General features: G+C 36.3%; 2 protein-coding genes and 1 pseudogene across 4 annotated transcripts; all 3 read left to right on the top strand.

Moving 5' to 3' along the window:
- Nucleotides 1-16,873: 16,873 nt before the first annotated feature.
- ARSL (arylsulfatase L) lies at nucleotides 16,874-51,709 on the top strand. The gene is made up of 11 exons (XM_072614473.1): nucleotides 16,874-17,200; nucleotides 27,354-27,388; nucleotides 29,579-29,728; nucleotides 30,242-30,363; nucleotides 32,546-32,668; nucleotides 37,051-37,474; nucleotides 40,586-40,722; nucleotides 46,447-46,581; nucleotides 48,177-48,339; nucleotides 48,760-48,881; nucleotides 50,597-51,709. The coding sequence occupies exons 2-11, from the start codon at nucleotides 27,366-27,368 to the stop codon at nucleotides 50,953-50,955; spliced, it is 1,758 nt and encodes a 585-aa protein (XP_072470574.1). The 5' UTR covers nucleotides 16,874-17,200; nucleotides 27,354-27,365; the 3' UTR covers nucleotides 50,956-51,709.
- A 14,450-nt stretch (nucleotides 51,710-66,159) lies between these two features.
- LOC140506859 (arylsulfatase D-like) lies at nucleotides 66,160-101,103 on the top strand. 3 transcript variants are annotated; one of them, XM_072614474.1, is made up of 10 exons: nucleotides 66,160-66,547; nucleotides 69,974-70,114; nucleotides 72,794-72,915; nucleotides 75,954-76,076; nucleotides 77,589-78,012; nucleotides 78,281-78,417; nucleotides 91,339-91,473; nucleotides 92,157-92,319; nucleotides 93,456-93,577; nucleotides 100,276-101,103. In XM_072614474.1, the coding sequence occupies exons 1-10, from the start codon at nucleotides 66,462-66,464 to the stop codon at nucleotides 100,644-100,646; spliced, it is 1,824 nt and encodes a 607-aa protein (XP_072470575.1). In that variant the 5' UTR covers nucleotides 66,160-66,461; the 3' UTR covers nucleotides 100,647-101,103. The 3 variants fall into 3 exon arrangements, with proteins under 3 accessions (XP_072470575.1, XP_072470576.1, XP_072470577.1); XM_072614475.1 differs by having other exon boundaries at nucleotides 66,266-66,367; XM_072614476.1 differs by lacking the exon at nucleotides 66,160-66,547 and adding an exon at nucleotides 67,860-67,994.
- LOC140506861 (methyltransferase-like protein 22) lies at nucleotides 80,014-81,576 on the top strand (annotated as a pseudogene).
- Nucleotides 101,104-144,179: the final 43,076 nt, after the last annotated feature.

Below are 144,179 nucleotides of genomic sequence, written 5' to 3' on the forward strand. Positions count from 1 at the left end.
TGGTAATTGTTTGCTTTTAATTCATAAAAATCTGTCTTCCCCTATATTTAGTGTCCAGTGCAAGCTGAGGGTCCTGGTCCTGATTTATTACATAATTGGCATGCATTGCTTAATAAATCAATAGGGTCAGAAGCTTGAAATTTTGTTTCCTCAGTTATTTCAGATTTCCTGTGCTATACCTATGTATATATCTAAACCAAACTCTTTTGAATTATTATGGACCTTGTTTAAAAGCTATATCCTGCAACTTGGTACAATCAAACCAATGTTACCTGCCAACAGAAACATCTGGAAGTCCTCACCATCTTTAGGGAATTTCTTTTTCATTTGAACTACATACTGAATATCTTCTATTATGGTGGCACATACCATTGGCTAACATTTTTTAAAGCAATACTTAATCAGAGCATTGTCAATTAATATCATATCTATTATGTCAATATATTGTCAATGAATGTTATCTCATCTTGTATAGATTTCTGTTTGATTATGGTATATGCAATCAAAATACTTTGTTGAGTGAGAGTTTTTTAATCAAGAGATAATACATGCAAAATGCTATATAAATGCTAGTTGTTATTAATAAGGTGGTAATTTGTCTTATTAAATCAAATATTTTCATCTGTCAATAAGCACATTAGGATCTTGCATTCTTCATACTTTTCTATCAATTGCATAAATATAAAGGTGTAGTAAGCTTTGGTAATTCATAAATTTTTATAGGATCCTCTCTCAACTCTTCTTCCAAGATTTCCCAAGGCATGTGCATATTATTCTTACAGGGATTTTTATGAAGGGACTAGTAGGCATATGACATTTTGTCCATTGAGAAATGTCAATGATCTTTCTCCTGCAGATTCTTTACACAGTAGGAGAGACCTACAGGGTGTGAATCTTGACAGGTAGGAGTCAATGGAGAGGGGAAAGCGAAATTTCTGAATTAGTAGGGATAATTGAAAGAGCATGAACATAGAGAAGTAATGGAAATAGAAGAAGGAAGTAAGAAGGATGGAAGTAAATAGGATTAAAATTATAGATGAGTGGTTAACCTATAAAAAGAGAATGTGGAGACAAGGATATTGACAGATAGAAACAAAGATATAGAAGTTCTTTCCTGATGGAACAGCCATTGTGTAGTGCTGCAGCTAACAAGAAGTCTTAAATTTTTTTGTGGGGGTGGGGGTGGGACATTGAGTTATCTTTCATTAGGAACCATTCTTCTCATAATGATATTCTTTTGTCCTTATTCTGACCTCTAGAGCCTTGATTCTTACCTCTCTTCCCAATCCATCAGCTCTGTCCTGGCTTCATTTCCATCTCCTAATGGTTGACTTTGTAGTTACCCATTGTAATAAAGTAGTGCCATCCATCCTTTATTTGTTTGTTATACTTTCTTTCTCCTATTTCTGATTTCTTCACCCCCCTACATCTGAATTCCTTTCTCACCAACTAAAATTTCAGACCATCCAACTACAACTGTTCCCTTTATTGTTTCACTGTCAAAGTGCTGGAGTCATATTGCACTGTGCAACTGGTCAATTGTTAAATGTTCAATTTGAATATTGCACCTCAAAAATTGGCAAATGCTAGAAATCAGAGTTTGAGTTATTGTTTTCTGGTTATCTAGACTTTAAAAAGGTGTTAGAGAAAATGTTAATAATGAAGATTAAAATTAAGAATGGGTCTTGTTTCTCCTCCCCATTTTTTTTTTTTGAGATCTGTTATTATTTACTAGCATGTCATTGACCATCGTTACATAGTTATCTCTGGTTGCCCTTCTGCCACGTTCCCTGTAGGATTGTTCCAACCCTTCTCTTTTTTCCTTGAACCCCCAATTCCACCTTTTTGATAAACTCATAACATGGGAATTATTTTTGATTCTTCCCTCCTCCCACTCCCTTCAATCCAGGCAATTGCCAAGTCATGTCAACTTTCCCTTTACAGTGGGTCTTATTTCTTTCCCTGGCTTTACTATCACAAAACCACCAACCTAGTTTTTTATCTATCCTTACTGTATTATTCAAGGCCTTCCATAGTTTATCTCCAGACTGACTTTCAAGCCTTATCTTACTCTATTTCCCTTCATGAATTCTATATTTTAGCCAACCATGACTATAAATATTCTATCTAGTCCAACTCATACATAAACAAGAATTCCACAGATAGAATCAAGAGGTGATCTAGGGTATCACCACAGTAATATTCACAGCACCAACAGTGACTATGAATATACCGGCATAGTTCTAAATTGCAAAATATAAAAGACTCTCCATACAAAAGGCAGAAGAAAAACATTTATTCATACCAGAAAGTGAGATCCCAACACTAGAAAGACAAATCCATCATAGTAACCAAGAAGTCAATACACGTTAGAACTGCAGAGGACGACATCATTCCCAAGCCTTTCCCCTCGGGCAGGGCCTTCCCACAAGCAAACACTCACAAGACTAACTGTGCCTGTCTGTGTCCTCTCTCCCTCCACTCTAACTGCTCTCACTAACTTCCTCCCAGTTCTGCTTCACCCTTCCTGTCCACCTGTTCGGCAAGGTCCTCCCACCACATGTGACTTAGGCTTCCATGTGATTTAAGCAGGTCACATGGGTCTGTTAATGGGTAAGAAAGATCTTCAAATTAAGCAAAAATACATTAATATTAAGCAAAAATACATTAACAATACATTTGGCCTCAAGATCTTTTTTATTCATAAGAAAAATCTTATTCATAGGTCAATGGGGCAACTGGTGTCAATAGAACTTTACAATAATATAACAGAGATCACCCAAAATAAGCACATAAAACAATATATTAGGGTGGGTCTTGAATACAAGCACCCCATCATTTCTCCCTCAATTGAATGGGGCTTAAGAGCTTGGGATAAGAGGCTAAAGTCCCTTCTTCTATAGCTACTTCCTCCTGAAATTGGACATAGAGTTGTCCCTAACCCAAGAGGTCCCATTTGAGAGGTCAGTTCTTTAACTAGCACCCAGAGCTTTGTCAGTACCAGGTCTAGGGGTGACACATCATAGTCATGGACTGGGGGTGACACCTAGCTTAAGTTATCAGGCTTCTGTAGGTGGAGGGTACTAAGCCTGTAGGAAATAGATCTAGCAAACAGGTTTAATAGACAAAAAGCCAAAAAGAAATAAGGAAACAATAACCAGCAACAGGGTAGATATAGGGTCAGCTGTGCTTCTGGAGTCCATGAACCCACCATCATAGCCTCATTCACAGTAGAATATATGAGGTAAGGGTATAATTTGGTAATATCTTTCTCCTGAATAAACAACAGTTACGATATTATCTTTCCCATGTGTTATAATTTCCACAGCCTTGGAACATCATCTAGCTTCCATTTTACCCATACTTTAGCTCCCAGTTTTATTCTATCAGGAGAACCCAACCCTTCAGTTCCGCTGTGTCCTCTCTCCTTCACCCTAACTGTTCTCACCAAATTCCTCTCAGCTCTGCTCCACCCTTCCTGTTCCACCTGTTCAGCAAACTCCCACCACATGTGATTTAGGCTTCCATGAAATTTAAGCAGATCACATGGACCTATTAATGGGTGGGAAAGATCTTCAAATTAAGTAAAAATACATTAACATTGAGCAAAAAATACATTAACAGTACATCTAGCTAGAAGACATTCAATTAGTAGAAACAGTATTCTCCAAGGTCAGTAGACTTTTCCAGTTTGGATACCTCTAATTGTTGGAAAATTCTTTACATCCAGATTAAATCTGTCTCACACCCAATGGACCCACTTCTGCCTTCTGAGGCAAACAAATGTCTAATTCCATTTCCATATAGTAGCTTTCAAGATGTTCCTTTAACTCTTCTTTTTTACCTGGCTAACCATCCCCACTCTTTGCACTAATTATCATTTTAGTCACCCTTTTAAAAAAATCTATGTAAATCACCTATTCCCTTCACAAAATATCGTTCCCAAAGATGAATATATCACTTAAAGTTTATTCTGATCAAGGCAGAGTACAATGTAATTTTCACCTGCCTCATTGTGAACATAATGCCTCTTTTATTATTATTTTATTATATTTGGAGTTCCATAAAACACCATTGATTTTGGTTTGTTATCAGAAGAAGTATCAAAGGCATTAAGAAGGAAAACAAGAGTCAGTATTTATTTTACCTATGTCAGACTCTTTTATGGGAATGACTTTCATCTAACTGACATTTAACAATATGAAGGTCACCAAAGGCTTTCTTCACAATGACTCTCAGATAAATAATATGTACACCTGTTAATTATCCCTCTTTTATACATGAAGAAACTCTGAAAGGTTAAATGACTTGTCTGTGATAGAAATATTTATGCATGTCCAAGATAGTAATAAATAAAACCTATATATGTCCTTACCCTAATTCCAATTTTTTTCATATTACTTAATATATGCATATGGGCACTTATATATATATATATGTGTGTGTGTGTGTGTGTGTGTGTGTGTGTGTATATGTATATATATATACATATATGTATGGAAATAATGATAGATATGAATATAAATGTGTGTATATTATCAGAAGATTCAGGAGATATGAATTCTCTTTTTGCCATTCACTAGCTGTGTACAACTTTGGGGAAACTTCTGGGCCTAAATTTATTCATCTGCCAAGATGGTGAATACATTTAAGTGACTGTTCCTAGCTTTAAAATTCTATGATTCTAAGTTATAAAGGAATTATTGAATTAATTCAGAAGAAAAAGATTTGTTGTTTAATATGTAATCCTTTGTGTAGCTCATCGGCCTAGTGGAGAAAACATCAGGCCTGGAGTTAGAAATTCTCATCTTCCTGAGTTCAAATCCCACCTACTAGCTGTGTGACTCCACGTTAAGTCACATAACCCTGTTTGCCTCAGTTTCCTCATCTGTATGATGAGCTGGAGAAGGAAACAGCAAACCACTCCAATATCTTTGCCAAGAAAACCCCAAAGGAGGTCACAAAGAGTCAGACATGACCAAAACTACACAATGACAACCACAACTAATTAATCCTTGGATATGCTAAGAGTCCCATGATCTTAAGACTGTCTATAGAAATTAACTTATACTTTGATAGTCTAAATATGAAATTCTTATCTAATGGCCAAAGAATGGGTACTAATGACATCACTATTGACATTTTTATTGTAAACAAAGCCAAAAGGCAAAATAAAAGGTAGCTCACATGTTCTCCTTAGGGATACAGTTAAGAGTCAGCAACACTGGTTTTGTCATGCAACCCAAAAGAAGAAAAAACATCATTACATGTTATATTTGATTATCTAGTATCGCTATATTAATGATAGATATTTGTAATACCACCATGAAAAGCTATAGATTATGTAGCAATATTAATTATAGAGGATTTGTCCTCTATAGCAATTCTTTGAAAAACTCAGTAATACCCTCTGAATTGCTTCACCATATAATAGTAGCTAATATTTATTGGGGCAGCTAGGTGGAACAGTGGACCTGAAGTCAGGAAGACCTAAGTATAAATCTGGTCTCAAATAGTAGCTTTGTGACCTTGGATAATTCACTCAAATTTTTGCCTCAATTTCCTCATTTGTAAAGTGAGTTGGACAAGGACATGGCAAAGCATTCTAGTATCTTTGCCAAAAAAACAAAAATTAAGAGAGCACTGGGCTTAAAATCAGGAAGACTCATCTTTGTGAGTTTGAACCTGACCTCAAATGCTTACTAGCTTTGTGACCCGGGGCAATTAACTTAACCCTGTTTGCCTCAGTTTCCTCATCTATAAGGATTTCTCTTCAAACAATAGAAAATAGGTTTTATTTAGTTTATTATTTTGGGCTTTTTACCCCCTCATCAAGCACAGTTTCAACAGAAGGGTATGCCTCATATATGCCTATTAGCTTTTATAAAGAATTTCATGAAGGACCATAAGTATACTCTGACAATTATGTAAACCAGTAAACCAGTGGTGGGGAACCTGTGACCTCAAGGCTGCATGAGACCCTCCAGATCTTCAAGTATGGCCTTTTGACTGAATCAAAACTTCACAAAATTGGATTCAGTCAAAATGCCAAATTTGAGGACCTAAAAGAGGGCCACATATGGCCTTGAGCTGCAGGTTCCCCACCTCAGCAAAAAACACATCTTTATTACAAATTACATTTTCAGTGAAGTTTCACATTTGCCCACATGGTACTAGAAGCAAGCCAGTTATTTATTAATGCCCAGTTTGGCTACCTGAAAACCAGACAGAGGTAAACAAATTTGAGAATTCAATTAATAAATTCTCTGGGAAATTAGCCTTTCATTTACCCTATTATAAGACATCAAAGCCAAACTAGAATTTAATTCAATTCAATATAGATTTATTAGTCATTATTCATAAATTTCAGAAAACTCAATTTACATCCCAGGTCTACCAATCATGGGTTCATAGGATCATAAATTGGTACATCTAGAACTGGAAGAGACCTCAGAGACCATTTAGTCTCATTTATAGATGAGAAACCTGAGGCTCAGGGATGTTCAGTAACTTGCCCAAGTTCACAAAGATAGTGTCAGGGATAAAATTTGAACCCAAGTTCTCTGACTTCAGAGCCGGTTCTCTTTTCACTGTTCTACAATATTTCCTATTGTGATAATTTAAAAGGTTGGAGAGACATATTTTGGGGATGATTTAATTATTTCATTAATAAGACCAGCATGTTTATTAATAAAAGGATGGTCATTTGGTCATCTCTCTAAGGCCAAAGACCCCTCATGATAATGGGCTCACAGTTTTCATGCCCTTCAAAGAGTAGGTGTTACTGAGGGGTACCAATCAACCCTGATTGGTTAACATAATGGGAGATGGACTATATTAAAATGAAGGTCTTGGAGCACCTAAATTTTGGTCAAAGAGACATCCATTTCCATATCACCTGTCTTAAGGAAAAGAAGAATCATCACTTCTCCAGAGCTGGCTGAGCAAACACAAGTAGAAATACAACCATTAGCCCAAACTTAGAATTTCTTTAACTCACTGATTAGATATTGGCCTGGGTAAATCATTCATCTATCCATTTTCTCTTTGGAATCTTCTGTAGTTCCTGCTCCACTCTCTTTTTTCCATTTGTCTAAAAACATGCTATCCTAGCCTCCTTTTCTTTGAGAAAAAAAAAAGGGAGTTGATAGTTTAAAATCATCAATATAGTTGAAGAGTAATGTCATTAACCTATTGAAATGCAAAGAAAACATGTACAAAACATGGAAACATGGATAGATAACTAAGGATGACAGCAAAATGTAAAGAAAACATGTACAAAACATGGAAACATGGATAGATAACTAAGGATGAGAGCAAAATGTAAAGAAAACGTATAAAACATGGAAACATGGGTAAATAAGGATGAATGCAAAATGTAAGGAAAACATGTATAAAACATGGAAACATGGGTAGATAACTAAGGATGAATGCAAAACATTCAAACAAAAAATAGAATCAGGGATAAAATTTAGTATTACTTAGACTGTAGAGAAGCAAGAACATTTTTATGCTACTGGTAAGATTCTGAATTGTAGTAATGTTTTTAGGAAGCAATATGCCACTATAGAGTCATAGGTATAAAGCTGTTCATACCCTCCCTGATAAGAGTATACCTAGAGGAGGCAACTACTAAGAAAAGAAAAAATCTATATGTGCAAAAACATTGACAGTAGCTCTGAGAGCAAAAAGAATCAGAAAGCATATTTCACATCTTATTATTAGAATATCTCTGAACAAATTATGGTATATAAATATGTATGGTTGTTGTATTCAGTTGTGTCTCACTCTTCCTGACCCCATTTGGGGGTTTTTTGGCAGACGTACTGGATTGATTTGTCATCTCTTCTCCAGCTCATTTTACTGATAAATAAGCTGAGGTAAACAGGGTTAAGTAACTTGTCTAGGGTCACACAGCTAGTATCTGAGGTCAGGTTTGAACTCAGGAAGATGAGTCTTCCTGTCTCCAAGCCCTCCTGTATTCCCTGTGCAGCCTAGCTGCCCTTAAGGAGATATAATTATACCTTTAAAATAGCAAATGTGCAAAACACAGAGAAATATGAAGAGATAGAAAATGGGAAAGCAGACTCAGAACAGTGTGTTCATAATTCTGTAAATGTAAAGATAACTATAATTTAAAAATTTTAAAACACACACAAAAAAGACCCAAAAGCAAATTGACATTTGTATCGTAAAGTTAATTTTTACATTATTAAACAAATTAGAGACAACAGTATTTTACATTTTACGTATGATTGTATTTATTTTGTTCAGGTATTTGAATGTCTTTTGTAGATGATTAAAAGGACCTCTGTCTCACTTGGTAGTGTTTTTTATTTTTAACTGATAAATTCTGTTTTGATACAGCAGATAAAAACAAATAATCTCACAGAAAAAATATCCACAAAATCCATTTCCTACACTGAAACAAAATAACATAAAAGACATATGTATGCAAACTAAGTACATTGGATTTGTGTAGTTTACTGTCTGTAAAAAAGAAAGAACAAATTTGTGCTTCAATAGCCTTTCACAGGGAGAAGACCACAACTCAAGCACATGGGAAGAGGCCCAGTTCCTTCCCATTCTCCAAGAGTATGTGGAGGAAATGTCACTCCCTCAGGGGGCAGTCTTCTGTCTACCCTGCTGCCTGATGATAGAGCATGGGCAGTGTGATACTAAACAGAGACACTGTAAGGTCAAGCTAAGACAAGAAGTATCCCATCACCTGCTGAGATCTGGGCTACCAACCCAAAATTAATGCCTATTCATTCACACCAGCTTATCTCCAGTTCTTGTGAGTAAAGAAAATTGTCAACTAAGAGTAAGTTATGCCTCTCCCCAAACCCTACTCTCCTTTCAGTGATCCATATTCGCCTCAACCAGATTCTTCCCTTGTCTCATTCCAACCCTGCCCTCTTCCCTCCACCTTGTGATCTGAGAACCCCATTCTATAGATTTTAAATTCCCCTCCAGTGTATACCTCTTCATCTTAGAATCTTTTTCCCCCATGCTTCGTTCCTATGTTTGCTCCTCTCCTACAAAAATTTTAATTAAAATCTTAGGCTGTTTACAAGGTGGGTGTTGAAAGAAACAAAAATCACTTTTTCATTTAAAACACTAATTTTCCTTGCCTATTTCAAGTTTGTCTTCTACTGTTTCACTCCTAAATCTGTATTTCAACATAATTTTCCCTGTGTAATATAATGAATCTTATTTTATGCATTTAAAATATTATTCTGACAAGGGTACATAGATTTCATCCAACTAACAAAGTGTTCCATGACACCCCCAAAAAAAGCTAATGATCACTGCTGTACGTAGGTTCCCCTTTTTGTATCTATTTGCTTAATAGTTACTTGATCTTTTATATTTCTTATTGAGCGGTTTCCCACCACTCCCAACCATACTGGAGATTGCTGCAGTTTTTCCATTCCCTCTTCTTGGAGTCTATCTCTTCTCTTTGTAATATTTTCTCCTTCTGGAAATTTCTTTTTGTTTTTTGTTTTTTACTTTTTATTCATTCTATTGGAAACTTCTGTTTTGTTTACTTCTTATCGTGTCTATTAGTTTTTCTGTATTTTTTTTCTTGTGAAGATTTCTTTCCTTTCCTTTCTTTTTGTTTTTCTTGATTGACCTAACATATCTGCTGCTGATTTAACGTGTTGAAGAAAATGAATTTATCAGTCATTCCAGCATGTTCCCAGAACTTCTCTCATTTTTGATTTTTTTTTCTAATTACTAACTTGAGAGCAATCACAACACTAGAACATCAGAAAGTCAAAACCCAGGATGAGCTGACTTGCAATAAATGTTACCAACATTAATAAGGACTTTATCTGCCATGTTTGAGGCAAGAGGAAGAACTAGTTAGCACGCCTGCTTAAGGCAGATGGAAAAATGAAAATAAACAATGGAAGGAAGGACTTTGACTCATCTCTATTAGAGAAAATATTCTTTAGTCGGAGACGGACAGAGCAGACTGATCAGGAAGGATCTGGAACCCCCATTAAGCAAGGAAGGCAAAGGTTAAGTGGTTTGCCCAGGGTTAAACCTAGTAAGTGTCTGAGATTAGATTTGAATTCAGGTCTTCCTGATGCCAGGCCTACCACTTTATTCACTGTGCTCCTAGACAGCTGGAATATATTTCACTCACCTGATTAAAAAAATGCATAGTACCTGATGCATATTGTCCATATTATGACATGTAGTTGGAAGGGGAACCCTTTGAATGAGAGGTATCGAATTCATTAGTCTGGCTGAACCAGATTGAAATGTAATTGGGAAAAGTGTAAAGTGTAATGTTAAGCATTTTCCAATGTTTAAAATTATAATACAATATAGATAAAGTTAACATGTTTTTCTAAGCCAAAATACTTCCCACCCGAGCTGGTATCACTGCTTTGTTACTCAATTACTTTAAGTTACTCAGCAGACATTTAGTAGAGGAAAGATGGAGAATGACCTGGACCACTGGGTCTACAACTGAATTTTGTTGTTTCTCATTTGTTTCAGTTGTTTCTGACTGTTTCTGACCTCACTTGGGTTGGGTTTTGGGGGGGGGGGGGGCGGGGGGAGATACTGTAGTGGTTTGCCATTTCCTTCTCCAGTTGACGAAAGTGAGAAAAACAGACTTGCCGAGTGACTAGCTAAGGATCACACAGCTATTAAGTGTCCAAGGTCAAATTTGGACTCAGGTCTTCCTGAGATAGTTTTACTCTACCTACTGCTACACAGAATTGCCCTAAAATTGAAGAGGAGAGAGAAAATATATTGAATATGAAAAATTACTATTACTAACTAATATGAACATTTATTATTACTAAGCAATATCTTGGAGAGTCTCAGAGCTTCCCACACTCCCTTCCTTCCAAAGTCCTGACTTTAAGTTCAGTTTTTTTTTCTTCTGTAGGACTTTACTGATAATGAGATTGCGTTATCTCTTTATCCTAGTCAGCCCCCACCCAAGCTTGGAAAGAATGTAATCTAAAGTAGGGAAGTCCATTGTGTTCCACTCCAGCTTGAGTGGAAACAGATTCTTTTGCCTAGAAGTTCCAAGACTGGTATAGCTGGGGGTGGTCTGAGATAGAGTTGTTTGTTTGTTTTTTTCTCCAGAGGTAAAAGGATGATGGAATGACATCAGCTGCTATTGGAAGTGTTGAGGTTCGGGGTGCTGGGGACCCCAAAACACCTAGTACATATAAACTGTACAGCCTGACTCCAGAGTGAGATCAGTCGCTGACTGCTGCTCTTGTACATTCATACATATGAATGTCTGCCTGCTTTTGAGAGAAATGAACATAGAATTTAATTCTGTTTGTTTTTCTTAGATGGAACTCTGGAGGTTGATATTTGTCACACTGTAAGAAATCATATAGGACTTTCAGGGATTACCTGCAGAGGTTCAGTTGACCCTACGATTATTAATTTCAAATGAGACATTAAACAAGTAGAGATATATCCCTCCAAGGGATTTGCCATTGCCATTCAAGATGCCCTGTGAACAATGGATGTAGGAGAAAGCAACTCCTGGTGTTCCTGCTTGTGATTGATATTGTATCGAGTGCTCCAACTTGCAGAATAAAACTTCAGTGCTAGCTGTGGTCACTCCAAAAAAACCCCCCAAAAACCCTAAGAGTCTGATACAGGCCACAGTGCATTGTAAAAGAATATCTGCTGTCCAAACTGACAGAAAGTTTAGTTTGATGGTTAGCCTGTTGAGTTAGTATACTAAGTCATGTATCTGTCCATGATGGGTGGACAGTCTGTTGAGTTGGGCTTAGAACTGAAGAAGAGAATGGTTTGGATTTCATTTGGAAAGCTGATTAATAATAATAATATTACTTAACATTTATTTAGCTCTTACTATGTGCCAGGCACTATGCTAAGAGCTTTGCAAAAATGACCCTTTTTGATACCCACAATAACCCTGTAAGGAAGATGCTATTATCATCCCCATTTTATAGATGAGGAAACTGAAACAAATAGGGATTGTGACTTACACCGGGTTACACAGCTAGTAAGTGTCGTTGGACTTAAACTCAGGTCTTCCTAACTCCAGGTGGATCACTGTACCCCTTAACTGACTCATTAATGTTTTTAATGATCACATGCTGCTTGCATCCTGGTTAAAAATCATAATAAAATAAAATTTAAAAAGTAAAAAGACATTTTGATTTTTTTTAATTATTCTTTTCAATTTATGGGGTAAAATATTACCACAACATTGCATTATAAAAAAAAGATAATTGTGCATGAAACTGTAAGTCTATCATGAACAATTTGATATCTTTTTAAAATATATCGTAAAGTTATGTAAATTTCTTTTTTCCCTCCCCCTTACCCTGGAGATGGTTACCATTGGACACACACACATACAATATAGATGCACAAATATACATATATTGATAAATACACGTGTATGTGTATGTATATATAAAATAATTATTTGTCATTTCTTTTCTGGATACAAATATAGCATCTTCCTTCATATGTTCTTTGTAATTAATTTGGATACAATAGTCAAAATGATTTATTCACTCAAAGTTGTTCTTAAAACAATATTCTTGTTACTGTATATAATATTCTCTTGGTTCTGCTTTTGAAAATAGCTATGTTTTCATGACATTATTGTTGAGTTTCAAATCTTGGGACACCTCAATCTCTTAAAACATCAGACCAATGACCCAAAAGGTGATATAGACCTATATGACTGGACACATTTAGACTGCAGCTTATTTTCAATGATGAAAAATCATTGAAATCATCATCAAAAACATCAAGTTAGAGCAAGAAGTAAGGGTTATCAGATGGAGAACCAATCATTGAACTGAAATCAATAAAATATTTAAGCATTAAGTACTAATATTTAAATATTAAATGAGTAGAAAAAGACCTCTATCACATAGGGTAGATACTGTGAAGGGGGTTCATTAAAGGACATAGGCAAGAACTGTACAGTAATTGAAAGCATATGTGGGCTTAGTTCCACATTGATTTCTCAATGCAATAATCTCCATAATGGAGATATTAATTCTGTTAGATTCTACCGTAGTAAGATCATATTGGTGTTTAGTTCTAGGCATCACACTTTAGAAGCAAAATTAACAAACCTGTGTGTCTACAAGATGACAGCCAGGATGGTAAAGGGACTGGAAACCAAGTCATTCAAGGTTCAGTTTTTGGAAATGGGTGTATTTAGCCTGTAAAAAGTGAAGAAATATGAGAAGAAATTACAACTCTTTTCAAGTATTTGAAGTACTGTTATCTAAAAATATTAGATTCATTTTGCTTGGCTGTGGAGGGTAACCCTAGTATTAATAGGTCAAAGTAGTAAAAAGATTTAAACACAGGGAAAGGAAAAATTTATTAACAAGCAGAAGTGTCCCAAATTAGACTAACATGCTTCTATGCATGTGATCATGGGCAAGTTCTTTAACCTCTGTCTGCTTCAGTTTACTCATCTGTAAAGTTGGGATGGTAATAACACCTACCTTGTGAGGTTGTTTTGAAAATCTAATGATATTTGTAAAGAACTTAGCACCATGCCTGGCACATAGTAGCTACTTAAAAATTGCATGTTTCCTTCCTTTCTACCCTTTAGGATTTAGGTAGGAGCAGATCAGATAATCTCTAACTTCCAGTTTTCATATCTAATCATATCACTTCCAGTTTTCATATCTAATCAATTGCCAAGTCATTTCAATTTTACCTTAACAATATCTCTCCCATGTGCCCCTTCCTTCCCATTCCTATCACCCCGCTACCTGAGACTCTCATTATCTCTCACCTTGCTTATTGTGAGTGCAAACTAGTCTTCTGGTCTCTCGGGCAAAATTTGATTGGACTGAGAGATCCTTCTCAAAATTCTCTATGCTGAGGTATGGAGTCATCTTCTCGGTTAGACGGACATTCCCTTGATGAGAAAGCATATTGTTAATAGATTATTAATATGTCAGATAAAAAAAAAACCTTGATAAATTCAACCCCAAAGGATCCTGAGAGCAAACAGACACCATATTTAGGAGTCCAGATAAATAAACAATTTCCAAGACTTAAACAGGGATGGTGAACCTGTGGCCTTGGAGTCACATGTGACCTCTAGGTCCTCAAGGTTGGCCCTTTGACTGAATCCAAACTTCACAGAACAAATCCCCTTAGTAAAAGGATTTGTTTTGTAAAACTTGGACTCTATCAAAAAGCCATACCCAAGGGCATAGAAGGTTACATATGGCCTTGAGGTCACAGGTTCCCCATCCCTGACTTAGAATGTATATTTAATAGTTCCTGCAGAAACAACAGGGTCAGCAGTGTTAAGCTCAGAGGTCTCCTGACTACAACGCAATATAATAATATGTCAACAATAGGTGGAGATGTTGACTCCAATAGGAGGCTTTCTTAAAATCCTTTGGATTAAAAGATAAATCTTTTTTCTAATAACTTTTGTGGAAACAAGGACTTCTTGAATAAGGGGAAATAGTTGAATTAAGTTCTCTAGTTTCAGAAGGAACAGATGAATCAGGTCAGGGAAGTTAAGAGAGTATGCCAAAAGCTTATGCTAGGGTCCTGGCAAGAGAAGCAGTTCTTAGAGGTTGGCATTAACTGCCGCCTAGTCCCATGGCACTAATGAAGCTTCAGGAGTGGAATTGTGAGGAACTGAAGAACTAGCAGAGGCAGCAGAAAAAAGATCTGGAGTCTCAAGAGGAAAAGACAGATGGGAAGACACAGCTAGGTTAGAGTTCAATGGTTTTATAAATGCACCTTTCCCTTGATGTCCCTTGATAAATTATTGGAGCTCTGATCAATGCAGTGGCCAACCACCACTCCAGAAGACACAAGATAAAGCACATGTTCCACCTCTCTTTCATGAAGCAGCCATGGACTAGACAAATACCAAATGTGAGATACATTTTATATATGTCCAAGAATGCATAGATTTATTTTGTTTGGTCCTGCTGAATTGTTACAAAGGAGAATTGCTTTTTTTCCCTAGGGAGAAGGAGGGGTAATGAGGGAAAAAGGGGAGTAACTGTAATCTCCCTCAAAGAAAGAAAAAAGCATAAACATAACACATAAAACACATAAAAATTCACAGAAGAGAGAAGGAAATCCAGAGAGAGACACAAGCAGGAAAGCTTTGGAGCTCACATATTGAATGAATTACAAACTTTTTAAAAAAAATCTGAAGGTACTAAAGTAGGGATGGGGAACTTACAGCCTCGAGGCCATATGTGTCCTTCTAGATCCTTGGGTGAGGCCTTTTGACTGAGTCCAAGTTATAACGAACAAATGCCTGTATTATGGGAATTTGTTCTGTGAAGTCTGGATACAGTCAAAGGGCTGTACTTGAGGACCTACAGGGCCACATAGAGCTCGAGGCCACAGGTTCTCCATCCCTACAATAAGGATTTGAGATTTCATCTGTTATTCCTTGTATACAGAAAAGTTTATACTGGTGTCTTTTAAGTTCAGGATAACTAAAATAAAATAAAGATCCTGAGATAGGAGAAGAATTTCTGAGCCAGACAATAAATACTATTGCATAGTGCTTTAAACTCTGCATGACATTCAATATATATTATCTCATTTAAGCCTCAAAACATCCCAAGTAATGAAGGTGTTCCCTCCACCACTCCCACTACCCCCTCACACCCCCACACATTTTTTAATAAGGAACTCTGGATTAATAAACTCCTTCAACCAAAGTTTATTAGCATACATACGCTAGAATTCATAGTCTTTAAACCACCTGAGGCACTGAGAGGCCTAGGTTCAAACAGGTGGTATTTGTCAGAGGTAGAACTCAAACCCACATCTTGGACTCTATGGCAGGTTTCCTATCCCTGTTTTAAAGCTGAGGAAAGCGAGGCTTAGGAGACCACAGTTACATAGCTAACAACCGCTGGAAATGAGATTTGAACTCAGGTGCTCTCAATTCCAAGTGTAACAATCTCTCCCACCATGTAACGCCACTTCTATGACATTCCTAACAGACACTTAACCAGATGCTCTGGGCAAACATTTAGAACGCAGCCCATAGACAAGCATGATTTGGGTGATCGGGGTGAATATCTTATTGGCCCAATTATTCAAGATGACTGCTGGTCTCAGGTATATGGAGGCCTGAATCAGGGAGGGGAAGCTAGCATCTCTGGGATCTAATTACATTCTTCCAGGAACTTATCCAGATATTTGATGGCTGTAGTAGTAATGAAGGCTATATTGTCAGAATGAATAATCAGGAGCTTTCTGGAAGGGTGGTATTTGGAGCTGTAAAAGAACCCCGCATCCTAAAGTGGCAATTGACTGCTATTCATCTCAATGATGCCAGGTTTTCTCAGTTACCCCTGAACAATGGATGGCACTTTGCCATAGAGTAATAGGAAAAGGGCTCTATGTAGTTAAAAAGAGAGAGAGAGAGAAACTTTGTCTAGTTGCTATCTCATGCTTAATTATCTAGTGGTTTACATAATGTGTTATGTAGAAAATTAACGTTTTATTTTCAAAGTGCCTGAAATTTAGTGCCTGTTCAAGTACATCAGATTACTCTCTTGAGAAGTGAGTAAAGAAACTGGTGTGTGTGTTTGTATTTCTCTATAAAAACTGGCACGAACTTCTACTTTCTGAGTGCCTTTCTTTTCTTGCTTTCTAAGATTAGATGCCAGGAAAGAAGAGAGAATGTGAAATTAAAAAGCAGTTCTTTGCCAATTCATTTCAAAGAAGCAGTTTGTGTACAGTGATTTTCCAATTTTGGGGAAAAGCCAGACATGCTGTCTCTGGGAAAATGCCAGTATATATTTCAAACTAATATTTAATTATGAAAGACTTACTGTTTCACTGACTAGCCCTTAATCTTTTTTGTGTTACTATTCAGAAATAAGAAGAGGAGGGAGTCTGTGATGAAGTGAAATATAAAAATTGTAGCAGGATTAGAGTATGCTCTCGAGATTTATTTTGCTCAGGTCTGCCTGGTGCAACCAAACTTTGCTCTTTTGAAAAATGATTTCCCTGCAGGCCACCTCATAGTGCACATGCGTACTTCATCTGGCTGTGTTGTGCTATTTTGATCAATGACTGAAACCACCAGGGAATTCTTAGGTTGTGGCAAGGGATGTGGCTGCATTTCTCGGAGACGTTTGGAGTGAATGAAGCCCAACGCAGATCTACGTAGCACATTGTGATGTGAAAGCAGCCCATACAGGTACTTGGCATCTACTAAGTAACTTTTCAGTCTGTTTGTGCAGATGTGTCCAGGCATTGAGGCCATGTGGAAAGACAAGCCAATTCACTATAGTTTTACAGTTTCTTGGAAGATTTCATTGGAAATATTACAAAACTGGGGTGGGGAGGATTATAAAAGCCTCTCTTTATAAATTCAGGTCATTAAATCAAATACAGGCTTTAGCTGAAAGATTATTCTAAGACACTCTTGGGAGAAGTCCTGATGACAACAAATTTGTAACCAAACTTTGTTGTGGTAGATTTATTAAAATGTTAGAAGGGGGTGGAGGGAATGACAGACAGACAGATAGACAGAAAAGTGTGGGAAGGGGGGTCAGAGGAAGGATGGAGGGAGTAGATGACAGGTAATAAATCTAGACTGAGCACTAAACAGTGGCCCCAAAAACATTGTGGAAAAGGAAGGATTTGAGGTGCACTTTTTCTCTGTCCTGGAGCATGAAGTTCAGATTTTCTCTCAGATATACAGGAGACATTTGAGAAGAAACTATTAGGTTGCCAATTAATGATATTTGCTTCTACTGGCCTTGTGGTATATTAACCTTATAAAACATCAAGGTCCCAAAACAAATAATATGATTGTTGATTTAGAACTGAAAGTACATTAAAGACCAAGTCCAAACCCCTCAATTTACAAGTGGGGAAAGTGAGATTGCGAGATATTAAATGACTTGCCCAGGGTCGTACAACTAGTAAGTATCTGAGGCAAGATTCAAGATTTGATTTCCTGACTCCAAATTCAATATTCTGTCCTCTTCCTTGCTGTTTGCTCTGTTTCTGATAAACTTGAGGAAGAATACAGCTCCTATCTTTGGGATCTTGTCCTGTGGTTTCCAAGGAAAGACCTCCTAGAGAGCTCAGAGTGGACTAGTGGGAAGAAAGAACGATGCTTAGGGAGATCATTAGAAGCACAGACTTCTGCTATGGATCATGGGTAAAGCTTTAAAGGATCATGAAAAGATCCATGCATGACCCCTGGAATTCTAGAGTCTGGCTTTGGTATTAAGAAACCATGGAGAGGAAACTAAAGGAAGAGCTGGAGAAGGCAACAAGGGAATGCAGAAACAATTTTTAGAGGGGGATGGTAAACTGGCTGAGTTAAGGAAAGAAGACTGGAAAATCGGTTAAGGAATGGAGGTAGAATAAGGTGAAAACATGAAGGGGATTTAACAAAATGTGTTGTTGAATTATGCCATGGATCTATTTCATCTATTTTCTCAATTTATTCTCCATTATTTTCACTGTTTTCTCAGAACGTCTTCCTCCTGTAATCTCTAATAGTGATCCCCTTGGTCCTTAGATAGATGATTTATTTATCAATGGTTGGTACATGATCTATTTTTCCTAATGCCTATTTCCTAATGCTTATACCAAATGACTGGATAGTTACGCTCTGAGAGACTGTGGGTGAGAAGCATTGCAAGAAAGGAAAAGGTGAGGAAGTAGTTAGTCAGCCTGAATACATCTTCACTTAATCTTTACCAAAAAGATAAAAAACTATGAATTTTTTCTGCTGGTTGCATTCTCTAAGATTTTCTAACCTGAAACATAACATTCAGGTTCCTGTTCCTAAAAAGGTTCTGCTTTGGTTGCTAGTGAAAAAAGATGAAGCATGAGATTTGGTTTTTTTTCAAGGAACGAGTTGTATCTACCCTTGCCCAATAAAAAGTGAGAAAATTATCACTGAAAGAGTCTAATGCCTTCCAAAAAGCAAATCAAACTTAGTATTTTACCTCTTTTCTAGGTCTACTTTGTTCCACAACATAGAACCCTTTTTGAGTCTACCTGGGCTTCTTACCTAATGACAATAATCATGATGATGAAAATAATAAGATTTAGCAATAATAAATTGTTTTAGAAAAAACTGGCTTATTTTCACAATAACCCTGGGAGATAGGTGCTATTGTCCCCACTTTGCAGATGAAAAACTGAGGCAAACAGAGGCTAAGTCACTTGCCTAGGGTGTATGTGTGTTCATCCTTTGTTGCCGTAGAAGATCATGCCATCAGAGAAATGATGACATGACTTGCACTTGACTTTGTTTCGAGTGAGGGAGGGCTGTGCAGGTCACCAGCCTCACTTCTCCTCCAGAGCCATTTGAATCCCATCTACTAAATATCTGAGGTCAAATTTGAGCTTAGGTCTTCCAGATTCCAGGTCCATCACTTTACCCATTGTGGCATGTTAACTGTCAGATGAGTTGCAATCCATGAGACTTTGCAATAGTTCTGGATGCTTCTCATGGGAATGTATAGGCTGAGCTTCTGTCTTTCTACATCTTACTGTTTCCACAACTCAGACTGGTGGCCTGTAATCCTTCAGTGATCCCAAAGTAGGTTAATTAGGGCTAAGTCTGCTCACTGCACTGATGGCTTGAGCTTTCTAAGCTCCTAATGGAGGTTTAGCCTTGTCTCTAGTTAAGAATTTCACCAAATCGCTGCTGGAATCAGTGACAGTTAACCCACTGGGAAGTTTAGCAGGTTTAGAGATTGAACTGCAAGATTCTCTTTGACCTAAGCCTCCTGCCCTGGTGATACCACTGCAGACTTCCATCTTGGGCTAGAGGCTAGAACTGAGTTCCATTTCTGTTGGTGGAATCATAGCCTCAACACTACAGATTGATTCTGAACTTGTTCCTTTCTTGGAGAACACTTCTACTATCTCTCTTTATAGACACAATTCCTGCATCTGACCTCACTGGGTAGTGGGTAGTGAGTGACTGAGGTGCCAGAAGGCACCCATTTCTGTACCCTGCACTGGTTCAGGGATCCTCTGGGATCCCTTTCTGCCCAGATGCTTTCTATCCTGGTGCCCAGTCTGGGCTCTTTTTTAGGTCCTGCTGTTGGTCAGACTCCATCCCCAATGGTAGAAGATTTGTCTGTCTCCTGGAACCTCCCTGGGCTGAAAAGATGATTCACTGTGACTTTTTCTTGATTTTTCTCAATCAGAATTCAGTCTTGTGCATTTTCTAGACTTTTGGGGAGAAGATTTACTAGAAGAATTAGGCTATATTCTTTCTTCTTCTCCATTATCTCGACTCTACCTCTCTGGTTCTAATAATGAAAATGTTACTAAGAATGTTTGGTTTGCAAAATGGAGATTATGACCTGGGCTACACAGCATTGTGTGAGGCAAAAGAACTGAGTCTGGAGTCAAAGGACATAGGTCTTTATTTCTGGCGCTATATGCTATTGTGAAAGTTACTTGGACTCTCCCCCCCTCAGTTTCTTCATTAAAATGAGGTTTGGGGCTACAGCCAGCACTCGAGAATAAGGAAATGATAGTCCTATTGTACACTAATCTGGCCAGACCACATTTAGTATATTTGGTTCTAGATGCTCCATTTTAGGAAAAGCCTTAATAAGTTGGAGAATGTCCAGAGGAGGGCATCCAGAATGGTGAAAGGTCTTCCTAATTCACACCATGTGAAGATTACTTGAAGCAACTGTATGTTCAGGTTTTTGAAGAACCCTCATAGAAGAGCGATTCATCTTTTTGTTGTAGCCCCAGAGGCCAAACTATTAACAATCAAAAGTAATGAAAGTTGTCAAGAGGACAACTTAAGCTCAGTATAAGGAGGAGTGGGGGGACATATTTAGAAACTGTAAAAATAAAAATAGAATGGGTTACCTCAAGAGGTAGTGGGTTTCCCCTACATTGGAGGTCTTCAGGCAAAGACTATATGATCATTTTCCATTTACATGAGATTCTTTTTCAAGTATGAATTAGGTTCAGTGGCCATTGAAATATTTTCAACACTGAAATTTGAGAATCTGTATTTAGAATGATCTCTAAAGTTCCCTTCTAAATGGTTCTAAATGAAGTGATGTGTCTGATTCCTGGGGATGCCACTCATATTGCTGTGCCAGATCAGTCGATTTAAGGATGTCAAGATCTATTTACTAAAGGGCATTTATTAATGCCCTTCTTCAATACCCCAATGTCCTTCAATGCCTTAAAGTGTAAGTCTGTATTATTCTTTATGGATAAGGATAGTCTTCTCTCCTCCCTGTTGAATATGCATTGTTATCTCCCTGTCACTCATATAACTAAATTTCTGGTTAAAATTAGATCCTTCAACTAGCATACACAGTGACTTAAGATTCCTAGAATTATATATGGAGTCTCTATTTGGTTGATTCCACGTACTCTCCTTTGGACACTAAAAGGACAGGTAGAGTCTAGGAACAAGGCTATATGTATATATACACACACACACACACACACACACACACACATACATATATAACTCCAGAAGTAGCCTATGACCTTCTACTGAAAAAAACTGCTCTAAGTTCCCTTTTCTTCCTAATTAACTCCTGTCAAGATAACATAGTTTAGATACTTTGACCTGAAGCCTTCTACCACTATTCATGGAGACATCACTGTGTTTACAGAGCTTTCCTTGTCAACTTAATGTGTGGGTAGAAAAGGAAGCTAGTCCATGCTTATTCAATATTAAGATAAGCTCAACCCCAGGCCCAAATAAAACGGTTTCATTTTGTCAGAATTCATCATTCCAGAAGTTATTTTTTTATACTAGGAATAGAGAACTTCAGTGCACTTCAGCTTATCAATGAGAAAAATTCAGACAAGATCAGGAATTCTTAACATTTTATGTGTCATGGATCCATTTGGAGAACTAATAAAAAAAAAATATGGACCCCTTCTCAGAATAGTATTTTAGTGCATCAGATAAGGATATAAGTACATACAGGATTACAAAAGAAAATAATTATATTGAAATATACTTATCAAAATATTGGGGTTTTTTTTTTTAAGAAGTCCATAGAATTCTTAGACTAGGTAATCTTTAAATTCCATTCCAGATCTAAAATTCTGAGTCATTAAATATCCAATCAAACCTGACAAGGATCATACCTCTAAGAAGGCAAATAACAACGCTATCAGCATTTTAACTTCTACACTACTAATATCCTCAGCAGCAGTTCTGACACCTTTTTGGATCCTTATTTTGTTCTCAAAGAACATTGTACATGGTTAGTACTAGTGAGAAAGTTAAAAACAAAACTGGAATGACCCCGTAAGATAGACTATAAGTCTCTCCCCCATCCCAGACAGTAATTCTTAATCCTTTGGACACCGTGACAGTTGTATATTTATTTGTATATTCATATTCTAGGTCCTTCAGTAGGAGTTGCATGATATCCCTTGTGTGAGATTTTGATTGTATGCCCAGAGTTGAGCAATTAGGGATAGGGGACATAAGACAGAGTCTTCTGGTAGATATTTAAATAGAAGCATTCTTTACCCATTTTATAAGAGTTTACATTTCCTCTCATTTGTGCCTTACAGAGTGAAAATAAAGATCTTATTTCACAGCATCTTATCCTTTAAATTGGGCCCATAACCTTTGTCTTTGGCATAGTACTTCAGTTGTTGTATTAGCATCTTTTTTCTTGAATATATGTACCTTTCCAGTTATAACATCCACTTCACTACCACTCCTTATATCCTCCTTTTTAACAAAAGAAAACAGCTCAGTACAGTAAATCTGAAAGCATATGCAACTCTCTGCCCTCTATTGTTTCCCCATGTCTTCCAAGTATGGAGGTTTCATAATGCTAATTATTCCATATTTTCAATTATGAAGCATTTTCAATACAGGACTGAGTCATTATTATAATACCCCAGATTTCATTTTGCTTTTAATATTCTTTTCTTTTATATTTCTGTACTTATTGTATGTATTGTTATCCCGGTTCTGCTTGCATCCATCTGTATCAGTTCATCCAAATCTTGATATGTTTCTCTGAATCACTGATATCTTTTCATATGATACAATATTTCATTTTAATTATCATGGTTTGTTCAGTCATTCTGCAATTGATAGACATCCACTTGCTTCCAGTTCTTGGTTATCACAAGATGTGTGACTATGAAAATTTGCCAGTTCTTTTCAGAAACGAACTTTTCTTTCTGCCTTTGAACTTCTTAAGGTAAATGCCCAGGAAGGGGGGCTGCTGAATCGAAAGGAAGACCTTTGGATTTGCTATTTATTTTAAAATATTTTATCTTATTCTGATGGATAGATTTTACTTTTATGTATCAGGTATTCATCTTTTGTAACAAAGGGGCTGGGGAGGGGAGATAGGGAGGAAGTTATTCAGCAAACTGAACCAGCATATTGGCCACACCCATAGTTATGTCCAAAAACTTACACCTATCGTTCCCCTAATTTGGCAAAGAAGAGAGGAAGACCCTTTGTTGTTTATTTGTTTTATTTCATTTTGTTTTGTTCTAGACTCTGTCGACCTGAAAATTTGGTTTAAAAGGCAAACAATCTGTAATGGCAATCAAATTAGGATCTTTTGCTGTTTCCGTTTTACTAAAAGTGCCCCTGATTAAATTAGGTGATTGGGGAGGCTCTTTCCCACCCATTGATGGGCCTGCCCATTGTGAAAAGCTTGATTAGGGGAGTTGTTTTGTAAGGGGGTCCCAAGTACCTTTCTTTTTTTTCTATTGGGGCACTGGGCCTGAGGGTTATGCCCTCTGGCTCTAAAAAGTATATAAATACTCTGAGTGTGAGGTTTTACTCCCATAACAACAACCATAATTATTTTTCCCTTTACAAATCAGAAAGCCAGTCAAATAGGGATAAAATACATTTTTGCAATTGGAATGGAAAAGTGGAGTCCCCAAGAGCAGAGAGGCTGGTGTCCCAGTGGTGATAATTCTTGAAGACAGGACTTAGAGAAGGCTCACCACAGGCCTGATCCATCCACCTATCCCTTCGGGACAGCTGCAGAATTTATTAGGCCTGGGGCAGGTTGCAGCTGCTGGATCAGAATGGACCTAGGTGACATTTTCCAAGCTTTACCTAGAAGGGTGGGCCCAAGGGCACAGGACTGTCAGGATCACTTCCTCTCTGTCAATATTGCTTCTCATGCATTCTCTTCTCTATAATTAGATCTGGGATGAGAGGAGTTAACATGAACCCTTGTGGCTGTTAAAAATCCCCATTCTGAGATACATACTCTCAACTCTGGGAGGGAGAGGAGAATGCTAAGTGATCAGGATTGGAAGGGAGTGTTTTAGCAAGGTGAGCTCATGGAGTTCTTATAGTCTCAGTTTCTTTTCCAGTAATTTGAACTGATCAGTTCCCAAACTTTTCAATGATTAATCTTACAACCTACAAAATCTGCTAAGATGATTTTGGCTAAGATGATCTAACTTTCCATTGTAATTCTAGGTTGGCCAGTCAGAAAAAACAAGAAAAAGTCTTACAGTTTTGTTTGTTTATTTCCCAAGCTGCAGCCCTTAGAAGCCTCTGGCTGCCAGCATTTTAAGTCTTACAGGGTAACAGACTTGTTCACAGCACACATGGTACATACGGACAGACAAATTGATAATTAATGACAGGACAGATACTGACAGAACTCCCAATGAACCACAGTGAGAGGGGGAGTGAGAAGCTTTTTAGAAATCCCCATCTTGAATTGGCTATTGTTATTCTGAGGAATTCAAGACCTTACATAATAGGGAGAGATCCTGAATCCTTATAGTTGTTAGAGGTGGGGAGTCCAACTAACTATCTTAAAGGGACAGCCCCATGGGAATAGATTCAGGCCTCTTGAATGTAGTTGGATTATAACTGTTCTCCTAAAAGCAGAGCCCTTAAGGGAAAGCAGAGAGGGGGAGGGGAAGGGGAAGGAGGCAGCAGCAGTAGAACAGGGCTAGAGCAGGTAAGGGAAGGCAAGTAGGGAGTGGGTAACCACAAAGTGTAGCTATCCTCCCTGTGATCAGGCCTGTAAGGGAAGAGAGGGAGGAAGGAGGTAAGGAATAGGTGTGTGTGTGTGTGTGTGTGTGTGTGTGTGTGTGTGTGTGTGTGTGTGTGTTTGTCCTTCATTGCCAAAGAAGACCATGCCATCAGAGAAATAACGACATAACTTGCACTTGCATGACTTGCACTTGACTTTGTTTTGAGTGAGGGAGAGCTGTGCAGGTCATCAGCCTCACTTCTCCTCCAGAGCCAGCTGAATCCAGTGACCAGATATTCATCAAGATGACTGGAGATGACCGATGAGGCAATTGGGGTTAGGTGACTTGCTAGTGTGTATCAAGTGTCTGAGGTGAGATTTGAACTCAGGTCCTCCTGACTCCTGCACTGGTGCTCTATCCACTGCACTACCTAGCTGCCCCAATGATAAGAAATAGGACAAGGGGAATGAAAGGGAAGGACTGGCTGGGGCCCTTGGGGTAAAGGGAGTTAACCAGTCCTGGGCTGGTGCTGAAGCAGCTTTGGGAGCCTTAAGGGTTCCTGCCGTTTGTTCTCCCTCAGCCATTCCAGCAAACCCAGGATGAAACATTTCCACTCCTGGCTAGATTATTTTTGGCCTTTAAACTTAATTTGGTTTTAACATAAAGTAACTTTGACCAGTCCAAAGGAGTCCTATGGTGGCCAACATAATTTAGGGCTATCTTTAGTTAATTAACACTAGTGCTAGCAACACTTGTGCTAATTTTTCCTGAGATCAATCTGTACAGGGTATTTATACAGAGCATTTGCTGAAGACTTGATCCCTGCCCCCTAAGCTAGCTTTAAACGGAAATTTTGAACTTCAACCAAACTAGTGGTCATCCTCTGGAAGCTGGGAATAGGAGGACTTACCCTGAACCCATCAAGGTTTAAGACTTCAGGAAAAATGAATCCTGAGGCACCTGAGTCTTTTTGCTTTGGCAAGATAGGGAACTGTTCTCTCCCAGTGCTTCAGTTGGTTTTGGTTAAAAAAGGCAAGTAGGCTAAATGCATATTGTTTGTTCCCTTAAAGCTAACAGTTACATGACCACGGAGCCAGAAGGAAGTCTCTGACTGAATGTTACAGGAATGACCAGGCTTAAATCTGTTTTAGGACAATCCAAGAGTGTCTGTGTTCCTCAGATTTATGGTCTCTATATGTATTTAATTATTTCATGAGAAAGGAATTTTCTTAACTGAATAGGTTGTAAATACAATAAGATAAGAGAATTGACAAAGTTTCCTTTGAAACTACCACCTAGAATATCTGTGTTTTCTTTACCATTAACGTGCCGTAACATAGTGTATGTCCACAAAATATTAAGATACGGAAAAAGTCCCATTATTCAAGATAATGCTTGGGTTAAGGATCTCAAAGTATGCTAAGTCAGCCTCATCTGGCCTTATTAACATAAGAAGAGGTATTCTCTGAATTTACTTCAGAGGCCCTTATTAAAATCCAAAAATGATTTTAAATGTTATCAACTCACACGACCCCTATTTTAAACACCTCTCAAATCATACTGACTCCATCAAAACAGAACTTCGGAAGAACTCTTTCTTGATGTGTTGTGTCTGGTCATTAACACTAGCATGAAAGGCTCGCTGTGAATTTTACTATGATTAGAAGCAAATTGTATAAATGTTGGGGTTGCTTTTTATTGAGAAATATTGGTCATGAGTGTTACAGAGTAACTTTATCTCTGGAAGTGCTGAATTCCATGTCCCCTTTTACCATACTTCACATTTCATGATGTTTTCTACCATCTGAACAATTGCTTGCTCACTTACTCAATTAATGAAATTAATGAATTAATGAAATACCCCTTCACTTAACTGGAAGCTTCTCATCACTTGCTTTTCTCAAAGCCTGGTAGAATCACACCATTTCTGCAGAGGCTTGTCTAATTACATAAAAGTCCTGGGAATTTTACTTTACTTCCTATCCACTCACTAATCATGCACAGCTATACAATGTAAACGATAAATAATTTAATTTTTCTATTCATTTAGTGTTTAAAGCTAATTCTTTCCCATCTGAAATTTTCCTTTATTGTTCATTCTCCTTTTCTTCCAATCTACTTACATTTTCCATTTAGGTTTTCATTAAGAAGGAGGACTTTTTTCCTGCAAGAGTTTTCTATGACTCCCTTTAAACTGGTTAACTGAAAACTACCAGAAAGCCCTTGGGTACTGGGAGGAGGGAAGAGGGTCATTGTGGGTGAGGGAATGGATTCATTATCTACCTAAAATTTCTAATTATTTGTTTTTACTTTAACCTCTTGGGTGATTTATATATATTTTGCTGGTTTGTTTCTGGTGCATGCTAACAGAATCTTGATTTCTTCTTTCCAAGAAAGCGGATAGCATGCTACATCTGGAAAATTCTTGGTAAGATAAGTTTGACATTCTCAATTATGTATTTATCCTTATTTACCCTTACATATTTTGATGTCATTTTCTATTGTGTTGATGTACTGATGAAGTGGATGTGCTCCATCATCAGAGAGTATTTTGAGTATCTGGAAAAGGGTATGTATTTGAAATTTCTTACTTCCTAGACCTAGAAAAAAACAAAAGGTAAACCTAAGTGAGCTCTGCCTCAGTCTATCTTAAAACACAGGGGCATAAAACTCTCATGACTTACAACTACTTGGGACCTGATTGGAGAACTATTCAAATTAATCTATTTCATGTCACTGCTTCCTCAAAAAAGTATGATTAGTTAAATTTTATTGCATATGTGGCACTCTGCTGCTTCCCTTGCTCCCTGGGCCTTGGCACAAACTGTGTTTGTTGGAAGGGAAAGAGCAACCACTGTTGACAGATGAATGAAGGCATAATTCTCTTTACCTCAAAGTATCTGTAAGTAATACTAGTTTTTAGAGCTATAGATATTGCCAAAACACTGATTCCTGTGATTTTTGAGGATGTTAATCCTCCCTTAAAGAATAAATAAAACATGTCATTCCCTCTTGACTCAAATATTTGTTAAATCAAGTTTCAGATTAAAATTGTAAGATAATTTTAGGATGTGAGGAGAGGTGTCAGAACTCTTAATTATTCCACTGTAATAAATGACTTTTCCTCTCTCATTTGCCCATATTTAACACTTCAGCTCTGACCAAGCTCTACACATGCCCAAGACTAATTGTGTACCACTTTCTTAGGCAAAAAAAATTCCGAGGAGAATGTATCCTTACAAATCCCTGACAATAAAGTTTATAATCAGTGACCAATGTGACCACTGGGAAAAGGCTCTCATATTATTCTTGTACTCATACTGAGAAATAATAGTTAAAAACAAAAATCTGTGATGTTTTATTTTTATGGATATATTTTATTTTTAAATTACTTTCACCTCCAAATATATCTTTCCTTTTCCCCTACCCAGAAAGGTATCATTTATAAGTAAGAATCAAAAAATAAGTGATGGAGAGATTCAACATAACTAACAAATGAATCTGATGTGCTTTATATCCACAGTTCCCCACATTTGTAATGAAAGAAGGGGAAGATACATTTTAACATCCCACACTTTGGGGCCAAACTTGGTCATTATAATTTTAAGACATTCATTTCTTTGTGGTATTTTTGTTTTGGTTCTTTCTAATTACATAGCTGTCGTAGTTGTGTCTATCTTTTTCTTGGTTATGCTTACCTCATTTGTTTCAGTTCATTTCAGTTTTACGCTTTGTTTAACATATACGTACACAAAAAATTCATGAAATCTCACATTTGGAAAGGCATTCAGAGTACAGCAAATCTGACTAGTGTCTGAACAGGGCTCCCTTCTATAACATTCCTGAAAAGTAAATCCCCCAGCCTTCATTAGATCTCTAAGGAGGAGAAGGAATAAATTACATCCTGAAATTTTGATCTGTAAAATTACTAAAAGTTTGTGGTTTTTTTCCACCCTTATATTAATCCTCCTACCTACCTCTATGCAAAATCTGTTACTTAGAGATTTGTCTTATAAAACATTTGAGTTCAGCTATAGTGTTCCTTCAAAATCTTATATTCTCTAATCTAAATGTCCTCAGTTGCTTTAACAGAGCCATACACAACCTGTTCTCTAGTCTCCATCTTGGTCATTCTCATATAAATGCACTCTGATTTGTCAATGTACTTCCTAAAATGTGATGCCTCTAACTGTATACATGTTCAACTTGTGAAAGAGATAAATTCAATCTTTTCTATATCCTGAAGTTACCAGCCACACCACACACACACACACACACACACACACACACACACACACACACACACACGTCTTTAAGAAAATGGAGTTGTTCTAAAAAGTGGGATTATTAAATGACATACTTATAAATATTGAATAGTCAACTCCCTCCCCACTCCCAAAAAAGGACATTAAGTATAATCTGCATTATTACCATTTTCTCCATTGCTTTCTTAAGTCTATAAATGAACACAACTTCTGATAAATCCAGCTTTAATTTTTTAGCATTTGTTAGTTTCAAAGATGTAGGTATTCATACTATTTCATAATTGGTTTTTAGAAGTGGAACGACCAAGTTCCAGCACATCCCTGAGTTAGATTTTCTTTGTCTTATATTTCAGGACCTCTCTGTCCATTACACTGCTGACATTTCTGGTACTGAAACCATCAAAATCAAGCTGTTTCGCTGACTTCAAGCCAAATATTGTTCTTTTACTAGCAGATGATCTTGGTATTGGAGACATAGGTTGCTATGGAAACAATACAATAAGGTAAGGAACAAAGAATTAACTCTCTACTTCACTTTATGTATACATGATGTACTAGAAAGATGAAAGGAATAGTTAGGCAGTGAACCAGACAATTCAAGCTGTACAGACAAACATTTCAGAGCTAAGTTATAACATTTTTTTAAATGGTTCCCTCAAAAGCAGTTAGACAAAGTCTTTAAACTGATTATCTACATTGATAAAAGGAAGGCCTGCTTTACAAAGTTTACAAATCCACTAAAAAAATAATATATTCTTGAGTTGGATTAATATTTCTTTGAATGCAGATATTTTATTGGAAATCAGAATGCTTCAGAGTTGAGTCATCATCAAGAACTTAAATCATTATTATGTGAATATATAAAGCGTTGGTTAAGGGGTCTCTGATAAATAAGATACTTTTACTTTATATGAATATTTTAAAATATAACAAAATTCAAGTTTTTTCTTTGCAAATGTATATAATTTATATTTCATTTTTTATATGAGTTAAACCATATCTTTTTTTTTTATTAGGACACCAAATATTGACAGCCTTGCAAATGAAGGGGTGAAACTTACTCAGCACATAGCAGCAGCTTCTGTTTGTACCCCTAGCAGAGCTGCTTTCTTAACTGGAAGGTACCCTATTCGATCAGGTTAGAAACTTTCTTACATTCTCATGGCATCTTTACTTCCCATTTATCCTTTTTAAAATATTATTAAAAATTCTCATCAAAGAGCTAGTTTCTTGAATATTTAGAGATAACAAGATCTTTAAAAGCTGTGATAAAAATAAACTTCTCATGCCCTGATATAAAACTGAATGTGTAATAGAATTTTTCCAAAGTCAATTTCATTTTTTTTCTTTCAGAATTCATGTTTTCTATTAGATTTTTTTAATTCTGTCATCTCAGAAATAATCTTACCAAAAAAACTATTTTTATTTTTGACATGTCTATAATTACTATCCAAAATTTATATCCATTAGTCTTAAATTCTTTCCATTCTTTGACAAATGAGAGCACTGGTGTGAAATAATGAAAACAACAGTGAGTTTTGTATCAGAAGACAGGTTGGCTTCACAGCTCTGGTACTTATTAATTGCATGATCTTGGACACATCACTTAAGCTCTCTTGGGCACCATTTCCTAATATGTAAAATGAGTGAGTTGTAGTAAATGAGTTCTAAATGTTGATATGTCACAAGTACAGTTCAACATCTCAGTGTGTTAATTCTAGGAACGGTTCATGATTTTGTCTCTGCTTCCTAGTAAAGGTATTAGCCACCTCTAGGAAGGTGAAGCTGCTGTTTAAACTTAAATAATGTCTTTCAGTGTTTGAGAATGAAGTATGACTGAATGGTTTCCTTGGTTTAATCTACCACAGACAGTGGGTATAGCTCTTAGTAGCAATCTACTAATTCATCACAAGCAGAGCAGCTTTCACAAAAATAAATTGGAATTGTCAAAAATTTCCATCAATTCTTGTTCTGCCATGATCATACAAATTTCTCCCAATTAATTTTTGTGGTATCTCCATATTTTTCCATTCCAAGATCCAGAGTGCTTCTGCACTGATGCACAATATTGTCAAATATGAACATCTGGAATTACCTGGAATAAGCCTTCTTAGGCTTCCAAGACTCCTAAAATATCTTCTATGCATTGAAAATTTGACTTAGTTCTCTTAAATTTTTCTTCTGCAATTTTATTTACTGTGCAAGGATAGAGAAGAACCATACCATATGATGGTTTATATCATAGCTATGTTCTTCATCTAAGCTGAGTATGGCTAACAAATTTATAGTCTTACAGCTTATTTGAGGGTGATAGAGTAGAAAGACAAATTGGGAATAATACAATGTTGGAAGAGGAGGGTACAAACAAGGAATTTAAGGAAGGCCCAGGTAACAGGACACAGTATCTAAGTTATGATTGCAACATTTTCTCGTCTAAGTTTTGTTTATATGTTTCTTTGGATTCTACATTTACACTTAGGTCATGCAGATATTTCATAAAATAATGGAACTTTAGATTTGCAAGTGACCTTTAGGATCATCAAGTCTAATAATCTAATTTTCCAGCTAAGCAAGCTAATGTCCAGAGAGATGAAGCATTACCCCATCCATGAAGCCCTCCTCAAATTTTCCTAGTCATATTTTATTATATATATTTTGATATTCTATAATAGTTATTCTCTCTTAAGATTTCACTACTAGTTTATTAGAACCAAGGATAAAACCCAAGTCTCATGACTTTCAAGTTAATCTTAGCTGCCTGAAAGAATCATTGTTCTCAAAGCTGTATATTCAAACCAGGAAGTAGTTCAGACACCAAGATGATTTATCATCATAGCTCTATGTCTGAGGTGGACCTTAGAGGCAATCCAACTTTCTCATCTTGTAGATATGGAAACTGAGGCACAATGAGAACAAATAACTTACCCAAAGACACAGAGCTAGTAAAAGTCAAACCCAGGTCTTTTGACAATAGAAATTGGACCCTTTCTATGGTATAATATGGCATCTTTTAATTCATTTTACATATAATATTGAGTCAAGTGAAACTTGAAAATATGTAAAAAATGTTCATTTCCTAATTCCTGTGTACAGTTGATTTATTGATCCTATTTTTATTTATGGATTATTTGAAGTATAATAATATCATTATTATTTTAAATGCCAACTGTTTTTTTTGTCAATAGATAAATAGTAAGTTAGTCATTAAATCTGATAGGTTTGCAATATTTCTCAGTTTTACTTAAAACATTTTAAGTGATAAAAAAAATAAAGTACTTTTTTAAAATTATCATGTTCTTTAAAAACCATATTCATCCAAGGTATGACTTCTGATAATGGCCTTCCTGTTCTTCAATGGACTGCAGCATCTGGAGGGCTCCCTTCCAATGAAACAACTTTTGCAAAGATACTACAAAAAGAAGGCTACACTACTGGGCTAATAGGTATGTACATTTTTGAAAGCATCCATAATATTACAGTTTAGAGAAAGTCTAAGATTTGAAATGTAGGGCTAAAATTTGAAGTGTGACAATCCTTTAATAAAATAGATTGAGGTGTAATAAATAATATCATTTGAAATCTTAAATTTATTTGTGTACCCATGTGTTTGTGTATACCTTTAGGCTCTTACTTTACCTGAGAATCATTCATAATAAAGTTTCCTGTGTGTGTGTGTGTGTGTGTGTGTGTGTGTGTATGTATATGTACGTATGTTTCCTCCAACTATCCTAATACTGAGAAAGGTCTCATGAGTTACAAATATCATCTTTCCATGTAGGAATGTAAACAGTTCAACTTTAACAAATTCCTTATAGTTTCTCTTTCCTGTTTACCTTTTCATGATTCTCTTGATTCTTGTATTTGAAAGTCAAATTTTCTATTCAGCTCTGGTCTTTTCAACAAGAATTCTTGAAAATTCTGTATTTCATTGAAGTTCCATATTTTCCCCTGAAATATTATACTCAGTTTTGCTGGGTAGGTGATTCTTGGTTTTAATTCTATCTCCTTTGACCTCTGGAATATCATATTCCAGGCCCTTGTAAAGCCAGTCATGGAAGCTGAGGATTGCTGCTGTGAATGATTTTAAAGGTCTAATCAAATAGTATAATGAACTCTCTATCCATCAATAAACTAAACATTGTTCAATAAAGTAAATCATAACATTCATAGCAACACCCTTAAGTAAAATATCTCTATCTATCTATCTATCTATCTATCTATCTATCTATACATATATATATATATATATATATATATATATATATATATATATATATATGCCAGGCCTAGAGGCCTGAGGGCTACCCGAGTCCTATCTTACCTATCACAGGTCTTTGGCTGGCCAAACCGGATAAACGTATGAGAGAAGAGACTTTCCGGAGTCGAACAACGGTTAGGCTTTATTCAGGGTCCTGGTTACATGTGCAGGGGGAACTCTTCCTTAGGAGAGAGAGAGAAATCTCCCAAGGAGGCAAAGATCTTACAGTAAGAGAATGGAAGCAGAAGTGGAAGTGGGGAGAGAGGGGAGAGGGAAGAGCGAAGAGAGGAAAAGGGGTCTTCTGTCCTGTAAGGGCCCCTCAGCGCTAAGAGCGCCTTCAGGCTTTCCTGACCCTACTTAAGCTCTCCTCCCGTATAGTTTGCACCTGAATACCGTGCCTGTTAGATAACAATAGGTGTACCCAGATCCGGGCCAGTCTCGAGGGCGGGGATGCTCTCTCCCATCACGTTCTCACGGGAAGAGGCGGAAATACACGAGATCTCACTCCTCAATTCCCTGCTGTTTCCTGGGGGGCCTCATGAGAACTCTAAGATTTAGAAGTTCTCACCTTTACCCGCCTGAGACTGTCCACATGGAACTGAGCTTACACCCCCAACATATATATGTATTGATTAAGGATGTTGCTGTTGTTATGAGCATACATGTTCCTTAGCTCCTACTCTGTGTCTCAGCTCAGGGGGACTGATCCACTCCACAACTTCTGCCTCTGGGAAAACAAAACTTAACAGGGGGACAACAATACTAACACATACCACTAACACCATCATCTCAATTCACCTCCAAAGTCCTGAGGCTCTGTGATAATAGCTCAGTTCACTTTAACAGCTCTCAAAAGAGGTTAAGCTTCCTTCTCATGGCCATCCTTCTACCCTACAGCTCTATTCACTTTCAAAGTTCGGAGGCTCCTTCAGCAAATCTCCACCATCAGACATCTCCTCTCTCAGCCCTCAGAGGTCTGCTCCTGGCTGTCTTCTTCTCAATGCTGGCTTACCACTTCAACTCTAGCTCTCTTCACCTCTGCTTTCTCAACACCAGCTCTCTCTTTATATACAGTTCTGGCCAGTATCTGATTGGCTAGAACCTATATATATGTATCTGATTGGCTAGAGCCCACATGCACATATCTGATTGGCTAAAACTCAATCCAGAAAAACAACAAAGATCCTACTTTGCTTGTTGTTACAAACCCTTCAATCCCTTAGCTGCTAAGTCTTGTGTTATCCTGATTGTGTTTCTACAATATTTGAATTGTTTCTTTCTAGCTGCTTGTAATATTTTCTCCTTGACCTAGGTACTCTGGAATTTGGTTACAATATTCCTAGGAGTTTTCCTTTTGTGATCTCTTTCAGGAGGTTATTGGTGGATTCTTTCCATTTCTATTTTAACCTCTGGTTCTAGAAAGTCAGGGCAGTTTTCCTTGATAATTTCTTGAAAGATGGTGTCTAAGCTCTTTTTTTGATCATGGCTTTTAGGTAGTTCAATAATTTTTAAATTATCTCCCCTGGATCCATTTTTCAGATCACCTGGTTTTCCAATGAGATACTTCACATTGTCTTCTATTTTTTCATTCTTTTTATTTTGTTTTATAATTTCTTCATTTCTCTTCATCATTAGATTCCATTTCCTCCATTCTAATTTTGAAAGAATTATTTTCTTCAATGAGTTTGTGAGCCTCCTCTTCCATTTGGCCAATTTTGTTTTTTAATGCATTCTTCTCTTCATTGACTTTTTGGACCTCTTTAGCCATTTGGGTTAGTCTAATTTTAAATGGGTTATTTTCTTCAGCATTTTGGGAGGTTTCCTTTAGCAAGCTGTTGACTCTTATTTTCATGATTTTCTTGCATCGCTCTCTTATCTCTTCCCAATTTTTCCTCTACTTCTCTTACTTGATTCTCAAAATCCTTTTTTGTCTCTGTCATGATGTGAGACCAATTCATATTTTTCATGGAGACTTTGAATACAGGAGTTTTGACTTTGTTGTCTTCTTGTGGTTTTGTATGTTTTGATCTTCCTTATCCCCAGGGATGTAAGAAAATACTTTTTCACCAAGAAAGTAAAAATTTATGGTTTGTTTCTTTTCCCCCATCTGTGCATTTTCCTAGCCAATTACTTGACTTTTGAGCTCTTTGTTGAGCTCCAGAAGCAGCCACCACTCCAGCAATGGCTGCTGCCACCATGGGACTAGGGCTGGGGTTGAGGCTGGAGTTGGGGCTGAGCCAGGGGCTGCAGCTGAGTCTGGGGCTGGGGTCAGAGTCAGACCATGCTCCCCTCTCAGCCAGGTGAGAGATCCTTCCCACTGACCTTTGAAGCTGCCTTTGGTGTTAGTGGGTTGAGAAGTCTGGGAACTGCAGCAGCCACCAGCTATTCAGTCCCTAAGGCCTACTCCAACTCTATCCACAGAACTGTGGTCCTCTCCCAGCCTTGTGTGATAGACCTCTACTGTCAACCTTCCAGATTGTCTTGAGCTGGGAATTCACTTCAGTCTGTCATTTTGTGGCTTCTGCTGCTCTAGAATTTGTTTAGAGTCATTTTTTACAGCTTTTTTTGAGGGGTTAAGTGGGAGAGCTGTAACAGGTCCCTACTTCTATACCACCATCTTGGCTCTGCCCCCCTATTTTGCATTTTAAAAAACTTTTAGTTACAAATTCTCTCTCTTCTGCACTTTCTCAAACTCATTGAGAGGTCAAGGAATATGATATTAGTTATACATGTGAAGTCATGAAAAATATATTTCCACTTTAGCCATGTTGTAAAAAAGGAAAAAGGCAAGAAAAACAAAGTGAAAAGAGCTACACTCAGAGTTCATCAGTTCTCTCATTGGAGGTAGATAGCGTAGCAATGTTAACAGTTTACCTGACTTCCCAAAACCATGGTGGTTCAGTTAAAGAAATCATTTCAGGGACTTTTTTCAAACTTAGCAAAACAAAAGTTAATTAATATTTGTGAAATAATCTAAGATCCCCAAATAGGACATATATAGCTTAAAACATTTTCACTATTTTTTGCCTTTCTATTTCTGTCAGACTTTGAAGAATCCAAGGATAACTTCCATTCTTATTAAGGAATTTAAGTTAAACAAGATGACTACAATTACAGTGTACAATAGTAGCCATTGCAGGTATCAGTTGTGATAATGGAATTATTTTTTAAATTTAATTAGTTTATTTGTTTTCAGTTTTCAACAATTACTTCCACAAGTTTTAAAATTTTTCCCCCTCCTTCTCCTTTCCCTCTCCAAGACAGCATGCAATCTTACATGGGTTCTAAACATGTTTTATTATTTTCACATTAGTCATGTTGCATAGAAGAATTAAAACAAATCGGAGAAACCATGAGAAAACTCAAAACAAAACAAAGCATAGCATGAGAAAAAATAGTCTGCTTCATTCTGTGTTCCAGTTCTGTAGTTCTTTCTCTAGATATGGATGGCATTTTGCCTCAAAAGTCCTTTGGGAAAGTTTTAGGTCCTTGCATTGCTGTGAAGGGCTAAGTCTTTCAGAAACAGTAATGGAATCAGTTTTTAATAATTTTACTTTAAATTTTCAGGAAAATGGCACTTGGGACTCAATTGTGAATCCAGAACTGACCACTGTCATCATCCATTGAACCATGGTTTTGACTTTTTTTATGGAATGCCATTTTCCTTAATGGGTGATTGTGAATATTCAGTACTATCTGAGAAGCGTGTAAAACTGGAGATGAGACTTAACTTTTATATTCAGATCATAGTCCTGGCTATATTTACATTTACCATTGGTAGGTTAACTGGCATATTGCCAGTTCCGTGGAAGATAACCATAAGCTTTGCCATTGTTGGTTTCCTACTTTTCCTCATCCAACACTTTCTTTATATCTTGATTAAGTGTGGGGATTGTTTTCTGATGCGAAACCACACTATTACTGAACAACCAATGATCTCCAAAAGAACTACCTCCCTTATATTGAAAGAAGCAATTTCATTTATTGAAAGGTAAGTTATAACCATAGCAAAGTATCTATATTATAACATTTAGCCAGGTACATGAAAAATAGTATAATGCATATAGTCTTAGGAAGTAAATACTATTTCCACCACAAAGATATCCTGGCTCTTTATCAAATAAATAAATAAATGTGTGTGTATATATACATATACATACATGTGTATAAATATATATGTGTCTACATATACGTGTATATATGCGTGTGTGTGTGTGTATATACATAGGATATAGGTTACAATTTAGCTGAAGCAATTTCTAAATGATTTTTGAGTCATCCTTCTACACCATACTACTCCTCTAGAAACAGTGCAGTATGGTAAGGTTACTGTCTGTGTGATGTAAGATCCTTTGTTTTGGGGGACTTTTTGAAAAAAAAAAAAAGAAGGGAGCCAGACTAGATGAGATTTAAGAGCCCTTTAGCTGTAAATCTTTGTACTTATGAAACCAAGATTCCTGTCCAAGTTTTAGGTGTTCAGAAAGAAAATCAAGCTTAAGGTATTCCAAAGCCAAAATGGAATAGGAAAGCTCAGTGAAAAGGGGACAAATAGACATTTAATCATGACATAGAATAGAATTTATATTCATGTTGTATGTCCTTGTGTTAACATACAGTAATAGTGCCAACAGATGTGGACCTTGTGTGCCAACAAGAAACAGTTTTGTTTTTTTCTTTTCGTTTAGTTATTGTCAGTCATGTCTGACACTTCGGAGATGTTACCCAATTGGGGGTTTTCTTGGCAAAGGTACTGGACCTACCTCCCAGGGCTGTTTCAAAGACAAAGTGATGAAATATTTGCAAAGTGCTCTGCAAGCTTTCAAGTGCTGTATAATTGCTTCTTGTTTTTGCTGTCTTCTTTGATGATTGTTGTTATTTAAGCCCTAACTTAAGACATATCCTTCTAGTCAGATCCTTTCTAAGTGGAATCAGCAGCTATCACTAAACCTTTCAGTACTCTAGGTAACACTCCAAGACTATTAATTGAAGAGAAGGTACATGCTTCAGTAGAAATATTTTTCCTTATTGCAGTTTTCCCTATAACATTAAAGTGCAGGTCCATGACCTATCCTTAAATTCTTTTTTTAATTAAATTCTTTTTTCAATTATCCAGCACTAATTTTTTCTTCCCCTATTTGCCCCATCCCTCAGGCAGCTAACTGGAACTAGGAATAAATCTATCTTCAATGAGGAAAAACCAAGTTTAAATCTAGCCTCAGAAACTCAGTAGCTGTCTAAACTTGGGCGAGTTAATGAATCTCCATTTGCCTTGGTTTTCTCAATTGTGAAATGCAAACCTTAAAATCATTTACCTCTTACAACTGATATGATGACCAAATGAGATAATACTTGTAAAACCATTTAGCACAGTGCCTGACACATGTAGACATTTAATAAATGTTTATTTCCTTTCTTCCTTCCCTAGGGGAGGAAAAAGAGAAATAAATCCCTTTTAACAGATAAGCACAGTCAAACAAAACAGATTTCCACATTGACTATCTCCAAAAATGTGGGCCTTACTTTTTGTATGTTAGTCTATCACCTCTCTTACAGACAGTGGGCATAATTCATCAATCTCGTAGAATCATGGCTGATAATTATGTTGATCAGAGTCCTGAAGTCTTTCCAAATATTTCATTTTTACACTGTTCATTTTACAGTATAAATCATACTCCTGGCACTGTTCACTTCACTTCGTATTAGTACATACAAGTCTTTCCAAATTTTATTGGAAATATTTCTTTCTCCACTTTTCATAGCATGACAGTATTCTATTATATTCACGTACCACAGTTTGTTCAGCCATTTTCCAATTGATGGGAACTCTCTCAGCTTCCGTTTCTTTGCCACCACAAAAAGAGCTGCTATAAATATTTTGTTTAGCATCTTCACCTCTTTAAAAAAAAAAAAATCTCCTTGGACCATAGACCTAGTAGTATTTATTTCTATATTCTAATACAGTAGAACTAGGAATAAATCTATCTTCAGTGAGGAAAAACCAAGTTTAAATCTAGCCTCAGAAACTCAGTAGCTTTAATTATAAACACAAACTTTTGATAGCTTACAATCACTAGCATTTGATGATAGCAACTGTAAAATGTTTAACTATCTATATTATTCTATCTGCCAAGATTCAAGGTATTAAAAAATATTTAAGAAATGGAAATATGCCAAATACACCAAAAGACACCAAAAGGTCCATATTTCTTCCTTTCTCTAAGATGAAAAGAAAATACTAGGAAATGAAAATTTTATAATAAAAAAATAGAAATGAAATCATGAAATAGAAACAGAAATTAAATCATTCTTATAAGTACTCAAAATATTAGCATGTTTTAGTATTTAAAATATATTTAACTGGTTCTCATATCTTCACACAAATTGATATGATCAGAGATCTAGCAGAGGAAGGAACCCTTAGAGGCAATCTAATACAACTAACTCATTTTACAGATGAAGGAATTTAAGCCAATGGAGATGTCTTCCTATTTGAGTTTGACTGTACTGATGTACAGAAGCTGATAGACTCAAGATTTCTACCATAGAGTCCTTTAGAGACTTGTCCATGGTAGAAAGCTTCAGAAGTTGGGTTTGAAGAAAGGTAGAAATTTTAACAGGAGGAATTTTAAACCAAGTCCTCTGACTACAAAGTCAATGTGTTTCCACTGTTCCACATTGCCTCACCCAATCTTGTTTGGTGAATACCAAGCAACACATGAACAGCTAGAGAGTGCAGCGGATAGAGTGCTGGGCCTAGAGTAAGGAAGGTTCAAATATGGCCTCAGCCACTTACTAGCTATGTGATCCTGGGCAAGTCACTTAACCGTATTTGCCTCAGTTTCCTCATCTGTAAAATGAACTAGAGAAGGAAATGGCAAACCACTCCAGTATCTTTGCCAAGAAAACACCAAATGGTGTCACAAAAAATCAAACACATTTGAACAATGACTGAACAACAACAAAGCAACACATATAAATAATTGATTTTGAGCATATCTACATAAATATTAAAATCAGTAGTTATCTTTGCATCTTTAGCCCATTTTTACAATTAAAGTATATGTGTGTGTATACAAATATTTAAAATGTTTTTTAATTTTAGGAACAAGCATGGGCCCTTCCTACTCATTATTTCCTTCTTACATGTACACACACCACTTGTTACTACAGAAAAATTTCTTCAAAGTAGCAATCATGGATTATATGGGGATAACGTAGAGGAAATGGACTGGATGGTAGGTAAGTAAACATCTGCAAATAGAAATTATTTTTGCTCTCTAGTCAACGAATCCATTAGGAAAACAGCATTAAGGATGGAAAGAGTATATTGGTTCAAGAAAATACAAGTAACTACTAAATATTTGATAATGCCAAATGTATACATAAACTTTTAAAGTTCTGAAATGTTTGTATATATTCAGATTATGAAATCAAGATCATTATTATCTTTGTATTATAATTATTCTAGCAAATCCATCAAGATCCATCAGAGTTTTCATGATATGGTCTTGAACATTTTGAATGCAATATTGAGGAGATACCTAGTCACCTAATGTGATACTGTAGCATCTAAAAAGTTCAAGAGACATAGTTTCTGAGTAATTAATAATTTTCTTAATAATGCTAGCATTTTATTAATGAAAGAACAGTCATTTGGCTATCTATCTCTTGGAGCAAAGACAATCATGGCAGTGGGCTCATGGCTTATATGTTTTTGGAAAAGTGGAAGAGAAGTGCTGTGGAAAATCAATATATTCTCTTTTCTTGGTAATTCCAGTGGATATGACTGTGGCTAAAATGTGGAGGATCAGGGCACATGTGCTATAGCTGTCAACGAGTTCTCTTCTCATTTCATGCTGTGAGATACATTTTCTAGCTTATAGAACCCATATGCAATGGACTTTCTGATTGTGTATATAGATATATATGTATGTATGTATGTATGTATGTATGTATGTGTGTGTATGTGTGTGTGTATGTATGTGTATATATATATATATATATGTATATATATATATATATATGTATATATATATGTATTCACAGAGACAGCTAGGTGATACAGTGGATAAAGCACCAGTGCAGGAGTCAGGAGGACCTGAGTTCAAATTTCACCTCAGACACTTTGACACTCACTAGCTGTGTGATCTTGGGCAAGTCACTTAACCCCACTTGTCTCATCCTGGGTCATCTCCAGTCACCCTGATGAATATCTGGTCGCTGGATTCAGATGGCTCTGAAGGAGAAGTGAGGCTGGTGATCTGCACAGCCCTCCCTCACTCAAAACAAAGTCAAGTGCAAGTCATGTCATCATTTCTCTGATGGCATGGTCTTCTTCAGCAACAAGAGATGAACACACAAGTACTCATAACACACTTTTAAGTTAATTATGAACATATTCTTCATCTTTTTCTTACGTCTAGTTAATCAACTGAGAGAAATTATTATTTCTCTCCAATATTAATGGACAATTATTAAATTGAGACTAAGGTTAACTTAAATTAAGGTTAAGTTAGGTCTTCCTTTTCCTCATTTAGAAATCAACTTCTGTAGGATATTCAGACAACCTTTAAAGTGCAGGGCTGATAATGAGATGAAATATTGGGCAGGATGCACTCAATTGGGAAAGTTTAGATCTTTCAGAAGATCTAAATTTTAGTTTAGGTGACTTGGTGAAATCTGGCCCATTGTGTTTTAGTGAAGTCTGAATAGACGTGAACCCCCTTCTGTCTAGATTACCCTAAACAGGGGAGTCTGGGTAAGACATGTCTCTGCAGGGTCATGTCCCTCAGTCTTTGTTAGAATAAGCCCACCTCTCATTATAATATTCATTCTTCACATTAATTATTAACCAATCAGAGTTGATTGCCACTTTCAGGAACACTTACTCTTCGCAGGGCATATAAGGTTTGAGTGGGTTCCATGAGGCATCTTTGCAATTTCTAAGCTATAAATTTCTAAGGTATAAATGCTCACGTTGAAAATTTAACGACTAGTTCAAGTTGGCTCAAACATGTTCCTGAATAAATAGCTTTAATAATTATTATAATAACAACTAAAATTTACATCATACCTTAACGTTTGCAAAGCATTTTGCATATGTCATTTCATTTGATCTTCAGAACATTTTGCAGATTAGAAAATCAAGGCCAAAGTAAAGTTAAGTGACTTGCCAGAGTCACACAGTGTTTGAGGGGAGATTTGAACTTAGGTCCTACTGACTCCAAGTCCAGTGTTCTAACTACTGTGTCACCAAGCTATAGCTAGTGTATTAATAGAATCAGATAATATGCAAGCACATTAATTCAGTCACATGAATAGATAACAATATAATCAGAATTTTTAATCAAATAATCATTTGAATTGTAATTATGCACCTGGTATAGACTAGGCACAGAGGTTGTAAATACAAAACCAAGACAGTCTCTGCCTTCAGGCACATATCCCACAAGAACATTACAACATGTTCACTGATATGTAAAAAAGATTTATGCAAAGTGGTTTGGAGTAGGGAAATAATACCCTGGGAATTAGGAAAGAAGGTGGGATGAGCTATACCTGGAAGAAAGTTAGGGGCTGCATGAGAAAAGGTTAAAAAAAAGAACATTCCAAATATGGATATAGCCAATGCAAAATCAGATAAGAGATGAAATGATTTGCATGCAGAATAAAAGAACTGGTGGGTGGGGAAGGTAGCTTTGTGAAATCAGTCCTGAGTGATGGGCTAAAAGCCATGTCGCAAAGGGTATGAAATGCTGGACAGAGGAGGTTTTTTGTTTTTGTTTTTTGTCCTTATTCATAGGACATAAACAGAACATCTTGAGCAAGGCAATGACATAGCAAGACCTTTTGTTTAGGAATATCATTTTGACCTCTATTTGGAAAACTAATTGGAAAAGGGAAAGATTGAAAGCAGAAAAGTCAGTTAGTTACAAAGCCACTGTAATAGTCCAAGGCAGAAAAGATAAAGTAATTAATTGGAGTGACAGAGGTATGAGTGCAGAGGAATGGATAAAAATTAGCAACATTGAGAAGGTAGGATCAACTAGCTGGATATATGGATGCGTCAGAGTAAGAGTAGAGGATTACTTCTAGGATAGAAACAAGAAATAATGGTTTCCTATACAGAAATATAAGAAATTCACAGAAGACAATAATGAGCTCTGTTTTAGAAATGTTGAGTTTGAAATTTCTATGGGATATCTAAGTAGAGATATTCATCAGGCCCTTTGAAATGCAAAACTAAAATTTGGGAGAGTTAGACATGTAGATTAAGGATAAGAGATGGTAGTTGAATAAATGAAAATTAACTAGATTATTTTAAGACAAAAGAAGGTAGAACCCAGTACTGGGTCCTGGGGCATGATCATAGATAGTAGGCTGCACTGGGATGATAAACCTGAAAAAGAGAGTGAGCAGGAGTGGTTAGAAAAGTAGGAACAGAAGAACCACAGAGCAATGTCAGAAAACCCAATAAAAGGGGAATATACTGAAGGAGGGGAGTGATCAGTAGTGACAAAAGCTAAAGACAAATCAAGAAGGATGAGAACTGATGAAAAGACATTGGATTTAGGAAGAAAGACATTACCAGAAAGGGAAGATGTCTTAGATTCAGAAATGATCGTAGGTCATTTGATTACAAAATTGTGAAAATCTTTTGCCTGAAAAAGTAATAGAGTTAATTAGAATTGGAAACAGTTAATTTGGGGGAAATTACTCTCTTGGGGGAGAAGTATAGAATTAGACTGAATTTTTTGACATGTCCAGTACAATGCAAATTTGTTTTGCTTGACTAAATTTACTGGTTGCAAAGGAAGACTTTTACTGGAGAAAGGAAAGTTAATGGGGAAAATTAACAGGGAATGTAAGGAAAATGATGCAAAAAGAATGAAATATTTAAATCGTGAATAAGAGGCTAAATGAATCTCAGAAGGGGATACAGACAAGCAGGGCAATGTTGAAATTATATTTTAAATTTTTACATATATAAACACATATAAGTAAATAAATTTAATACACATGTAATTTTATATAAATAAAATGTTAATATCTGTAAATAGTACATGTTAATATGTGTGTAAATATTTGTGTTATAATGTATAAATTTATAGAAATACAAAATATAACAATTATGTAAATATATGATGTAGATGGTGTAAATACATGTAAATATCATATGTTACTTTGTAAAGTAGCAGTCGTAGTAGTAGTGGTAGTACTTGCTGTTTGTCCTTCATTCTAGAAGAGCACCATGACATCTGGAAGGTGATGTCATGACACATAAGTGAATTGTATTTAAGTAAGGGAGGGATGTGCAATGGCTAGATATAGATCTAGCCATCTGAAGATGGCCCAGTTAGTAGCACAAGTTTAAAGGTATATGTAATAATTTCATTGTTTCATATATAATCCTCTTTCTGGCCAGAAATGTTGTGTTTTTTGATGGTTTAGCTAACATGTTCTGTCTTCCCTGTGCTAGAGCAAGCCTGGCTACATATTTCCCTCAGGGTTATAGGGGTTCACTGGAGGGATTCAGCAAGCTCTTCTCTCTTGGCTAGAACCATCATTTTGATTGTATTTCCCACTCCACCAATGCTTGCTGTCAGTAGCTGACTTTTGTCCTAACTCTATTTAACCACTTAAAAGCAATTAGCTTTTAGAAATCTTTGAAATGCACCTGAGATAAAGCATATCCATGATCTATTTCCCACTCTTCAGGGGACTTCTAGAATTCTTTAACTTTGTGCTCAGTCAGTAAATCTGTATAGAATGAATAAATGGATGAGTGAAAAAGTAAGCACATTTCTCTTTCAAAGCTCGTTCAAATAAGGTCTAGTTCAGGCCTGTATAACCTGTAGCCTGTGGGCCATTTGCGGACCACCAAAGGATTTCAGTCAGCCCACAAAAAATGTAGAGGATGTAAAACAGCCTGCACAACATACGGCCCATGGTCTGTATGTTGTGCAGGTCTGATCTAGTCACTAGACCTTAGTTATTTAGTGTGAGGCTCTGTTCTTCTGCTACCTGTCGGTGGTCCTCTTTTATAATATAGTTGTGGAATAGGACTCTGTCCTGGACTTTGATCCCCTCTCCACTAATGAAGGTGCAGTTTCATAATTGTGGAGATAGAAGCCCTATTTCAGGGGAACTGGAAAAGTGAATGTAGCCTTTTTCTAGACATTCTGCAGTGAAACAAAGAGGGAAAAACAGAATATTGCCCAGAGGAAATACAGGGCAATATGCCATCACTTTGCTTAACCTAAAATTTTGTTGTTGTTCAGTCATGTCTGACTCTCTGTGACCCCATTTGGACTTTTCTTGGCAAAGGTACTTGAAGTGGTTTGTCATTCCTTCTCTGGGTGATTTTATAGATGAGGAAACCAAGGCAAAAATGATGAAGTGACTTTCCTAGGGCCACACAGCTAGTGTCTGAGGCCAGATTTGAACTCAAGTCTTCCTGACTTCCATCCTGACACTCTGGCCAGTGCACCACCTAGCTAGCTGCCCCAAACTGAAAATCTAATTAATATTGAAATATTATTCTACCATTTAATTAAAACAAAATGAGAGATAGAGGAAATATTTTATTTTAATTTTAATAGAGTCCATAAAGATGATTTCACAACTGGAAAGGAAATATGATAGCACTCTACCTTCTTCATTGATTTTCTTCCTCCCTATACCAATCTGATTTAATTTCAGGATGCAGTTTTATTTACTGATTTCTGAATTTTAAAAAAGCTCACAGTTCTCAGATAGGTAGCTTTCCTAAAGAAGTCAGAAGAAACTAAAAGTTACAGACTTGGAATCAGGAATACTCATTTATGAGAGTAGTCAGTTCAATGACTTTAAAACTACAAATTACTTCCAAATGGTATTTTTTAAATACTACATTTCTACTGAATTTCTTACTGCATAATATTCTTTTTGTCCAACCAGCTCAAATATAATCCCTCTCCTTAGGTGAAGTTCTTGAGACTTTGAACAATGAAGGTCTGACCGAAAGTACACTGGTTTATTTTACTTCTGACCATGGTGGGTCTTTAGAATCTCAAATAGGAAGTGAACAGCATGGTGGCTGGAATGGAATATATAAAGGTAAGTCTTCTCATATTAATTCCTTCTCAGACTTTTGTTTCTGTGGGAAAGCAATCCCTGCTCAGATTTCCCCAGCTCCCTCATTTGAATGGGGAAAACCTGTTTGGGGAGATTTTAGGAAACCTGATCTGTTTAATTTGTTCAAGGGATTCTAACGTGGTGCTCTCTGATTTGTTATTCTACCTTTAGACGGTGGAAGCAAAGATTACATTAGAGTGTTTTATGTACATTGAATAGACGAAGGACATAGAACTTAATACAAAAGTCACTACATCAGAACAAAAGCTTAAAAATTCTATACTTTGATATATTATTTTAAAAGAGATGATCTCCTGAGACACGGAAGTTAAAGTGTGATTCCTAAAGAGTTAGAGAAAGGATGGCAAAGGAAGAAAAATTATGAGTTTTGGTTCCTTCCCAGCACTAACTCAAGTGCATTATAAAATAATAGAATACCCATTGTGTATGAAAAAATTCAGGGACAGATACATGCACCAATGTACTAAGAAGACAGAGAAGAGCCAATTGCAGTAAAAGTGAAAGAAAAAATGAAGGAAGAGAAGGCAAATAGAATGTAGAGAAATGTTTGAATTATGTGAAAAATTAACATAGAACGACAAGGAAGGAAGTGTGCAGTTAGTCAAGTCAATAAGAATTTATTAAGTACCTCTTATATGACAGGCACTGTGTTAAGTAATCAAGATACAAAGAAAGACAAAAAAAGTCCATGCTCTGAAGGAGTTCACATCTTATGATCAAGACAGCATTGCAAACAACTATGTGAAATAATTCAGAGATAATCATAGAGGGAACACCCTAATATTAAGGGAGATCCATAAAAGACTTTTTGCAGAATTTGAGATTTGAGTTGGGATTTGGGGGATTAGTAAAAGGCTTTTTTTCAGAATTTGAGACTTTAGTTGGGACTTAAAGGAAACCGGGAAGCAGGAGACAGAGAAGAGGAGGAAGAGAATTCTAGGAACTGGAAACAGTCAATTTAAGTTTGCAGAGTAGGGAGATGGAGTATCTTGTTCTAGGAACTACAAGGAGCTCAGAGTCACTGAATCACAGATTACTTGAAGGAGAATAATGTGTTGGAACACTAAAAAGGTAGGAAGAGACTAGGTTATGAGGAGCTTCAAAAATCACACAGAAGATTTTGTATTTGGTCTTCAAGGCAATAGGTCATAGAGCCATTACAGCCAAAATTTCACAAATCACTATTCTTTAATTTAAATGAGCTCATATTTGTCTCAGATACAAGCACAGGCATGTCAGATATAATCCTGAGAAAGGTATCAACAAGTTAATAAGGGTGTCAGAGTAATAACGACTCATCTTGGTACTTAGAAAAGCATTTTTAAGTATTAAAAAGCATGAGAATCAGCAATGGAAATTCCCATTTGTCATAAAATGATTGGTTTGACTCAGTTCTCATCCTCCAAAGAGGTTATTTTTATTACCTCTTCCCCAGATGAAACCAAATATTGGGGTAAAGTTTCTCTTAAAACAGAGAAGAAAGATATCTTGCTCATAAATATTGTCACTTTTCTATTTTTTTAACCATGAATTTTGTCTTATTAAATTAAACTAAGGAGGCAAAGGCATGGGAGGCTGGGATGGTGGCATTCGGGTCCCAGGAATACTGCGGTGGCCTGGAGTCTTACCAGCAGGTCGTGAGATTGACGAACCTACAAGCCTAATGGATATCTACCCAACAGTGGCTCATTTGGGAAGGGGTGAAGTGCCCCAAGATAGGTAAAGAGATCTTTATGTATAATTCATTCCATATCATTTGCAAAAGAAACATCAGTGCTTGTTGTCCTAATTTTAACTTGTGAAAAATTGCATTCACTGGGGCAGCGAGGTGGTACAGTAGATATAACACCAGTCAGGAGGACCTGACTTCAAATCTAGGCTTAGATACTTGATACTTACTAACTGTATCATCCTGGGCAAGATGTAATCACTCATTTTACAGAGGAGGAGAAAGAAACAAGCGGCTCGATAATATGGTCAGGGTCACCTAGCTAGTTAGTGTCAGAAGGGAGATTTTAACTTAAGTCTTCCTAACTCCAAGCCCAGCACTCTACCTACTATTCCGCTCCATTGGATTGGATGAAGTGTTTGAACATATTTTGCTGCTCACTCCTAGTCTTGTTTTCCCTGTTCCCTCAGAGTGATTGATGGCCGAGACCTGATGCCTCTACTTCGGGGAGAAGTTCATCAATCAGATCATGAGTTCATGTTTCATTATTGTGAATCATATTTGCATGCAGTTCGGTGGCATCAAAAGGATAGTAAGTAGAAGAGGCTCTAAAAATTCAGTAGAAGTAGTGAGTTTCAGAAAATTTTTGCAAAAATTTTACTTAAAAAGCTGGAGAATCTGATATTCCTTCCATTCTGATTATTTCATTGGACATATAATTTCATGGATATAGGGAACTACTAGATGAGGAAACCCCTTCTACTTATTCAGATTAACCTTTTTCTCTTTAATTTATAGTCTGAGATTGACCTAGAGCACTGAGAAGATAAGTGAATTGCCCAAGGTAATACAGGGAGGATGTCTCAGAGTTGTGATTTAAACCCAGATTTTCCTGAATTTAGGGCAGCTAGGTGGTGAAGTGAATGGGGTAAAAGTGCCTGAGCTGGAATCATGAAGGCTGATGTTCCTAAGTTCAAATCTGGCCTCAGGGGAGCAGAACCAGGAGAACATGGTACACAGTTATGGCCACGTTGTGCTAACTTTGGCTAACTTTGATAGACTTGGCTGTTCTCAGCAATGCAAGCAAGGTTCTAAGACAACTTCAAAAGGCTCATGATAGAAAATGCTATCCACATTCAGAGAAAGAATTATGGAATCTGAATGTAGATTGAAGCATACTATTTGCTCTCTCTCTCTCTTTTTTGCTTTGTTTTGTTACTTCTTTCTCGTGGTTCATTCCACTGGTCATAATTCTTCTTTGCAACATGACTAGTAGGAAAATATGTTTAATATGAATGTATATGTAGAGTCTATATCAGGGAGGGCAAGGAAAGGGAAAAAATTTAAAACTCAAAAGCTTGTGGAACTGAATGTTGTAAACTAACACTAAATTAATTAATTATTTAAAAAAAAAATCTGTCCTCAGACACTTACTAGCTGTGTTACCTTAGTAAGTCATTTAACACTGTTTACCTCAGTCTCCTCATCTATAAAATGAACTATAGAAGGAAATAGTAAACCATTGTAGTATCTCTGCCAATAGAACCTCAAAAATGGTCATAAAGAGTCAGAAATGCCTGAACAAAAAGAAAATTCCTGGATTTATGAATGACTCTCAACTCCACCATACTTTCCCTTCTTTTACTTTTACATTATTAATTAATTAATTAACTTATAGCTTTAAACATTCACTTCCATAGGATTTTGAATTCTAAATTTTCTTCCCCTCCCCCTACTGCAAGAGAGTGTGCAATCTGATATAGGCTCTATATATACAATCATATTAAACATATTTTTCTACGTTACTCATGTTTTAAAGAATAATTAGAATCAATGGCAGAAACTATGAGAAAAAAGAAACAAACAAACAAAAAGAACAGATAATATGCTTTGATCTGCATTCACACTGTGTAGTTCTTTCTCTGGATGTGGACAGCATTTTCCCTCATAAGTCTTTTGGAATTATCTTAGATCCTTGCATTGTTGAGAAGAGGTGAGTCTATCAAAGTTAGTTATGACACAATGTCATTGTTACTGTATACAGTGTTCTCCTCACTTCACTCAGCATCAGTTCATGTAAATCTTTCTGGGTTTTTCTGAAGTCTGCCTGCTCATCATTTCTTATGGAACAATAGTATTCCATTACATTCATATGCCAACTTGTTCACGTGCTTCACCTTCTTAAGAATTGAAATTTGAAAGAAAATCTTAAGTGGTTCAAATAATGTCAGTAGTCAGAGGAGAATAAAATATAGAATCAGTAATGCCCTCTGAATTTCACCTTCAAACTCTGCATTCTTCTTTCAGGTGGTACAGTATGGAAAGTACATTATGTGACCCCAATATTCCACCCAGAGGGTTCTGGTGCCTGCTATGGAAGAGGAGTTTGTCCATGTTTTGGAAAGGGTGTAACTCACCATGACCCACCTTTGCTGTTCGATCTCTCGAGGGATCCTTCTGAGGCTAACCCCCTTTCACCTGATACAGAGCCGCTATTTGGTTCAGTAATCGAAAGAGTAGAGCATGCTGTACAAGAACATCAGGCTACCCTAACACCAGTTCCACAGCAGCTCAGTACTTTTAATAACATCTGGAAACCGTGGCTTCAGCCATGTTGTGGCAGTTTCCCATTGTGCTGGTGTGGTTGGGAAGATGACCACAGATAAGAGAATATTAAGATTGCTAAGTCACAAAATTTTTAGAATTGAGGTTCATATGGAGAACCATTGGAAAATTGCCCGCGTAGTATGTGTCAGCCAAAGGGTAGTACTTTAAAATGTCCACTAACTAAACTCTCAGTACTATAAAATTCATAACATTACAAAGCACTGGACCCAATAGGAATTATAAATAACCCATGGACAAACAAACAAAAGTAAATCACTTATCTTTACACTTCTGAAGGCTAGAGCAGCGATACAGTCTCAAGGATAGAGTTCAAAATGTGAGACTTTGAATCTAGCCTGATCCTATTCCCTAGACCCCTTAAGAAACAACTGAGTTTGTCAATCTATTCCAGAAAAAGTCCAGTGTTATAATACTTCACATTTTCTGTTGATTATCTCCAATTTATCTCATCTTTATCTTGTTTGTACATAGTTCTTTTTCATGGTATTTCCTCCATTCAGACTTCAGACTGTGAGCTCCTTAAGAGCAAAGACAGGCTTTTTTTTTGCAACCCTAAAACTTAGCACAGCACTTGGTACGTAGTATTCACTTAATAAATTCTTATTGACTCACTCCTAAGACATAATGTAATGTAAAATTAAGCCCTGATTACAATTGCTAAATAAAGCCAAGCAGCCAAAGGACCTTTAGGATTGGAGATGACTGCTTGCAACCTAAAATGTTTGTAATTTCTGTAACTCTCCATTTTACATTGCACAAGGATGGGTAAAATAAAATCTGTATCCTTCCAAACCTTTATCTTAAAAGTTTTGAAGTATGAATAAATTAAAGTGTGTACCTGTTAACACTTCTCCATAAACCACCCCATAGGGTAGATCCAATCATAGGTTTTAAGGCCATGCCAGTAGTATACAACCTGTTAGGCCCTATGGAGGTGGGAAGGTCTGGCTTATGAGCTCAGAGGTGAATTAAATATTTGTAGGTTTCAAGAAGAAATGAGTACGGGTTTGAACATGTAGAGTTTGAGCTAGTAGTGGGACATACATACAGAGACATTAAAAAGGTAGTAGAAAATTCAGGTATAAACTCTGAATAGAAGTTGAAGATAGAATATACTTGGGGGGAAAATTGAGCAGAGGTAGAAATCACCAGAATAAAGAGAGTATAGAAAGTTAAGAGAGTACAGAGAAAATAAAGGGAAAGGGATGAATTTGAAGACTTAAAAACATAATTTCAGCTAGGGAGGAAGTGGTAGGCTCTGGTTAGATGATTTATTTAAACCCCATTTCTGTCACCTCCTATGTGATCTTGATAAACAAGTCAATTGATTTTCTTCATCCTGAGTTTTTGTATCTTTAAAATGAGGGGGTTAGACTAGATAGCCTCTGAGGACATATGCAGCTTTAAAGTTTAGAGGCATAGGAGGAGGAAAGATGATGAGCCAGGAAAGGAAACTGATGAAAGAAAAATAAAACCATGAGCTTTCTCTTAGTTGGACTAAACTACCTGTGTGTGCTCATCCTTTGTTGCCGAAGAAGACCATGCCATCAGAGAAATAATGATATGACTTGTACTTGACTTTGTTTTGAGTGAGGGAGGGCTGTGCAGGTCACCAGCCTTACTTCTCCTCCAGAGCCATCTGAATCCAGTGACCAGATATTCATCAGGATGACTGGAGATGACCCAGGATGAGGCAATTAGAGTTAAGTGACTTGCCCAAGATCACACAGCTAGTGAGTATCAAGTGCCTGCGGTAAGATTTGAACTCAGGTCCTCCTGACTCCTGAACTGGTTTTTTATCCACTGCACTACCTTGCAACCCCTACTAGACCACCTACTAATTTTATAAATGAAAAAGTTCAGGCTCAAGGATCAAGATTAAAAACTAGTTAGTGGCCTAGACAGGATTAGAACTGAAGGTTATAGCTCCCTGAATCCTACTCTACTAGAAACTAGGTAGCTCGGTGGATAGAATGCTGGGCCTGGAGTTAAGATCTGAATTCAAATTTGACCTCAGACACTCATTAGATGTCATTGAATGAGTCACTTAAACTCTGTGTGTCCCCTTTTCCTGAACTGTAAAACAAGGACCACAACACCTTCCTACCTCCCAAGGTTGATATGTGGATAAAATGAGATGTTGGTAAATATTTTCAACAATATCTGGCACATCTGTTTATTTCCTTCCTTCCTATTGCTTTTCCTCTGTGCTGCATGGGAAGCTGGTTTCTTAATAGCTAAAGCAAATAATTTTATCTATGCAGAGAAAATAAAGGACTTGACACTTTTCTGACTAATTTGATCGTGTAGAAAACTAACCTGTTGTATTTGGGTCAATAAAGCTTCATTTCCCTTGAATAATAGTAGCTAGCATTTATATAGCATTTTAAAGAAGGCAAATTGTAAGGAGTGCGTATGTGTGTGTGTGTGTGTGTGTGTGTGTTACCTACCAAACAGGTCATAGGTGTCCACATGAGTCTGTCCAGCTGCTGTTTGTAGGGAGGCAGTGTAGATATCTCTAGTGTCTCCTCGGCCCACATTCCTCCAAAAGAAACTTTGCTTCTGACCAGAAAGGGAACAGGAGATCAGCACCAGAGTCTGGACATTCTGTTCTCCTCAGAAAATAGGTACTAAACTAGAATTACATCAGCCCCACCATATGTGTGTGTATGTGTGTATATATACATATATACACACATATGTATACATATACATATATATGCATGCATATACATATATACAGTTAATTAATTAGTTAATCTAGGGGAAATAATTTACAGGCTCAAGCTGAGCACCTGATTGCTATCTCTTCACAAGGAAAACATGCTTACATTATATACCCAAGGTTTGACTCTCCACCAAATGCCAGTTCCGCAAGTATCACAAATACCCAAGAGCAAATATTTATCCAAGTCAATAGCAAACAGAAATCAGAGAAAATGTAAGATGAGAATAAACTAAATTATACACGATATGAATGAATTCTTCCACTCTCATAGAGATATCTCAGTTCAAAGGACAGAGAGTCAGAGATAGAAAGAGAGATTGAGCCCACATCTCATCCCAAGGGGAAATTGTGATCAAGGTGCTGGCTGCTCTACATGTCAGCTTCTTCCCAGAGTCTTTCTCTCACTTTAGGGATCTCTTTTGAAGAGAATCTGGAACGATGTATATTCTCTTTTGAAAGGAAGCCAAATCAAGATCTCCCCTCTCTTTAGTTCTTCCTAATTCTATTCCTCATGCAGGCATGGAGAAATCCATATTTACCAATGAGGTGAGCCTTACGTTAATAGGTTTTGAGCCATGGATTTCATAAATAGTATCTTATTTTATCTTTTCAACAACCTGGGAGGCAGATTGTTATTATTCGTATTAGTATTTATTATTTCCCCCATTTTACAGTTGAAGAAATAGGGTAAATGACTCATTCAGGGTCATATAGCTGACTTCAGGTCCAACACATCTGCACCAACTAACTTACTATAAATAGCTTTTCATCGATTTTCCTGATAATTTTCTTCAAATCTCCACTTACAATTGACCTTTTATAAACTATTTAATGTTCACAAAGTTTTTACTTGTTTTACCTCATTTGATCCTTATGAAGTCTAGGCTTCAGGAATTATCTTCATTTTACAAATGAGAGAATTGAGGCTTAGAAAACAGAGGTAGATTGCCTACAGCAATCTACCTAGTTAGTGAATCTGAGGCAGAATTCAAATACAGCTCTCTCCTGACTAGAAATCAGGTGTACTTTCTATTACCCCATATTGCCTCAGTGTAAAAAACAAACAAATAAAACACCTTACTTTTCACATTATAAAAAAGATCACTTCTATTTAAAGCTCCAGAATTTCTCAAAAGAAATTTATGACTTTTTGAAGACAAATTATTTCCCCCCTTTAGGGGAAAAACCAAATTCTATCAGTTCCTAAAAGATGAGAAGGGATGAGCAGGTATAGGGAGAGATAAAGGTACAAAATTCCATGGTGACTAGTCATTAAGAGACTTCCTTAGTTAAAGATTTCTGAGTTCAGAAAGTGGAACGTATCCTAGGTTCTTCACCATGAAAAGAGTCTTGTTTAAATGTGAAATAGGAGGCAAAGGTTGGTGACTGGCAAGGCCATTAGGAATCAGATCTTGTTGTCCTCTCTCTGCAGGAACATGTTGTTAATTTGGAAATTGTTCACCCAAATCACTACTTAATTTTTATGAGAAAAATGTAATTAGCCTCATTTTACAGATGGGAAGACACAAATATACTAAAGTAAATTTCAAAAAGTCACACATAAAAAAGTAGTATCTCCCAGTTCTTACTTTGTATTTAAAACTGGACTTTATCCTTGGGCTACATACCGCTAACTACTGATCATCCGTGTGTATTTGTTGTTGTTCAATCATTTAGAAGGGTAGACTGGAAGTTATATTCAGTAGAGATACAGTGCCAAGTCAGATGGACTCAGTTCCCCTATAAATGATTTTGGTCAAAAGCAAGGGTTGATTCACCCAACAACGGGATATCTTTCCTCTGAGGGAGCACTGATTTTTTGAGGTCTAACTTTTTCATACTCCAGGTGACCCAAAAGTCATTCTCATTCTTCTCTAAGATGCACTCCAGATTTCTCTACAATGCCCCTGAAACCTCTTCATCATGGAAGCTTACTCCAGCCCTGCAATTCACATGCAGAAACATCCTCTAACCCTGTAGTCTGTCCCTCTGATTGGATGGTTCTTTCTAGATCCTCCAATTAAGAAGGGTGCTCAGTCATGTCTCATTCCTCTCCAATTTGCACTCCATCCAAACTTTCTATGCCCTGGATAGCTTTGACTCCTGCCTACCACTACTTCTTTGTTTTCAGCTTTCTTCTATATGTTTTCTTCCTCCATTAGGATGTAAGCTTCTTGGGGTCGGGCTTTTCAATATTTGTATTTGGACTATATTTGTATCATCAGAGCATAGCATAGTATTTGGTGTATAGTAAGCACTTAATAAATGTTAAGGGATAGAGTCTTGCTCCCCCATTTCACTCAAATTCCATGGATAATTTTTTGCTCTTTAAGGAAAAACTAACCTAGCTTATGTGACAAAGATGCTGATAGATGATATTCCTACCACACAGGTTGAAACTCCTCTAGAAAATGGTAGCATGTAAAGAATGCTAGATTTGGAGTTAGAGAATTAAGTTTCAAATTCCAGCTCTGACCCTATTCATGTAATTTGGGAAAACAATTTAATCTCTATAAGCCTCAGTATCCCCATAAGTTAAATGATAGAGGTAAAATAGAAAGATTCTGAGGTCCCTTCCTCTTCTAAATCTGTCATCCTATGCTTTAATAACTTAGTAGAAGGTTTTTAAAACTTGTGACAAAATGAAAATAATAATAATTAATCTTCAATCATTTCAGTGAGTCTGACTTTGGGACTCCATTTGTGGTTTTCTTAGCAAAGAGACTGGAGTGGTTTGCCATTTCCTTTTCTGGATCATTTTACAGATGAGAAAACTGAGCAAACAGGGCTAAGTGGCTTGCTCAGGGTCACACAGATGGTAAGTGTTTGAGGCCAGATTTTAAGAGATATAAGACAAGAAGCTAAGCTAACCTAAGGTATTCACTAATGTGCTGGAAGATGTCCTGAGAGAAACATAAGGAAAAGAAGGATTCCCTACTGATAGTGAGGTTTTCTGAATGTTTCTGTCTGTGAACTGAAATTTTCTGTTTCTGGAGTCCATTGTTCTAATTGCAATGTGCCCTAGATCACTAATAAAAATGGAAGAAAAAAAGAAGAAAAAATTTCTTAAACTTTATAGTAATGTGGAAAAGACTAGTCCAACCACCATGTACTAGAGGTGGGGGATGTGGAGAGGAAAGAAAATTCTTCAGTACTTCAGAGATCTACAATTTTGTTGGTGTAAGTACTCTACCAACACATCACAAACCCCCTATATATTAACAGGTCATCTGTGATGACTGCTGTGTCCCTCTTTCCCCACCCCTCAAAAAATTATCACTCTGTAACCAACCTGGTGATGACTCTCTCCAAATTTACTTAGGTAGGCTGGTATTTGGACAATTGGCAATTGACATACAATATCACAATCATCATTAGGTCCATTTTTAAAGTTAGGTAAATCCTTCTGGAACTTATGATCTAGTTTTTAAGGACCATGGTCACTACCATTACATGAGAAGGTTTCAGAGTAGGATTATAGTGAAGAAAAAAAAATTAGGTGAATGAAAAAGATTTATTGCCCAAATGATGACATGCAGCTGAATGGGCAACCTCTTGAGTTATTAGTTAGATAGATAGATAGATAGATAGATAGATAGATAGATAGATAGATAGATAGATAGATAGATAGATAGATAGATAGATGGATGGATGGATGGATGGATGGATGGATGGATGGATGGATGGATGGATGGATGGATGGATGGACGGATAGATGGATGGATGGATATTTGTATGTGGTTTGTCCTTCATTCTTGAAGAGGACCATGATATCAACGAAGTCACCAGTTTCAGTGGCCAGATATTGATCAGGATGACTGCAGATGGCCCAGGATGCAGTGGGTGACCCTGGCCCTTTTAAGCTAAGGTTTTTTCAAGTGCTCACTTTGAGTGAGGTAACTCCCATTCAGTGAATAGGCCCCTTTAAGAAGTGAATCCTGGGATGGACCCCTTTAATAATAATAAAAAAATCAAACTGGGAGAGGAAGGCCCTCAGGGTTGCTGGTCAAAAGAGAAACAGTTACTACTGACATTCAGTCTGAGACAGGAGGGTTCAAATAATGGATAGATAGATAGATAGAAAGATATCTTTGATTAATCAATAAATAACATATACTTATTACATGTAATAGTAAGAGCATACACACTGATGATGGTGCTGTGGTGCTTTCCAGGGGCAATCACATTGTCATGAGATCACTACTTTTTTTGTAGGTATCCAACCTGTTGACTAGATTAGTTCTGACTGCAAAATCTACACTAGCTTCATGGCACTTGCTATCACGGTAGTCACTCCAGAAAAATGTGTATCCACATTTTTTCTTATCAATGTCAAGTTCAATGCTAAAAACTGGGGATAAAAAGAATCACAAAAATGAGGTCTCTGTCCTTAAGGAACCCACATTCTAATGGTTAGTGATTGTAAAAGATAAACAAACTGGGGATCACAATTGAATGGAAGGGCTTGGTTGTATTAAGGACATTTCTTGGTTTTTTAAATGACATCATAACAGAAGCCTTTAGTGACACTAGTATTTTTCCAATTGTGTTAATTGACTACGAATAATGGAACATTATTATCTCTGAAATCTCATCATGACAAGTGATGATTGAATGGTGCCTGGCAGATGTGAGTAGTCTGCAGAGTTACCAATGATAACTTGTGCAAAGAAATTTTATAAAACTAGTATCAAGGATGTATGACTAGAATAGGTGGTAAAAAGGAAAGAGAAAGGATGAATGATCCAAATAGTGCACTAGTACTCCCAAAGTACATAAAAAAGAAAGAAATAAAAGATCCAGTGCCTCAGGTACTGATCAATGAAGGATTTATGGAATGACATGGAAATGGTAGATAGCAGATCTTGTGTGAACAACAGAAAAAGGTGGAATTGTACCAGTGGGGATAGTAAGTGTACCAAAGAGACCATAGCTTCATGGAAGAATCTAAGTAGTAGGACAATCACTCACTCAACAAGCATTTATTAAGTACTTATAATGTTCTAGGCACAGTACTAAACCTTGGGCATGCAAATACAAACAAAAAGAGGTATAGGGCATTCAGGGAAGACTAGTACCTCTGGTGTGAGGGCTGCCAAGCAATTTTCAGGGCTGCATTCCACCTTTGGTGTCCACCTGACTCACTCAATTCTTCCCTGTGATTCCAAGAAGCTGTAGCATGTGCAACAGCCACACCCTGACAAACCATTTTGACCAGCAGGTTTTTAAATCAGGTTGAGGGAAACCAAGGGGTCTCAAATCCATTAATGCGTTAAAGGAGTATCTACCCAAGCATTTGAAGATTTCCCTGGTGTAATGAGTAGATGAAAACAATTTGTTCCAACAGCCATGAAGGTGGCTGAAGCAGGTGCTAAAGAGCTTTTAGAATTAGGTTGGACATCAAAGATGCCAAGGTCATCCACTGTATCCCAAGCCATTGCCAGTCCTCTTGACTTTTGTCTTACCAATGGACTCTGATGACTCTGGAAGAGAAAATAAGCCAATGACTCAGAGCAATTCTGTCTCATGACTCCAATTTATGCACAATTCAAAAGATATTCTCTATACCATTTTACCATTTTTACCTGTGCTGACAGGCAAGTGACAAAGCAGCAGGTGCAGATGCACTGGGAGATTTAGTCCCAACCCTTCACCCAGGTGACCCAGGCCATAGGGTCCTCTTCTCACTGGACTGCTGCAATAGTAGAATTCAGCGGCCCCTTGGGTGTCAGAGCAGTCATTTTTTAAGGACTGCAATGCTCACCTCCTGGAGTGAGGAAGGGGATAAAAAAGGTGCCCTAAAAATTGTCTGCTTCACTCAATCCTGATCTGCTTGCCACAGCAGGGAGGCATCACACCCTACAATCAAACACAAAACAATGTACACAATTTTTTTGAACATAGTTCCACTCACCAGCAGTACAAGGAATATGTACACATTTATGGACAATACAAAATCCAGTGGACCTGAAAGACAAACAGCTCTTGTTACAAGAGAACTCAGAAGGTATTATATCCAAATAACAGCCCTGACTGAAACAAGGCTGGCAAAGGAAGGCTAACTTACTAAAGTCGCAGCTGGATATACATTTTTCTGGAGTGGCTGCAGTGATAGCGAGTGCCATGAAGCTAGTGTAGGTTTTTAAGTCAAAACTAACCTAGTCAACAGGTTGTATACCTACAAAAAGTAGTGATCTCATGACAATGTGATTGCCCCTTTCAGGAAAGCACCACACAACCATCAATGTGTATGCTCCCACTATAACAAACCTTGATAAGATCAAAGAAAAATTTTATGACGATCTAGAGACCCTCATCATCATAAAAGAGAACAAGCTCATAATTCTGGGTGACTTTGATGCTAGAGTAGAAACAAACTATTAAACATGGCAGAGAGTCCTTGAGAGGAATGAAGTTAGAACACTTACTTTTAAAGACTGATGCATCTCATGATCTTATCATCAATGATCTCTTTTATTTACCCAGGACTCAATAAAAATTCATGAGTATACCCTCATAGCAAACCTTGGCATTTAATAAACTGTCATTTTTCAAATTTAAATTTATTTAATTAATTTATGCAATAAAACAAGCATTTCCATAACAAAGTGGAATAAAATGATTGCACATGAAATCATAAATTCACTATGAACAAATTGCTATTCCTTTAAAATACACAGCAAAGTTTTCATGTAAATTTCCTTTTTCCGCTTTCTTGTTTCTACCCTCTCTTTCCCTGTAAAATTATTCTTCACATACTTCTATTTATAAGTTCTTTTCCTGGATGCAGATAGCATCTTTCTTCATATGTCCTTTATAGTTAATTTGGGTAGCTTATAATAGTCAAAATGATTTATTCATTCAAAGTCATTCTAGATAAAAATATTACTGTTACTGTATACAATATTCTCTTGGTTCTGCTTATTTACCTCTTCATTATTTTGTGCAAGTCTTTTCATGTTTTCTAAGATCACTGAGCTTGTCATTTCTTATAGCACAGTAGTATTCCATCAAAACCACATACCACAACTTATTTAGCCATTCCTCAGTTGGGCATCCCTGGGCATCCCTGTAATTTGCCACCACAAAGAGGCCTGCTATAAATATTTTAGAACATGTAGGTTCTTCCTTTTCCACCAATCATTTTAGAAATAGACCTAGTAGTAGTATTGCTGGGATACAGGCAGTTTAATAACTCTGGGCACAATTTCATCTTGCTCTCCAAAATGGCTGGACCAGTTCACAATTCCAACAATGAATTATTGTCCCAATTTTTCCATATCCCTTCCAACATTTGTCACTTTCTCCTTCAATCATTTTAGCCAATCTGATAGGGATAAAATATCTCAAGGTTGTTCTTATTTGCATTTCTCTAATCAATAATGATTTGGAACATTTTTATATGACTATAAATTGTTTTGATTTCTTCATTAGAAAACTGCCTCTTTATGTCCTTTGACCATTTGTCAATTGGGGAATGACTCATATTCTTATAGATTTGACAAAGTTCTTTATATTTTGAGATATGACACCTTTATCTGAGAAACTGTCTATAAATGTCTTCCCCAATTTTCTGCTTTCCTTCTGATCTTGGCTACACTTGTTTTATTTGTACAAAAACTTTTTAAAATAGTATAATAAAAAAAAAAAAACTGGGTCATTTCCATTTGAACTCTTAGGAAGACTCTGAGGATCACCTGGCAGGATAAGGTATCAGACACTAAAGTCCTTGCTTGAGTTGAACTGCCAAGCATTCAAACTATGCTTCAAAGAGTGCAACCCCAATTGGCTGGCCATGTTGTTCAAATGCAAAATGTATGCTTGCCAAAAAGACTATTTTATGGAGAACTCACATGGGGCAGGCAATCACATAAAAGTGAGAAGAAGCGATACAAGGACCCTCTCAAAGTCTCTCTCAAGAACTTTGGATCTGACTATGCAACATGGGAGACACTGACTGGCACAGGACCGCTCTGCATGGCATGCCCACATCAAAAAAGGTTCTGTGCTCTATGTGTAAAGCAGAATTGAGACAGCACAAAGGAAATGTAGGAAGCACAGATTTGGAATAACCATCCCAAATAATCACACAAACTATCAGTGTCCAATCTGTATTAGAGCATTCCGAGCTCATATTTGTCTTATCAACCACAGATGGAAACACTGAAACTTCACTTTATCCTGGTAGTGTCATTTGGGTCCTCTTCAAGAACTGATAACAACCAACCAACATTTGTTTTATTTGTACAAAAACTTTTTGGTATTATCACAATTATCCTAACTTTGATCTCTATCTCTTGTGTATTTATAAATTGTTTACCTATCCATAAGTCTGATAAGTAATGTGTTCCATGTAGACTATGTCATTGGAAGGAGAAGAGACAAACACAATATGAGTGACAAAGGTGATGTGTAGTGCAGAGTGCTATACCAGTCATGGACTTATCCTCTCCAAACTAAACATTCTCATTCAACAAAAGCAGTGGCCTCAATGAAAGACGACAACCAGAAAACTTAATGTCAACACATTAGAGCACTTGTCCAAGTTCAGAAAAGCTCTTTGCTAACTTGGAGGGAAAGTTGAGCTAATACACAGTTGGCAACCGTGGAGCACAAAAGGAGGGGAAGCTTTAAGATATCTGGTGTACAGTATTGCATTTACTCATCTGGGTCAGAACATTTGCAAACATCAAGATTGGTGTGATGAAAAGGATGGGGAAATTCAGAAGCTACTAAGTAAAAAATGAGAAACCTTCAGGGTTTGCCAACAGGATCATCTGTCTTTAAAAAGCAACATTTCACTTCATCAAAAGCAAAGAGGAAGTGAAGGTGAAAAAGATGCAGCAAGAAAGCAAATAAAATTCAATTTTACACTGATGGTAACAATTCGAAGCACTTTTATGATGCCCTGAAAACTATTTATGAGCCAAAGTTCCATGGTGCATCTCACCTATTCGGCACCAAAGGAGTCACATTGATAGTAATAAGGACATGATCCTGGAAAGACACAGCAGTACATTCCTTAAGTGTAGACAATATTAGATTTTTTTTAGAAGAGATATATTTCTCACGATGGAATGGTATATATGAAACCTCAAGTTCATAAAGTGCCTTCAAAATTAATTTTATTTCAAATATTATTTAAACAAATTTTAAATGGTGGCACAATCTTTTTTTTTTAACACATTTACTCAAGAAATTACTTCAAGAACCCTCAATATTCCTGCTTGCCAATTTAGTTTAAAGAGTCTGTCTTCCAAAGGACTCTCACTTTAAAGAGTTCAGTAAGAAATGTAAATCCTGCTATTTTGGTACATTTTTAAAAATGAATCCACAAGTCCATTCCCTGCTCTTTATTTGAAGTGAGAGTGCTATGGAATCTTCAGGTCCTTTATATGTTGCTGCTAGACTTTTCAGTGGACCTGACTACTAATAATGCAAATGCTAAAACTGTACAAATTTCCATTCTGTACAGATGGTGATAGTGAAGTCAGTGTTAATATCTAAAAAGCTGAATTGAAATTAGAAATGTAAGTATCCACATGTGTTTTCAGGTACATATTTTGATGTTCCTAGTTCAATTGCACTTTGGCATAATTGGTTAAGTTGTATTTTTTTTATAGCTTCATTTGACTTTTCTACAGATCATGTCTGTTAATTAATAACTGAGCTTCTGCAATGAATATCATACCAGTAGAATATATATGTATGTACATATGTATATGAAAGAAAAACACTTCCATAGTGTTATCAGCAGATTGTCATCAATAAATGCTAAAGTTACTGACTGTAACACAGATTGAAGAGATTCTCTCTAGCTGAATTTCCAACTGAAGAAGAGGTTTTGAAGCCGTTAGGCTCTTCTTGTGTAGCAAAATGCCTGGTACTGATACTATTCCACCTGAAATTTACAAGGCAGTCAGTTCACTGCTCATACAAAAGCTGACAGAGATTTTTTACATGACAGGAAAAGGTTGCTCCCCAGGAGGGGATGCCTCCTGTTCAAGGATGCCTTCATTGTCCATGCCTATAAAGGAAATGAAAATAGTCCTGTGACAATTTCTTAGTCACTGCTGGCAAGATTCCTGACTGAGGCCCCCTTAATAGACTCATCCTCCATCTGGAAGATGGTCGTCTACCAGAGAGGCAACGTGGCTTCAGAAATGGCCAAGGAATGGTCAATATGGTATTTCCTGCTTGATAACTTCAGGAGAAATGCCAGGAACAGCGCAGAGGTCTGTACACAATGCTTCTTGATTTAATGCAGGCCTTTGACACTATCAGTTGTGAGGGCTTGTGGAAAGCTATGGCAAAAAATGGTTACCTGGAGTTCATCAGCATTGTACATCAGTTTCATGAAGGTATGCTTGCATGGATTCTGGATAACAGGCAATGCTCTTGCACTTTCCCAGTCACCAGTGGAGTGAAGCAGGACCGTGTGCTTTCTCCTATGCTTTTTAGCATGATGTTTTCAGCAGTGTTGTCAGAGTCTTTTGATGAGAATGAAAATGGCATCAAGGTCAACTGCAGCACTGATGGTGAATTATTTGACTTGAAAAGGCTACAATCCAAGATCAAAATGAGGGAAGTGTATTTTACAAATGACTGTGCACTCAACGCATTCTCTGAAGCTGAGATGTAACAAAGTATGGATTGATTCTTCGCCATTTGAGCTAATTTTTGGCCTAACAATTAACAGCAATAAAACAGAGTTTCTCCACCAACCAGAACTACATCCTCCATACATGGAACCATTGGTTACAGCAAGAGAAGAAATTTTGAATATTGTGGATAAGTTTACTTACCATGGCAACATATACTTTCCAGCAATGTCCACATAGATAATGAGGTCAATGCACACATTGCCAGAGTTAGTTAGCTCAGTATTTGGGAGACTGAAGGAAAGTGTGGGAGAGAAGAAGTATTAGGTTGCCTACCAAACTGAAGGTCTACAGAGCCGTTGTGCTGACCTCTTTGCTGTATGCTTTGTGAAACCTGTCAGTGCCATGCCAGGAAATTAAATTGCTTCCATTTGAATTGTCTTAAGAAGATTTTGAAATCACTTGGCAAAATAAGTATTCCAACTCTATTGCTGAGAATGAAACTCCAATGGACTGACCATATTATTTGAATGCCAAATGTACATTTGCCTAAAAAATTATTTTATGGAGAACTCACACAAGGCAACCACTCACATGGAGTTCAGAAGAAGCAATATGAGGACACTTTCAAAGTGTCTCTCAGGAACTTTGGATTCAATTGTGAGTCCTGGGAGACACTGGCACAGTATCATTCAGCATGATGTGCCCACATCAAAAAAAGGGGCTATACCTAATGAGCAAAGGACAATTGCAACAGCTCAAAAGAAATATGAGACATGCAAATTTAGAGACATCTCCTCTTCAAATGTTTACATGGACTATCTGTGCCCAACTTGTAGTAAAGCCTTCTGAGTTTATGTTGGTCTGATCAGCCAGGCAGACACACATTACCTTGACTCCAACATGGTAATGTTATTTTGGTCCTTTTTGAGAACAAAGGACAACCAACAAGGAAAGAATAGTTAGCCCCTGCCCTCAAGGAGCCCACATTTGAATGTAGGAAAACAACACATAAAACAGGCAATGGAGGATGTCAGAAGTTCCCATTCCTAATAAATTAACGTTCACTATAATGATATCTAACATTTATCAGCACTTACTATATGCCAGGCACTCTGCCAAACATTTTATAATTACTACTTAATTTAATTCTAACAACAATCTCAGGAGGTCGGTGCTATTATTATCCTCATTTTATATATGAAAAATCTGAGGCAAACAGAAGTTAAGCCACTCATCCAGGATCACAAAGCTGGTATGTTTGTGAGGATAGATTTGAACTCAGGTCTTCCAGACTCCGGACCCAGCACTCTATGCACTGCACCAAATTATGTGCTAAAATACCTCAGAATAAATTGAGATGTGTTGTAAACTTCAGAAGAGAGAATTTTTGTCCTATGTTGTATTTCCTATTCATTCTGCTATAAAATAGTATGCAGGATCTCCGTGTTATTGAAGAAATACATCATTTTGAATAGACATTTCAAATGCTGACGCGGATGAAATATCTCCTTTGAAATTTAATTTTGATTTCCAGTATCGCCTCAAGCCAATCACTTAACACATCAGCATTTAGGTCTTTTCAGCTGTGAAGGTGGCAGACATAAAAATGATGTATTGAAAATGAACTGTTGTGCACAAAACCCTTTAGTTCCACATGAAAGCTGTTGTGTTGGTACTAAGCAGTGTTATTTATTATGCCTGGAATAACTCCTTGACTTTTAAGTACGGTTAGCTTTCTTAGAGCTTCAGATAAAACTAATGCTTTAAGTCCTGCAAGAGAGTAAAACTAGGCTCTCAAATGAGTCCTTTATTTCAAGGCTCAAGGAAAGGAGAGTCATTTTTTTTTTCTTGTTTCCCTTTTAGGCATCTGGACACACACACATTCTCTCTCTCTCTCTCTCTCTCTCTCTCTCTCTCTCTCTCTCTCTCTCTCTCTCTCTCTCTCTCTCTCTCTCTCTCTCTCTCGCACACACACACACACACACACACACACACACGCACACACGCAAGCACGTTTTTTTTTTTTTTTTCAAGTCCCAGTAAGAATTTTCCAGCGTTCCCTCAAAGGCTTTTCACTAGTCCAGGTTCACAATTTCCCTTCCCTATGGTTTATCTCAGGTAACAAGTTGACTCTTCCTGCTTCTCCTCGCTTCTGGCTTGCAGCCTTTGGACCCTGCGTCTTTTTTTTCTGTGCTCTCTGTTTGTTTTACGGATGGGGGTCGGCCGATTTTGGGGGTGGACCCGGATCACCAAAAGACAAGGGAGGTGCAAGCTGAATGGCGCCCCTGGCCTCCGCAGGTGTGTAAGGGGCTGTGCTGGCATTTCTGGGACCCAAAGCTACCCACCCCGTGTTAATTCAGGTGGTTGTCTACGTAGACGTTTTTCAAGTCAGGCTTTTCTTTCTTTTAAGCAAAATGCAAACAAGCAGCAACCCCATTCTGGCCATCTGATGTTTTTTCTTTGCTACACATGCTCCCTTCTCTCCTTTCCCTCCCCTCATCTCCCCCACCCCCCCATTTCCTACCCCCAGTCCCCAAACCACCCCCCTCCCCACCGCCTCCAGCCACTCAGTTTCTCTCCGCTGGGGACGTGTTCTGGTTTCTGTTTTTCAGTATTAGGGAGCCTGGAGGTAGCACCCCTGCCGTTCTCCTCTTGGCCGGGGCACCCACGAGCACCCCTTACCATGACCACGTCACCCAGCCTTGCAGTGTGCAGAAGTGAGACCCCGAGCTTCGGGCCTGGGGCAGAGACTCGGAAGGTCCGGGACTCCTTTCTGCAACCTCCTTGACTGTGACTTGGCTTTTGTGAACTTGGCTTTCAAAATGGCTACTGTTACGAAAAATTAGCCACTGTTTTTCAAGAAACGTTTACAGTATATTTTGTATAGTGAAAACATGGCCCTGCACTTTTTGGGGAGAGGAAGGCAAGGGAGCTGGGAAGGGATGCCCAAGATTTACTTGGAAAACGTAGCTCTTTGGAAATAGATAGGGAAAGTGAAAGTACGGGAATTGTAGGTCCCCCTGACCCCTTTCCCTGGTGCTCTCCTGAGACCATTTCTAGTTTGGTGTTAAACGTCTTAAGCTGGGGGAAATACAAATTGGCCGAATATAATATACAGGTTGACTTTTCCCTTCTGCGCTGGCCTTCAGTTCCCATTCTTCAGCAATAAATCTATTTCCTTTCTGCCCTAACAATAAATTACTTTCTGAACTCTTAACTGCTTTGACTGAGATGCAAGCAAACTTACTGCTCACTAAACTTTGATCACAGTGTAGGGACATCTGCTGGCTTATCTGCAGAAAAGTTCACTCTTTTTAAAAAAAGGTTGCTTGCCTTTCAAATTTGAGCATCATGTCTTGTGACTGACTCCTTGAGTAATCTAAACTTATGATTTCATTGTTTTCTATAACACCTTCTGGATCTTATTTTTTTAAAGATGTTTATGACTTCAACAAAACATGATGGAATGAAGATTGTGGTATTTGGAATCATGCATGGTTTTTATTCATCATAATTCATCATCAATACCATGTTACCAGTGAGGAAATGAAGACTTAAGAAGATTAATTGCCATACCCATAAGCAAGAGCTAGAAAATATCAGAGACAAGGTTGAAGTCCAGGTTTCTCAAATGCAAATATTCAACTCTTGTCTTTATGCCAGAATGCCTCTGCTCCCTACCCAAAGGAAAGATCGAGGATATTAGCTGACCTATATATAAAAATCTACAACTTCTTCTTTAAGGGTATGATTAAATCATCTCAGTGAAATGGAGAATAGCATTTAGAGTCAGAATTGTCCATTAAAAAGGAGGGGGAGATGTCCTGCTGTATTATTCATATCGTTTGTCTCAACTAATCAAATTATCATGCTCTTTATTTTGTATCCCGCTATAGGACTAAAGTCCAAGTAATAGCCTCTCCCTCTACTTATAACATAGCTAAGAAATTTTCACATGACATAGCCATAATGCATATCTGGGGATTGATTGAAGTGATAATTCCACTTTTAAAGTGAATTCTATTTTGTCTTCTCAACACTTGGCAACATCCAATCTTTTGGGATGTTATTAGACTCTAAAAATGACATTTGCCTGACTTTCTAGACTAGCAGAGGGTGATATCAGTGTGACCAGAGGGTCTAGGGGATCCACACATAACAGTATTACCTTACTGGGGTAATCCCATGTAAAAGTAGCAATAAATTGGGGCAGGGGTGGGAGGAGGTAAGAGAGGAATGTAGAGAAACTCAAAAAGATCAGAGGAATGAACCCTTCTTACTCCATTCATCTCAGCCTTCTAAGTCACTAACAATACCAATTTAGAGTAATAAAGGATTCAGATCACAGATATCTCCATATTTGCTTTTATTTCTCTTGCTTATCACATAGGGAAGGCGCAAAAGAAGTTACAGGCAGTACCACCAACTGAATTCTAGGGGAAAGCCATCTCCACTCCATAGTTCTTACCCCCTTCCCCAGCTTGTGCTGGAGGAGTTTACTGTATAATCCATACTCGCTCATCTCCCCAATGCATCCCCAACTTCCATTGCCAAATAACACAGAAGAAAGGATAGCATATTGATTTATTTTTATCTAGCAGTACAAAATCCAGTATACTTTATTAGATATACAGGAGCCAGTGTAGCTCTTGCCTTAAAGTGTCAAATACTTCTGACTGAAAGAGAAGGAAAAAAGCTTTGGGTTTTGTTTGTTTTTTTCCTCCTTGCTCAGGTAGCAAAGAAGAGATGGTTAACACAGCAGCTTCATATAACACTCAAAGTAAAAGGTAAAAGGAAAATGCCTTTGAAGGGCTGAGTGGCAGTTTCACTAAACCAGATCTATTCAGTACCATAACATCTCATTGTCTTTGATCTTACCTACCACAATTACAATACCTGCTAAACTGCTCTCAACAGCAAGAATCTACTCATAGTCTCTCTCCATTAAAGAACTGAGGTATCTGGTTGCTAACATCTCCCCATTAGTTGTTAAGATGGAAAATCTGCCTTATTTTTTCTTCTTCTGGCTTCTTTCTTCCAGCAGCCTATCACAATGTCAGATATCTTCACAGAGTTCATGATTAAAGTGTTAGCATTAAATTAGACATTGAAGTTACTTGTAGAAGTGTATTATGGGAGTTGAAATTCTGTGTGTTTGAACAAAACTTCTCGGATTGTGATCGCTAAGATGTTCAACCAAATAGTGGAAGCAAAAATACTCTAAGTCAAAGTTACTCTTGAAAAGGCCAACTTCACAGAGGCAGTTGATGGCAGGCTGAAATCTGACAGCCAGAGAGATGAAAATGCTCCAATGGGTACTTTGAATGGGGACTAAAACTGAGGATACTGATGCAACTAGAAATCCTCCCTGCTTCCACTCTGCTGATATAAATTCCTGAGAAGGAAGGGGTATTTGGCAGTTATGACTTGTCATTGTCTTATAGTTTTAAAAAAAAGAGTATTACAAACAGTTTGAAGACATACTGAAGTCTTGTAGAAAATTCCTGTTGCTTCAAGAGGATTCTAAACCTTCACTGTACTTTTACTCATCTTGAAGGGTAACACCAACCAGCTTCTATGTGATTTAGGTCTGCCTATTATGCAAAATCAAAGAGAATAGGCATTTGAACACTAATCTAAAATAGCTAGGGCTTTAACTAGTTTGGGTGTCCCTAACCATGAGAGTCATTTGACTTTTTATTGTGCATTATTTTTCATTTTTAGGGTCTACTTCTCCATCCTATTTGTCATGTGTCTGCTTCTAGGGATTTGTGCAGCAAATGAATCGAAACCAAACATCCTCTTGATAATGGCAGATGACCTTGGCATTGGGGATGTGGGTTGTTATGGTAATGACACACTAAGGTAAGAACTACATTTAGTGACCATATCAGTTTTATTTACAGAAAGTACTGGACAAGAATTACAAATACTGACATTGTTTCAAGAAAAAGAGAAATCCAAGCACTATAGGCATGGAATTGTGCTTTGTGAAATTTTCATTTCACATCTTAGTGGTCTGAGAAAAATCTGGAAATTATTACTGAATTTTACGATGAGAAATCAGTGTACTGAATGCATTCATGTTCAGCTTCATATTTCATTTCATGTAAGTTTTCATGTGAAATAGTTCAGGTTCTCTCTGTGTCTCAACTATGCCCTTGAAACAAACTTTTCACCTTCAGTAGTTATAACAATCTTTTCTAAAAAATGAGTACTAATATTTCTAAATGTACTAAAAATTCCCTATTAAATGTAGTCACTTATCTATTACCCATTAAGATTAAAAGGCTGGCAAGGTGTGAACAATCTCAAACTGGGTAATCCCAAATATTTAGCATTGGAATGAATTTTCTTATAAATAGAAACTTGTGTTTTGTTTTGGTTTTTTGTTTCTTTTTTTTAAGGAGCACATTGCCTTCCTAATTCTTCTGGACAACTTAATAAAATTAATTCACATTGCCAGGGCATACACCAGCTGATGCCAATGAAGAAATATTCCAGCAATACTGAATAATAGAAGTTTAGAGCTACAAGGGATCTTAAGGATTGTGTAATGTAGTTTAACCCCACTAGATAAGAAAACTGAGGCCTAAGCTGAGGTTTAGTAGAATGTAAGCTTATTGAAGGGAAGACAACTTAATTTTTGTCTTTGTTTATACAGAGTCTACTGCCTTCCTTAGTGTCTAACAGACATTTTATAAATTTTTGTTGATTAAATGAATATGACTTGCCCTAAGTACTGCAAGTAACCAATTAGTGGCTCTCCACCATACAACCATATCTTTTACTGCCTTTTTTCACTGGTATAGTGAAAAGGACATTGGACTAGAAGTTAGATATCTTGATTTTAATCCTCATTTTGAGAATAATTAGCTGAATGTACTTGTGAATTCTCTGGGCCTGTTTGTTTCGTTTTTTTTCTCTATCTGTAAAATAAGGGAAGAGGAGTAAAAATCCAAGGTGCCTTCTATCACTGCAATTCTATGATCTCATGACTCTAGTGTGATAAGGAAGCTGGAAGACATCTCTGAGATCAGTTAGTCCAAACTCCTCTTGTGTACGAAGCAACTGATAATAACAATAGCTGATATTTATACACTACTTAAAGGAATATACAGTACATTACCCCATCGTCAACTTTGAAACAATAACCACTTATGAGGTCGGTTACTATAGGTATTGTTATTATTATTTCTCCAATTTACAGATAGGCCAATTTAGTTTGTCATTAGGCAGCTAGGTGGATAAGTGGACAGAATGCTGGCCCTGGTATGAGGATGACCAAATCCAATCTCAGACACTTACTAGCTGCGTAACTGAGCAAGTCACTTAACCACTGTTTGCCATAATCCACTGGAAAAGAAAATAGCAAACCTCTCCGGTATCTTTGCCAGGAAAACCCTAGATGAGGTCTTGAACAGGCAGACGCAACTGAACAACAAACTATGGTTTAATCCAGTTTAGTGACTTGCCTTATTCACAGCGCCAATAATGTAATTTGAAGCTAGGTGTCTTTGGAGTTTAGGTCCAGCACCTATTCCACTATACTATACCCCTCTCAACCAAGTACCAGGAAGGCTATGACTTGACTGACGTCACGTAGGTAGTAAAATACGGGGTCAAGGATGGAATTCTCCTATTTACGCCAAACCCAGTGTTCTCTTTTCTATGCCACACTACCTGATGGGCTAAAAGAATGGTACAGTTTCCAGAGTGAGGAAATTAGAGACTGAGAAAATATACCTAAAAGATGCCTATCACTCTTAAGAAAAGAAATCCTTTATTTAGGGTCCTTTTACTATTTAATTGAAATGTCAGACAATGAAAGAAAAAAGGACTTTTATTTATTATTAGAGAGGAGTTGGGGGGAATAGTGACAGAAATGCAAAAAGGAAAAGAAAGGAAAAAGAGAAGGAAAGGAAAGGGAAGGGAAGGGAAGGGAAGGGAAGGGAAGGGAAGGGAAGGGAAGGGAAGGGAAGGGAAGGGAAGGGAAGGAAATGAAAGGAAAGGAAAGGAAAGGAAAGGAAAGGAAAGGAAAGGAAAGGAAAGGAAAGGAAAGGAAAGGAAAGGAAAGGAAAGGAAAGGAAAGGAAAGGAAAGGAAAGGAAAGGAAAGGAAAGGAAAGGAAAGGAAAGGAAAGGAAAGGAAAGGATCATCAATGAAATATCTGAAGAAGAGAGGTAGGGTCAGAAGATTAATAGTAAGCAGTGTTAGTTAAATTTATACACACACATATACATATATATATATATATACACATAAACATATGTAAATATGTATATATGTATACAGCTTTAAAATATTATGCTGTGTATTAAAGACTGTTCTTTCTTCTGTTCTTTAATCTATAGAAATGTTCATGTTTGTTGAAGCTGGTCAAGTTCATATTTTTTAAAAAGGAAAAATAAAAGAATAATAATATGACATTGATGTCTCAGGAAAATCACTTAAATGACATTAATTCAATGTTCACTTCCTTTAAATTTGGTCAATATCACAAATACTTTATCAACATGCTCTAAAAACAGGATGTTTTCCTTAGGACCCCTAATATCGATCGCCTTGCAAAGGAAGGAATAAAACTTTCGCAGCACTTAGCCGCTGCTCCTTTGTGTACTCCCAGCAGAGCTGCTTTCCTGACTGGTAGACATGCCTTCAGATCAGGTCAGTACCCTGATGGTAATTCAGAATTAAGTCTGAATTTTTTGATCTTTTGGATCTATCTTTATCAATATAGAGATGCATTAGGAGTACTTTAGTAAAAGGAAAATATGTGCAAGATAAAAATAATATACATTCATGTTTTCTCTTCACAGAGCCTGTTGATAATTCATTGTTTCATTTGTAATTTTCTATTTGACAGTAATATCGATATATATGTTAAAGATGTTTTTAAAGAACCAATGTCTGTCTATTAAGGTGGTAATCAATTCCATTTTGCCCATCACAATGTAGAGGTGATCATAGTTCTCAGAGGCAGTGTTAGAGGATTTTAAGCTTTGGTGGGTTTTACTGAACTAGAAAGGTGTTAAGTATAGGGTTCTTGAAGGATGTTATATCTAGACCAACAAAAATTAGAGCTAAAATTGGAGAGAACCATTAACAGTTGGCTGAATTATAATAAATTCTTTGGCATTAGTAGCTCTTTAAGATAGTGGTGTACAAATAGGGTAATCTCTTGATCCCAAAGGGATTGTGAACTGACATTACAGTTACATAGTCAGAAGGTAGGAGGATAGGTTGCATCCTACCCTCCCAGGGATAGCCAATTGTAGAGCTATATTTGAACATTTGAACATAATGTGCCTTTCGCTCACCAATGTCCATTTCCTCCATCTGAGCTGGGCATAGGCCTCTTGGGAAAATTAAAATCTAACTTTTAGCCACAGCAGCATCTATACAGGTACCATTAGGAAAATTTTATGCCCTTGCCCAGTAGACCTACTTTTCTGTCCTTCAGAACAGAGGAGTCAAACTCATTGCCTGCAAGTGTCAGACTAAACTTTCAAGTGCAGATTAACCCAGATTAAAATGTGATTGGAAAATGCTTAACAAAATAAGCAAAAATGCAACATAGGAAAAGTTCTTCTGTGGCTTTCTAAGTTAATATGCATCTGTAGAAATCCATTTGTGTGGATGTGAATGTGATACCACTGCCCTAGAATCTCATGTGGTGGCTTTGGCAAATTTCCCTCTGAGAGCAGGTTTTTGTATTATAGGCAGTGACCTAGGGGTAAAATGAGAGGCCCATCCTCTTTTATTTTACATGGAACAGAATGAATCTTTTCAGGATGGCCATGGATAGAACTCATTATATTATTCCCCCCCAAAAAAAACTACCCTTCTTTCAAACTTCCCTATTTTTATGGAGGTCACCAGCATTCTTCTACTCTACAGTCTCAGTATCATTTTTGACTTATCATTTTCCTTATCCTACATATGCAATCAGCTGCTAAATTTTGCCATTTTGAATTCCAAAATAACAATAGCTAACATTTATATAGCAATTGCTATCTGCCACACATTGTGCTAAGTATTTTATAATTATCTCATTTGATGCTCCCAGCAATCCTGGGTAGTAGGATTATTTTACAGATGAGGAAACTGAGGCAAAAAAAAGGTTAAGTGACTTGCCCAGCTAGTAAATGTATGAAGTCATATTTGAACTCAGGTCTTCTGCTTTATCCACCAGGCCACCTAGCTGCCTACATATATCCCTTTCTCTCTAATCACATGTCCATGAACATGATTCACCTTCTGATTGCCTTCTATGTAGGCTATTGAAATAACCCCCTAATTGACCTTCCCGCCTTGTTTCTCCCTTATCCCTTCCATTCTCCTCATAGTTGCTGAATTTTTTTTTCCAAAAGCCTGGTCTGATCATGCCATTTCCCTACTCAATTAATTCTAATGATTCTTTATTATTGTTGCAACCAAATATTAATTCATCTTTTTATCTTCCATTTATATGTTTGTTTAAGTTCTATAACAGATATACATATGACAGTTGTCTTGGCATGGAGAGATGAGATAGTTTTGAACCTAGGAAAACTTGGATTCAGATTTTATCCCTGATCTCTATTAGCTCTGTGTCCCTGGGGAAGTAATTTAACGTCCAAGTGCTCTTAGGCAACTCTTTAAGACTACAGTTTGCAGATAATTTGCTGACCTGAAACAAGAAAGGAATATTCCTTACTCAGGACTTCCCTAAACTAATTAAATCATAGGCCCAGTCTTTATCCCTTCATATATGCATGTTTAAGTTGTGTAATCAAATTCCCTTTTTTTTTTTTTGGCGGGGGTGGCAATTTTAAAAATTGAGACTATTGCTGTAAAAGGATCAAATAAATTGTAGAGGTGCTACAATCTGGGTAAACTCTTGAAAAAGAAAGAAAGAGAGAGAGGGAGGGAAGGAGAGAAGGAAGACAGGAAGAAAGGAAAAAAGGAAAGAAGGAAGGAAGGAAAGAAGGAAGGAAGGAAGGAAAGAAGGAAGGAAGGAAGGAAGGAAGGAAGGAAGGAAGGAAGGAAGGAAGGAAGGAAGGAAGGAAGGAAGGAAGGAAGGAAGGAAGGAAGGAAGAAACAGGTTGATCTTGTTAAAAGAGCACTGATTTTTACAAATTTCCTTGTCTATTTTTGCATGCATGAGTTACTCATGAAGAGGACTATTTTTCCATTTTATTTCCAAGGCTCCTAAGAGTTCTCTATATCTTTTTTAAGAATAAGTTGGTCTCCTACACATGCTTTTGTTTACTGGATTCTGAATCTTGGGTAATGATTCTGTCTTCCTCAACTGATTTGTCAATAGTAGAAGTAAGTGCCAAAGTGGCCTGAGGTCTTCATCAGGCATCAACATTCTCAGACTCCAACAAATTAAAATATAATTGGGAAATATTTAATAAAATAAATTAAAAATACAATAGAACACGGAAAATGTTAACACATGATTTTCTAAGTCAACGTGCAGCCTGCAAGGGTTCTTATATTGGGTTTAGCGAACTTTATTTTTAATTGAGTTTGACACCACTGTCCAAAGTAAAGATAAGAAAAGCTGAGACTACTTTTGCAATTTTGCAAATTGCTACATTGTTGTAATTTGTAATATTGCAGTTTTTAGAATAACCTTGCTTTATTTTTTATTCAGAATTAAAAATAAATAAAGAAAAAAAGACAAAAGGGAAAATCATTCTCTCCTTATATAATAGGAATGGATGCTACTAATGGATATCGTGCACTTCAGTGGAATGGGGGTTCAGGAGGACTTCCTGGAAATGAAACAACTTTTGCGAAATTACTAAAGCAGCAAGGATATACAACGGGACTTATAGGTACATTTAAGAATGTATTATTCGAATCACATTAGCACTAGAATTGCTTGATTTTTAGAGAACTTCATTGTTTCTAAGAACAAACAAAACTAATCATTATCCCCTATAAAATCAAAAGTGGTTCTGAGCCCTGTTTTGGCTAATTTATAACTTTTACATTTTCAGGAGAATTTATAACTGCTACATTTTCAGCAGAATCAATCTTTTCACTCTGAATTCTTGGGCAATGAATACTTCCTTTGTTCTGTCCATGAACTTCTCTTACTGGCCAAGTTCTAATATAGTTTAAACTTATTAATTTAAAGCGTTTTTGAGAAGTTAAACTTTTACCCAAACTTTGATCCTCCTGAATTCAGAAGTTACAGGGTTAGCATTTTGTTATCCTATTGAACTTATTTCAAGTTACTAAAACATTTTATTTCGTGGGCATACAGAAAATGTCAAATTCTTCGTTCCTGTAGAGCTAATGCTGTGATATCTCATACCTTATCAACCATAAAAGTATTTCTGATCTCTCCAATACCTTCTTTCTAGTATCAAGACTAAGTAAGATTGCTATTTATTATTCCTGCCATTTTTTTAAAGCAACATTCACTCTTCATATTCTTATCTCCACATAATGAGCAGTTCTCTCACTATCTAAGGAGGGAGAGAAAGTAAAAGGCTAGACCATCAAGCAGAACTAGGATTATTAAAAATATTTTTATCTATGTATTTTTATTTTAACATTTTCTAGATTTCCTTCTGTATTCTTTCTCATCCTCCTCATGGAAATTTATCCCTTATAAGGAAGAAATTTTTAAGAAAGAGAAAGAAGATCGAATTCTTTAACAGAACTAATAAATATACTTTAAAAATTAGCACTATTTCTTCAATGATCCATATCCATTCTCTTGTACCCCTATCTCTGTGGGGGGAAAGGTATGATCTTATATTTCTTTCAGGCCAAAAATGGTCTTTATAATTTTGCAACATTTGTTTTTTATTATGTTTTTAATCATAATTATTAACTAGCTAAGCAGTTTTGTTCTAGAATTATACCTACTCGTCCTAACTATAGGTTTTGATCACTTTCTTCAAAACATTTTTTGCCCTTGTGGCTTCAGAGAACTCAAAGGACAGATAAGAAAGAAACTGAGGAGATTGGGTGGATATAATCTAGGAAAAAACTTAGGGAAAAGAGCAAACATTGCTTCACTATGTCAACATATTCAAGAAGAAATTTTTGTTATAATTTTTATTGGACAAATAAAAAAACTCACACTTTCTTCTTAGGACCTTGTGGTTCCATGATCCTTAATCTCTTGGTACCAAATGTATTTATAACTGACAGATTTAAGCTTCACAAAACTCTACCACCAATCTTGTATACTTTTAGAATTGCATTTTTATTATTGTATTTTCATCTTTAAAATAAACTATTGAATTTTAATTGCAGAGATACTTTGAGAGACTATTTAACACTATAATATGTAATTTAAAGGTAATTTAATTATTTCCTTTTGTTTCCAGGAAAATGGCACCAAGGAGTGAACTGTGAATTCCGAACTGATCATTGCCACCATCCATTAAACCATGGATTTGATTATTTTTATGGCATGCCTTTCACACTTATAAATGATTGTCAAATAAACAAACCTCCAGAAGTAGATGCTGCCTTTAGAGCTAAACTTTGGGTTTACACCCAGGTAATTGCACTTGGGTTACTAACACTTACCATTGGCAAACTTACTGGCTTAATATCAATATCCTGGAAAATATTGATATGTCTGATTACTCTTAGTTTTCTGTTTTTCATTTCCTGGTACTCAAGTTTTGGATTTATAAGGTATTGGAACTGTATCCTGATGAGAAACTATGAAATTACGGAACAACCAATGGTTTTGGAGAGAACATCAACTCTTATGCTAAAGGAAGCAATTTCATTTATTGCCAGGTAATCTAAATCCTATTTTTTTTTTAAAAAGATGTTCAAGAGCTTCTTGGAGTCTTGAATCTCCTCATACATTAGTTCTGAGAAGCTTTTTCTAAAAAGAAAAAATTGATTGTGATGAATTTATCAGAGAAATCCATAACAAAGATATCAATGCTCATGGAAACCAATGCAACATTTTCATGTTAGTTTCTATTGACAGAAATAATGTGCCCTGTAAATCTCCTGTCATACCTTCCTAAAACTTATCAATATGGTTTTATTGTTTTAGAAACAAGCATAGACCATTCCTCCTCTTTGTTTCTTTGCTGCACGTCCATATTCCCCTTGTTACCACAAAACAGTTCCATGGGAAAAGCAAACATGGCTTATATGGAGACAATGTAGAAGAGATGGATGGGATAGTGGGTAAGTGAAATGTATGATTTTTTTTTCCTTTAGTGTTATCTTGAACATGGAATGTAGCACTTAAAAACATGTTTCATTGAGACACAAGTAATAACCTCTGTCTTCTCCCTTAACAAGTAGCAGAGATTATGAGGTGTGACTTTTAAAATACTGATATGTTTTGTTTTCACATCAATTTCATAATAAATCCTTACACTCTCCTTTGCCCAGAGAGCTATCCCTAATGATAATTATTATAACTTCAATAGTAACAATGAAGGAAAAAGTAATTCAACAAAACTAACACTTTAGCCAAATCAGTAAGGAATTCAGTGTTGCACAGTTCAGTAGTCTCCAAGGTATACAGAAGGAGGGAGATGCACTTTCTCATCTCTTTTCCAGGAACAAGTTTGGTCATGCAATTATTTAACAAGCCATTTTGTTTTCTTTTGCTTTTCTTTTCATTTACAGTGCTGTAGTTCAGATATTGAAATATATGCATATGGCATATATATGTATGCATATATAGATATATATTAAAAATACATGAAAGATGTGAGTAGTAATAGGAAAACTATATATACTTACTTATGTAGCTTTCCTATTTCTGTTTATATGTGATACTATATTATATATCACATTTTATTTATGTATATATACATATAATGAATATAATATCTATTTATAGAGATATAACATTTCTAGTTCTGCTTACTTCCCTTTGTATCATTTCATCTATGTCATCCCATGCTTCTCTGAATTCCTCAGTCATTGTTTCTTATAGCACAATAATATTCCATCATATTACTGTACCATCATTTGTTTAACCATTACCTAATCAGCGGGCATCTGCTTTGTGTCTAGATCTCTGCTACTACCAAAAAAAGTTACTATAAATATTTTGGTGTATATAGAACTTTCCTTTGTCTTAGATCTTTTTTTGAGGTATATGCTTAGTAATTGGATCTCCAGGTCAAAAGTTATATTTCACTCAGTTTCTTAGCATAATTTCAAATTATTTTAAAGAATAAAATTAATGTAATAAAAATTAATTGTTTGATTTAATTTAATTGAAAAGTAATTGATTTAATAATTTCAAGAATGATCTGCCTGTTTTTTCTGAAACCCTTACAATTTTGATTATTTCAATCTTTTTTCTTTTATGTCAATTTCCCATGTGTGAGATGAAACCACAGATATTTTGAATTGCATTTCTCTTTTACAGTATCCCAAAAGTTTTAATTCATTTCTATATTATTAAAATTAACATGTACTAAGACTTTTGGGACACTGTCTTAATGATCTGGAGTCTTTCATATGTTTTTTCTTTACTAGTAGGAATTGCTTCTTTTAAGAATTGTGCATATGTTTTGACCACTTATCCATTTGGGAATAGCTCTTAGTCTTAGGATTTAAACTAGTCCCTCATGTATCCTAGATATAAAATCTTTATCAGAGATTAATATTAAATGCAAAAATTTTCCCCCTAACTCAGTGTTTTCCTTCTTATCCTAGTTGCACTGATTTTGTTCATAAAAAATTTCTATTTCATTTCTTTTTGTCTTGTATGGTTACATCTATGTCTTATTGGGTTAAGAATCCTAATAACAGTGCTCAGTGAACATGGTGGTGGGGCAGGAGGTGACTCAGGCTTCCCCCAACTAGTGGGCTGGAGGGTTGGCAGGTCCCCTCAGACTCAGCCTTGCCCCATGACCCAGATGCTCTTTTCCAAATTAATAGCAACACTGTTCATGGTGGACCCAAAAGAAGAGGAAGTTATAGAAGAAATTACATTTAAAAGTGACAATGTTCTATCTGATGTGCATCTAAATTTCCCAAACTAAAGGCATCTTGTAATGCATCTGAATGCTACTGGCCAACCTGCTTTTCTGTCACTATTCAAACTTCTGTGGAACAGAGATTCTTGGAAAGGTACTCAAGTTAAGGGTAAAAAACAAACAAAAAAAAAACTTTCAAATAGAAAATACTGTACATGATGACAGAAGTATACAGGAATCTTGTGGCAAGATTAGCAATGGTACAGATTTTCTGAACAAGAATGAAACTCAAACTCACCATTGTGTGAGAATAGAAGTTCTATTAGATAATGATGGTGACTGGGACAGACAATGGATTTTCTCTGAGAAAAAACAAAAAGAACCATCAAGAAGTGATACATCCTAAAATTCTAACCCAGGGAGCAGAAAATTTCATTGAAGTAGAGCAAGAGAATATCCACCGCAATATAGTTAAAATACAGCACACCATGGCCACCTCTCTGAAAGATATTGGCACACAGGTGTGGCAAGGAGCTTTCCTTCTAGCTGATGACATTCTGTTCCAATGTGACCTGTTCAAAAGTTACACCATGGTTGAACTTGGGACACTGGGATTGCCATCATCATCATCATCATAATCATCATCATCATCATCATCATCATCATCATCATCATCATCATCCCAGCAGTGGTTGCAAAGACTGTTTACTGCACAGATGTGGGGGAAGATCTCCTGATTATGTGCGAACAGAATGTTATCTTAAACAGGAAACTGACTGCAACAGAAGGAGTTGCAATTAACATTAAAGAACTGAATTGACTGAAAGATGACTTATGAACTGATCCTCACACTCTTCTCAGTTGGTCTGAAGAAGAAATTTCTAACTTATATGCTCATAGTACCATCATAATGGCAGCTGATGTTTTTTGATGATGACCTCACAGATGCTTTATTTCAAACACTCTACAGAATTACCCACACTTTGGAAAATGCTTCCACAATCTACTTTGTCAATTGAGAAAAGACTAAACTTCACACTTAGACATTTGGACATTGCATGTGAAGCTTCCAGTCATTTTCAATTTTCCCTAAATGATCTAGAGAAACTCAGAGATGGCAAAATGAAGTTTATTGTAGAGTCAATTGAAGCTATTTTCCTCCAGTTCCTTGTTTATGAATGTATAGAGCAGTTGGAACTCTGGAATATTGTTGCTGCACCAATAAGCATGCAGCATGTGAACCAGGCTGAAAACCATTCCCGAAGCTGGTTTGTTACATTTCTTTCTAAACTATATTTTCAATAAAATCAAAAGCCACCAAAAAAAAAGGAATCCTACTAACAATGAAAACTGTGAAAGGTACTTGATCTGTATCTCTTCTGGCTTCTATCATATTAGCTATCATAGATATAAAGCTATAGAACTGCCTAGAAAACTGTCTTTGACTACATTTTTATTTCTTATTTGTCCAAAGTATTTATTCAAACAAAGCTATTCCCTCCTTTCACTTACTACCAGACTGACCTACTGTTTCTTGTGATAGTTTGTACTACTGTCTATGATTATACTACATTGTTTGAAAATGTATTTTGGTTTTATCTCTGAACTTTCTGAATATTTTTTCAGCTGCTTTGCTTGGGGTCACCTGGCTTCAGTTTACCCTACACCAGTTTCTTGAGTGTGATACTGGTATCTACTGTATAAAAATAAAACTAACTTCAAATTACTCATTTATCATTTGGACATGTCAGTTTATTGATTTGATTCACTGTCACCCCTCACTGATAAAACTACTCCCATATAGCAAGTTAATTATTTAAGAACATTAACAAAAGTCATGTATGTATGAATAGTGAACGTTAATCTCTTTAGATGTGCACCATCCTACTTTCATCCACTGGGATTTATATCCGTACACTGTGACAAATCACCTTAGTTGTTTTTATTGCTTATGTGTCCTGGTGACTTATTCCTTATATATGATTTATGGACCCTGATTTCACTGGTGTTTGGAATTCTGGGTGAGAAAGGACACTCTACCAGTTCAGATCAGCAGTTGTTCAGTTTAAATGTCTTTGAGATTTGTCTGTGGTACTGAAAGGAAAAGTGACCAAACAGCCAGTATCTGCCAGAAACAAGATCTAAATTTATGTTCCACCAAACTAGATCCCATTCTTTATGCCAAAAGTCTGACTATTTATCCATAGATTGATCAAAGTAGCCTTTGCTTTTCCTGATGGTCAGTGACCAAGCTCTTGGACTCCTTTTGTAGCCCAAAAGAACCCCCAAAGAGAGATAAATAACTCAGCTATTTCCTTACTAGCAAGCTCAAAAATCTTCCTACTATTCAAAAAGATACTGTAGAGAGAGTTGTTGTGATCAAATAGTATATCCTTTATGTTCTCTAAAATATTAAAATATTTTTTGGTTATACTTTTTACCAAGAGGAGTATCCTAGATGAGCTTCCAAGAATGGGATATCTAGGTATCCACATGCTAGAGACAAAAAAATGGTTTACAGGGAAATCTTCAATTTCATTTTTATATGGTTCATGTTCAGCATCGTTAATTTCTTTATGATTACCAGAGATTCCCAGAAAGCCTCAAATGCCATTTTCTTTTTTTCTTTAAAAAATATTTATAATTTTTACAACTAGTGACTGTAATAAAGGCCTCATTTCTAATATATAGAGAGAACTGAGTCAAATTTACAAGAATACAAGTCATTCCCCAGTTGATAAATGGTCAAAGGATATGAACAGGCAGTTTTCAGAGGAAGAAATTAAAGCTGTTTATAATCATATGAAAAAATGCTCTAAATCACTATTGATTAGGGAGAAGCAAATCAAAACAACTTTGAAGTATCACATCACACCCACAGATTGGCTAACATGACAAAACAGGAAGATGATAATGTTGGCGAAGATGTGGGACGGTTGAAACAGTAATTCATTGTTGGTGGAGCTGCGAGCTGATACAATCATTCTGGAGAGCAATTTGGAACTATGCCGAAAGGGCTACAAAAAAGTGCATACCCTTCAACCCAGCTATGTCACTTCTAGGACTGTATCTCCAAGAGATCATAAAAATGGGAAAGGGTCCCACAAGTACAAAAAATATTTATAGCAGCTCTTTTTGTGGTGGTCGAGAACTGGAAATCAAGATAATGCCCATCAATTGGGGAATGGCTGAACAAGTTGTGGTATATGGATGTAATGGAATACTGTCATGTTATAAGAAATGATGAACAGTTGGACTTCAGAAAAACCTGGAAAGACTTATATGAACTGATACTGAGTGAAGTGAGCAGAACCAGGAGAACATTGTACACAGAAACAACTACAGTGTACAAGGACTGTTTCTGATAGACTAAGTCCTCCACAGCAATGTAAGGACCTAACACATTCCCAAAGGACTCTAAGCAAAATGCCATCCATGTGCAGAGAAAGAACTGTAGAGTCAGAATGCAGAATGAAGCAGACTAATTTCTCTTGTATTGTGTTTTGGTTTGGTTTGGTTTTTCTCATGGTTTCTCCCATTCATTTTCATTCTTCCATGCAATATGACAAATGTGAAAATGTATCTAATAAGAATCTATTTGTAGAACCTATATAAGATTGCATGCCATCTTGTGGAGGGAGGGGAGAGGGAGAAAATTTAAGACTTATGTAAGTAATTGTTGAAAACTGAAAACAAATTAATTAATTTTTTTAAAATTACCATCCTTTTCTTCTTAAATTTGTCCCTCTCACCCACTTAGAAGGCAAGAAATGTGATGATAATTATATATGTAAAATCATGAAAAACATATTTCCATATTAGCCACATTGCAGAAACGAAAAAGGGGGGGGAGGAACTATCCTTCAGAGTTTATCAGTTCTCTCTCTGAAGGAGGATAGTATTTTTTCATCATGAGTCCTTTGGAACTGTCTTGAATCTCTGTATTTATCAAAGTGGCCAAGTCTTTCATAGTTGATCATCATTATGTCATTGCTGATAATACAATGATCTCTTAGTTCTTCTCACTTCATTTTGCATCAGTTCATAATAGGTTTTTGCATATTTTTCTGAAACCACCCTCCTTGTCATTTCTTATAGCACAATTAGTACTTTATCACAATCATATGCCACAATTTGTTTAGCCATTCCTCAATTGATGGGCATCCTTTTAATTTCCAACTCTTTGCCACTTCAAGAAGTTGCCAAAAATATTTTTATATGTGTAGATCCTCTTCCTTTTTCTTTGAGTTCTTTGAGGTACTGCTGAGTCAACGGATATGCACAGTTTTATAGCTCTGTGGTCATTGTTTCAAATTGTTCTCCACACTGATGGGACAAGTTCACAGCTCCACTAACATTTGAATTAGGTATGTTAGTGTGCCTATTTTCCTACATCTCTACCATTTGTCATTTTCTGTATTTGTCCTCATAACTAATTAGATAAATATTGTGTTATACCTCGGAGCTGTTTTAATGTGCATTTCTCTAATAATTAGTGATTTGAAGTATTTTTTCTTGTCACCATTGATAGCTTTGAGTTCTTCTTGTGAAAACTGCCTGTTTATGCCTATTTATCAATCAGACAATGGCTCTTTTTTATAAATTTAATTCAGTTTCCTATTTACTTGAGAAATTAGACAATTATCAAGAAACAACATAATCCCCATCTCCAAACCCAGTTCTCTGCTTTATTTCTAATTTGGCTCCATTGCTTTTGTTTGTGTTAAAACTTTTTAATTTAATGTAAACAACATTTTACTCCTCTGATCCTTTCTATCTCTTATTTGGTCATGAACTCTTCTATGATCTATAGATATAACAGGTAATTTTTTTCCATGCTTCTCTAATTTCCTTAAGATATCAATTGTTATGTCTAAATTATACACCAATTTTGAGCTTATCTTGGCACACAGTGTAAGGTGTTGATCGAAGTCTACTTTCTGCCAGATTACTTTTCAGTTTTCTCAACAGTTTTCTTACATAGGGAGTTCTTTCTTCAATAGATGGGATCTTTGGGTTTATCAAAAACTAAACCACTGTGCTCATTTGCTTTTTAACATAGGGTAAATTCTGTATTCCATTGATCAACCACTCTATTTCTAACCCAGTACCAAATTGTTTTAATGATTATTGCTTCATATTATATCTTGAGATCTGGTACTGCTAGGACTCCTTCCTTCACATTTTTTTTTCATTAATTCCCTTGATATTCTTGATATTTTGTTCTGCCAAATAAATTTTATTGTTTTTTCTAGCTCTAGAGAGTAATTTGCTGGTAGTTTGATTGGCATGTCATTGAATAAGTAAATCAATTTAGAAAGTATTGTCATTTTTGTATTATTAACTTGACTTCTCTAAGTACATTGAATATTTCTCCAGTTCTTTAGATCTGTCTTTATTTGCATGGAAACTCTTTTATAATTTTCATCATATAGTTCCTGTGTACCTTGGCAAGTAGCCTCTCAAGTATTTTAGTCTGAGTTTATTCTAAGTGGAATTTCTCTTTCTATCTCTTTCTGCTGGATTTTGTTGGCAATATGTAGAAATTTTAATGATTTATGTGGATTTATTTCATATCCTGCAAAATACTCAAAATTGTTAACTGTTTTGACTGCTTTTATTCTTTGGTTGATTCTCTAGGGTTCACCAAGTATGCCATCATATTATCTACAAAAGTTATGGTTTTGTTTCCTCAGTGCCTTAATTTATCTTCTTGTATTATTGCTATCACTAGCATTTCTAGTACAATATTGAATAATAATGGTGATAATGGATATCCTTGTTTTGCCCCAATCTTACTGGAAAGGCTTCTAGTTTGTCCTTATTGCAGATAATGTTTGCTCTTGATTTTAGGTAAATACTATTTATCATATTCAGAAAAGTTCCGTTTATTTATATGCTTCCTGGTGTTTTTAACAGGAAGCTATATTGTATTTTGTCAAAAGGTTTTCCTGCAACCACTGATATAGCATACACATTTTGTTGGTTTTGTTATAAATATGGTCTATTATGCTTGTAGTTTTCTAATATTGAACCAACTCTGCCTTCCTGGTATAACAATAGCATAGTCAAAGTGTAAGATTTTTGTGATTATATTGTTGTAATCTTCTTGCTAGTATTTTATTTATGTCTTCCATAAATGTTCATTAAGGAAACTGGTCCATTGTCTTTCACTGTTTTTGTTCTCTCTCTCTCTCTCTCTCTCTCTCTCTCTCTCTCTCTCTCTCTCTCTCTCTCTATCTCTGGTTTAAATATCAAAGCCATATGTGTATCATAGAAGGAATTTGATAGGAATCATTTTCCAATTTTTTTTCAGCATTGGGATTGTCATTTAAATTTTTGATAGAATTCACTTGTAACTCCATCAAGTCCTGGGTTTGTTTATTTGTTTTTTTCTTAGAGAGTTGTAAAAGCAAGCACCCTGACATACACAGGAGGGTGTGCTATACAAGTTCTTAGATCTGCTTTTCTAAAAGGAAAGGCAACTTTTGAGAGGTCATCACTTTAATCAAGCACATATATCCTTCACTTAGTTCAGGGGGAAAAGTCAACACCCTGAACTTCAGAGAAAATACAGAGAAATAAAAATCAACAGACAAGGCTTCCAACTGTCTGATCATATGCAATACATACATAGTTGACAGAGAGAGAAGCGCCAACATCTGGGTTTTCAAAGTCAGAATGGAGCTCCTTGGTGACTACCCAGAGTCTCATCTGGCCAAACAAATACTTCCAATGCATAAGCCCCAAAGGAAAACTTTACCTCAGAGCATTTATACACTTTTCAGAGCCAGAGGGCATCACAACCCTTGAGAACCAGGGCCTCATTAGAAAGTAACACAATGTGTACCTCTCCCCTAATCAAACTTCCCTTAATGGTCCATCAATGGGTGGAAAGATCCTTAAATCTCTAATTAACATTACAGGAGCACATTAATAGTGTGTTCAATTTTTTTTTACTAAGCTGGAGTCATTTAAGTATTCTACTTCTTCATATATTAACCTGGGTATTTTATTTGGAAAAAATATTCATTTAATTTAGATGATCACTTTTTATTGGCATGCAACTGAACAAAAAAGCTGCTAATAATTGCTTTAATTTCTTCTTCATTGGTAGTCCATTCCCTCTTTTCATTTTTGAGAAAAGTAATTTGGTTTTGTTATTCTTTTTGTTAAAAGAAATTAGAGGTTTATCTGTGTTGTTGTTTTGTTCCATAAAACTCACTCCTACTTTTCTTTGTTATTTCAGTATTTTTTTTTTATTTCAATTTTTAAAATTTCTCCTTGGTCTTTCATTTTTTTCTATTCTAGTATTTAATTGAGGATTTTTAAATGGTTCTTTTTCAAAGTCTTTTCTTAGTTGCAAGCCAAATTTGGTTATCTCTTTTTTTTCTCTTTTATTGATTTAAGTGTTCAGAGATATACATTCTCACCTAAGTACGGCTTTATCCACATCCTACACATTATGGTATAATTCTCATTTGATGTCATTATCTTTACTAAAATTATTGATTGTTTCTGTGTTTTGTTCTTTGACTCACTCATTCTTTAGAATTAAATTATTTAATTTCCTATTCATTTATAATCTGTACTTCAAATACCCTTTTTTAAATGTAATTCTTATTTGATTATCATCTGAAAAGAGTGTGTTCAAATTTTCTGCTTTTCTGAATTTATGAGATTTTTAATGCTCTAATGCGTGGTCAGTTTTTGTGAATGTACCATGTACAGCTGAGATAAAAGTATAACCTTCCCATCCAGTATTATCAACAGCAGCTAAATAATACAATGGCTAGTGCAAGGCCTGAAGTTAGGAAGACTCGTCTTCCTGAGTTCAAATAAATGGCCAAATCTGGCCATTGTGTGGCCCTGGCCAAGTAACTTAACTTTCTTTTCCACAGTTTCCTTATATGGAAAATAAGTTGAAGAAGGAAATGACAAACTACTCCAGTATATTTGCCAAGGAAATTGCAAATGGGGTCATATAGACTCAGACATGACTGAAATGACTGAACAACAACAACCACAAAATTCTTAAGAGGTCTAGCATATCTAACTTTTCTAAAATTCTATTCACTTCTTTAATTTCTTTTTTGTTTATTTTATGGTTAAATTTATCTTGGTTTGAGAGGGATAAATTGAAGTACCCATATTAAAATTTTACTGTTGATTTCTTCTAACTCATTTACCTTTTCCTTCAGGAATTTGGATGCTGTGCCATTTGGTGAATGTATGTTCAGTATTGATATTTTTAATTCATTACCAATGCTACCATTTTACAAAATATACTTTTCCTGGTTATCTCTTTTAATCAGGTCTTTTTTTTTTTTTTTTGCTTTGCTTTGTCTAAGATCATGATTGCAACCCTTATGTTTTTCACTTTAGCTGAAGCATAACGGATTCTCATCCAGTCCCTTATTTTAACTCTATGTGTCTTTCTGTTTCAGATGTGTCTCTTGTAAAGAACATATTTTTCGATTCTGCTTTCCAATCAATTCTGTTATTTATCCTCAATTTTATAGCTGAGTCCATCCAATTCACAATCATATATATATATATATATATATATATATATATATATAGGATGGAGGAAGTATATATTTTGCCTTCCTTTCTTGAGCCACTTCAAATGAAAGTGATGTTCAAACACTGTCCACCCCACCCCTCCATTTGCTCCTCAATTGTAAAAAAAAAAAAAAAAAAAAAAAAAAAAAAGTCTTCCTTATTGGCCTCCTCCCCCATCACCCTTTTTTTTTTTTTTACTACTTCTCTATTTTCCCAACCTTCCATTTTTCTCTTGAGATCATACCAATCTTCTACCTGCCCTAATGATGATAAAATTCTTAGGAGTTACACATATCATCTTCCCATTTGGGAATGTAGGAAATTTAACATTGTTAAATCCTTTATGATTCCACATTCATGTTTGCCTTTTCAAGCTGCTCTTAAACCTTTTGATTGAATGTCAGCTTTTCTATTCAGCTCTCATCTTTTCATCAGGAATTCTTAAAAGTCCTCTATTTCATTAAATGTCTATTTTTCTCCCTGTACACATTCAGTTTTGGAGGGTATGTTATTTGTAGTTGTAATCTATTACTACTATACTTTGCCTTCCAGAATATAATATTCTAAGCCCTCTGCTTCTATATTGTGAAGGTTCGAAATCCTGATTCACTTCACAGTATTGAAATTCTTCCTTTCTTCCTATTTACGGTATTTCCTCCTTGACATGGGAGCTGTGGATTTGGGCAGTTATAGTCCTGGGAATTTTCATTTTGGTATTACTATCAGGAGGTGATTAATAGAGCCTTTCAATCTCTACTTTGCTTTATGATTCTAAGAGATCTTAACAGTTTTCCTTCATAATTTCATAGGATAACTAGGTTTTTTTTTTAATTTGCTTTGCATAATCCAATAATTTTTAAACTATGTCTCCTTTGTCTGTGTTCTAAGTCAGTTGTTTTTACTATTAAATATTTCACATTCTCTTCTATTTTTATCAGTATTATTAGGCTATGTTTTATTATTTCTTGATTTCTTGTTATTTTAAGAATTCACTGATTTCCTCTTGATAAGGTTTAGTTTTTACAGTTATTTTCTTAAGTGAAATTTTATGCCTCTTTTACTATTTAGTCAATTCTGATTTTTAAAGAGTTATTTTTTCAGCAATTTTAAAACTCTTTTACTAACCTTTTAATTCTCTTTCCATAATTTTTTTGCATAACTCTCATTTCTTATCCCATGCTTTTCTACCACTCATTTGATTTTTTAAATTTTCTTTGCTCTTCTTTTTATCTCTTCCTTGATCTTTTCTAGTTATTTTTGTGCTATGTGTCCCATATGCAATTTTTTATGAGACTTTGCTTGGAGATGCTGTCACATCATTGTCTTCTTCTGAGTTTGAATCTTGAGCTTCCTTATCACCATAGTAACTTTTTTATGATTAAGTTCTTCTGTTTATTTATTCATTTTTCCAGTCTATTTCTTGACTTTCAATTTTACCTTAGAGTTGGACTCTGCTCACTTGTAGTGAGGAGGAATAATTTTCTTACTTCAGATTTTTTCACCCTGTTATTTTCACAGCTAGTTCAGGGAGGGGGGGAAGGGTTTCTATGTTTTCCATGTTTCCGAGGTGGTATGTTTTGAGGAGAGATGTGATCATTGCCCTACTGATCTGAACTCTGTTGCTTATACAGGTAGGGCCCTTAGTGACTGCAACCACTCCTCTCTGTGCCTTGGAATTGTGACCCAGAACCTGGTAATGGTAAACAAAGCTGCCAAATGGCCCCTGATCATGCACACACTGCTAGGGCAGGGGTCCCCTGCAATCTCTTTCAGATCATGTGTTCAGCCCACCACTGCTGCCACTGCCAAAACCTACCATCAGTACTGCTTCCATTGTATTGTGCTCCTGGCCAGCCCTTACACCATTTTTCTCAGACCTCTCTGTCTTCCTCCATTGTACTGGGCTTGACTAATGACTCACTATGAAATTATGTTGACTTTCCTGCTTAGACTGACTTGCTTTTTAAAGGTTTTGTAGAGGAGTTGAGAGAGCTTGGAAAATATGTTGGCTTTACTCCACCATCTTGGCTCCACCTCACTCCAATACCCTCTTCTTATACAATATTTTTAAAACTATGCTGCTTCTATATTGTTTTTTATTATATTGACTCTGACTAGTTTCATTTTTGCATAAAACAAAATTATGTGTCAAGAGTTAGATACTTAATAATTCATAGAAATTTAAAGATCATTCTAATCAGAATCAAAATAATCAAGTCTGATCACTAAGGTTAATGTGATTCATTATACCTACTTATTACAAGGGAATGACAGAAAATAGAGCCTTCTTGGTCAGTCATGTCTGATTCTTCATGACTCTATTTGGGGTTTTCTTAGCAAAGATCCTGGAGTAGCTTGCCATATTCTTCTCTACCTTATATAAACATATGAGGAAAGTGAGGAGAACACAGTTAAGTGATTTGACCAGGGCTACACAGCTAATAAGCATCAGAGGAAAGATTTGAACTCAGGTCTTCCAGACTCCAGACCAGGCACTCTGTCCACTGCACCACCTACTTACCCCAAATTAAAGTTTTCTTGTTTCTATCATGTGATTGTCAATTTTGCTTTTTTGTATAACTTTATTTCTCTTTCACAGGTAAAATTCTTAATGCTATTGAACAAGAAGGCTTGAAAAACACAACATTCATTTACTTCACTTCAGACCATGGAGGACATTTGGAGGCTAGAGAAGGAAATGTTCAGCTTGGTGGATCAAATGGAATATACAAAGGTGTCAATGAGTCTTTCCTTAGGAGATCAAAAATGTAGTAGTAAAAAAAATTAGAATTATTCTAGTGATATCTGGTAAGTAGCGAAAGGGGCACTTAACCAGGAGACAGGAGAGCTTATCTGTAGTCATAGTTGACCTATTAACTACTTTGAAATTTGGGGTAATTTTTGATTGGTATCCTCCTGCAACAGAACTTATTTATGGTCTGTTCCCCATGGTTGTTCCCATCAGTGGGAATATAATTGAGAGAATTAAAACTGTTTTGAAGATTGCCTTTAGCAAATCTGAAAAGTAAATCTGACATTCAAAGAAATCATACAGGATGTCCCAAAGACAAAGTTTTCATATGTTTTTTGATTTTATTTTTATTTTTGTACCATACAAACTGATAATATAGAACTGACAGAATTTTAATGTCTTAAAAGTGATATTGAAGAAAAACTTTAAATGTCAAGAATAATGGCCAAATGCCTTTTCCTCATGCTATATTCAAAGCAATAAAATATAGTTGGTCACTGAGAAGGTGTTATTTTAGTTCAACTTATGTGGATAATAGATTTTTGTAACAGTGTGTTTGATTTGATTTTTTAGTCTAAGAATCAATCATGCATCCTCAAATTGTGTTTGCTTAAGTTGATATAAACGTGTTTTGGTAACTTCTTACTCTGTCATTCAAATTGAAGGAGGCAAAGGCATGGGAGGCTGGGAAGGTGGAATTCGTGTCCCAGGAATATTTCGATGGCCTGGGGTATTACCAGCAGGTCAAGTGATTGATGAGCCTACAAGTCTGATGGATATCTATCCAACTGTCATTCATCTAGGAGGTGGTAAAATGCCCTATGACAGGTACAGAAACAAGGCTCTTGGCTTATTTTAGAAGTTTTTTTTTTTATTCCTATGTATTTAACATGATTTATAGTCATTTGCTTTTAAGAATTGTAGTAATCTTTGAATGATAAGAATCTATAATCTGTAGCATTAAATTAGGTGATACTTTTGACAGACCATTTACTTGGGAAGACACTGGTAATGTTGACTTGTCATAACATAGCACCATTGGGAAGGTAGTTATTTATATTCTAAGGTTTCTATATCTTTGAAAATATTCTATATAATTATTTCAAATGCAGTATCTTGTCCCCATGTCACAAATCATTACAAATGTGTTTAGTTTTTCTGTTTCCTCCACAGTGGCAATTAGCTTTGGACTTTTCTTAACATAAAGGAATTCACAGATTAAACATTAGATTGGTTAGTGCTTGAAGAACAATGACAATTTTAGTTTTTTAATCTTTATATAATACCGAAAAAGTCTTGCACAGAATAGGTTTATGGCACATTTTTATCACATTGAGATGACATTGTAATAAAAGTAAAAATTTGCTGAAACTTCACCTTTTCTGCATCCAAGATAATGAGAAAACATATTTACTAAATGACAAGCAAGATGTGCATATCTATATCTATCTATCTATGTATATCTATCTCTCTATCTATCTATCTATCTATCTATCTATCTATCTATGTGTGTATATGTGTATAGATCTTTATTAGGGTACAGTTTGTAAAGAAAACAAGTCAATTGAAAAAAAATTGAAGAAAAACTCTATGCTTTTTCATTCTGAACAAACTACCTAAATTCAAGTATGAATCTTTCAGGAATGAATTTTTTTTTAAAAGCCTTATTTAAAAATAAACACACAAGCTTAACTTGCTTTTGTATTAACTTTGCGTCTTCAGCTCTTTTATTGTTGGCAATCCTTCATAGTGAAAAGATGAAAGTGAATACTGGAGACTCAAGGGTTATTTACAAGAACATATTCAGCTGCAGTAAATTTAAAAAGTCTGTGTTAAACAAATGAGGCCAAATTTAGACAGTTCAGGACTTTCTGAGTTTTGTCCTGGGTTGAGATGGCAGATATTGAAGTAGCACTGGATCCAGAGGAAGTACTGTTTGACTTTCCTACTTTGTATATAACCAGGGTGATTGATGGCCACAACCTGATACCTTTGTTGCAAGGAACTGTTAAGCACTCAAAACACCATTTCCTATTTCATTACTGTGGGATTCACTTACATGCAGCACGGTGGCACCAAAAAGATAGTGAGTATGAACCTTTTCTCCCAGCAATAAAAATTAATTCATTTCTTTATTATTTCACTTAACATAGAAAGGATTAGATTCTTTTTGGTTCATGTGTTTTCATAAGAGGAATAGGAATTTCATCTTTAAACTTTGATAGATAAATGAATTATATCTTATAAAATATCACTTTCAGTTACATTTTAAAGAATTTTGAGGTTGGAATTCACAGGGGAAACTGATTTCATGAATATAACCCAGCAATTTTCAAAGTATGGTCCAGAGACTACTGGGATCCATTCAGGGTGTCCACAAAATCAAAATTATTTTCATAATAATATTAAGATGGTAAATATTATGGAAGTGCTTTGCATTGTTACACATGTATGACCTATATTGAATTGCTTGTTTTCTCAATGAGAGTGGGTGGGGAAGGAGGGAGAGAATATGGAAAAGCTTTAAGAATGAATGTTAAAAATTGTTTTAGCATGCAACTGGAAATTAAGCTATACGGGCAATGGAGTATAGAAATCTATTTTGCCCTATGGGAAAACAGAGGGGAAAGGGAATGGAAGAAGGGTGAGTAATAGAAGGGAGGACAGACTGGAGGAAGGAAGGATAGGGTGGGGAGAGATGGGGAAAAATTTTTGAATTCAAATTCTTGTGGAAATGAATGTTAAGAACTGAAAAATAAATTATATATATTAAAAATAATATTAAGATGTTTTAGTATAAATACACATATATGTATATGTGCATGTATACTGCATTAATGAGTTGGTTTGCATTGGTAGAGGGAGTTTCCCCTCTGGAAGAAACTGTCCCAGTTGTTCTCAAATTTTTTGTTTTCAGGGTCCCTTTGCACTCTGAAAAATGTTTGAAGACCTCAAAGGGCTTGTGTGTGTGTGTGTGTGTGTGTGTGTGTGTGTGTGTGTGTGTGTGTCTGTAACTGTGTCTGTGTCTGTTTCTGTGTGTATTGTTTTTGCTGGTCATTTCATTAGAGTGTGACTCTTCATAACATCATTGGGATTTTCTTGGCAAAGATACTGGAGTGGTTTGCCATTTTCATCTCCAGCTCATTTTAAAACTGAGATAAACGGGTTTAATTGACTCGCTCAGGGTCACAGAGCAGGTAAGTTTCTGAGGCCGGATTTGATTCAAGAAAATGAGTGTTTCTGATTCCAGGTCTAGTACTCTATGCTCTACACCACCTACTTGATACATAGGTTAGCTAGGTGGTACAGTGGGTAGAGCACCAGTGCAGGAGTCAGGAGAACCTGAGTTCAAATCTCACCTCAGACACTTGACACTCACTAGCTGTGTGACCTTGGGCAAGTCACTTAACCCTAATTGCCTCATTCTGGGTCATCTCCAGTCATCCTGATGAATATCTGGTCCCTGGATTCAGATAGCTCTGGAGGAGAAGTGAGACTGGTGACCTGCACAGCCCTCCCTCACTCAAAACAAAGTCAAGTGCAAGTCATGTCATCATTTCTCTGATGGCATGGTCTTCTTTGGCAAAGAAGGACGAACATACACATACATTTGATACATATATGGAGAAAGAGACAGAGATAGAGAGAAAAAGACAGAGAAATGGAGAGATAGAGTATATATATATATGTATATATGCATGTACATATATACATGCATGTGTGCGCATGCATATATGCATACATGCAATGTGTATACATACAACATGTATGTATGAGTGTATTCTGTATGTGTGTGCACATACTTGTAATATATTAAGATATTTTCACTTCTAATATATTAACATATTAGTCCCTGGGACATAGGTAATTAATGCATGTATACTGGTTGATATAACACAGGGAACTATATCATGAAGGTAGAAACTAATTAGGTAATAAAAGATCATGTAAGTTGATTTTTGAGGCAGTTATAATTCCTTGTCTTAGGTCAAACCAGTACAATGCTGTTAATAAAGGCTTAATCATTAAAGGTTACTATGAGAAGAGTTTAACTGTTGTTTGAGTGGCAGCCTAGTATAGCATACAGAGGATTGTAGTATATTAGAGAATTTTGAATATGTTAGCATATTAGAAATTAAAATATTTCTTTCTGTACATATGTATGTACATATGTATATACATATACATATATATACATACACATATATACATAACCTGTATGCATATGTGTGTGTATCCCACACAAATAAAAGGCCTTTGTTGTCTTCAACTATTTTTAAATGTATAAAGGGGTCCTGAAACCAAAAAGTTTGAGAGCCATTGGTGGAGGGTATCTTCTAATGCAGTACTGCAATTCATAGTGCTTTGTTTTCATGATACAGTTCCCTTTATTAAGTGACTAATATGCATGTATTAAGTATCTACTATGTGCCAGGGCCTATAAAAACACTTAAGTTCAATATTAGTGGCTACATAGTGCTTCCATCATTTTAAACCATGATATGAATTTTCAACCTAACCAGCCAGCCTAATGGATAACAAGAGAACAAGTAATATGTATATTCTTTTCTTTCTATATTATGCCTACAGAGTATATTGCAAATTCTTGAGAGTCAATAAAAATACTCTTTGATCAGGTAGAATTTATACCAGGAATGCAAGACTGGTTCAATATTAGGAAAACTATCAGCATACTCTATCATATCAAAAACAAAACTAAGAGAAACCATATAATTATCTCAATAGACACAGAAAAAGTTTTTGACAAAATATAACACCCATTCCTACTGAAAACAGTGGGAAATGTAGGAATAAATGGAGCCTCCCTTAAAATAATAAGTAGTATCTACCTAAAATCCTCAACAAGCCTTATATGCAATGGGTATAAACTAGATACATTTCTAATAAGATTGGGGGTGAAACAAGGATGTCCATTATCACCATTATCACAACTGTTATTCAATAAATAAGATTTAGCTATAAAAGAAGAAAAAGAAATAGAAAGAATTAGAGCAGGCAAAGAAGAAACTAAGTTGTCATTCTTTGCAGATGATATGATGATATATTTAGAGAATCCTATGGAATCAAGGAAAAAACTACCTGAAATAATAAACAACATTAGCAAAGTTGCAGGATACAAAATAAACCCACATAAATCATCTGAATTTCTATATATTACTAACAAAACCCAACAGCAAGAGATAGAAAGAGAAATTCCATTTAAAGTTACTGTAGACACTATGAAATATTTGGGAGTCTACTTGCCAAAATAAACAGAGGGACTATATGAACAAAATTACAAAACACTTTTCCACACAAATAAAGTCAGATTTAAATAATTGGAAAAACATCAGTTGCCCATGTATAGGCTGAGCTAATATCATAAAAATGATAAATTAATCTAAATTAATTTATTTATTCAGTGCCATACCAATCAAACTACCCAAAATTATTTTATAGAGCTAGAAAAATAATATCAAAATTCATCTGGAAGAACAAAAGGTCCAGAATATCAAGAGAATTAATGAAAAGAAACACTAACCATACCAGATTTTAAATTGTATTATAAAGCAACAATCATCCAAACCTCTTGGCACTGACTAAGAAATAGAGGTATAGATCAGTGGAATAGGTTAGGTACACAAGACACAGTAGTCAATGACTAAAGCAGTCTACTGTTTGATATATCCAAGGACCCCAGCTTTTGGGATAAGAATTCACTGTTTGACAAAACTACTAGGAAAACTGAAAAATAGTGTGGTAGAAATTGGTCATAGACCAATGCCTGGCACTGTATACTAGAGTAAAGTCCAAATGGGTATGCAATCTAGGTGTAAAAGCTGATACTATAAATAAATTAGGGGAACAAGGAATAGTTTATTTGTCAGATTTATGGAGAATGGAGGAATTTATGACCAAACAGGAGACAGAGAACATTATGAAATGCACAATGGATAACTTTGATTACATTAAATTGAAAAGTTTTTGCACAAACTAAGCCAATGTAACCAATATTAGGAGGGAAGCAGAAAACTGGGGGGGGGGGGGAATTTTTTTTAAAAGTCTCTGATAAAGGCCTCATTTCTAAAATATAGAGAGAACTGAGTCAAATTTACAAGAATACAAGCCATTCTCCAATTGATAAATGATCAAAGGACATGAATAGATAGTTTTCAGAGGAAGAAATTAAAGCTATCTATAGTCATATGAAAAATGCTCCAAATCACTATTGATTAGAGAGATAGAGATCAAAACAACTTTGAGGTACCACACCACACCTATCAGATTGGCTATCATGACCAAACAGGAAAATAATAAATGTTGGAAAAGATGTGGGAGAGTTGGAGCACTAGTTCATTGTTGGTGGAGCTGTCAGTTGATCCAGTCATTCTGCAGAACAATTTGGAACTATGCCCAAAGGGGTATAAAAATGTGAATACCTTTTGATCTAGAAGTACCACTGCCAAGGCTGTATCCCAAAGAGATCACAAAAATGGGAAATGGAACCATGAACCAATAGTTCAAAACTATTGGTAGCAGCTCTTTTAGTGGGGGCCCACAATGGGAAATTGAGGAGATGCTCATCAATTGGGGAATGGCTGAACAAGTTGTGGTATATGAATGTAATGGAATATATTGTATTATAAGAATGACGAGCAGGCAGACTTCAAAAAAACCTGGAAAGACTTATATGAACTGATGCTACATGAAGTGAGCAGAGCCAGGAGATCATTATATGCAGTAACAGTCAGTGTGCAAGGACTGTTTTTGATAGACTTAGCCCTTCACAGCAATGCAAGCACCTAAAACATTCACAAAGGACTCATGATACACAATGTCATCTAGAGAAAGAACTATGGAGTTGGAACACAGAATGAAGCAGACTATTTTCTCCTTTGTTATGTTGTTTTGTTTTTCTCATGATTTCTCCCATTTGTTTTAATTTTTCTATGAAACACACCTGATGTGAAGATGTGTTTATATAGGAATGTATGTGTAGAACCCATATAAGATTGTGTGCCATCTTTGGGAGGGAGGAGAAAGGAAGAAGGAGAAAATTTGGAACTTATGGAAGTGCTTGTTGAAAACTGAAAAAAATAAATCAATAAACTTGGAAAAATAAAATAAAATACCTGAACAAAAAAGAGTCAATAAAAATATAAAATACACCATTGAATATGACTTAACCAAGCAACTATATGAACATTATTAGCACATTATTACTTGATATAATATTATATCAATTATGTTTCAGTTATAAAACCAATGTAAAGTGGTCAAATCAAAAAAAGACACAGTACTATGATAATTAAATCTATTAACAAAATTTATCTTGAAATGCAATTTATTTGTTTTTTATTTCCATATTCCCAGTAGCTTAACTTCATATAATCATCCCTATTTTCTAAAGAAAGAACAGCATAAGATGGGTTCATTCATTTGAACTGAACACCAGAACAAATTATAGTTCTCTCTGGTTAATCATTCAGTACAATGACATCTCATTTATTTGCTTTAGAATATATGAATTAATTCTAATGGATTAATAACACAGATAAATTTGCACATTCTATTTATTTCTTTAGCTACAGAATGAAGAGATGGGGATAAGGCTCATTTGGTAGCTTCTTAATATAGATTAGCTTGAATACTGACTAGAGTGGGTGAAACCATTTTTTTTCAATTTCTGAATATAAGCTTGGTTTTCTTTTTGTCTCCTTAAAAGGCAAAGAATTTGTATCTTAAGAAAGTTAGACCTAGTTGATATGGTAAAGTAGCTGTTGGATGGAGTTACAGATTAAATGCTTAATGGAAAGGGAGAGATTGCCTTTAAAAAAAAAAGATAAACAGAAAGTGGAGAGACATATGAGAAATATTTTGATTACAAGAAAAAATCAAAAGATTCCAGAACAGCACAAAAAATATGTTGCCACATAACTACTATATAATATTTAGACCACCTAGATAGGATAGAGAAATTAAAAGTATTAAGAAGTTGGTTCAAATTCAACCTTTGATACTTACTGGCTATGTGATCATAGGCAAGTCATTTAATATCTCTGAAGGTCAGTAAGGTCCATTCCAATAGTAAAATTCAGTGATCCTGTGAAATAAACATTGTATTTTAGTGACTAAATGAATGGAAAGATAAGCCAAAGGGACTAGAAAAGGGATGTAATCTTACTTACTTTAGGAAGTGTCATTATTATCAATTAATTTATCAAATGAGATTCACAAAGTGCTTAGCACAGTGCTTGGTACATAGTAGGAACTTAATAAATGCATATTCCTACCCCCTTGTAATATAGGAGACAAGGAAATCTGACTATTTAGACTCAGAGGCCACAGCAAAGATACCACTAGTAATTGTGTTGAAGCTTAAAATTAAGAGAAAGTGTTCAGTAGGAAATAAGGAGCAACTTGAAGTATATCACAATTTGAAATTAAATATACTTTTTTTTTTGAAGGGGAAGAACCAAGGTGACTTTTAAAGTGTGATTTCATTTAAATATATAAAATCAAAATGTGATGAATCAAAAAAATTTTACTAGAAAAGATGGGAATTATGTTAAAATTATGTTCATTTAGCTTATCATATTATTTAATAAGCAAACTTAATACTTTAGCAGTACTCATAAAGTCTTTGTAACTAATGATATTTTTTCCATTATCTATAAGAAACAATTTCCATTCACCAAGGAAAGATAAAAAAAAAAGTGCTTCGTAACAGCATGTGGCAATAGATTTCTCTCTCATCTATATGATGTTTTTCTTTCATCCTAGGTAACAAAGTCTGGAAGGCCCATTATATAACTCCAAATTTTCACCCAGAGGGAGCTGGAGCTTGCTATGGAAGAGGAGTTTGCCCATGTTCTGGGGAGCATGTAACTTACCATGACCCACCTTTGCTATTTGATCTCTCAAGGGATCCCTCTGAGAGCAGCCCTCTTTCACCTGACACGGAACCCTTCTATCATACTGTGATTGAGAGACTAACAGAGGCAATCAGGGAGCATCAGAAAACATTTCATCCTGTTTCCCAACAATTCTCTATGAATAATATCATGTGGAAACCATGGCTTCAGCCATGTTGTGGTACATTCCCATTTTGTTCATGTGACAAGGAAAGTGACAATGAACACACCACACTCTAGATATTTAAGAACAATTAGAGCACTGTAAATTTCAGAAATTTTTTTAAGGCAATTTTACTTAAAGGGAAATCAAGTCATTTGGGATCACAGGATCACAGAATGTTAGCACCCAGTTGAATGTACATCCTGCACAAAATATTGGAATAGGTATAATAGAGGATTAGATAGAAATGGAATATATGATCTCTATGTTAATAGTCTCAAAATGTCAATTAAAGCAGCTCCTACCAAGTTGGGAAATACCATATGCAAGAATGTTTTATTAAAAATGATCTATTTTAATTTGCTCTTAAAATGTTAGTTGCCACACACTGTGCATAATCTCTCTATATGTGCAGTCATTTGGCATGCAAAGGAATCTATACATGTGCAATTATATGTAAGATAGACACTTCTCTGGAATATTGAGTTTATTCTCCATTCCAGACTTGGGGATAAATATTTCAGTGGAAAATAGCTTTCAGTTGTCCTACTGAGTATTTCACGCCTTTTAATTTCTAAATGCAAATGCTGAAATTTGCGTCTATGCCACAGCCAACTAATCATACATAATGAGAAAAAAATCAGTAGATTTCCTCTGAATATCTCTAGAATCTTAGAGAGTTAGATCTAGAAATCACTTTAGTTTATTATTTACTTTTTATTACTTTTGTAGGTTTGCCAAATAGTATTTTGAAGGCAGTAACCATTGGTTAATTAAAGGAATCAATGAACAGAAGTACAAAAAATATGTAGAATCTTTTGATTTGATGATGATTAGTAAGATTAGTATGAAATGTTTTCATGAAGCATGTTTCATGAAAGAGAAATACTATATTCAACTCATTCAGATCTCTGCAGGCTGTTTTGTTTATTTTAGAAGGTGCTGGAGTTTCTCTTGTTTATTTTTTTAAACTGTCAGTAGGCACATGAATTGGCACAATTGTTATCCACTCATTAAATTCAAAAAGAAATGTGAGTCAGCATGTATCTAGGAAAACTATATCAGTTTCCCCACTTGATGTAATAATATTAGCTCTTCCTTGCCATTCTTCTGTATCCTACAACTAGTATCATGCATTGCTCTAGATCATCATGGATGCATTTTCCTGAACCACTACTTAATGACCTGGATTCAAGGAAAGATTTATTGTCTGTGATAAAGGCTTCATTTCTCAAAGATATGAAGAAGTGAGTCAAATTTATAAGAATACAAGCCATTCCCCAACTGATAACCAAAAGATATGAATAGGCAGTTTTCAGATGAAGAAATCAAAGCTATCTATAGACATATGATAAAGTTCTCGAAATTACTTTTGATTAGAGAAATACAAATAATAAAAAAAACCTCTGAGGTACTACCTTACACCTATCAGATTGGCTAATATGACCAAAAAAAAATTATAAATCTTGGAGAGGATGTGGAAAAATTGGGACACTAATGTACTGTAAGTGGAGTTGTTAACTGATCCAACCATTCTGGAGAGCATTTTGAAACTATGTCCAGAGGGTAGTGAACCTGTGCATACCCAATGATCTAGCAGTACCACTACTAGGTCAGTAAGCCTTAAGCCCAATTCACTCTGGAGGTGATAGATTGGGCAACAATATATCCCTGACCTCCTACCTCAGAGTGAATGCAAATAGCAAGTCATAGCTGTTTCTCTTTTGGCCAGCAATCCTGAGGGTCTTCCCCATCCAGCTTAATTTTTTTTTTTGACTAAAGGGGTCTTCCTTTGACTCACTTCTTAAAGAGGCCTGTTCACTGAATGGGTGTTACCTCACTCAAAATGAACCTGAAAAGACCTTAGTCTAAAAGGACTAGGGTCTCTCGTTGCATCCTAGGTGATCTCCAGTCTTCCTGATGAGTATCTGGTCACTGGATTCAGATGGCTCTGGAAGAGAAAGTGAGACTGGTGACCTTGCACAGTCCATCCTTGCTCAAATCAAAGTCAACTGCAAGTTAGGTCATCAGCTTCCTGATATCATGATCCTCTTCGAGAAACGACAAATACAACTAGGTCTATATCTCAAGGAGATCATGAAAAAAAGGGAAAAGACCTACATGTGCAAAAGTATTTATAGCAGCCTTTTCCATGGTGACAAAATATTGGAAATTGAGGAGATGCCCATCAAATGTGGAATGGCTGAACAAGCTATGTAATACATGAATGTAATGGAATCCTCTTATGCAATAAGAAAGGATAAACAGGCAGATTTCAGAAAAACCTGGAAAGGCTTGTACAAACTAATGCAAAGTGAAATGAGCAGAACCATGGAAACGCTGTACACAGTATCAAGAACACTGTATGATGATCACCTATGAGTGATTCAGCTCTTCGCAGCAACACAATGATCCAAGACAAGTACAAAAGAATCAGGAAGGAAAATACTATCTCCATCCAGATAAAGAATTGATAAACTCTGAATGCAGATTGAAGCATACTTTTTTCACTTACTTTATTCTTTCTTGTGTTTTTTTTCTTCTGATCTGTTTCTTCTTTCACAACTGTGACCAATATGGAAATATATTTTGTATAACAGCATATGCGTAACCTATTTCAAATTGCTTACCGTTTTAAGAAAGGGGGAGAGGAAGGAGGGAAAGGGAAAAAGTTGGGACTCAAAGTCATATAAAAATGAATGCTAAAAATTGTCGATGTGTAATTGAGAAAAATAAAATACTACTAAACACAAAAGGAAAAAAATCATTATGCAGAATAGTTGACCAGGGACCTGAGGTTCAAGCACATATTCACATTGCCATATGCCCCATATATAGACCACTATTTCTCCAATGTGGTTGCAGGACAGAAGAAATCTTCCCTCCCCCTTTTCTGGAAGTCCAAGGGAGAGCTCAATAAAAACTGATATACTCCAAAATGCCATTGTTGTCATCATCGCTACTGTTCATCCTTCATTTTCAAAGAGGACCAAGTACATCATTATGTACGATGGGTGATGTCCTGACTTGCATATGAATTAGATTTAAGTGTGACAGAGTTATGCAAATCAATCTCTTTAGAGAATTGCTTTAGGTGACTAAGTGGTGCTGGACCTGGAATCCAAAAGATATGAATTCAAATCTAGCCTCAGACATTTATTATTTATATTTACCCTGGGCAAGTCGCTTAACTCTGTTTGCCTCATTTTCCTCACCTATATAATGAGATATAGAAAGATACGGAAAACCACTCCAGTGTCTTTACCAAGAAAACTCCAAGTGGGATCACAAAAAGTCAGAAATGACTGAGAGAGAACTCTTTAGAGCTCTTCTCATTACATGGTGATGGAGGAGGCTCCTTCATAAGAGTACATTCTATATTCGCATTCATTTTGATTTCCACTCTTGCTCCTATCTTTTGTATATTTCTTTTTAATGATATAAGTAGATCTGTGATTTTCCTGTCAGCCTCTTCAAATATATTCCATTTTTAGTTCCCATAGTAATTGTCTTCCAAATTTATTTTTGATCATCCCATCCTGGAAATATCTTAGTCTATGGAATCCTACCTATTTTCCTCTGAAGACTTTAAAATCTGCTTCTTCAGGACCTAAAGGGAATGTCAGAACATATCTTTATTTACTCTTCTCTGTCACAAACCACAAGGAAATGGTCACTTCCCCAGAGTTTGTTCACACCATTTCTATCCCAGTTACTAATTCTTGTCTGTTACTGAGAATTAGATCTAGAATAAAATTTCTCCTTGTTTGTGTGTGTGTGTGTGTGTGTGTGTGTGTGTGTGTGTGTGTGTGTGTGTGTGTTCTGCCTTTGGAAGGAGGAAATTGTCACAAAGGCAAGTCAGGAAGTTATGACCTACTCTGAATTGGACAGAGAGACAGAGCTCCAGCAAACATCTAGATAATTAAAATCTCACATACAATTATATTACGCCTCTGTGCCAGGCTTGTGACCTGTTTCTTAAACTCCTTCTTCCTCTCTTTTAATCCACATGGCTTGTAGTATATCCAGCTAAAAATTACATCAAACCCTCTACTCTCTTCACTTCAGGGAAGGCAGTTGGGTGGCACAGTGCATAGCATAATTGATTTGGAATCTGGAAAACCTGGGTTTGAATCCTGACTCACATGCTAGCTTGCTGTGGGGCTCTGGTCAAATACCTTAACCTCTCTTAGCTTTATTTACCATTTGTATAAAATGAGCCTAGTAATAGCACTTACCTATTTAGCAATTAATAAACTTCTACCCCATCCCACAGATTGTGAGCCCTTGGTTTCATTGTTCAGATCTAAGTCTCCATCTCCCACTATCCACTCTCATATTGCCTTCCCTTTTAACTCTTCCCCTCTTCCATAACCTCCCACTCAAAAGTTACCAACCCTTCCACTGCAATCTCTGGAATACTTGCTCTATAAGGAACAAGCTCTATTTCACCTGAAATCTTTTCCTTTCATGCTTCTTCTGTACTCTTGTACTTACTGAAACCTGACTCTCTCTTGAAGACACAACTTCCCTGGCTACTCTTTCCAATACTGGCACTTTGTGGTTCATTCAGTCCCTATTTCTCACCCAATCAGTTTACTGTGCTTCCTGCCTCAGTGAATTCAGTGTCTGGTTCACAGCTTTTCCCTCTTTTCAAATTCCTGCCCTCATACTGTGGAAATGCATTACACACATATATTACCTCCTTCAAACACTCTAACTTCCCAACTCCTCAATTTACTCCTTTTCCATTACATTACCTGTTCAAACCTACCACAGCTACACACAGAGATGGTCATTTTTCCATAATCCACCAGTGTTCAATATGAATATTGAACTTTGAAATTTCTTTATCCCGAATCTGTTATCATGCTACCTCTACCTGTGCCTTCCCTCCTCTCTACCCTTTACTTCATCCTTACCACAATTTCCAGTTATTTCAACCTCTCCAATTCTTTCCTAGTCTATAACATCTGCCCTAGTTGCACTCTCCTCCCTTTTCCTTTTTGATCCTGTAATGAATCAGTTCCACTCTACACTGCCATTTTCTTTAGAATCCATTGTGACAATTCTATTGAAGATCTTGCCCTTCTGATGCCCACTCTTAGATTATTCCTACCATTTGCTACCTTCACTCCTGCTCACAAACTACTGAAAAAAGGTAGAGAAAATCATAATTGATTTCTTATTAGGTTCACTATGAGTTTATGTTATGTAACCTAAACTAAACCCTCACTTCAGTAAGATAATCCATTTACATTTCTCTATTCAATTCACTATCTCACTCAACACATGACTTTTCTAAATCTTTCTATGCTTCCACAATCTTCCCACAGCTCCCCATGCCTTTAGTTTTTCAGCTGAGAATTTTGCAACATATTTCTCTGAAAAAAAAATGATGCCATTCCCAGAGATCTCCCTCTTCTATTATTGTACCAGTTACTTAGTTCACATCATTCATAGGCTTTCTACCAGTATCTCATCCACTCTTGTTTCACCTAAAGAGATGACCCCTCTCCTTGAAATAACATCTTTTTTTCTGCAGAAATGATCTCATTCTATCTTATTTTCTCCAGCAGGTTGCCCACTCTACCATGCCTACTCTATCACTAATCTTCAATCCTTTTATGTCTACTGCTGCTTCCCATTACCTAAAAACTTACTTACACCGATCTTCTCTATTGTTGAAAAACCTTCTTTTGTTACACTCTGCTACCTATAATTCTGTATATTATTCCTTATTTGTTTTTGTGTGTGGCTAAATTCCTTGAGAGAAAATAACTGCCACCATTTGCTTTCTCTTTATAGTCTGGCTTCCAACCTCATCATTCAACTGAAATTCCTCTCTCCAAATCTACTAATGATTTCTTACTGGCCAAATACAATGGCTTTTTCTCAATCTTCAACCTTTCTGACTTCTCTGTAACCTTTGATGAAATCATTCACTCTCATCTCCTCCATAGTTTCTACTTTAGGTTTTTTCTCTCTCTTCCCTGACCATTCTTCTGTCTTCTTTGTTGGTTACCCTCAAAGGTAAATACATTGTAGGGCTCCATCCTGGGCCATCTTCTTTTGTGCCTCTTTACTTGGTGACCTTTTAAGCTCCCATGGTTTTAAAAGCTTTACCATCTCTATGCAGAAGACGTTCAGATCTACTTGTCCAGCCCTAATCTCCATGCCAATTCTCTACTAGATATATCAAACTTGATGTCTTGTAGAAAACTGAAATTCAACATGTCCAAAACTGAAGTGATCATCTTTCTTCAAAAAACTTCTACACTTCCTAACTTCCTTATTAAAATTGAGTATGCCATCATCTTTCCAGTCACCTAGGCTACGTATGATCTTTGACTCTTCATTGTGTCTCATCTGGTATATCCAATCATTTGCCAAATTTCTTTATAACATCTCTTGTATTTGCCCCCTTGCTTCTTCTCACACATCTATTACCCTGATGCAGGCTCTCATCACCTTATTGCTAGACTAAAAACAAGAGCATATTGGTAGGTCTTTCTGCCTGAAATCTCTCCATTCTGTAGTCCATCCTCCATTTAGACTTCAAATTAATCTTCCTAAGGTGAAAGACTGAACTTGTTACATCACCCTCCCTAATTCAATAAACTCAGGGAACCTCCTGTTGCCTCCATCCTCATCTCTGCCTCCTGCCTTCCTTGGTTTCCTCCAAATCTCATCTGAAATCCCACATTCATAAGAAACCTTTTCCTGAGACCCATGATGGAAACTACTATTCACATCCAGAGAAAGAACTATGGAATCTGTATGCAGATTGAAACATACTATTTTCATCTTTAGTTTTGTTTTTTTCTTTCTCATCATTTTTTCTTTTTATTCTGATTCTTCTTTCACAAAATGACTAATGTAGAAATATGCTTTATATGATTATACATGTATGATCTATATCAGACTGCTTATCATCTTTGGGAAGGAGGAGAGGAGGGAGAGAGAAAAAAATTTGGAACTCAAAATCTTTTAAAATTGAATATTGAAAACTTCCTTTACATATAATTGCAAAAAATTTAAATGCTATTAATTTTTTTTAAAAAAATGAAACTTTTTCCTTGTTCTTCTTAATCTTAGTACTTAGTAATCTTAGGTGTGTTCAGGCAAGACTAGTACCTCTGGTGTGAGGGCTGCCAAGCCCTTTTCAGGGCTACTTTCTACCTTTGGTGGCCACCTGTTCTACCAAACTCTTACCTGTGGCTCCAAGAAGCTGTAGCATATGCAGTAGCCACATCCCAGTAAATCATTTTGGCGGATGGTCTAAACCAGGTTGAGGGTAGCAGAGGGATTTAAAACCCATTGGTGAATTAAAGGGGTATCTACCCCAAACATATGAAGATTTCCCCTGAGGGATGGGTTGATGAGAACAATTTGTTCCAATGGCCATGAAGTCACCTGAAGCAAGTGCTGTGGAGACTTAGAGCTTGGTTAGGCATCAAAGACACCAAGGTCATCCACTGCATCATGTGCCATCACCAGTCATCTTGATTCTGTCCTGCCACTGAACTGTGAAGACTCTGGAGGAGAGAATAAGGCTGGTGACTTCATGTAAATCTGTCTCAATTAAATCTAATTTGTGAACAAATCAAAAGACATCATCTATATCATTCTACCATTTTACCTGTCTCAAAATCCTGTGGTGACAGACAAGTGACAAAGCAGCAAGTGCATATGTATTGGGAGCAGTAGTCACAATCCTGCACATAGCTGGCCCAGACCACCAGGTCATCTTCTCACTGGAAGCAGCAGTAGGATTTGGCAACCCCCTGGATATCTGAGTAGGTGTTTAAGAATTTCACTGCTCATCTCCTAGAGTGAGGAAGAGGCTAGAAAAGGTGCCCTAAAAGTCATCTGCTTACCCAGCCTTGGCCTGATTGCCACAGCAGGCAGGGATCCCATTCTGTGGTCAAAACACATGCAAAAAAAATGCAAATACGTTTGCAAAGACAATTCCATTTATCATTGGCACATGGAATGTGTGCAGACTTATAGACAATACAAAATCCAATAGACCTGAAAGATGAACAGCTCTTATTGCATGAGAACTCTGCAAGTATCACATCCAAATAGCAGCTCTGTGTGAAACAAGGCTGGCAAAGGAAGGCCAGCTCACTGAAGTTGGAACTGAATATACCTTTTTATGGAGTGGCCATAGTGAAGAGGAGCACCATGAAGCTAGTGTAAGTTTTGAAATCAAAACTAATCTAGTCAACAAACTTGTATGCCTACAAAAAGGAGTGAAACAGGCTCATGACAATACGATTAGCACTTGCAGAAAAATGTCATGCTACCATCATCAGTGCCTATGCTCCCACCATGATGAACCCTAATGAGGTCAAAGAAAAATTTTATGAAGAACTGGAGACCCTTATCATCGATGTGCCAAAAGAGAGCAAGGTTACAGTTCTGGGTGACTTTAATGTTAGGATAGGCTCAGACTACCATCCCTGGCAGAAAGTCCTAGGGAGAATGTAGTAGGAAACAGCAACACCAATGGTCACTTACTACTGAAGACTTGTGCATCTCATGACCTCATACCAACACTGTCTTCCATTTACCTGCAATAAAACTTTATGGATGTGCCTTCACAAGAAACGTTGGCATTTAATTGACTATGTCATTGTATGGAGAAGAGACAGGCAGGATGTGAGAGTGAAGAAGGCAATGTATGGCACAGAGTGCTGGACTGATCATAGACTTATCCTTTCCAAGCCAGATATTTGTATTCAACAAAAGCGGCATCCCCAAGGCAAAATGATTACCAGGAGAAGTGATGTCAACAGATTAGAGATCTTCTTTGAGAGGAAGCAGTTTGCTGCTAATTTGGAAGGAAAGTTGAGTGAACACACAATTGACCACAGAGGAGCAGAAAATGAGTGGGCAGCTTTCAGAGATTCAGTGTATAGTACCGCATTTGCTCATCTGGGTCAGAACACTTGCAAACATCAAGACTGGTTTGATGAAAATGATGGGAAAATTCAGAAACTGCAAAATGAAAAATGAGAAATACCACCAGGATAGTTCATCCATCTCTAAGAAGTCAGAATTTAATTCCAACAAAAGTAAAGTACAAGCAAAGCTTAAAGAGGTGCAGGATTCTTGACTCAGTAAAAAGGCAGATGAAATTCAGTTTTATGCTGATAGTAACAATCCAAAGTGCTTTTATGATGCCCTGAAGGCTATTCATGGACCAAAGACCTATGGTACATCTCAACTAGTCAGTACCAATGGAGCCACATTAATTAGTGATAAGGACACAATCCTAGAAAAATTCCATAGGAATGTTACCATAAAGTAGCTGAGACACCCAGAAGTTGACCGGAGAGAAACTTGAAGAAAGGAATAAATAGCCAAAATTAGAGGTATTTTCATTATGCCTGGAGAATCTATATGTTTTCACTGACCTAGAGTTGTCTTCCTCCTCATCGCCATCATTTCACTTCCCTGACTTCTTCTACCTCCCACCAAAAATCCCACCCTTTTCAAGAAACATTTCATTATCTTTCTTATTGTTAATATCTTTCCTCTAAAATTATTTTCAATTTATATTGAATGAATCTTGTTTGTGCATGGCAATTTATATTTCATTAATATTTTTATTTCATTCACATTCATTAGAATGTCAACTCCTAGACAGAAGAAATTGATTTCACCTTTCTTTTTATACTCATTCCTTAGTACAATGTCAGCCATACATTGTGTCTAATAAATGTTGGTTGATTTATTGATTGACCAGAAACCCATCATTTCTTTACTGTAAACCATGATCTAAAAATCCAGATCCTATTCCCAGATATCACATTCTTAGATAGATAGCCACTTCCCAAATTAATTTTCTCTTCTACATAGAAAAATTCTACATATCATTACTCTATATTGTGGAACCCCAATGTAGATTCAAAGTGACCCATTGTCACAATGGATCACATTTCAAAGGTAATGAAATGAAGAGATATTGTATATTAAACAATATAGAATGGATATATCATATTCGATATTATAAACAAGGACCTGGGTTAATTGAAAGACTGAATGGATTATTGTAAGAATAGTTAAGGAAGTTAAATCCTAATAATTCTTATCAACATTGGAAAGATAATTTGTTCACTGCTTTATGTAATTTGAATAACAGATCACTGAGAGGAAGTACACTTCTAGTCAGAATGATGATCCCCAAATCAGCAAATTAGAAAACAAACACATAAAATCCCTATTGTTGAGTATTGGACTATGAGGCCAGATGTCCCAGCATCATATTCAGGTTTGGCAAGATATGAGTTACATTGTTTAGAGAACTTTTGATTGGATAGAAAATAAATAAGAAAAGTCTCTACTGGAATATGTATGGGAATTCCTAAAAATCATTTTGGACAGCTATTACCTAAATCAGGATTAGGAGCTCAAGGAATTCTTGTATTGGCTGGAGTGATGGATTCTAACTGTCAAGGAGAAATTATTGTGATATTCCAAAATTTAGCTAAATAACCCAAATAATTTTGTAAAAATGACAGAATAGTTCAAGTGATTATTATTCCTTGTGAAACAATACCCTTGTGAAAACCGACCCTCTCTCCAAAATAATTAGCAGAGGAACTGAAAGGTTAGGTTCTAGTGACAGAATAAAATTGGGAGCTAAAGTAAGGGTAAAATGGAAGCCAGACGATGTTCCAAAGGCTGCAAAATTATAACACATAGGAAAGATAATACCATAACTGCTATTTACTCAGGAGATTACCAAATTGTACCCTTAACTCATGTATTCTACCATGAATAAGGCTATGATAGTGGGTTCATGAACTCCAGTAGCACAGCTGACTCCACCTATTGCAAATGCTCAAACATTTAAGTAAGATGTTGTTCCCTGTCCACGACTATGTTTTGCCACTCCTGGACCTGGTGTCAATCAAGCTCCAGATGCCAGCTAAAGAACTGATCTCACAAATGGGACCTCTTGGTGCAGGGAAAACTCTACATCCAATTTCAGCATGAAGTAGCTATAGAAGAAGAGACCTTTATCCCTTAACCAAAGACATTGGGTCCCATTTGTTTGAAGGGGAAATGATGGGGTACTTGTGCTCAAGCCCACCCTGAGATATCATTTTATGTGCTATTTTGTGTGATCCCTTTTATTTTTGTTGTAAAGTTCTGTTGACACCAGTTGCCTAAGATATTGTTTTATGTTTATTTTCTGTTATCCCTGTTATAGTTCTATTGATACCAGTTTTCCCATCTATGCAATGAATATGAAAGATCTAGGGGCTAAATGTAATGGTAATTTAAATGGGAAGATCTTTTCCATTCATTAAAAGACCCATGTGACCTACTTAAATCACATGGAGCCCTAAGTCACATGTAGTGGGAGGAGCTTACTGAATGAGTGGAACAGGAAGGGTGGAACAGAACTAGAAGTTGGTGAGAGCAATTAAAGTGGAGGAGGGAAGAGTGAACACAGTCAAACAGACAGCTAGACTTCTGAGTGTTTCTTGTTTGTGGAACGTCCCTTGAAGGAGAAGGAGAGGGACCAGTGAGAAGATTTTGGAATGGCTTTTTCTTCTGCAGTGCTAATGTGTATTGACATCTTGGTTACTATGATGGATTTGGCTTTCTAGTGTTAGGATTTGGCTTTCTGATGTCTGAATAAATGTTTTTTCTTCTGCCTTCTAAAAGGAGATTTTGTTATACTTGGTGATTCAGAACTACACCAACATATTCATAGTCACCTTCAGTGCTGTGAATATTGCCTTGGTGATACACAAGCAGAAAAGGTAGAGAAAAAAGAATCAATTAGACAATCCCTTAGGGAGCTCTCACAAGATGTCATTGAAAAGATGAGGATTCATTAAAAGAATGTAGTTAAAGACATAGAAAAACCAGGAGAACGTGCTGTGTCTGAAGAGAAGGGAAGACAGTATTCAGATGATGTGAATAGTTAACAGTTGCAAAAGCTTTAGATGAGGGATTCTTAACCTTTTGTGCATCATGGTCTCCTTTCTATATATCCCTTTCTTTCTTTGTAGTTGAGGTAGCTCTCTGAGTACCTAGGAAGACATGGGAGTTCTTTTTCAGTTCCATTTGGATCTGTTTGGGACAGTTACAAGGCTCTCTCATACCTGAACACACTTTCCACTGTATAGGGAATGCCCTATCAGGAAGTGCATGCCCAATTCTCTTGATTCCTTAGGATGCTAGGGAATTGGGAAAACTGCAGGTGCTTTTTGATTTCCTGAGGCTTATAGGCAAAAATGGGCCAATCTTTTTCAATTCCCAAAAATTTGACCATGGGTTGTCTTTTAAAGAATTGAGAAAAAAAAGTTTGGTTTCTCTTGAGACCTCAAAAAGAAACAGCTTATATTCTTTTTCAACATAGTTTGGCCTCAGTATCTCCTGGAGGACCAAGAAACATTGCCCATTTTGGGGTCTTTGCAATATAACACTCTCTTACAACTAGATTTACACTGATAATGAGAAGGGAAATGGATGGAAATACCCTACATACAGGCTTTCATGGTCCTCTCACAAGATTCCATTCTACAGAAAAATAGTAAGATGCTCATAGCTAGTCACCCCATAAAAAGGGAATAGGAAGCAACTCGATATCATAAGTGATAACTTTCTTGTGACCTCCACCCAGGGTTTTGGCCCCTAGGTCATCTATGCTGCCCCCTTGCCCTCCCTCTCCCCCACTCTCTTTCCCATTCCTTCTTTCTTTCCCTACCCCTTCCACTGCTTCCCACATTCCTTCCCCCCAATCCCTATCCTCTTGTGACTCCCTTCCCTTCTTTTCCCTCTCTTCCTTTCTCCTCTCACCTCTCCCTCCTTGTTTCCCTTCCTTCCTTCTGTGACCCCTACCTTCATGTTTCCCACTTTCTTCCTCTACCCTCCTCTGCTGGCCCCTCCCCTTGTGGCTTCCACCACATCCCCTGATCTTCCTTCTCTGGCCCTTCTTGCTCCTTTTCCCCCTCACCTCCCTCCCCCTCTTCTGGTGCTAGCTGACTCCTATCAGAAACTTCGTGACTTCCTGGTATGAGGATCCTTCCCCCTGCCTACAAAATCCTCTGGCCTAGCATCCAAATCCAGCTTCACACCCTTTAGACCCTCTCCTCCCAAGCCCCCAATTCCACCATACCTTCAGGGCTTTTTCCTCTAAGGGAAATAGCTGCCTCACCCAGTGGGATGATTAGAGGGCATATCCTATTCTCAATATCTGACTTCACTCAGGTTAAAAAAAACTGGGTTGGTATGCTGAAAATCCCACCAAGTTTTCTGAGGGCTTTTGGGATGTCTCTCTTCAATTTGAGCTTTCCTGGGGAGGCATTCATATCCTGTTCTCCACCCATGTGTACCATTCAAGATGAGAAGAGTGTCTGTAACAGGTCCAGAAGGTTGTGGACACTTTGGCTAGCTCCAACCCCACCAGAGTGGCTGCTATTTTCACTACTGACCTGGGATGGAATTATCAAGAGAATGAGGATAGGAGAAAGAGAAATCATATGGTGATTTGCCTGTTAGAAGGCCTGAAAAATGGATTTTGCAAGCAAATAAATTATGAGAAAATTAAGGAGATCACTTAGGGAGTGGATGAAAACGCTTCCCTTTTCTGGAGTTGACTGGTTGGAAGCTATTAGGAAGTATGCCAATTTAGAGCCTGACTTTACAGAGAAGGCAGCCATCTTTGGCATGTGCTTCATCAGTCAATCTGCCCCAGATATTCAGAGGAAATTGCAGAAATTGGCAATGGGACTTCAAACACCTCAGGCCCAATTAATGAAGACAGCCTTTGGAGTCATTAACAAGAGAGACCTACCTGCAGCAGAGGAGAAAGAATGCAGGACTAGGGCTAAGAAATGAGAACAGGTTCAATTCTTGGCCACTGTTATGATTGGGAAAAGACTCAATGATGCTCCTGGCAACTCAGGCAAAGGAAAGTTTGCTTTCAATGCCACAATGAGGGCCACTGGTCCAGTGAGTGCCCCTCCAGGGTGCCCCCCAGAGGAAGCCCCCAGAACTGAAGCCTTTTGGACTATGCCCAAGATGTAACCATGAGGGAGATTAGAGAAGGACTGTCCCTGAGACAGGAAAGCTGGTGGAACCACTTCTCAGTACCCTGTCCTCCAGTCTTCTCAAGACTTGGAATAATGGGACAGTCTGGGACTCAGCTGTGCTCCCACCTTCTCCATCTCTTTGTATGAACCCTGGGTAAAAATGAAGATCGAAGGTAAGATTACCCACTTTTTCATAGATATGGAAGCTACATACTCCATCTTAACCCATTACTCTGGTCCACTCACTCCTCTACCCATTGGGTCATGGACATCTACTTCATAGAAATCCTGGTTCCTTTCTCTACTAGCCCCTATACTTATTTCCCTCCTAATCATATTCCTTTTAACCCTAATTGACCTTCGTTTGCTTGACTTCTTTGGCAGATTTGTCTCCTCCATGCTCCAGGCCATCAGTTTCCACATGACTACTCAGGCTGCATACCAACCTCTCACCAAGTCAAAGGTCTCTAACCCACTGGACTTGGCATCGGCCAGGTTCTGAAGTTTGACCCCTTGAATAGAACCCTGTGAGGCAATGATAGCGCTATAGCCCTTACCAATAGGAAGCAGTTTCAGAAGCTGAGATTTTCACCCCTTACTTCTAAAAGATTTTGGGTCCCATTTGTTTGAGAGGGGGAATGATGGGGTGATGAGACCTAGATCCTGAATTTTCCCACACGTTTCAGCAGCCCAGATCACTGATGTCTCGTCTGAGGCATCTGTCCCAGCCCAGCCCACCTAGATACTCAATAGTCCTTTCACTGTGGCTCTCAACCCATCCTAGACCACTTAACTCTTTTTCACAGTGGAACCTGGGCTACCCCTGGCTACTTACCACTTGTTAATCCCATCCAAATCTTCTCACAGTCTTTATAAATATATGTGTGTGTGTGTGTGTATACACACATATATGTATATAAATATCAATTTCAGCCCCCTCAAGGCACAGATTCACTAAGAATCTAGCTTGCTTCTATTGGTGTTACATTAAACCCCCACTACTTTAACTAAAAGGTTTGAGTGCTTGAATTTTTTCCAGGCATGTCCTTATATTTCAGGGTCCCAACAAACCCAAATCACATCATCAGGGTTTCCAGCAACACCAATAGCATCAACTGGAAAAGATGAATAGAAGGATATTCCTGAGGCTTTGAAATTGAAGTACACTTACTGATCTAAAAAGCAAAGGAGAAAATATGAGAATAATTAGTTGAAGTAGAAATCTGTTAGTTGACATGCTTTCTTTTCCCCCACCACTGTCGGAAATGGCTTTATTTTTAGTAGTCCCATGGTGTTTCAGGGGTTTCTGTTCCACACCATGGGATGCTATCTACTTTTTCTCCCACCCCCCACCCCACCTCCCCACACACGCAAAGGATAACATCTTTATTGACATTTGCCTCAGGTGCAATCTGTAGTGTTTACCCCTGGTTAAAAAAAGAATAAAAAATTTAAAAACCTCCTTAGTTTTGCCTTTCCTACTGTGACCCCGCCTTTCCTACCGTGTTTTCTATCATTCTATTCAATACTCCAGCAAACTTGGACTCATAATTCCTGTTAAAGATTCTCTTCACTTTCCTGCCTCTGAAGTTTTGGTCATACTTGCTCCCTTTACCTCAAAATCTACTGTCTCCTTCTTCACCTATCAAATTTTCATTCAACTCTTAAATTACTTAAGACATTGCAACTCAAACATTACTTTATCTATGAATCTTTTCTTGTTCCTTCCTTTCAGAAATGAATCTCCCTTTCTGAGCACATACAGAGATTCAGAAATCTCTAATATCCTGTTACATAATATTGTATATGATAATGATATGTATCTGTGTCTTTTTTATCTCCTTACTGCATTATAAACTTCATAAGGTGCTTTTATATCCCCCTAAGAGTCCAGCACAGTGTTCTACATACAGAAAATACCTAATAAATGAGGGAAAGTGTGGGGCAGGAGGAAATGGAAAGAATGTAAACCCCCTATTTGATAAAGTTCTGGCAACATGTATTTGCACATATAATTTTGAATTATACAAATACATATATATGTGAGTATATGTGTATATGCATATATGTTGTGTTATATAGATATACAGCGTATTTAATAGCATATAAATGCATATGTGTTATATGTGTCCATGTGTGTGCACACATGTGTGTATACATACATACACACATGCAAAAATAAATGTGCAAACACATTCCCAGCACTTTATCAAGTTGGTAGTTTTTTCTAGGTAATTTACATTTTAGGGTTTACCCAACATTGAGTTTTCAATTTCAGTTCTTTCTGATTCTCCTTTGCCTAGCCTGTTCCATTGACATACTTTTCTTTTTTTAAATAACTGCTAAGAGGATTTGATGACTGATGCCTTATAATATAGTGGTCCAGAAGTGCAATTACCCCTTCTTCCCTTCCTGTCTTCACTATTTCCAGTGATATTCCACATCTTTTAATCTTCTGAATAAACTTTATTATTACTTTATTTGACTCTGCAAAGTGTCCCATTAGTAGTTTTATTAGGATATTAACCTTAAAATTATAATCTAAAATATACTTTTTAAACAGTAGACTGGTTTTAAAGGTGGAAGGACTATTTTTGTCCTAGCATCCTCAGCAACTAGAACAATGATTGGCAGGTAGTGGTATCTCAATATTTAATACTTCTTGAATTGAATTGGAGGAAGATAGAAAAACTGAGAGGAAATTAGTTTAGGATACTGGAGTTCCTAATTGTTATGAGGAGGAATGAGGTGCAGAAAAGGACTAATCCTTTACAGAAGTGATTTTTTTAAATAACTATATTTCAACACCTTATATATTTTATTTCATGTGTTTAAGAACACTGTCATGAGGATACACAGGAAAGATTAAGAATTCCTGCTCTGTAAACTAAACTAATTCTTGAGGTCATTGAAGCTATAGAACTGCTGGTTGGTGTTTGGAATGAATTTTAAAACAACTTAAAGTATAAGACAAGTTCTTTAATGTAAAATGAAGACAATTTTTTCCCTACCCAAAATTGAATTAAAGAGAAAGCAAGGGAGAAGGCGAGGAAGATTAGCTTGAATGTAGCATTTTGAAAAGTAGCATAGAGAGAATAAAGAGAGACAGAGTGAGAGAGAGAGAGACAGAGAAAGAGACAGAGGCACAGAGACAGATGGAGACGCAGAGAGAGACAGAAACACACAAAGAAAGACAGAGAGACACAGAGAGAAAGAGACACACAGAGAGCAGAGAGGAGAAGAAGAAGAAAGAGAAGGAAGAGGAGAAAGAGAAAAATAAGGAAAAAGAGAAGAAAAAAATATCATGAAAACTAAAAGTAAAATTAACAATATTGACTGTTTTCTGTGAGAGCTAGAATAGATGTATTTAAAGCCCTTTAAACTTATTATTCTGAAATAGAATTTTGTATAGAACCTTCTGTGTTGATGTAGATGAGAAATAGCATAGGTTCTGTATTTAATGCAGAACTTTCCTTTCTCATTTAATTTCAGGGACTTGACTGACAAAAAAATGCCCTGATAGACTCTTAAAGTTGAATCTAAAATGAATTAGAGAGTTTAATTAGTTAGACTAACTCGAATTAATCTAACTTGGTTAGATTAATTGGTTAGAGTACAGTCCTTTTCTGCACTCTCTAAGTGGATATTCTTGTGACTGGTCAGAAAAAGGAATAAAGGTGAGTGACAGAAGGAGAAATGGAGTTTTGGAAAGGTCCATTCCTGTCTATGGAATGAGGAAATTTTGGGGTACGGCTTAAATATACATGAGTGAGGAGGGGAGTGCTACCCCCAAGCCCAGTCAAATAGCTGTAAAAATGGTTCTAAACAAATTCTGGAGCTGCAGAACCCACAAAATGATAGAGTGAAGCAAATCTCAAGGCCAACACAGCCTGGAAGGTGATCAGGAAGTGTCTGTCATGCCATGCTGGGGCAGGATAAAGTCCAGCATGGGCCACGCTGACACTGACAGGAACTGAGCAGGCCTTGGGAAGACTGAATCTCTCCCACCTGTGGTAGTTTCCTGACTTCAGGATCCAGAAATGCTGAGGACAAATTGGAAGATCAGTGGAAAAACCTGTGGGATCAGTATGGGAGAGTGGAGAGTAGCGGTCTGGCCCCAATCCCAGGGCAGCAGAGGGGGAAGGAGGTGGAGAAACTCACAGCAGCCATAGCAGCAGTAGAGGCAGAGGCACGGCCTGTTTCTGGAGCTCTAGTCTGACAAACTGTGATTAGAATCAAGTGGTTGACAGTACATCCACAACCCCACTGGAAGCAGAGATCTACTTTGACAAAGACCTCAAAAGTCAAGTAAATGGTTCAGGAAATGAGCAAAAATTGGAAAAAGAATCAGACTATAGAATTTTACTTTGGGGACAAGGAAGACCAAAACACGCAAACAGAAGACAACAAAGTTAAAGCTCCTCCATCTAAAATCTCCAAGTAAAATATAAATTCATCTCAGGCCATGGAAGAGCTCAAAAAGAATTTTGAAAATCAAGTGTGAGAAGTAGAGCAAAAATTGGGAAGAGAAATGAGAGTGATTCAAGAAAATCATGAAAAATGAATCAACTGCTTCCTAAGGAGACCCCCAAAAAAATGCTGAAGAAAATAGCACTGTAAAAAATAGACTAATCCAAATGACAAAAGAGATTCAAAAAACCAATGAAGAAAAGAATGTCCTTAAAATCAGATTTGGCCAGATGGAAAATAAGGTCCAAAAACTCATGGAAGAAAACAATTCCTTAAAGATTAGAATGGAGCAGATGAAAGCTAATGACTTTATGAAAAATCAAGAAATTATACAACAAAGCCAAAGGAAAGAAAAAATAGCAGACAATGTGAAATATCACAATGGAAAAACAATTGACTTAGAAAACAGATACAGGAAAGACAATTTAAAAAATTATGGGACTACTTGAAAGCCATGATTAAAAAAAAAGGCTATATATCATCTTTCAAGAAATTATCAAGAAAAACTGCCCTGATATTCTAGAACCAGAGGGTAAAATAAATATTAAAAGAATCCACTGATCACTTCCTGTAAGAGATCCCAAAAGGAAAACTCCTAGGAATATTTTAGCCAAATTCCAGAGCTCCCAGGTCAAGGAGAAAATATTGCAAGCAGCCAGAAAGACACAATTAGAGTATTGTGGAAATACAATCAAGATAACACAAGATCTAATAGCTTTTACTTTAAAGGATCTAAGGGCTTGAAATATGATATTCCAGAAGTCAAAGGAACTAGGATTAAAACCAAAACTGAGTATAATATTTCAAGGGAAAAAAAAAAACCTGATCATTCAATGAAATAGAGGATTTCCAAGCATTGTTGTTGAGAAGATCAGAGCTGAATAGAAAATTTGACTTTCAAACACAAGAATCAAGAGAAGCATGAAAAGGTAAACAGGAAAGAGAAATCATAAGAAACTTACTAAAGTTGAACTGTTCACATTCCTACACGGAAAGATAATATTTATAACTCTTGAGACTTTTCTCAGTACTAGGGTAGTTGAAGGGATTATATACATATGGACTGAGGGCATAGGGTGAGTTGAACAGGAAGGGAAGATATCTAAAAAATAAAATTAATGAGTGAGAGAGGAATATATTGAGAGGAGAAAGGGAAAAATAGAATGGGCAAAATATCTCTCACATAAAAGAAGCAAGAAAAAGCTTTTTAAATGGAAGGGAAGACAGGTGAGGTAAGAGGGAAAAGGTGAACCTTACTCTCATCACATATGGCTTAAGGAGGGCATAACATGCACACTCAATTTGTTATGAAACTCTATCTTACACTACAGGAAAGTAGGGGAGAAGCAGATAAGAGGGGAGGTGGAGGGATGATAAAAAGGAGGGCAGATGGGAGGAGGGTGTAATTAGAAGTAAATACTTTTGAGGAGGGATAAGATCAAAAGAGAGAATAGAATAAATGGGGGGGGCTGGATAGGATAGAGGGAAATATAGTTAGTCTTTTACAACATGACTTTTATGGAAGTCTTTTGCATAACTATACATGTATAACATATATTGAATTGCTTGCCTTGTCAGTGGGAATGGTGGGGAGGGAGAAAAGGAACTCAAAGTTTTAAAAATGAATGTTAAAAATTGTTTTTACATGCAATTAGGAAATAAGAAATACAGATAATGGGGTATAGATATCTATCTTGCCCTACAAGAAAATAGAGGGGATGGAGATAAGAGAAGGGAGGGGTGTGAAAGAAGGGAGGGAAGACTGGGGGAAGGGGTAAGCAGAATGTGTGCTGTCTTGAGATGGGCAGAGGGGAAAGATCGGGAGAAAATTTGGAACTCAAAATCTTGTGGAAATGAAAGGTGAAAACTCAAAATAAATAAATTCAAATTTAAATCCTGGCATTTGGTCAGGAAGGTTTCAATCATGATATTTTTTTTCTGATGGGAAATACTTTGAATCTTATGTAAAACATGCTTTGGGTATATTTTTGCTCCAAATTAACTTATCTGGGTTTTGATTTTATTTTAAAGGAAGAGATAGTTGTCATTGCAAAACTTTAATTAGAAAATTAAGGGATGATGCAGATACTCCTGACTTCTCTCCATTTGTTGCCCTTTCTTTCCATATATTCTCATTTTTCAAAAGAAATTAATAATTTTATCTGTACATAATGAGAACTATTATTCATTGCTTTTTGTTGTAGCTATCATTACACACTCTCTGTCTTGTCATTCACATGATTATGGTTTGGAATGAACAAAACTGGCTCATCATTTCAATTAAAATGACACTATAGAGTGCAAATCTTGAGGCAAATGGGGTGTTCAGGGCAGATAGCACCTCTCATGCCCTTACAACTCTCTATCTGGACTATTTCCACTATCCCACTCATTTCCTACTCACATGCTACACAATGGAACTGAATGAAATTACATAATCAAGCTGAGGTTATACAAATTCATGTTATCTAATATATTTATTTATATTATGTAATCTCAGTTAGATCTTTACTACAGTAAGGCAATTATATGGAACTTTCCAAATTGATTCACCAACCTACTCCCCACAGAACCTGTTCTAAAACATTTCTCAAGTCAGCCACACATGCTTACCCAATACCCTTTCAACACAACAAAAGTCTAAACTCTTTACTGTGAACTACCTCTTCTTTCTTTCTCATCACAAAATCCTTTAACATCATTTCTCATTCTATACACCGTCACTCTAGTTTCTGATGAAGACTTAACAGACACAGTGCCTATATATGCACCCTTGATCCTATCCTCCCCTTTCACCTTCTCCAGTGGTTTGCCTGGCATCACTAACACCAACTCCCTTCTTTCTAATCTTCATTCTACCTGTTACATCCATACTGAAGGCAAGAATGAAAGGAAGGAAGGAAGGAAAGAAGGAAGGAAGGAATGACACAAAGAAAGAAAAAGAAATTGAAATGAAGAAAGAGATATCCATTGAACCCTACCATTCTCTCAAGCAATCATCTTTTTTTCTCCTCTCTTGCACAACCAGACTTCAAGCAAAAAAAAAAAAAAAAAAGTTGTCAAACTCATTGCCTCTGCTTCATTTCCTCTCATTCCCAAATTCATGGCAGCCTGACTTCTGACCTCATCATTAAATTATAATGACTATCTCCAAAATCACCAACAATTTTTAAATTATTAAATCTGATTGTTTGTCCTTTAGGTTTTTTCTTTGTAACCTCTTGACAGCATCTGAAGTGTTGACCAAAGTCTTGCATATTCTCTCCTCAAGTTTTCAGGAATGTTCTCTGTCTTGGTTTTTCTTCTCCTATTCTTTCTTGTTCATTTCTATCCATTTTGCTGTTTCCACATTCATGATATCTTTCCTAGTTGAGGGGAAGCACTATCCTGTCCCTCACTTTCTTAATTTGTCAAACAAGGAGGTAGGACTCAATGACTTTTAAGGCCCCTTCTGGCTTTAACCTATAGAGGCTACGATAATATGACAGCTTCATACTACTTCAGATACATGTATGACCAAACCAGCTTACTTCAGTCACAGAATTTCAGAGTTGGAAAGAACCTCATAGGATATCAAATCCAACTCATGCCTGAAAAAGAATCCTCTCTCCAATGTATTCTACAAGTATTCATCTATCCTTTCCTTGAAGACCTCTAACAAAAAACTCACTATTCTATTCAATTCTATTATCCTATTCTATTCCATTCTAATTTTGCATTTCCCTAATTGTAGGAAGTTTGCCTTTATTTCAAGACTAAATCTGCCCTTTAGGTAGATTTAGGCTTGAAACTTGCACCCTTTCTTTCTAGTTCTACCCTCAAGAGTCAAACAGAACAAATCTAATTTCCTTTCCATATCTAAGATAAGTGAAGGATATGTAAGATATGTGTATCCATAAGAATTTTCTAAAAGTATAGGTGTATCAAACAGCTAGTGTTGATAGATAACTCTTGAATCTCACCTCCTTGAAGAAAGTGAGTCACAGATTTTGCCTGCACCAACACACAGCTGGTACAATGGAGAGACAGTGGTGAAGGGAGGGAAAAGAAAGCCTCAGAAATGCTTTGAGGAAGGGAACTTGTTCTAACCTAAGAGAGCAATATCAGACTAGAGTCACATCTATGTGCTCTTTCAAATATTGTTACTGTAGGGTTATAATGTGGTATCTAGGTGGCAAGTTCAAATCCATCCTTAGACACTAACTGTATGATCCTGGGTAAATAGCTTAACCCTGTTTACCCAAGTTCTTCCTCTGTAAAATAAGCTAGAGAAGGAAATGGCAAACCACTCCAATATCTTTGCCAAGAACACCCCAAATGGGGTCACAGAGAATCTGACATGACTGAAATGACTCAACAAAAAAGGGTTATGATAGATTGGAAATGAAAGCCACTTCCCTGAATGTGTAAAAGGGAATGGTAGTCCTTAGCTTTCATTTGTTAGTTTAGCAAATTCCCATCCAATGCTAGTTACACAAATGACAATCACAAATTGCAAGTAGGGAGCAAACCCATTTACTCAACAAACAGAAAACAGATATTGGAGAAACAATACAGATTGTTGTTCAGTCATTTTTCAGTCGTATTCAACTCATGATGACCCATCTGAGGTTTTCTTGGTAAAGACACTGGAATGGTTTACCACTTCCTTCTCCAGCTCATTTTACAAGCAGGGTTAAGTGACTTGTCTAGGGTCATGTCTGAGGCTAACTTTGAACTCAGCAAGATAGGTCTTCCTGACTCCAGGCCCAGCACTCTATCGACTGCACCAACCAACCACAATACAAGTTAGAATATAAGAACAAATACACAACTCTGAATGACCTCTTAAACTAGGAAGAAGAAATTTCAGCTCAACTGAAAGAGAGGATCTGGTTCCACATCAGGGAAAAATCTTCAGAGTCTAAATAAAGAAGCAAGTATATGTGTGTAATTTCCAAAGTCTTTCTCTACTTCAGGAAACTTATGGAAGCATATGTTTCTCTTCCTGAGAAGCTATGGCACCTTCCTTAAGTCATGTATACAGCATATCCTCAACATTCTCTCAACCAATAAATATCCAAATGTCTTTCTACATATGCAACGGACACAAAATGTTCCAGCCTTAGATATGAGCCCAGTTTTAAACAAAAATTAGATTGTAACATATGTCAACACCTGCAAATGTTGGCAGAATTCTCTCATTGTGAAATGTGAGGGGAACAAAGGAAGCTATCCCCAAGACATTTCTATTAGTTCAAACAAAATTGCATAAAAACTAGATTATTGCTGTTCCGGTTATCAGTCTAGCACTCTTGCTTAAACAGCCACAAGCACAATTCTTTCTTTTATTCTCCAAATGTGGAAGAAAATTTTCAATTAATTAGACAAACAGTTTTTATGGGTCATGATTATCTTCACTCTTAATGTGGTATGTAAAATTGTCCAACCTTTGAAAAAATACAGCACCTATTCCTTTTAAAAAACAAGAGGGAACATAGAAATAAGTGGAACTTGACTTAAAATCATAAATAATATTTACCTTAAATTATCAGCAATTAATAAGGATAAGTTAGAAGTCTTCCCAATACAATCTAGGGTGAAGCAAGTTGCCCATTATAACCTCAATTGTTTGATACTGTACCAGAAATTTTAGGTACAGCAATAAGAGAAGAAAAAGAAGTTAAAATTATTTAATTTATTTATTTAACTTTTAACATTCATTTTCACAAAATCTTCTCTTTTGTCCTGTAGGGCAAGATAACTTTCTATACGCCATTACTTGTATTTCTTATTTCCTAGTAGCAAGAATAACACTCGACAGTTGTTCCTAAAACTTTGACTTCCAACTTCTCTTCATCCCTCCCTCCCCACCCATTCCCTTTGGGAAGGCAAGCAATTCAATATAGGCCATATCTGTGTAGTTTCGCATATGACTTCCATAATAGTCATGTTGTGTAATACTAACTATATTTCCCTCCATCCTATCCTGCCCCCCATTGCTTCTCTTCTCTCTTTTGATCCTGTCCCTCCCCAAGAGTGTTGACTTCAAATTGCTCCCTCCTCCCACTGCCCTCCCTTCCATCATCCTCCCCACCCTGCTTATCCCCTTCTCCCCCACTTTCCTGTATTGTAAGATAGGTTTTCATACCAAAATGAGTATGCACTTTATTCCTTCCTTTAGTGGAATGTGATGAGAGTAAACTTCATGTTTTTCTCTCACCTCCCCTCTTTTTCCCTCCACTAATAAGTCTTTTGCTTGCCTCTTTTATGAGAGATAATTTGCCCCATTCCATTTCTCCCTTTCTTCTCCCAATATATTTCTCACCCCTTAATTTCATTTTTTTTTTAAGATATGATCCCATTCTATTCAATTCACTCTGTGCTCTGTGTGTGTGTGTGTGTGTGTGTGTGTATGTGTGTGTAATCCCACCAACTACCCAGATACTGAAAAGTTTCAAGAGTTACAAATATTGTCTTTCCATGTAGGAATGTAAACAGTTCAACTTTAATAAGTCCCTTATGACTTCTCTTTGCTGTTCACCTTTTCATGCTTCTCTTCATTCTTGTGTTTGAAAGTCAAATTTTCTTCTCAGCTCTGGTCTTTTCATCAAGAATGCTTGAAAGTCCTCTATTTCATTGAAAGACCATTTCTTCCCCTGAAGTATTATATTCAGTTTTTCTGGGTAGGTGATTCTTGGTTTTAGTCCTAATTCCTTTGACTTCTGGAATATCATATTCCACGCCCTTTGATCCCTTAATGTAGAAGCTGCTAGATCTTGTGTTATCCTGATTGTATTTCCACAATACTTGAATTGTTTCTTTCTAGCTGCTTGCAATATTTTCTCCTTGACCTGGAAACTCTGGAATTTGGCCACAATGTTCCTAGGAGTTTCTGTTTTTGGATCTTTTTCAGGAGGAGATCAGTGGATTCTTTCAATATTTATTTTGCCCTCTGGTTCTAAAATATCAGGGCAGTTTTCCTTGATAATTTCATGAAAGATGATGTCTAGGCTCTTTTTTGATCATGGCTTTCAGGTAGTCCCATAATTTTTAAATTTTCTCTCATGAATCTATTTTCCAGGTCAGTTGTTTTTCCAATGAGATATTTCACATTATCTTCCTTTTTTCATTCTTTTGGTTTTGTTTTGTGATTCCTTGGTTTGTCATAAAATCATTGGCCTCCATCTGTTCCATTCTAATTTTTAAAGAACTATTTTCTTCAGTGAGCTTTTGAACCTCCTTTTCCATTTGACTAATTCTGCTTTTTTTTTTTTTTTTTTTGGTTTTGTTTGCTAACTTCTTGGTTTAACTCATAGTCATTCTTTTCCCTGGACTCAATTCTCTCTTTCAATGAATTATTTTGTTCAGTGAGCTTTTGAAACTCCTCCTCCATTTAGCTAATTCTGCTTTTTAAAACCTTCTTCTCCTTTTTGGCTTTTTGGACCTCTTTTTCTAATTGAGTTAGCCTCTTTTTAAAGCTGCTATTTTCCTCAGCGTTATTTTGGTTCTCCTTTAGTAAGCTGCTAACTTGTTTTTTAAGATCTTCTATTTCCTGAGCCAAGTTTAGTCCCCTTTGGAGGGAGGACCTTTACTTCCTCTGACAGCATGCCTTGTTCTTCCTCATCCAAAGGGATGGGGGGAGGCACCTGTTCCCCAAGAAAGTAACCTTCTATGGTCTTATTTTTTTCCCTTTTCTGGGCATTTTCCCAGCCACTTACTTGACTTCTGAGGTTCCTCTCCACACCCACCTTGCCTCCAGATCCGCCCAGCTAGTGCTTGGGAGCTGAGATTCAAATGCTGCTCCCAAGCCTCAGGTCGTTGGGCGGGGGTGGGGCTGCTATTCAGTGTGAGTTTAAGTTCAGGTGCTCGGGTGGGGGCAGGGCCGCCACACAAGGCTTACTTCCCTCCAGGAGTTTAGGAGGAGACCTTCAACAATGGATCCAGGCTCCTGCCTGCTTTGGGAGCCCCTGTCTGCTGCTGCCTCTGCTGCTGCCTCCCAAGGGGGCCTGAGTTATGGAGACACCCCACTCCCCTCTTGGCAAGCCAAAAAGACCCTCTCACTGACCTTTGGTGCCTGTGGGTGGAGAGACCTGCCCTGCTGCTGGAGATTCCATCTCTGAAGCCCTCTCAGATCTGCTCCTGTTGGTGCTGCGTGGCCAAGGCAGGGCTGGGCTCTGCTCTGGGTCTGGTGGGTGACAGACCTTTAGTGTCAGTTTTTCTGGTCTCTCTGGAACAGAAATCTCCTCCACTCTGTTATTCTGTGGCTTCTGATGCTCTAGAATTTGTTGGGAGTTCTTCTTTACAGGTATTTAATGGGCTGTGGGTTAGGAGCTAGCATATGTGTATATTTCTATTCCACCATCTTCCGTGTTTTTCAAAAGAAGTTAAAATTAGTACAGTTAGTGAGGGAAAAGATTATTACTCTTTGCAGATAATATGATTTTATACTTAGATAATCCTAGGGAATCAACTAAAAACTGCTTAAATTTATTAACAACTTTAGCAAACTTGAAGGATACAAAATACATGCACATAAATTTTTGGCATTTCTATATATTACCAACAAAGTCCAACAGCAAGAGAGTGAAGGAAAAATTACATTTAAAATAACTGTAGACAATATAAAATACTTGGGAGTCTACCTCTCAAGATAAACTGAGGAACTATATGAACACAACTTCTTTTTCCACTGAATAGTAATTTATTTTTTCTGATACATATAAAGATAGTTTTCAATATCCCCTTTTATAAATGTGTGTTCCAATTTTTTTTCTCTGTCCCTCCCTCTTTTCCTCCCACCCCAAGACAGAAAGCAATCTGATATAGGCAATACATGTATTTTCTAGTCATCAAAAGGGAAACACCAGAAAAAAAGAAAAAGCAAAAGACAAAATCATATGCTTAGATCTGCACTCAGACTCCATAGTTCTTTATCTGGATTTGGATAACATTTTCCATCATGAGCCTTTGGGAATTATCTTAAATCACTGTATTGCTGAGAAGAGTTGTCTGTCAAAGTTGGATATCACACAAGGTTGTTGTTGCTGTGTACAATATTCTCCTTGTTTTGCTCACTTCACTCAGCATCAGTTCACATAAGTCTTTCGAGGATTTTCTGAAATCCACTTCCTCATCATTTCTTACAGCACAATAGTATTCCATTTCATTCACATATCACAACTTGTTGAGCTATTCCCCAATTGTTGGACATCCCTTTAATTTCCAATTCTTTGTCACCATAAAAAGAGCTGCTATAGATATTTTTTTGTACATGTGGATCTTCTTCCCTTTTATATGATCTCTTTGGGATACAGACCTAGTAGTTGGATCAAAGGGTATACACAGTTTTATAGCTCTTTGTGCACAGATCCAAATTGCTCTCCAGAATGGTTGGATCAATTCACAACTCCACCAACAATGCATTAGTGTTCCAATTTTCCCACAACTTTTCTAACATTTATCATTTTCTTTTTTTTTCATATTAGACAATCTGATAGATATGAGGTTACACCTCAGAGTTGTTTTAATTTGCATTTACCTAGTCAATAAAGAATTAGAATATTTTTTCATATGACTATAGATAGCTTTAATTTATTCATCTGAAAACTGTCTTTTCATATCTTTTGACCATTTATCAATTGGGGAATAATTTGTGTTCTTATAAATTTGGCTCAATATTCTATATATTTTAGAAATAAGGTTTTGTCAGCGACATTAGCTCTAAAAATTGTTTCTCAGCTTTCTGCTTCCCTTCTAATCTTGGTTTTGTTTGTACAAAACATTTTCAATTTAATGTATTCAATATTATTCATAGTCCATTTCATGATGTTTTCTCTCTCTTGTTTGGCTATACTATTTTCCAGTTTTCCCAGTTTTTGTCAAATAGTGAGGTCTTATCCCATAAGCTTTGAGTTTATCAAACAGTAGATTTGATAGTAAGAGAGTAGACAGCTGCTAAGTACTGTGTCTTGTGTACCTAACCATTTTAGATCTGGTACAGGTAGGCCATCTTCTCTTGTTTTTCTTTTCATTAATACCCTTGATATTCTTGACCTTTTGTTCTCCCAGATGAACTTTTATTATTGTTTTTTCTAACTCTATAGAGAATGAAAGTCTGCCAAGACAAATCCAGGAACTACATGAACACAGTTACAAAGCACTTTTCACACAAAGTCAGATATACATAACTGGAATTAATTGCTCATGGGTAGGCTGAACCAATATAATAAAAATAGCAATTATACCCAAATTAATCTGTTTGTCCAGTGCCATATCAATCAAACCATCAAAAATTATTTTATAGAGCTAGAAAAAAACAATAACAAAATTCAGCTGGAAGAACAAAGACTCAAGGTTATCAAGGGATTCAATAAAATAATGCAAAAGAAGGTGGTCTAGCCATGCCAAATCTCATACTGTATTATAAACTAGTAATTATTAAAACAATCTGGTTCTCACTAAGAAATAGAGTGGGGGATCAGTGAAACAGAGCAAGTATAAATTATATTACTCTAAAAGACCATAGTAATCAAGTGTGTAATAAACTCAAAAATCCAAGATTTTGGAACAAAATATTCATTATTTGGCAAAAACTGCTGAGAAAATGGAAACCTATGGCAGAAACTAGTTATAGACCAACATCTCTTACTATATACCAAGATAAGGTCAAAATGTATACATGATTTACACATAAAGGGTGATGACCATAAGCAAATTAAGAGAGTATGAAATAGTTTATCTGTCTGATGTGTGGATAAGTAAAGAATTTAGGACCAAAGAAAATATAGAGAGTTTTACAAATTATAAAATAGATCATTTTGATTATATAAAATTAAAAAGTTTTTGCACAAACAGTACCAATGCAATTAAAATTATAAGGAAAGCAGAAAACAGGTGGGAAACTTTTTGCAACAGGTATCTGATAAAGGTCTCATTTCTCAAAGACAGAGAGAACTGAGCCAACTTTATAAAAATGCAAGTCATTCCCCAGTTGATAAATGATCAAAGTATATGAATAGGCAGTTTTCAAACAAAGAAACCAAAGCTATCTATAGTCATGTGAAAAAATGCTCTGAATCACTGTTGATCAGAGAAATGCAAGTTAAAACAACCCACCTCTGACTAATCAGAGTATTTAATATTACGAAAAAAGGAAAATGTTGGCTATTGGAGGGGATGTAGTAAAACTGGGATACTGATACACTATTGATAAAATTGTGAACTAATGCAACAATTCTGTGGAGTAATTTGGAACTCTGACCAAAGGGCTATAAAATTGTGCATAGCTTTTGATCCAGCAATACCACTGCTAGGTTCATATCCTAACGATATCAAAAAAAGGGGGGAAGGGCCCATTTGTATAAAATTAGAGCAGCTCTTTTTGTGGTGGTTAAGAATTGGAAATTAAAGGGCTAATCAATTGGGAAATGGCTAAAGAAGCTGTGGTATATGATTGTAATGGAATGTTATCATGTTATAAGAAACGATAAACAGGATGATTTCAGAAAAATCATCAAACGCATGAACTGATTCTTAGTGAAGTGAGCAGAACCAGGAGAATATTATACACAGTAACAGAAACATTGGGTTCAGTGAAGAATTGTGAATGACAGCTATTCTCAGCAATACAATAATTCAAGATAATTTCAAAGGACTAATGATAAAGCATATTATCTGTCTCCAGAGAAAGTACTGATACTGATTGAATCCAGTATCAGTAATTGAAGCATGGTATCTTTCATTTTCTTTCATTTTTTTCTTCATTTGAATCTTCTTGTACAAAATGACTAATTGGAAATGTTTTGCCTAATTGCACCTGTATAACCTGTATCTGATTGCTTGGGAGGGAACAGAAGAGGGAAGGAGGGAAGATAAGATAGGATTTGGAACTCAAAAGTAAGAATGTTCAAACATTTTAAAAACAGCTTTATAAAGTGAAAAAGGATAATGTATTTGAAGTTAGAGGTCTCAAATTCAAACCTACATTCTGTAAATTACTACCTATGTGACCTCAGGTAAATCATTTAACTTCTTTAGTTGTCAGTATCTTCATGTGGAAAACAAGGAACCTAAATGATGACTAGGCATCATGGTGGTATAGAGTCAAGAATATCTGAATTTAAATTTGGCCTCAGACATTTTTTTGCTGTGTGACCTTAGGCAAATCGTTTCATCTCTGTCTGCCTCAGTTTGATACATATTTCCTAGCCATATGTGTTCCCTAAGCACATGCTCCTCTTTCTACTTTTCTCCATTATGCAGTTTCCTACGGCATTTCTGTTGAATTTCTCTCATTGATCTTCAGCTACCAAGTGATTTCTGTGGGTTCTCTGCCACTATGAAAGGGTCTTCTATTTGACTATTGATGCCATGCATCTTGTCCCAGAAAGAAGACAAAGGGTAAAACTCTTTTAGTCATAGCTCTCAGGATTGTTATATCAAGAGAAAGAAAATGAAAGCTAGCAGAAGCCTGGAAACTCAGATTATGCTTTTTGAGTAAAATCTTTTCTCCTGTTGCTGTACGAGGTCTTTTAGTATTTGTTGTTACCTAAGTTAAAGATATGAAATTCCTTTCAACTTCTATCATTTTTTTTCTGGTCTCTTTCAATTCATATACTTAGAAAAATTGCAAAGGAACTGGAGGTAAAGAATCTTTTCTGTCTTCATAAAGTCACTGGTTGCCATACAAATCAATTTTATGAGCAAGACTGAAAAGGGTTAGGTGAGGCTAGGCAACATGAAAACTCTTCTCCTACTTCCCATCAGTAACCCAAATCACTGTATGTTACTGCTTAATAGTGACACAATATGTTACTCTATGTTAATCCCTAGATGGTACTTCTTCAAATGAAGTAGCAAAGAACTATGAAACAATAGCCCTCCCTTAATATAATAATATTAATTATTAATAATAATATCCCCTTTACACTTATATAGTTCATGTGGTTCATTGTAATTCAAGACATGGAGTATTAATTGTGTAAGAATTTATTTCTTTACAGGATGCAAGCAGCTAAACAACCAATCATAATATTTTTCTTGGCTGAGTTTATAGTCCTTTGAGATGTTCAATAGATACCTGTAGTAGAAACATATTATTAACCTTTTCTCTGAGGCAAACTATTATTTCCAGAAATAAACTCAAAAAACACGTTCCTTCTTCCCTTTAAAACTGATGCACTGCTTTTCACTCTGCTACTGCCGTTAATTCCTTTATTATAGCAATTGGATCATTGGCATTGAACAGCCCACCATAGCATTGTTGAACTCATATCGAGCTTAAAAAAAGAAAAAAGCTCAAGATGGTCCATGCTAAAGTTATGTTTTAATCTATATTATCCAGTTTAAAGAAACAAATGTGGAGTTATGTTGCAATTCTCTCCAGATATCTTAATTTTTATAATCTGTAAATCATATGGCTGCCCACTTAATGTCAGTGGTTTGCCTAACCCTTACACAAGTCAAGTCAGCAAGCATTTATTAAGTGTCTGTTATGTACCACATTGTGCTAAGTGCTGAAGATACAAAGAAAGGCAAAGCAAACACAAAAATAAACAAATAAGGAAAACAGACCAAAATAAAAAAAATAGCAATTCTTACTCTATCTAGGAAACCACATACTATAGCTATGAACAAGACATATATAGGATAAATTGGAGATAATCTCAGAGGAAAGGTATTAAGTTGAAAAAGAACTGGGAAGAGATTCTCACAGAAGACTGAACTTTAGCTGAGACTTGAAGGAAGTCTGGCAAGTCAGTAGATGGAGATGAGGATGAAAGTTCTAGGCAAGAAGGACAGCCAGTGCCAATGTTTGGAATATGATGTGCTCTTCCCAGAGGAAATAATCAACTCCAGCCTCTCCTCCTCTGGCCCCTTTCAAGGATTTCTATGAAGGATATGAAAGACAACATTTTGAAGTAACAACTACTTGGCACAGTGAGATAATAGGAAGCTTTATAAGGACACTTAAAACCAACGTTAAAGCAATATTAATGTTAAGAAATTGAATAAATACTAGGAAATACCATTAGCTTCTTTTGGTATTTTTTCTTAACTTAAACATAAAGTAGTACAGAAGTTCCCATTCACAGAGAACACAAAAAAGAAAATTCTATGTGAAACTGTTAGTCTCTATTTCATATCAATTTTTTAAAATATTTAATAAATTCTATTTCATTTTTAAATCTGTTCTGCCATTCCACTTATCATTGCTTCTTTTTGAAATTTTTTCTCTTCTCTGCATTTGAAGAAAATAGGCTTTCTCTGCCACTGTCACAAAATCCCTGGCATCACTATTGCTATCCACTCCTACCCTCTATCAAACAAGGGAAAGAAAGGAAGGAGACAAAATTTTCTAGGAAATCAGCAGTCGCAAAATGAAAATATGCAGGGGTTATTTCCAAAAATGTATGTCACTACACCTTATGTCCATCATTTCTTCATTAGGGAGTGGGTAGCATGCTTCATCATGTTTCCATTGGATATATGTATATATTTTTTGCAATGCTGTTAGTCACATTTTTTACAGTGTTATCTTCCTTGCTTAAACTTTTTTCCTGGAACATCTCCCTGCACCTTATACCAGTTCACACTACCCAGGATTCTCTGAAAAATATTTCATAATTTCTTAGTGCAAAATAATATTTCATTTATCATATAGCAGAACTCATTCAACCATTCCTCAGTTGATAACCTCTTTTTAGATTCTAGTTGGTTTTTTCCCCTAACCCCATCTTAATCTTTTCTTCAGGATAAGGATTTTTGTTTTGCTTGCAATTACTCGCTCCTCAATATTAACTTCAACTTCCCCATACCCTTCCCAAATGCCTGCTCGATTTCTTATTGAGTTTAATGTATTTCTACCTCAAACTAAGTGTGCATTCAACCATCCTTTTTCTGGTTTAGGTAAGAAGTTCATCCAGGTCCCATTCCTTCTACCCTTTCTTCATGTATTTTCACTTCAATTATGAGAAAGAACATAGCTTCTTCTCCTCCTTCTTGCCTTTTTTCTCATTATGTATTCATTTTACCGTTCCTTTATGTAGGCTTGCAGCATTTTTGTTTGATGTGAGGGCTCTGAATTTTGGCAATGACATTCTTGGAACTTTTCTTTCAGGAGTTTCACTCAGGAGTAGATGAGTGAATTCTTTCCATCTTCACTTTATCCTCTGATTATAACAAATCTGGGGAGTTTTCACTTATGATTTCTTCAAAAATTGTGTCCCAACTCTTTTTTAATTGTGGTGTTTATAGAGTCAAATGATCCTTAAAGAATCTCCCCTTAACCTATGTTCCTGGTCAATTTTTACTGATACTTTATATGTTATTACATTTTTAGTCTTTTAATTTTATTCTAACATGTCTCTTTTGTGGATTCATCAATATCTATTCTATTTTCATTTTCAGAGAGTTCATTATTTATATTTTCTCTTTGAAACATTTATGTTTCTTTTAATGCTTTCCTTCAGAGATTTTATTTTTTTTATTTTCCTTTATTTTCTCTAGATGTTCATGTAGTTCTAGTGGGAGACCTTTTGTTTGTTTGAGTCTCTACTTGTAGTTGTTTCAAAGTTGCTGTGTTCTTTTTAGTGATCTCTAGATCTGCAATATTATTATTAGTATTATCATTACTATCATTTACTGCTGATCAGGTCTACCTATCTCTACAGATTTTATTCTTAAAGTGGAGCTTTTCACCAGGCGAGGGTCCACCCCCTTTTAGTGTTGGTGATTGACCTGCTTTTGTCTCCCCCTGGTTTCCCTGGAATAGGCTCCCTCTGGTTCTTTCAAGCCTAGTTGCTAGGGACCTTGAAGCATCCTGGTGGAGCCTTTGACTATCTGAGCAACACCCACACTGGTCAGTGCTTACTCCTACTATTTTCACTGTTGTTCCATGCTACTTGCAAGGCTGTATTATGGATGTCACGTGGAGCTCTCCACTCTTTGTAACTCTAGATATAGAGCCTTGCAGCCTCCAAGAATCTCTCAGTACAGTAGGAGGCTGTGGGCTTGTCTGCCTCTATTGGCTAATTTTTGTGTGTGCAGTTTGGGGATAAGAGAAGTCACTTTGCCCCACACACTCACCAGTCCCCCCACATAGTTGTGGGGAAGCTAGGGGACATGCTTTCATTTGTGCCATCTTGACTAAGTTTGCAACGGCTCGTTTCCATGCAGTAAGCAGGAATGGGGTGCCCCCTCCATAGTCAGGATATGAGGTAGACTGGGAATGGAGGGAATTGAAAATAGGGGAAAAAATCTTTATCAGACAATTGTTCAATCAAATTGAAGAAGAATCTTATGGTATGAGGTATAGAAAGAACTCTTTGTTGGGCATAGATAATTCTTTTCAGCCAGATACACACAGGTTCAGACAGATACATATATGAGACAGCCCTGGCATAGTGGATAGATAACTGATCTCAGAAATCAGAACAATCTGGGTTCAAGTCTCCTCTCTGACGCATATTATATGACCCTTTGGCAAATCAGTTAACTTTACTCAATGTCTTAGGCAATTGTTTGAGATTTTACCTTGTAGAGTAGTTAATGATCTTAGGTAATAGAGGGAGTTGCCTCATTGGGAGAAATTAGATGGCACAGTGGATAAAATGCTGGGACTTGGGTCAGGAAAACCTGAACTTAAATTTGGCCTTATACACATAATAGCTATGTGATCCTAACCAAGTCACTTAATTTCTACTGCCTCAGTTGCTTCAACTGTAAAATGGGGGAGATAATGGCACTTACCTCAGAGGGTTGTTGTGAGGATCAAATTTCATTTATAAAAAATATATGTACATATATACACACAGATATATATGCAATAATCATTTTATATATGTACATATATATATATATAAAATGATGATTATTGATTACATGGGTGATAAGAGAGTAGAGGCAGAGGAGATTAGACCAGACCTGTGATTTCATCAACATATTTTGAGCATTTATCAAGCACTATATGCTTGACACTGTGTGTACGTATGCATGTATAAATACACACACACACATATATATATATATACACTCCTCTGACCCTTTCCCCCTTCCATGCATGTAAACAGCAATCAGAGTTATATCACCTAACAAAGGATAAAAGAAAGAGGCTATCAAAGCAAACAAACAGAGGCATTCACAAACAATTTCTCTTAATATCAAAGTCTTCATGTAGCTTTAAGTTACCAAAGCTTAAACCTTTGGGAAGCTTTGTATATTTAGAGAAATGCTAGAAGGGACCTTGGAGAGAGATCATGCAGTTCACCCCTAATATTATAGGAGAAGAAAACTGAGGCCCCAAAAGGTAAAATTCTTTTTAAAGACCACATTGCTTGTTAGTGGGAGCATTAGCTTTGGAGCCCCAAGTTTCATTCTTTCCCTATGAAATATTAATAAATTGTTAATTATTGGCATGATTAAGTCTCTTCTTCTCCATATGCAGTTATACAATTCCATTAATATTTACTTATTTATTTTTTTCTAAGCTCTCTGTACTGCTTCTTTGATGCCTGCTATCTTTCCTGAAAAACATTTGGAATTATAATTTAAAGTAATTTTCCCCCATTCTTTTATAGTATGAATGATGAATTTCTTCTAGCTTAGAGTTGTCAAACACATGGCCCAAGGGTTGCTGTAGCTCACAACATTCTTTAGGTTGGCTGAACCAGATTAAAATGTAGTTCCTATTTGATTTCTTAATGTGTGAATGCATTAATTTTAAAAAAGAAGGATATGTAAACATGTGGTTTTCTAAGTCAATATGCAGTCCATGGGGACCCATATTTATGGTTTACTGTTTCCCATTTCTATCTGAGTTTGACCTCCTTGATCTAAGACATGATAAGTTTCTCTCTCTCTCTGTCTCTCTCTGTCTCTCTGTCTCTGTCTCTGTCTCTGTCTCTCTCTCTCTCTCTCTGTCTCTCTCTCTCTCTCTCTGTCTCTCTCTCTCTCTCTCTCTCTCTGTCTCTCTCTCTCTCTCTCTCTCTCTCTCCCCTTCTCTCTCTCTCTCTTTTCCTCTTTCCCTCTTACCATCCAAAAACATTGGATGGTTAAAGCCGTGGCACTGGCAGTGAACCTTTTTACTGTTAGCATTTGAGTCTTTCTTCAGGAATGCCTGGTTAAGTTATCCTAATGAAGATGTCTTCTGTAACCTTGCAAACTGATACTTTATTATGACTTGTGGTATCTACCTTCAGAGTGACAGCAAGTATGATCATGAAAATGGACAAGCCATTATATTTTATGGCTGTGCTTGGCTGGTAGTCAGAACACTGTGTCTTTGCCAGCCCTTAGAAGTGAATCAGGCTTGGACTAATGGAAACTCTGGGATAAACCAATGTTTAATACCCTAGCTTCTTGACAGAAGGAGAGCAAAAGGGAACTGTTTAATGAATAAAATCAGGTCTGAGGTTTCATATTTTATATAATGATGGGAAAACATGCATTAGAGATGAGAATCATAGCATAGAACAGAAAAAGGTCCATGTTTGAACCTTTATTATTTCTTAGTGACAATTAAAAAGACTTACATTTCCTAATTGCTTTCAATTAGGGATGTGCTGGTCAACATTTACCAAACTGCTCTCCAAAGAAAAAATGTGTGCTTGATACTGTAGTATTAACATTTTCTCCATCACTCTGTTAAGTCTAGATAATCAGAAAGATAATAACTTGAGTACTGATTTGGAGCATTTGTCAGTTTCTGAGGTATAAATGTTCACATTGATAATTTAATAATAGTCTCAGTTGGCATGAGCCAATTTTAGCACACCACTGCTTTCATCATACAGGCATGACTCAGCGATATTATGTGTTCCATTCCAGACCACTGTAATAAAACAAGCATCGTAATAATCTGTGTCACATGAAATTTTTGGTTTCCCAGGGCATATAAAAATTCTCTTTATACTATACTGCAGTCTATCAAGTGTGCAATAGTATTATGTCTAAAATGGATATATCTTAATATAAAAAAAATGTATTGCTAAAAAAATGCTAACCATCATCTAAATCTTCAGTGAATTCTAATTTTTTGCTGGTGAAGAGTCTTGCCTCTGCGTGCTGACTGATCAGGGTGGTGACTGCTCAATGTTAAGGCAACTGTGGCAATTTCTGAAATAAGACAACCATGAGGTTTGCAACTGCAAACTCTTCCTTTCACTTGAAGACTTAGAGGCAGTTTTAGGTTTATTACTTGACCTAATTTCAATATTATTATGTCTCAGTGAAGAGGGAGAGAAAGAATCTCTGACCATTGATGGAGCAATCAGAACACACACAACGTCGATCAACTGAGGTCACTGTGTTAAATAAGCGTAGTTTGTGGCACCCTCAAATAATTACATTAGTAACATCAAAGATCCCTAGTCACAAATCTCCAAAATAGATATAATAATAATGAAAAAGTTTGAAAAATTATGAGAATTACCAAAATGTCACACAGAGGCATGACGTGAGCACTTGATGTTTGAAAAAAGAGTACTAATAGACTTTGCTAGATGCAGGGTTCCAACAAATCTTCAATTTGTTAAAATAAATTAAAAAATGAAACAAAAACAAAAATGCAATATCTTCCAAGTGTGCTAAAGTGAAACACAATAATACAAGATATTCATTCCTGAACTAGGAGGAATTTTTAAAAATGGCCTGAACAACTGAAGCAGTACCTGAATAACTAAATAGCTATATGCATTTATGATTTGTGAGCTCAAATATCTATCCATTTAATGTATTTGAAATGTGAGATAAGGCACAAAGCAGTTGAACTTCCACATTTCCTTTTTCATCCATTGTCCAAACATATTGTGCAAAGAATGGATGAGAGAACTTTAGCTGGAATACCACTTTTCATTATATATATATATATATATATAATATTCACATATATATACATATATATAATATTTCACATATTTATAGATATAATCACATATTTATATATAATATTCACATATTTATATATATAAAATATTCCCATATATAATATTCACATTATATATATTTTTCCCCCAATTACATGTCAAAACAAATTTTAAAGTATTTCTCTCCAAGTTTTTAGTGTTATACTATATTAACTCCCTTCCCTCCTACCTCCAAGATGGCAAGCAATCCAATATCATTTAAACATGTGCAATCATGTAAAACATTTCCATATTAGTCATTTTGTACAAGAAGACTCAAACAAAAAACAAGAATGAAAAAAAGAAAGTGAAAAACAGCATGCTTCAATCTCTATTCAGAAAGTATCAGTTCTTTTTCTGGAGGCAGATAGTATCCTTCATCATGATTAGTCCTTTAGGATCATCTTGAATCACTGCATTGCTGAGAACAGCTAAACTATTCACAGTTCTTCATTGTACAATATTGCTGTTACCACCTGCGATTAATCCAAAAGATGATATCCCCACTTAAACCTAAATGAAAAAAAAAAAATCAGTATAACTTTTACACTTCCCCTTTAGTGGGATTATCCTATAATCTTTGTCACAAGATCTTTATATATTTGATTTTATGTATTCTTTCTGTGTCCTTTATTGGGCATATTTAAGTATTTCTTTCTCTGTTAGTTTCTCACATCTTTCCTTTCATTTTAAGTCCTCTTTCTTCCTATGAATGGCAATTACATAGAATTGAAGTAAATTTTGATTTTAAAATAGCTATCTGTTGTATTTTCTAAAAACGGTTTGTAGTCTCTGTTCTTACAGTTTATAAAAAGTATAAAGGCTACATTTTCTAATTTACTGTATACAGAATTTAAAGTTTTTTTATTGTTGAGACACCTAGGTCATGCAAGAAATATCTGTACATTATCTGTATAATCCACCAGGAAGGGCAAATCCTTGAAAATAGGTCCCACAATGGCCAGTATTTCCCTCTTTCCTGCACCCTCCATTCCCCGCTACATTTGCATTTCATATTGCATTCTGTGAAGTTAGATCTGGTTATATCTTCTGTTGAGGATTCCTAACCTTACTTTAAAACTTGTAGTATAGCATTTAAAATCACATGCTGAAAAAAATATGGTACCAACCAAGAAATAAAATGATGCATCAGTGGAATGTTAGGTACACAATACTCAATATTGAAAGACCATAGCAATCTAATGTTTGAAAACTGAAAGATCCAAACTTTGATGGTAAGAATTCACCATTTGTCAAAAATTGTTTGAAAACTGGAAACCAGTTTGGCAGAAACTAGGCATAAGCCAACATCTAACATGCCAAAATAAGATCAAAGTGGATAAATGATTTAGATGTAAAGAGTGATGTCATAAGTAAATTAGGTGAGCATGGAAAAGTATAGCTGTCAGATTTATGGATATGAGAAAAGTTTATGACCAAACAAGAAATAGAGAAGATCACAGGAATTGAAATAAAGAATTCTGATTACATTAAATTTAAAAGTTTTGGCACAAACAAAAGAAAAGCAGCCAAAATTAGAAAGAAAGCAGGACACATCTACAAGTTTCTCTGATAAAAGTATCATTTCTCAAATATATAGGAAACTGACTCAAATTTTAAAAATAAGAGCTATTCCCCAATTGATAAATGGTCAAAGGAAATGAACAGGCAGTTTTCAGATAAAGAAATCAAAGCTCTCAATAGTCATGTAAGAATGTTCTAAATCACTACTGATTAGAAAAATGTACATTAAAGCAGTTCTCAGATACCACTTCACATCTATCATATTGGCTACCATTACATAAAAGAAAATAACATGCTGAAGGATATATGGGGGGGAAATGTGACACTAATGCACTGTTGGTGGAGTTATGGACTACTTCAACCATTCTAGAGAAAAATTTAGAACTTTGCTCAAAAAACTATGGTTACCCTTTGACTCAACAATACCATTATGAGATCTATATCCCAAAGAGATAAAAGAAATGGGGGAAAAAGACTCAGTTATTAAAAAATTTTTATAGGAGCTCTTTTTGTTTGTGTCAAAGAATTAGAAATTGAGGGGATGTCCATCAATTGGGTAATGGCCGAACACGTTGTGTAGATGATTGTGATAGAATACCATCATGCTATAAGAAAAGATGAGAAGAATGGTTTCAGAAAGACCTGAGAAGACATATAGGAACTCATACAAAGTGAAGTGATCAGAACCAGGAAAACATTGTACACAGTAACAGCAATATTGATGATCAACTGTGAAAAACTTAGCTACTCTGATCATGATAGTTCCAAAGGACCCTGTGATGAAAAATGCTATGTACATCTAGAGAGTGAACTGATGAATTTTGAATGCAGATAGAAACTTTTTTTTTCCCTTTCTTTGTATTTTTTTCTTGGTCTGCATTTTCCTTTACTATATGGCTAACATGGAAATGTGTGTGTGTGTGTGTGTGTGTATGTGTGTGTGTGTGTGACCTCAAGTGATCAAATTGATCAAAATGATAAAATTTCTTCTCAAGGAGGGGAAGGGGTGAGAGGGAGAGAATTTGGAACTCAATTTTTTTTAAATGAATGTTAAAAATTTTTTACATGTAATTCAGAATATTTAACTAATATTTTTTTTAAAGAATGTGTTCCATATCTGTATCCAGATATCAAACAAGATGAGGCCAAGAGAAGGCAGCCATGTGATTTACCACTAGAGTTTGCCTTACAGTTTGACATCTGTTAACCAAAAGATTCTTGCTATCTAACTGCAGTACAATCTATCCTTAATTTTGTCATCTCATTCAAAATGATATCATGACAAATATTCTTAAATATCTTTCTGAAGTCTAGATACTCTGTGTCTACAACATACATATATTCTAATAGTCTAGTTACTCTCTTAAAGAAGGCAGTAAGACTGATTTGTCAATGACTCTGGCTCCCAAAAGAGTGGAATTAATCTTAACCTATATGTTAGTGAAATGGAGATTGAAACTAGTTCCAGACTAGCATGGACCAAAGTAATATATAGAGATACAGATATACGTATATACATATCAACATGAAAATGCATATTTATACATAGATATATAAAAAGACAGAGAGGCTTTATGAGAATGTATCTTTGGTATATATGTAAATATGTATGATATATGTAAATATACATATATGTATATGCCTGTGTTTGTATAAAAGCTCTCTAGAACATAATAGAATCGAATCACCAGAGACTTTTGATTTGTATGTAAATGGAGTTGACCAGTGGAGGTGCTGGATCAATTTGATGAGTTTACAGGATGTGAACTTTTGCTTGAGATTATGCAATAGATCCTTTCCTATAGAGAATGTGGGTGCATCTGTTGGCTCAATAAGTATGTTTCAGTGTCAAAGTCCAAAAGCCTGAGGGATTTCCTCTTTTTCATCTTTTCCAGGTGCCAACAAAATCTGCAAAAACACATGAACTTGGAACTGCAGAAGCTTTAGTTGCAGACTATCCAGAGGTGGGTCATTGCATTGAAACCTTCCTGGAATTGCAAGTCTATTTTCTGATTGTTTTCTCTGCCAACACATTCTTCAGCCTATGAGATGATGAACTGAATAAGAGAGCTGGTCACCTATGACCATGCAAGTAAGTGCACATGCCCTAAGCTTCATTGTAGAGATGTCAAGATTTAAACCAAATCCAGAAAAATCAGGGGACACTGTAATATAATTTCTCTTCCTGAAGTTCTTCCATAACTCTAATAATGTTGAAAAGCTACTCTCTTTTCTACCTTGAGGGAAGTTCTACTTGACCCAGTTAATATCTCACCCCAGGCTTTCATGGAGGTGGTCCCTAATGCATAAAAGGTTAAGGATCCCTTATCTAAAGCTTTCACAACTGTTAACCATTCCCATCCTCTAGATACTCTGTCTTCCTTTCTCTTTGTACATATCACATTCTCCTGCTTTTTCTATGTCTTTTAGTTACATTCTTTCAATAAATCCTCATCTTTTCAGCGCCATCCTGTGAGACCTTCCCAAGCGATTGTCCTTGATTCTCTTTTCTCTACCTTTTCTGCTTGGAGGGCAGGATGGAGGAGAGAAGATTTATCCAGTATTTAAGAAAATCAGAATAGTTCTGACAGTAGCATATTAGAACAGTGATCTAATAAATGAAACTGCAAGAGTGGGATAGCTAGTAAGAAAAGGCAAAGGAATACAAGATAGAATTTGACTGATTAAGTACAAATATGGCAGAGAAATACCTAGGGTTGTAAGTAAATAGTCCAAATAATTAACATTTAAATAATGTTTTCAGGTTCATAAAACACTATGCCATTATTATGACAAGTAATATTCAAAATTCTGTGAGGTAGGTACTATTTTTATCCCTATTTTGCAAATGAGAAAACTGTAACTCAGAAAAGTTAGGTGATTAGTTCAGCAGGGATTACTATTGCTGGTATTTGAGGTGGATTTGAATGCTGATTTTCATCACTACAAGCCCAAAACACCATTCATAAGATAATGAGAAATTATTATTGTTATTATTATATATTATAGTATATTATATATATTATTATAATAATATAATTATACCATAATTATATTATTAATTATTATTAAGAAGCAATTGCTAATATATGGGGGAGGAGATCCAGGGTGTTTTTTTTTTTTCTTTCTATTTCTTCATTTAGAGACTAGGTCAAAGCAGTCTCTGAAGGATAGGGTTGATGATGAAATTGGGTTAGCTTGGGTTGGGACCCCATCCAACTGGGAAAGTTTAGTTCAGATTAAGGGGTAAAGAGAATCAAATCTAGGTAAATTCTGGCCTATTTTTCAACTACAAAAGTGGTCTTGGTGAAAGACAGATCCTTTTGTATAGATTGCAGGAGGTGGCATGATTTGGGGGTGGAGAAGTCTCATTAGCCTAAGCCTACCTCTTGGTCTATTTCTAAAGATGATTAGGGGAAAAGGAAAAGAACCTATATATTCTAAAATATTTATAGCAGCTCTCTTTGTGATGGCAAAGAACAGGAAACTGCAGGAATGCCCCTTAATTGGGGAATGGCTGAACAAGTTGTGGTGTATAATTGTGATGGGACACTACCGTACTATAAGAAATGATGAGCTTAATGATTTTTAGAAAAACATGGAAAGATTTGCATGAATTAATGAAGAATGAACTGAACAGAACCGAGAGTACATTATCTGTTTAATAAAT

This window comes from Notamacropus eugenii, chromosome 5, assembly GCF_028372415.1.
Source record: "Notamacropus eugenii isolate mMacEug1 chromosome 5, mMacEug1.pri_v2, whole genome shotgun sequence".
Taxonomy (NCBI): Eukaryota; Metazoa; Chordata; class Mammalia; order Diprotodontia; family Macropodidae; genus Notamacropus; species Notamacropus eugenii.

Excerpts from the sequence above, each read along its gene's own strand:
- ARSL (XM_072614473.1), top strand. The coding sequence starts at position 27,366 with ATGCTACATCTGGAAAATTCTTG. Across the intron at positions 29,729-30,241 it reads TATGGAAACAATACAATAAG|GACACCAAATATTGACAGCC; the intron begins GTAAGGAACAAA and ends TTTTTTTATTAG. Across the intron at positions 37,475-40,585 it reads GCAATTTCATTTATTGAAAG|GAACAAGCATGGGCCCTTCC; the intron begins GTAAGTTATAAC and ends TTTTAATTTTAG.
- LOC140506859 (XM_072614474.1), top strand. The coding sequence starts at position 66,462 with ATGGGGGTCGGCCGATTTTGGGGGTGGACCCGGATCACCAAAAGACAA. Across the intron at positions 70,115-72,793 it reads TATGGTAATGACACACTAAG|GACCCCTAATATCGATCGCC; the intron begins GTAAGAACTACA and ends TGTTTTCCTTAG. Across the intron at positions 78,013-78,280 it reads GCAATTTCATTTATTGCCAG|AAACAAGCATAGACCATTCC; the intron begins GTAATCTAAATC and ends TTATTGTTTTAG.